The sequence below is a fragment of the Anastrepha obliqua genome, chromosome 2 (genome assembly GCF_027943255.1).
Source record: "Anastrepha obliqua isolate idAnaObli1 chromosome 2, idAnaObli1_1.0, whole genome shotgun sequence".
Lineage (NCBI taxonomy): Eukaryota > Metazoa > Arthropoda > Insecta > Diptera > Tephritidae > Anastrepha > Anastrepha obliqua.
The window spans coordinates 102,961,318-103,072,808 of NC_072893.1; the positions used below are offsets into that span (position 1 = coordinate 102,961,318).

Sequence of the window (111,491 nt, forward strand, 5' to 3'; positions counted from 1 at the left end):
ACGGAAAATGTTTAATTTTTTTTATTTTTTTTTTTTTGCTTTATTTTAAAGTCATATCCTCAGAAATATGTAATAAATAAAAATTCTCGGTAAAAATATTTAAATAATTAGAAAAGCTATTATTTGAAGAAGTTATGATTTATAGAAGAGCGCCGAGGTCCTGGCTTTAAGCAGTTTACCACGGATTGACCCCAAATTGATATATATGTCAATTACATTTCATATATACTGAGTGACGGGATTTTTTCCGATTGCTTTATATACGAAATGTTTATAAATTTTTTTAACTAACTTAAAAAAAGGTATTCTAAAATTTTATAAATTATTAATAATATTTTTTAACTAAATAAAACAAAAAAAAATTCTAAGATTTTATAAATTATTATACATTTTTTAACTAACTTCGTTAAGAAAAAAAAAAAATTAAGTACACCTATTTGCGTAATGATTTTTTTAATGCATACAATTTATCAAGCAGCAAAAAAAATTTGCATTTACTTGTTTCAGATAAAAATTGAGGTGCCTATTGCGTCCATAGTGAACGAGCGTCCAGGAGGAACTGTCGATTAATTTTTAATAATATTTGTGATATTCATCAAATCTACTAAACATAAATAGATACGAAAAGTTCTACGGCGAATAGTTTTGTCAAAAAATAATATTTACAACCGCCTATTGTCGTGCCGTAAGAGTGGTTTGTCTCACCCTTTTAATATTTTCGATAATAATAAATCAACTATCGTCGTTCATTTTTCAATAGTTCTCTTCTGCTACTTAGTATTTTAAGTACCCTCAAAGTATGGGACCCAGTGCAATATTTTATAAAAAAATTTCGTGTCCTAAAACTGTCATATCGGCCATTTTTTATTCCGTTTTATAGTGCCTTTTTGGCATGTTTTTTTTAAGAAGTTGACATATCAATAGGACACTTCGTGCGTTTTCTGTTTTTATAAAAAATTGGGTGATTTTCAGCGAGGATATATCAAATGGCAAATATATGCTTATTTTTGTGGAAGACGTTACTTTGATCGTCTATAGTTTCTACTTTTTTCACATTTAAAACTTTTTTTACTTTGAAACTCGAGTTACATACTTTTAGATTTTTAATTGATTTTAAAAATAAATTTAATGTTTTATAGAAAAAAATCTTGAAGAAATATTTTTTTGCAATACAGCTGAGGGTGCAATAATAGCCAACTGCAAATTGTAAACCCGCGTTCCTCCGATTTGTGAGTTATGACGTTCCTCCATCAAACGACCTTCAAACGAAAATCTTCTAAGACTTTATTTTCCGATGTGTAACGATTCGCTGGTGATCACACTATTTTGTACTTCACTTCATTACTGGCACGGAATTTTCTTTCAACCACTAAAACTCGTATGATACAAAGTGTACATTACAAGATTGCGCCTTCTAAATTCGCCGTGACGCCATCTCTGCAGATAAACAAACAAAAGGAAGAAAAATTACTTGTTTTTGAAGCGGAAGAGTAAGCGAAAACAATGGAAACTGCCAAGAAATCATACACACGCACACTTTCTTGCCACGGCGGGATCGGCAAAAACACACAAAAAACCTGCCTTTGAAGATATTGTTATAATTCGTGCTTCACAATTTATCACGCGCCTCGCCTCTGCGTTTTTATTAGTTCGTTTAATTTAGAAAACACAAATCTTAAAATCAGTATATTCCCAAGCCATTCACAGAATATTTACAAGTAACTAACTTCTCTTTCTTTTGTTTGTTTATCAGCAGAGATGATGTCATCGGTTGTCAAAATCGCGACATATAAGTAGCGGTGTACGGAAGGCGCAACCTTCTGTATTCTGTACAACGTGCTTTGCACAAACTATTTATCACACGCCTTTTACTTTTCATACCCTACTCCTTACGTTTCGTTTTTGATAGCATCCCCCTATGTTTTTACTTTCCATAATTACACAAGTGTTTTTCTAACAAGTGATTTTCCCATAACAAAGTGTACCACTACTGTTTCGCTCCAACAATACCTTACGGCTTGACTTAGTTATAAGATTTTCGACATATCAGATTTTATTATTTGTTATCTTTGTATATTTCGTTGATTTGCTGCAAAGTCCAAAAAATTCAAAATATCGAGAAAAGGGGTTTCAAAATTTTCAATTTACTATGTATTTACTATAAAGACATATTTTCATCTAGAGAGTTACTGTTAATAGACATCGCCATGATTTTTACACATCTCAAAAAAAAAAAGCTGGTGGTAATTTCTGCATATTTATCAAAAAAAAAAAATATTTTCTTGGATTATAACAGTCTTGCAACTGATGAGAGATATATGTACAAATGTATATTTTACCACATTTAATTTTCCTCGATTCTATGGATACAAAAAATTTGCAAAATGGCCATAATCGAGAATGAAAGCCGTACACGCTGAGCATTTACTCCAGCATCAGTAAAAAGTATTTCATAATGCTACAACAACAAAAATAAATAAATCGGACAGCGAATATTTCGACGTGGGCGCGACGAATCACCGATTCCAAATGAATGAAATGTCACTCAAAAGTAATGGCCACTGAGAATTTCACCCTTCGCTCCAACAAACTGAGTTCAAAAGTGCTCGAAATATGACAGTTAACTAACTTTGAACTGTGATCATAAGACTGACCGGCTATGTAAACTCGCCCTAAGTGTGAAATGTGTGAGTGCGTGTGCGCTTTTCATGTGAGATGCCGAGACTCTGACTACATATGTATGTATGTGTCTGTGTATGTATGTAAATGTATGTTTGTTTATTTAATTACGTAAAGATATGTAAGCAACATATGTTTTTATACATACATACATATTTATGTAAGTATTATTACTTATTTTACGACTTACAAATTGCTAAAATTTACAAATTATATAATATGCAATTTTTGAATGATAATTGCCTTTTTATTTCATACATACACAGAATGTAATGTTCAAACCAGACCAAACGCTAAAAATAAATAAATATTATCGAAATAAACAAAATAAAAAATTATTGTACTGTTAATAGTTTCTTTGAGTTAAATAAATACGCGTATTAATACATATACATACCTACTTACGGGTTATGTGGTCAATAGAGATGTACAAACCCGGCATTACGGGATTGTGTTGTTCTTAAGTACCAAAATACATAAGATGAGGTGATGAAAATCACCGTTATAATTTTTATTGCAAGTAAGTCTATGAAAAAAGTATGAGTATGCGAAAAGTCTACTTGCAAAAAGTTCACCTGAATTGACAATGCCAAACAGTCTTTTTTTATTAGTACAGAAAATCAGAAGTTTAGCCATACAAAATGTCTCTCCCGAAATGCGAGATTATAAAATAATCTTAAATTATCAAGCTACGTTTTTCAGTACAACCCTGTGTTTTCTGTGTTATCCATAACTATTATAACGAATGTAAGGAGAAACGTCAAAGAAAAAACAAAAAAAATATCAAAGAAAAGACGAAAAGAAAATCTCCGTTAGATATTATTAATTATGCAGTCGTATTACAGAAAAAGGCGAGTGTCCATAGTCGCTTTGACTTGTTATATTGCCTATTATAAAATGTAATATCGAGTTTAGACGCCCCATACTCCAATAGGAGATAACGGAAAAAATAAAGAAAAAAATGTATTATTTTATTTTTTTAACATCGAATTTTGCATGTGAATTGCGACCTAAGTAGACGTCATTTACAAATTTCATCCAACTGCCTATTACTAGCAGCAAATTGCGCAATTAAATTAAATATTGATTCTACTTGCCTTTACTTCATATCGTTAATAATAATTAAACAAACAAAACAAAAACTAAAATACTCTACCAAACCAATTTCTATGAAGAAAAAACTTTCAAAACAGTCTTTTGCAGCTAATCTGCCCTTTGTGAATGGATGGATTAATTTTTGTAGATTTATTGTTAATCACTGCATATGTGAACGTACTTTAAGTCACCTTTAAATAATCTCGAAAACTAATTTTTTAGTTGGGGTGAGGTACGGAACACTAGAGAGGGCTAGTATACTGGGCGGTATCTCTTGGTTGGGGAAAACCGGAGTAGGGTAACGTAGAATCGGCTGCCATGGAAATGTAATTTTTTAGTTCTTTCGATTCGACTAAAAAACATAACAAATATCCTTTAGTAGGTATCTGGCCTTCTCTAATTTATGATGTGCGTGTTGTTGTTGTTTCACAAATAAACAAAAATTGCGTTTTATAAAAATTTTAGCAATTAAATTGTGAATGTGACGCCAAATCCTTATTGAATGAGACAAAAGTAAAACCTCTCAAATCGGCTCATTCGTTTCGAAGAAGCATTCACCGGGAGATAAAAACGGAAATTACTGGAAAGTATAAAAATCGTATGATTCTCAGCATCAAATAGGCCGATGCTTACAAATCTTGGTATGGGATTTTTGGGGTCGCTGATTACAAACTGGAGGCAAATTTAAAAAATTCAAAAGGTGAACCCATAATGGCGGAAGACTGTTTTTAACGAACAAATTCGGTTGAAACTCATTACATGGTGATTTTTTGGTAGTATTTTAGATGTTCGCATTTGAAGCAACTTCTTATCAGAAAAAATTGCATTTCTCTGTGCATTAGTCTTATTCTTAAGATTATCGAATAAAATAAAAATTGTTTTTTTTTTCATTTTTCGACATAGGCATCCCTTTAAGTGGAAAACTTTTTGTAACATTAAATAAAATTTAATAAATATAATCTACGAATTAGTTTTTGCAGCGCTTTCAAGTGAAATGTATGCTAGTAAATCAATTTTTTTTTTCAATTTATTGCTAATTTAAGGGGTAGTCAGAATTTTCAAAAAATTGTATTTTTTTTTTTTTGCATTTTCTTACACATTTTAAAAATATTGTGTGAAAATTTGAAGTGAATCCCATAAATACTTTTCGAGTTATTCAACAATTAACAAAGGGCGTTAGGGTGCTCTGGAGCGTTCGACAGCAAGTAGCAAAACTTTAAATGCGTTTTTCTCAACACTATGTTTTTTTCACTGGTGATCGCTGTAACTTAAAAACCGCTTGGTTAATTTCAATAAAATTTATACTGCTTTTGAAAAGCACAAAAACTCGGGCCTGATCGAAGGATTTTTTTTTAATTTCGATTTTTTTAAAGAATTAATTGTCTTTTTTTTTCTCGAAAATCTGAAAAATATTTCCTGAGGCCGACATATTGTTAACTTAAAAAAAAACTTCGATCAGGCACAAGATTATCTATTAAGGGGTTAGGGGTAGTCAGAATTTTCAAAAAATCGATTTTTTTTTTTGCATTTTCTTAAAGTATAATGTTTTAAAAATATTGTGTAAAAATTTGAAGTGAATCCGACAAATACTTTTCAAGTTATTCAACAATTAACAAAGGGCGCTCGGCCGCTCCGGAGCCGATAGCAAAACTTTAAATGCGTTTTTCTCAAAACTATGTTTTTCAAACTGGTGAACACTGTAACTTAAAAACCGCTACGTAGATTTCAATACAATTTATACAGCTTTTGAAAAACATAAAAAACTTGTGGCTGATCGAAGGATTTTTTTTTTTCAACAATTTCGATTTTTTTTTTAACAATTAACTGTTGGTTTTTTTTTTCTAAAATCTGGAAAAAATTTTCTGAGAGCGCCATTTTGTTCATTTTGAAAAAAAAAAAAGCTTCGATCAGGCACAAGATGATCTATTAATAAAACTAATTTTTCTTGTCCGATTGGTTTTAGATGAATCTGCAAGGACTTGTGATGTTCACCGCAAGGGACTTCTGGAGAAACGGGCTTCGCACAAACAGCGATAACTTTTGCAATTATTAATTTTTTTTTTTGAAATTTTGGTGAAGTCAAGTTAAAACATGATGTTTTTATGCTATGTTTTTATTTTTGTTAAATAAATTAATTAAGTAGCAAAAAAAAATTCGTGAAAATCATCATTTTTTCGGGCCTCTGACTACCCCTAACCCCTTAATAAAACTAATTTCCCTTATTCGTTTGATTTTAGATGAATCTCCAAAGACTTGTGATGATCACCGCAAGGGACTTCTGGAGAAACGGGCTCCACACAAACAACGATAACTTTTACAATTAATAATTTTTTTTTTGAAATGTTGCTATAGTCAAGTCGAAACATGATGTATTAATGCTATGATTTTGTTTTTGTAAAATAAAGTAATTTACTAGCAAAAAATATCATCAATTCTTCGGTCCTCTGACTACCCCTAACCTCTTAAATAAAATTTAATATAATTTATGAATTAGTTTTTGCAGCAAAAATTCCTTTAGCTTTAAATTTCAAGTAAAATCTATGCTATTAATGAAACTTTTTTTGTTTAATTTATTGTTAATTTAAAATGCAGATATATTTCGTTTCAATAAGAGAACGGCCGCCGTAGCCGAATGGGTTGGTGCGTGACTACCATTCGGAATTCACAGAGAGAACGTAGGTTCGAATTTCGGTGAAACACCAAAATTAAGAAACACATTTTTCTAATAGTGGTCGCCCCTCGCCAGGCAATGGCAAACCTCCGAGTGTATTTCTGCCATGAAAAAGCTCCTCATAAAATTATCTGCCGTTCGGAATCGGCTTAAAACTTTAGGTCTCTCCATTTGTGGAACAACATCAAGACGCACACCACAATTATATACATATATATGTATATATATATAAGAAAACTTAATCGAATTTTCGCTGAGTCTAAAATAACTTAATCTGATCTCGAAATCCCGCAAAGACAATAATTTATAATCTTGACATATACCTACCTATGGATGTTGTGTGTTGCTGGCTTTTAGCTACGAGTGCACACTAAAATTTCTTGCACAGAATATTACATATTTTATAATGAACCAGATATTATCGCCACATTGATTGTATCATTTTGAAAATGTTTGTACACTGCTCAAAGCACAATAATGTGTAAATATTTAAAATTCGCAACATTTTAACTTAATGACTATCATCTCTAAAGCAAAATACATACATTTGCCAAAAAAATTCAACGTGCAGATAATTGCACAATTTCGCGAGTTTGGCAACAGCTGAAAATATTGTTGTTATATATGTACGTATGTAGGTGTAGTAGGCCTGTGGTGAAACTCAAATTTATTTTTTTAGTTTTAGATAGCATTTATTTTTATTCAAAAGGTTTTACGCATGAATTTAAGGCGCGATTTTCTCACCGGAATTAAAAAATTTGTTATACTTTCAGATTTCCGCCAAAATATTTCGGAAAAATGTTAAGATTTGTGCACGAGAGATCAATCAATTTGAAAATACTTAAAAAAAATTCGTTTCCAAAAAATTTATTTAAAAAAATATTTTTTTTTTCAAAAACTTCATTTTAAAAAATATTTTTAAAATCATTTCTTCCAAAAAATTCTTAAAGAAAAATATTTCTTCCAAAACATTATATTAGATGATAGAAGAGTTTATGCTGAAAACGATCTGCATAAAAATATTTAAAACTTTTATCAACGGAACCAAAATAATGAAATTTTTGGAGGCACTTTCAAATTGGCACAGTTCACTTAAATCTTAAGATATTTCATAATTGCGATGGCAAAACAGTACCGATTTTTTTTATTTTTTATGGATGCACTCTAATATGCATATGTATGTATGTATGTACATGACGGATAGTCCAGCTAGAATTTAATTTAATACGGCTATAAATAATATAGTCAAATGGCAACTTTTCGACAACTAGCCAATTCACATTTTCGTTACGGCTGATTACACGATTTGCAATAATTGATTTTAATATTGCCCAACTTTGCTCAAACGAAAAGATACTCATTTTCTAAATATCTAGCCATGAACTAAATTTCTGATACATCACGGATGGTATTTTAGTTGTCAAAGTAAAAAAAAATCGATAGTTTAATTTTCATGCGTTAGATGGACTACCCTGCATAACTCCCTAATAATAGGTTCACACTTTACTTGTACTTTTTCGTGCTTAACTCCCAACCCGTGTTTTTCGGTTTTTTGCGATTTATTGATGTCAAATTGATCTGTTTTTTACTCTTGTTTCGTTTGTCCACATCCTGATTGAAATTTTTACGTTCAAGCCACTAAATTGCAAAAACAAAACGCATATAAATTTTGTTTTTGTCCTATCACAATCACCTTGTATAGATGCTCGTATTCTTCGAAATTCGAATTCTGCCTAGTCTTCATTATTTAGCTCTATATTAAATGTAAATATTTGCGTCACCGCCAACACATCAACTAAATAATACAAAACATTTATAGGAATTTCTGTTGTTTGGCTTCTAATTGGCGCTTGACACAAATCTGCAGCAAATCCCTAGTAAATCAACATATTTCATGATATTTTTTTCAATGCTGACACTACTTGGAATTTCAACCTGAAAATATGTATGTATGTGTATGTGCTAGGTATTTACCATGTCTATGCATACATTTATATATATGTACATACATGCATATGTATGTTTGTATCAATCAATTCACATGCAATGATATTTCATCGCTTCCACATCAACATCAAATTGAAATGCGTTAATTTTTGTTCTTTGCGTCGGTAAAAACTGTACAGTTGTTGGTGGTAAACCATGTCAAGTAAAAAAGTATTTCTCAATAGAGGCGACCTGATTTTCCAAATGTCCCTTCAAAGTGCAAAGCGAAGACAATCAGGCGTCTTCGGTAGATATCTACCTATACTTATGTATAAATATGTATGCATGTATGTATACATATGCATGTGTATAATAAATGGATTTTTGGAGTAGAAGCCCTGTTTTTTTTTATTGTTTGTTTATACAATCTATAAAGCCTGGGAGTTAAATGTTTGGGTGTGGTTGTGTGCGTGAGTGCATGCAGTCAGAGTGTAAATTATACAAACAATATCTGCTGTAGAACTGAGGTTTACATACATTCGTGCATGTAGTATATTTTAAAGGTAAAAGATGTTATTCAAAACAAAAACTATGTTATTTATTGGATTGACGTGAAAGTCATTTGGGCTTTCACAAATAGATAGCAGTGTTGAGTTTATGTTGAAGGACCTCTGTCAGTCAATGAGACTGTACACGCATCGAATAATTGCCATGATTTCGTACGAATTTATGAAAAAGGAGTTTTTTCCTTCGATTTTTTTGTGAAAGAAAAAGGGAAACGAGATTCTACAAGCATTTGTCAAAATGTATTCGAAAATTTTTTTGAATAAGGACAACATTACAAGGCGAGCATATGTCTGCCATTTCGTTCTGCACATAATTTCTATGTCTATAGTCTTTATTATAAAAAAACACCTGAGCATTTCAAATAAACATTTTCAATTATTTTTTTCTTGAACATTTTCTTTTTTTGTTGATTTTCAAAGTACTAAAGTGATGGTCTTAATGGGACGCCTTATTATTTTACGTTCCTTCATAAAAGCAGGAAAGTCGCTGAAGCCCACAGAGAGATATAGGAAATTTATGTTGTTAACCTACGATGTGAAGATTACTAAGGTGACGCCATTCACAAACCGCTATTTTCTGATTGGAAAATGTACGAGGGTCGTTTGAAAAATCTGTGCAAAGTCAGAGAGATGGCACTACAGACGCGTGGGCGAAGTTAGTTTTAGATAGTGGCATCTCTTGGGAAAACACACACCAAGTTTCAGCCAGCTCGGTATATTTCTTTTCGTTTGGCATTCGTTTGAATCGAAGAAGACGAGTGATTTTCCTCAGCAGTTGTGGTCGCGATATTACTCTATTAGTCTATTTTTCAGACTTGGCTCCCTCGGATAGCTCGGACTACTACATATTTGTTCCCCAATTCGAAGAAATGGCTTGTGGGAAAAGATTTTATTCAAACGAGGAGGTGATTGCAGAAACAAATGGCTATTTGTCAGACTTAGGCAAATCCTATTATTTGGAAGGCATCAACAAACTATAATAGCGTTGGACGTAGTGTGTAAGCCTAAAAGGAGACTATGTCGAAAAGTAGAAAAAGTTTACCCCACACAATTAAGTGGAATTTATTTTTGCACGTACTTTTCTAACGTCCCTCGTATGCACGCGCAAATGTAGATGTATGCACGATGCATTTTATCATTATTGGTTTTCCACACACATTCGCTTATTCTTCCTCTTCTTTTCGTTTCTTCTTCTGTACTGAAGTCACGGCCCTGGGATGGTAAAATCTTGTAATCAATCTTTGTGTTGAGTAGAGCGCTCATGCCAGTATTGGTTTAACAAATACCGCACTAGAGATCTACCTGCCAATGTTCTACTTGATCAGTAAAAGTTTAAAATTGACGCCCCGTTCCGAATATTCATATTCAACCAAGGATTTTCACTCTAGCAGCAGCCCCCTAAAGTTCATGGAAACGGTTCATCCTGTGGCAACAATAATTCAAATGTTTTCTCACAAAAACTGAAACTTGAGGAAGCAATCTAGAAAAGCGGCTTGAGTCCGCGTATTACAAAGGAATCTTATTCTTCTAAAACTAGAAAATTTATCTGTAAGTTGTGGAAAGTTATTGTAGCTTATTTGATTCAATGTCGCCGCTATTATATACCCCGGACCTTACACCATCAGATCACAACTTATTCCGGATGGCAATATTTCTGAATTACCAAATTTTCACACCTGAAGATCCGAAATCCCAAGTTTCCAAGATAGTCGATCTAGTCTAGTAGTCACTGCGCCCGCTAAAGATGCTTTCTGTGGTTACAACAACCACAACAACAGCCTCAAATTGCAATTGGCACAGTTTCTTGCTGATAAGGAGCACAAACTCTATGAGTGCAGAAACAGAGTTTCCTTAAAGCAGGCAAACAATCATCGAACAAACTGGAGAATTTACATGCACACGTGCATGTGTATGTACAAATAATTGATAAGTTCATTCTTAGTATAAAAAATAAGTTTTTTTTTCACGCTACAAACCCAAAATCCCTTTCTTGCCAACCCACTAACGTATGTATGGGTTGAAATTAGCAAAAGATGAATGTGTTTTTAGTTAAAAATATTCTTTAAAAAAGGCCGTTGATTTATGTAAATATTATGTACGCACTATATTGGGGTGGCTCACCAAAAAAAATGGAGTTTTTCCACCGAAATTATAAAATTTATTATATTATATTTTAAGACTTTAGCCAAAATATTAAGATTTAAGTGAGCTGGACCAATTGGAAAATACTACCATTGCTGGAGATTCTTATTAACAAACTAATTAAAAAAAAAAAATTAAATAAAAACAAAATTTAAATAAAAAAAAATTTAATTTCTTAATTAAAGCTGGACCAATTGGAAAATACCACTAATGTTGGAGATTTTTATTAACAAAATAATTTAAAAAAAATTTTAATTTCAAAATTTAAAAAAATTAAAAAAAAAATATTTTTAAATTAATTTAAAAAAATATACATATATATTTAAAAAAAATTAATTAAAAAATTAAATTGTATATTAAAAAATTTTTTTTTTATTTAAAAATAAAATAAAAAATAAATAAAAAAATTATTCTTCCCAAAAAATTAACTCAGATGACTGCGAGTTTACGCTTAAAAGGACTGCATAAAAATATTTACAAATTTTATCAACGAAGCTGAAATGTGTTGATATTTGCGAACAAAATTGGGGGCGAGTTAAGTAAAATGATCTTTTCAAGTCTAAATTGATAAAAAATTTCGATAAAATTATTCAAGTTTACCTTAAACTTATCTTCCAAAAAATAGCCTCAAATAGCATCAATGAGTAAGGAAGGCTAAATTCAGTCCGAACTTTATATGCCGCCAAACATTTTTGTAAAATTTAATTTGACTGGTTGTTAATTTCAGAAGTTAATGTTAGAAGTTTCAAATTAAATTTAGCCTAATCTCATGCCCCTGAAAACGATGAGCTGTATGAGCTTTACGACGATATAGACATAGCGCAGCGAATCAAGATCCAGCGGCTACGCTGGCTGGGTCATGTCGTCCGAATGGATACAAATGCTCCGGCTCTGAAAGTATTTGATGCGGTACCGGCTGGTGGTAGCAAAGGAAGAGGAAGGCCTTCTCTGCGTTGGAAAGATCAAGTGGAGAAGGACTTGGCTTCACTTGGTGTGTCCAACTGGTGCCGGTTATCACGAGAAAGAAACGACGCGCTTTGTTAAACTCGGCCAAAATCGCGTAAGCGGTTATTACGCCAATTAGGAAGAAGAAGAATCCAATGTCGGTGGTCGTTCGTGTCCGACTCGTTTTTTATGAAACTACTCCACGGTGCATGAAACATGTTTATGATAAAATATTATTAAAATAAAAAAATTGGAAAACATCTCTTCGGATATGTTTAGTTAAAGCTTAGAAGATACCTTATGAATTTTTTCTAATTTTCTGTTGGCGTTAAATTATGAAATAGAAATAAGCGCCGACCCATCGACATGGATCCTGACGAGCACAGCAGAAATTGTATGCCTTCTATTTAATATATTATTTGAGGTTATTAAAAAAAATTGTTTTCTAGAAACTAATTTTATGTATAGAAAACTCGATTTGTAGAGATTTTTTCAAAATAGAATAAAGGTTTAAATTCAGTTGGAAAAACTGCAAATTATGGCGAGGCACCCTAATATTACATATACGTTACATATGTATGCACAAGTGTGCTGAATATCTTGTTGGTTAGTGGGTTCATTTCTGTGTTTACTTCCGCCACCCTGGTAGGCATATCTATGTACTTGCATATGAAGAATTTCCCATAGGTATATATGTATGTACATATGTGTGTACCATATACCCGTATAACTTATATATTAGTTATATGCTTTGAAGATCACACGTGTCATACAAATGGTATAATCAGACCTCAGTATTGTCATTGCTTTTTTTAGATTCTACGCATTTCTGCTAATGTTTGTTTTAGATTTGCTTATACTAAAGTCGAAGGCGCTGAGTTAATACGAGGCTTAAATAAACATAATTTTCTCTGAATACTACTCGAATATTTTCTATATATACAAAATCGTTCACTGTTTTGTTTATACAATTTCTAGTTCGAGCCAAGCCATCATAAACAACAATAGGAAGGTGCTAACTACCACGGTTGCGTTAATAAAAAAAATATGTTCTTTAAGAGCAAAAACAAAAAAAAATTTATATACGGATATGTTTGTACCTATATACATATATATACGCATGTAGGTATCTATATATATGTATGTAGGTATGTATATGCATGCATGTAGGTATGTATATGTATATATGTATGTACATAGGTGTAAGTATTTCGTACGCGCGTAGTCGAACAACAGTCGTCTTAGCAGCAAGCAAAGATGCAACTCTCCATCATCCCTGCATAACTCTACCTATCCAACAAAGTTTTCGTCTACTCATCAAACGCCTTATCCATCTAAGAAGTACATACTCGTATGCATGTGTGTACATGTCCATCCATCCATAAGTTTTTCTAATAAGAAATCATATAGCATTTTACTTAGTTTTGCACAAACCTTGACGCAAAACCCAATATCTGTATATGTATGTATGTATGTATGGTTGGAAAGTAATAATTCTTGCTTTGCAATTTCTACACATCTATCTCCTGCCCTCATTTACCTCTGCGTTTCCTGCTGCTGCTGGTAATTCGACTGCTGCCACTGTACGCTAACGTTCGCCGCGACTTTTTGTTCATTCAGGCAGCTTCATTTTAGCTTTGTCAATTACTTACATACTTGTACGTACATAGTATAATTTCTTTTTCTCTTATTCGTTGTAGTTGTTTTCTCTTCACGTTTTTGTTTTATATACGTACATATATATATATTTTTTTTTTATTTATTACTTTTTATCCCATTTGGCTTCGTGCTTTCCTCTCTCTTTTTGCAGCATGGTCTGCTTCTTCGAGTATCGTGCGATGCGCGCCCGTCTGCGTTGCTTGCTATTGCTTACGTTAATACTATATTGTTGTTATTGCAGTAATTACTTTTACCATTGTTATTGTTGTTGTTGTGGAATCACTGCTTTGCAGTGATCTGATCTTCGGCATTCGACGCGTACTCCGCCGTCCAGTTCAACTGCTGCTATGGTATGTTGTGTATATATCGGTGTGAATAAACTGCCGACGTCTGCGAAATGAAATTGTGCTTTCGTTGAAGAAATACTGCAAAGAAACGAAAACAGATATGTACATCAGATATCAAATGTAATGTAACATTCAGCCTGTTTAAAAAAAAAAGTTTTGTTCTTTTTTTCTTAAGTGCTTTTATTTTCTGCATATGGCATTTTTCTTTTCATTCTTCATTGCTTGTATTTTAACGACAAAATGCGTGCAATTTTAATAAGCAACAACTGGCTCAGACTAATAAAATTGCGACGATATGTACTATACTTGTATAGTTGTATGCATACATACAAATATACATACATTTGTATGCACATATTTAAATTGACATTCATTACGCAAGTCTACTCACGATTTACTACACAAATATTCCACTAAGAGAAAGGGCTGCACAACAATGCATAGCACATGACATAGCGAGTGAACCATCTATGATACATAGGCAACAACAGCCAGATGGAAAAACCACCTCTCGTCTGCGACTAAAGCTTAACGTTTTACAAGCCAAGAAAAAATAAAATAAGAAAAGTAAAAATGGGTTGTACAAAGTTTGGGAAAATTTTGACCAAGTGGTTTTAGAGATTCACTTAAAAGTGAGCGGTGCCTCGCCCAGTTGAGGTCTTTTGACACTGAAATATCGCACTTTAAGCATTTCTTTTAAACTTCGTTACTTAGAAGGTGAATGTGGTGATGCCTAATTATGTTCATTTTCAATACCAACAGTAGGAGAAGTAGTTAAAGTTTCGGTGGACAGCGAAGCCGGTTTGTGAGTGACCACCATTTGGTAAGTCAAGGTTTGAAGGCCATTCTACATACATATAGATGATCAAGTTGTAGAAAAAGGATTTTGTAACGGCAGTCACCCCTTCGGTAGGCAATGGCAAAGCTCCGGGTGTATTTATGCCATAAAAAGCTACTCAAAGCTTCGCATAAAAATTATCTGCACAATTAACACCTCACACCGCAAATTGCAGGAGGAGCTCGATCAACAAAATAATATGTACGTACAGTCAGCGACAAAATAAAGTGTACACCACATATTGACAAATGTGACTATTTATTGATGTATTTTCTAATTTTAATTATTTTTATAAACAACAGTTTATTTACAATAGCCTCCATAAAAGCCATATAACGTCAAGTTTCGAATTTTGTACAAAATTTATGAAAATTCGGCAAATTGGCCATTTTGCCAACTTGCAAGGCTTGGTTCAAATTTCATTGAGGATTTTTATTGATTGACATACCAAGGCGCATCTATTAAAGATGGTATCCAAGGCGAATTGAGTAACTCAGGTGACGCCATTAAAAAACAGTTACTTTATTTTTCGCGATTTTGACAAGTCTGACGTCAGCTGCGTTCGCAATACAAAAGAAACGAACAAAACAAACAAAAGTAGGAGAAATTACATGCTTGTGAAAATTCAGTGAGTGGCTTGAGAGTATTGTGACTTGCGGGATTAAAATTATACAAACTAATGCAGACGAAGTGCCACATGTCAAATTGTTAGAGCACAAATGTATATAAAGCCTCTAAATGCATTTTTTTGAGTTTTTATGCGGAAGACGCCATGGTTAGAATGTGTCTGTGCGCATAATTTTTTTTGTTTGGTTGCTTTCATTACTTTCGCCTACTCTTTTTCTTCACAAACACGTAATTCCCCTTCCTTTTGCTTGTTTATTCATGGGCTTTCAAGACAAGGCGAATTCGGAAGGTGCAATCTTTTTCTCTATCATTCTTGAATGGTATCGGTAAATCAGCTGATTTATTTTTTCTTTCGCCGTGTCTATGTGGCTCTCAACCCAGGGTGAAACAAGGCGAATTCACTCTTTGTTTTCTACTTTGCCAATACCTTTCTTTGAAAATGAAGCGTACAAAATATTGTTGCTGGTTAGTGCCACCCCCTTTAACGAATGCGCCTTGTTGACATACCTTTTAGCTAAAAACAGAAAAATAATTGGTCCCTTGAACTAACTTTTAACATAAAGTGGGCGTATATGCAAAACAAACAAAAACATATTTTTTTGAAATAATCTTTAAAATTGAATATTCGAAAACAGTTAGGCTTTGGACTTCATGTCATCCAAATTAATCAGAAATTACTTAAATAATATCCTTAAGTATCTAGACGACTTTCACGGTAATCCTGTGTATTTGTATAGCCGCCCGAAATGCAAATGGCCGTAACTATTCAAAAATCCAAAATTTATTAGTTCCATCGAATTACAATATTAGAAAAAAAAATTAAAATTGAGTATAATTCGACTTTGGTACATATTTTATGAAAAAAGAGGTTGTCTGTAAAGTCGGTTTACTGACGATAGCTTAACGTGATAACGTCATAAGAAAATACTGATTGAATGGTTGCATTTTCAAAAGAAAATTTTAATTTTATTTGTTTGATAGATATTTTGTATGGATATAGAGAATGAGTTAACATTAACATAACATAATATACTTTAACATATATTAACATAACATAACATAACATAACACAACATAACATAACATAACATAACATAACATAACATAACATAACATAACATAACATAACATAACATAACATAACATAACATACCATAACATAACATTACATTACATTACATAACATAACAAATTACCCCGTATTAAAGCACTTATCAACAGCTTTCATTTGATACCCATATTGTACATACACAACCAAAGGTTACCCGGGTCCACGTTTTGACCTATATCTCGAGACCTCAGTCACGGAGCGGCATGAAAAATACTCTGTACTAAAGCATTCACCAACAGCTTTCATTTGATACCCATATTGTACATACACGTCCGAAGGTTACCCGGGTCCACGTTTTCACCTATATCTTGAGACCCTATCTACCAATAGGTATTCAAACTATACGGAAATCATCTTCAATACCTACTTAACAATGTGTGTAAGTTTGGTTTAATTCGGTTCAAAGACACGGCGGGTCCACGTTTTGGCATATATTTCGAGACCCTAGTCATCAATAGGTATGAAAACTACCCCGTATTAAAGCACTTATCAACAGCTTTCATTTGATACCCATATTGTACATACACAACCAAAGGTTACCCGGGTCCACGTTTTGACCTATATCTCGAGACCCCAGTCACGGAGCGGCATGAAAAATACTCTGTACTAAAGCATTCACCAACAGCTTCAATTTGATATCCATATTGTACAAACACATTCTAGGGTCCACGTTTTGGTCTCTATCTCGAGACCCTAGTCACGGAGCAGCATGAAACATACTCTGGACTAAAGCATTCACCAACAGCTTCCATTTGATACCCATATTGTACATACACATCCGAAGGTTACCCGGGTCCACGTTTTGACCTATATCTCGAGCCCTATTTCCAAAATAAAATATAATCCATGTTACTCGTGGATGATGTAGCTTTCGAATGGTGAAAGAATTTTTAAAATCGGTCCAGTAGTTTTGAGCCTATTCATTACAAACAAACAAAGTTTTCCTCTTTATAATATTAGTATAGATATGGTAAATATTACCATACATTTTTTCCTTCATATATAATAAAAAAATTAATAATTATAACATTAAAACAACAGGTATTATTAACAAACTTGGTTTTATTTTAAATTCTTCAAGTGAATCAAATTAATAATAATCAATAAGAAGGCATATGCAAATACAAATACGTGAATTTATATATGTACATTTGCGCATATACATACATACATATATACGCTCACTTAAGTAGGAGAGAGCAAGATATCGAACGTTGCCGTTCGTTTGCTTTGTTTGCTTTGTCGTTCGTTCCGCCCTTTCGCTTGCAGTTCATTCAATGCAATGAGCAAGGTAACACTAATATGAGCAAGGTAACGGCAATGAGCAAGGTAACACTAATATGAGCAAGGTAACTACATATGAACAGTAATGAGCAAGGTAACACTAATATGAGCAAGGTAACGGCAATGAGCAAGGTAACTACATATGAACAGTAATGAGCAAGGTAACTACATATGAACAGTAATGAGCAAGGTAACTACATATGAACAGTAATGAGCAAGGTAACGACACATTTTTTCGTGCGTGCAGCCTGTTAAATCGAATTATAAGACGTTATCACGTCAAAATGGGTTTCTTTTCGAAAATAAATTTTTTAACATTTTTATCTTCCCCTAAAAAATTGTTATTAGTCACAGCTTCAGATGACGTTATAAAGTATACATACATATGCATGCTTATATCGAAATATTAGACTGGATTTGGATTGATGTCTTTGGCTGGATGTCTTTAGTAAGAAATATCTCACAATTTATGGGTGAAATTACGTTGCGATAAAAGTTATTTAACATTTGATTTGTATTTAGTGAAGACAGTTGTGTGTTACAGCTTTCTGAAATGGAGGTTAAAAAACGAAAATTATAGCGTATATGGACCCAATACAGTAACGAACGCACCAGCGAAAGAATGGCTTCCATGATTCCGATCTGGAAATATGGACGTCGGAGATGAATCACACTCTGGTAAATTGAATCGTCGAAAATCTTGATACAAATCATGGAAATCGTGGAGTCGGACCGCATGTGAGCCTTTATTCCAAGCCCGATGTATGGGTGCCACACGAATTGAGGCAAAAGAGTCCGTAACAAACCCGACTTATACAAACGAGAGCAGTTGAAAAAAAAAATTGTGGTCAAATCGATCGCCAAGCCCAAGTTGGCGGCCACGAAGTTTCTGCTGTGTGACTGAAAGGAAATCATTCACTTCGAGCAGCTACCATCGGACTCAACACTCAATTCGAACCTCTGCTGTCAACAACTGACCAGATTGAGGCAAGCGAAAGAGTAGAAACGGGCAGAATTAGTGAATGAGAAGGGTGAATAGAAATCATATTACAACAACAACAAGACTTCTTCATTCGCCTTCGCAATGTACAAAGTTATCGATCAAAATCGACAATCCGATAATTCTTAATCTTAATAATTTTTCATCGAAGTAGAGCGAAGAAATGCTCAGAACTTTTTACTTGCTTACAAAGTTGTGTTTTAATTATTCCAACAAACTTTCTTGTCTTTCATGTCCACAATTCAACCACAATAATCCAGCACAAATAGTTGAAATGGTTTAAAATCACCCTCTCCTTGTATGCACATAAATATGGAAAGTTGCATTTCGTATGCGTCGTGCTTCAGAAGTTCTACTTACTTACGTATTTTATTGATCTTTGGCATACAATTACTTAATTATCTTGTATAGCAGAATTAGTATTGAATGATATGAGTGATTGCATTCACCCAAATTTGCATTTATGTATGATGAGTTCTACTAATCTCTTGCATTCACATTCTCTGCCATTCCGTAATGCATTAAAGTTTTTCTATTCTTTCGAAAAGTGGTTCTTATATTTACTATCAAACAATGACATTTCAATCACAGCATCGTGGGTGATTCAAATTTCTATTGATTGAACGATTTCACAGCTCTGGCCAAAATAACTTTGGGGACATTTATCATTTGTTCCATTTTTTTATTGAGTGAAATAAATTCGATTGTACTATGTACAAATCATTTTTTTTGCTGGTTTTTGCTTATGTTTGTTTGGGGTTTTTAAAAATATAATACAAGTTATTAAATACTAAATTTTGGAAATATGAATTGAACCATTTATGAAATCTAAGAACTGTACCTTACATAAAGAATTGTTTATTTTTGTGGCTTTGAAATAAATATATAATATTTGGAGAGATCAAAACCCTTTGCGATTAAAGAAAGGCGGATTATCCACCATAAAAAGAACAAACTTCGGATCAGCTTCAATTTATTATTATATTTATTCATTAGTTAGAAGAGAACAGTAGACCAAAGGGGCCACAGTTACAGACAAATTAAAAACAGATTTTAACCAAGATAGATCTATCAGGCTAGCTCTTTAACTATGGTGAAAAAGGAAATAATGAGGGGAACTTTAGCTGACAAGTGAATTGGGGATTCGGCAGCCGAATTCTATATGATCACATGTATTCGCACACTCGTGCAATCAATCGTTTTTGAGATAGCAACGAAGCAACATGAGCGAAGACTATGCTGACTTTTTTTCGTATACCACTAGCACAATCTTATTGCCAGCTAAAATGTGCATAATAATTTAACACAGTCGTTGAATCATACACTCGTCCAATCAGACGTTGTTCCGACGGCAACGAAGTGTCATTGGTTTATTTTTTTCGTACATCACCAAATCAAGTTTTTTTGTAAACAAACCAATTCACTTCTCCTGGTACGTCAGCTGATCCGCTGATTCTGTCAAATTAGCTGAGAGCCGGTTAACGGTCTGATATTAGTCACACCATTAAAAATCTAAAAATCTTTACATCATGGCTGCCACATCACTTGGGGATTCGGCAGCCGAATTCTGTATGAGCATTTTCCATGTATTCGCACACTCGTCCCACTCGGCAACGAAGTGTCATTGGTTATTTTTTTCTTATATCACCAACACAATCTCAGTTTTTTTGTAAGTACACCCCAAGTGACGTCAGCCCATCAGCTGATTCTGTCGAATTCGCTGAGAGCCGAATAACGGTCTGTTAAATAACACACTTCTAAATCTAATTAATCTAATTAATTAATTAATTAACTAATTAATTTTTATATGGAAGAAAATGCCTTCATCGGAAAAAATTTCAAAAATTATTAGAAGCTTTCAGTTAATTCAAGCCACCTAAAAAAGGAAACCAAAAAATGGACCCAAATAAAAACCAAGAAATACTGGAACGACACAAACGGCCTTCACCCAAAAAATTTCCTGAACTTCAATACCAACAAAGCAAAATCTTAGACAAAAAGGGCGTCAGATTATTTGCCTGCAATAAACATTTCGATATAATAGGACAATCTAAAACTGGTTTATGTAGATTCTGCTGTGATGGAGTACAGTCCATGGACTCTTAATCATCAATTGTGAAGCATTAGGTCACAGGAGACACAGAATCATGGGCTCGAACATAGTAGAGGATGAAGACTTACAAATGCTCCCTCCTAAGAGCAGGTTCGATTCCTTGCAATACTAAATAATTAAAATTAAGCACTTTGGATCGCAGTACATAAAGGGGTTCAGCCTAACCCTGCTGCGTAAAAAAAAACAAGCCGATATGTACAATTAGCAGTACCTCATTAGATGAAAATGTGTCTTTACTTCTACTTAAGGAGGCACAGTGATTGAAAATTTTAGTCGTGTTTCTCGAGTTTTTGATTTTTTGGGTTATGAAAATTTTCCAAGAAACGAGCGATATGATTCGTAATTACTGTCAACATAAGTCGTATTTATGTACGTATCTTAAACTGGCGCCAGCTAAAGAATAAAGCAATAAACCCACAACACCGTTATTCTAACCTACATATTTTAGGACTGTCAGTCAAGGCCTGTAATTTGAAAAACACTTAAAATGTCGACTTCTTTAAATTCAATTCAATTGTTTTTGTTTTACGAGTACCATTTGCCTCCTCTAAGTAACATATTTGCCGCATATTGTTCAACTTTTGCTTGACACAATTGACCTCAGGCCAGTGTCTAAGAGCGCGATTGCAAAACGTGAAAGAAACTCAGAAGCAGCAACAGCAGACTCATAAACACCATGGCCTGGTCTGACCACTGCCAGGTATATACTTGTAAATACACACATACATAACAACAACTAAAATGGTACAATTGAAAACATGTGTAAATGAAATTTTACAATTACTACGTCTACAAAAGCAAAAGAGCTCAAAGAAAATTCAACCATGAAAAAAAAATATTTTTTTATGATTTTTTGAATGCGTGCAACATACTTACGTGCATATACATACATATAAATATGTTTATAGAGTAAAGAGCAGACACTTGCCTACATATGTATATACAAGTATGTTTATGCTTCTATACCCCGTAGAGAAAACTTAATCTAGTTCAGCATCGCTATCGGCTTTGCCAAAAGCTAGCCAGTACGAAAAATAAATTTTTTGTTTAATAAATTACATGCCGGCATACTATGCATTACCATATTTTTTCATTTATTTATTTATTTTCAGTCTACAGACTAATACAATTAGTTTCATGTTACCGAAAGACTTAGTTAAAATGTTTGAATATTAACATTAAAATCTATAATTTCCTATAATTATAACACAACACACATGACAGGCTCATTCATTGAATTATTGGTTTTGGTAGATAGATAGATACATTACTACGAGTATGAGGTTTGCACTTCGACCACATGGTCTTTTATGCCCTCTGATCATCACAGTACCTCTTCCAAAGCCAGTTCTCCAATTAAGGGGGGCAGCTCCTCCAGCACTTTAAAATTTTCCTTTTTTTTTTTGCTTTAAAAATTCATTTACAATCTAAAGAATATCTTTTCAATGTCTTAAGCTTAATAGAAAGTCTAAAAAGTCACTATAAAGTCAGTGAAGTGATGAGCGTGTAACGAAAGATGAGTAACAACGAAAACTTGAATGAGTAAGAGCGAATGAACCGCGATGTCGAATATAACTCAAAAAGTAATCAAAATATCAACTTAAAATTTTACAGGAATATTCCTTTGCGTGTACCTCAAATTTTATATTAATTATCACTAAAAATATTACTTTGATCAATTTGTTTATAAAAAAAAGTGTAATTTTTTTTCAAATTTCAAATTTTAATTTTTTTCGTTAAAAGTAAGTGCAACCTCATCAAGTTGGTCTCCTTGCCGCGGGGATGAGGCTTAAGGGGGGGGGGGGGGGGGTAGGGTCACAAAATCGAATTTTTTTTTCTTCACTCATCTTATAGTAAATCATTTCAAGAATGTTGTGTCAAAATTTTAAGTGGATCGGAGCAGAACTCTCAAAGTTATAGCCTTTGTAGGCACTCTACCTCGAATGCGGAGCATCGATAATTTCTCAGAGTCATTTTTTCAAACGCGTTTTTCCCGAAACGACTTCTTAAAAGTCGGTGCCAATCACAACTCCGAAACTATTCAACCGATTCTTTTCAAATTTGGCACACGTTTTCTAAATCAAAAATACCTCCCCCCTACACTGTTTTTTTTTTATTTTTTTTTTTAGGTTGTTTTTCACTTACAAATATGGCGAAATTTTTCGCCAAAAATGCTCGTTTTACGTTTTTTTTGCCACCAAAACTACAAAAATGAAAAAAAAAAATTTTTTATTAATGTAGGGGGGAGCATTACGTCATACTTTAACTGAAAAATTCGATTTTTTTAGTTTCAGATGATTCTACGACGAATGCCGATTGGCACCGCAGAGCACCTCTCGAAAAACATATCTCCAAAAAAACTCTGTCATGGGCTTATTTGTCAATATTTTATTATTAATATTTTTTAAAAACTTATTGAAAAGATGTACAATAACATGCAACTGATTTTATTAAAGTATCTTAAGCCATATTTCTGTAAAAAATTCAAGAAAAAAGTGTTTTTTTAGCGCTAAACCCTACCCCCCCCCCCCCCCCCCCCCCCCCCTTAAGTGCTGGTTTAGCCCCCATATCATGAGGGTTAACCCACCACGAACTAAGAGGGAAGCTCCACATGGGTATTGGCTGGCCAACCATCCAGAGAACGGCGGAAGTCAGTCAATCACCATGCGGAGATTACCGTACCGACGACCATCCACTGTTAGTCCCTAACCTGGTATCCCATCATCTCCTCTCCTGTACCCCCCTAATCCAGGGTGTTACGCGTCACCGTGTCTAATGGATGGTTTGCAGCAGGGGTATCTGGCAGTATTTTAACGGCGCCCTTCTGAAACTGGGTCACCTCAGGAGGTAGAATGACCTTGCTATGGTAGAGGGGACTGCCATGGTCGACGTTTCCCCTTTCCCCCCTAAAAAATCCTAGTCCGCCACGCTTGCCACGTCGAGCAGTGCGGACGATTATGAAAATGAATAAAAAAAACCTAGCCTCGGACAACCAAGGCAACCCAAAATCAAAACCAAATCCCTCAGGAGGGTCAGGTCTTTCAATAAAAAGGACCATTAACGTAAGTGGAGTAAAGCCCGTGGCCAAGCCAGGGCCTAACTCCCGCTCCGTCCCTTCAGGGGGGGTAAGGGATAAAAATCGATTTTTTTTTTGCATGTTATTGTAGTAAAACATTTCAAAAATACCGTGTTAAAATTTTAAGTCAATCCGAGCAAAACTTTTTAAGTTATAGAGCATAAAGCCGAGCCGCCTCAAACATCTGCCGAGATAACTTAAAACTTTAAACGCGGTTTTCTCGAACCTTTTTTTTTAAAGTGCGTAGTCATTGGCATTTGAAAACTACTCAACCGATCCTTTTGAAATTTTGCACACATATTTTACATATAAAAAACCTCCCGCTAACGCTCTTTTTCGCCATTTTTTTTTATATTAAGGTGGTTTTACACCTACAAAATGGCGGCATTTTTTCGTCAAAAATCACTTTTTACTTCAAACGACTACCAAATGGCTGAAAATGAAAATAAATCGTCAAAATAAACGTTGGGGGGAAGTTTAACTCATACTTTAACTAAATTATTCGATTTTTTTTATTTCAGATGATTCTACGCTGAGATATGCTGACTACTGCAAAATGTATTTTTGAAAAGACGTCTACGTAAATGTGCTCTCATTCGCTCATTTTGCAATATTTTTACATGAAAATTTTATCAAATATTCTTGAAATGTTACTTTATATATTAATATGCAACAACTTTTAATAAACTGACTTGAACCGGTTCGCTACAATAAATTCATGAAAAAAGTGTTTTTTTTAGCGTTTATCCCTTACCCCCCCCCTTCAGGGACTGCCTCTACGGCAGCGAGACCTCTTACTGGCAACAATCCCAACCCTGTCATAAGACAAGTTGAGGATGACATACCATCTACGTCTGGTGCCAGCAGTAGACTCCCCCTCGCAGCAAAATCCTCGGGAGGCAAGAGCTGCCCTGCCAGAAGACAAACAGACTTTGCTGTCCCCGTCACTCCAGGTGGCACGGGAACTCCGAAAGGAGAAACACCCCCGCCAATATCGACAGCATCGCACCACATGGCTAAGCCAATGGCTTCTGATGTCTGCCCTTCTGGCACTATCACTGCCCCGGTTAGTACCCACCCCCGGAAGCATATAAGTGCGTCAGAAAGGTACTCCCGTACCAGGCGATCGGCCTTCAGAATCCTGGAGAGACTGAAGGACACTAGAGAAGAGGATTGACGGAGGAACAGTCAGACCCAAAAGCGTGGGCTGAAGCCTTCATTACCGAACACCGGGAGAAGGCCAAAATAGACTCCGCACAAGGCAAGCGCAAGCGATCGAGTGCAAGGACATCGGTTGAAGCCAAACGAACTAAGGTGTCCGCCACTCAAATGACTAATGTCACGACGAAGAGGTCTTTCGCGGAAGTAGCAAAAGGAAGCCATGTGCGGGCGGTGATTGATCGCAGTTCCCATGATGGTGCGATCTCTCAAGAAAACTGGGACTTAATAAATAGGAATCTTTGGAAGGTGTACAGGGACATCTTGAAAGGAAATCCAGGACCTCCATCCAGTTGCTCGGAAGGAAATGGAAGATCAACTACGGCTTCCAAGCGCTGACTCTCCATGTCTACAGACAGGATGTAGCTAGCAAGAGCACCTCCGCAGAAAATATGACTTCATCTGCGGAAGTGAACGAGGTTGTGACAAACAACGATGAGGTGGTTTCCAACTCCGGCATGGTAGGCGAACTCTTCGAAAGGGTTGCCTTAGAGGACATGGAGGGGGAATACTCCGATCTCTCTGCTATGGTGGATGAGGAGTCTCTCCCCCCTACATCCGATGAAGAGAACGCAGTCCAAACCGTGGTTGGCTGCCCTTCAATAACGAACAAAAGCGATGGTGAGGATTGTACAAATCAATCTTTACCACAGTAAGGCGACCTCAGCCGCACTCATCCTCCGTCTCGCAGAAAGAGAAGAGGATATCGTACTCGGCCAAGAACCATGGGTCGTAAAAGATCGGGTTTGCGGTTTGAGCAGTAGAGAATACAAATTGGTTTATGTCACTGACAAAGGTAAACCAGGTCGTGCATACTAGCAAAGAATGCTACCTGGGCGAACGATAAGCGCAAATTTGGGTGACACATCCATTAAAAAATTTCCGATCAGGGGTACACCCCAAGGTGGGGTAATATCCAGACTTCTGTGGAACCTAACTGTCAATAATCTTCTACAAGAACTTTAAAAAATTGGAGGTCAAATAATATCATATAGCAATCTCGGGGAAACACCACATTATGTGATCTCCAAAAAAGATCTCTCATCAAATTATCACTTTGGTGTAAAAGTCAAGAACCAGAAGTAAATCCGGAAAAAACGGATCTGATACTTTTCAGTAGGAAACACAAAACATCTGCTCTTCAACAAATATTCCTAGGAGGGAAACCACTTAGAGTAATAGAAAGGGCAAAATATCTAGGACTTGTACTAGATAGGAAGCTAAATTGGGGGCTCACAGTCGCAGACAGAGCACGTAAAGCTATGACCGCAATGTACTCCTGCGGAAGGCTTATTGGGAAGAAATGGGGATTGGAACCCAGAATGATACATTGGCTCTACACAGCAGTGGTTAGGCCAATTCTCTACTATGGTATTGTAATATAGTGGGATGCCCTTCAGAAGGGTGTGAACATCAAGAAACTTGACAAGGATCAAAGACTAGCATCTGTTCTGATAACCGGCGTCATGTCAACCACACCATCGAACGCATTATATGCGACATTAAACCTCCTTCCGGTAGATCTGCACGCAATATAATATATAACGCACGTAATAAGGCTGAACACTCTAAATAAGTGGTCAAACACGGATTATGGTCACGGTAAAATCCTGGCTGGCACTTTGGGGCTTCCCGGACTGGTGGACTATGCACTCCCGTCTATACCTGCCATTACATCGTTTACGACCCTCCTACCCTCAGGGGAAGAGTGGGAACGGGACGATGAGAGACAGGGCGAGTCCATCCATGTATACACAGATGGCTCAAAGCTCGAGGGCAGAGAGGGCGGAGGTGTATATTCCGAACATCTGGAGATCTCCTTCAGTTTTCGGCTCCCCCATCAGGCTGAACTGATGGCAATAATAAAAGCCGCGACACTGATACAGTGTGATGCGATATCCGGAAATGATATCTACATTTTCACTGATCGCCAAGCGGCGATAAAATCCCTCACAAAACAGTCGACAACCTCCAAGGTAGCCATGAAATGCCGCACATCTCTTAACGAGATGCCTGAGTCATTTCCCCTAAAGGTAACATGGGTTCCTGGCCATCGCGACATTGAGGGTAACTGTAGAGCCGATGAATTGGCGAGACTTGGCACTAAATTGTCTGATGAGTACATAGATAATGACATAGGGATACCCTTACAAGCATGTAAGCTACTCATCCTTGAAGAAATTGTAAAGAAAGCAAACGAAAGATGGCGTAATGAAGCCACCTGTAAAATTGCCCGTCAACTGTAGCCGACTCTAAATGCTAAACGCACAGAATCTCTGTTAAGCCAAAATAAACAGTCTTAGCACATTGATCTCAGTCATAACGGGGCACTACCTAATAGGTACACACGCCCAAAGGATGGGTGTGGAAACACATGACTTCTGTAGAAGTTGTCTAGATGAGGACGAGCACCTACTATGCCACTGTCCTGCTCTATCATGACGCAGGTTTACTATTCTGGGTAGACAATTTTTTAATGAGTTGGAAGATCTCAATTCTACAGAAATCAAAGATATTTTAAAATTTTTAGAAAGCACACACTGGTTTTAGGAGAGATAGGGACAAGCTCCCCACGCGGCATCACAATGGGCTATGAGCCACAGGACAACCGCTTCAACCTAACCTAAGTAAAAGCAAAGAGGAATAACTCATTTTAACAAAAAAATTTTGTTTGGTTGATTTCAGTTAATTACAAGAGAGTGTACATTCCACGGCGCAAATTAAAGGAGCCATGTTTGAGCAGCTGCAGCGCCGTCATTTTGCTTTTTTTTTATTTCAAACAAAATTTTGTATATTCACTTCAGCATGAATATTAATATGTTATTTATTTGAAAATAATAAATATTCTCAGTTTTTCGCAAAAATGATTGAAAAACTCGTTGTCTGGAAGAGCTGTCCGCATTAAACTCAGGATTGAGCTGGGTTGGACTTTCTTCTGGCCGTTGCCAGTTGACGGATATGTCTCGACCCTCTCTGCGCTATAGCGCTGCATTCCAGGAGAATGTACATTGGAGTCTACTGAGATTGAGCGCAGAAACAATAAGAGGCCGCAGCCTCTCTCTCTCAGGTATACCCCTGTATCTGATTATACAGTCTTAGTAGATTTAGTTTCTTGATGCACTCAAGAACCAGTGAGGACTTAATCTCACAGAAAGATAGAGCCTTGAGTGTCGCCTGAGCGTCGCTTAGAATGGCTCATTCTGGAAATTTCTGTATAAGTTTATCTCTGGCCATAAACAAATGGTATACATCTCCGCTAGGAAAATGCTTGGAAAACTACCACAGAATACTTGGTTTTGGTTCATATATTGTAATGCCATTGCCTTCTGGAGTCTTCGAGCCAGGGTACACTCCAGGAGTTTCCTTTTAAATGCGTGTCTACTCTAGTTTATCTTCTCGTCCAGTTCATTTCTGAATTTATTTTCAAATTTGATGACTTTAGTGGTAGCATCTCTGGGTAACTGGGTAAGTGGGAGCTGCAGCTGTTTTTTTAGTTGCGTCTATGGTGTGAGATATGAGCTTGAAAGAGATTGGTGAACTCATTGCAGTTAATGTTGCCATAGAAAAAATTAAAAAAAAAAAATTAATTAAAAGTAAATTATTCTATCTGGTAATGAGGGAGTACCATTTGACCAAACAATCTTATTCAAAGCGAATTTGGTAAATATTTTTTTTTTGCTCTCTGATTTGTAGATAGGTTCAATCGAGCAGAGCTTCCACGAATCAATAAAAATGCCATTGTCTAAAAATCAATCGATACGAAACGAAATAACAGCAAAATTTGAGTATTTGTAAAGAAAAGCCCTCACTGTTTGCTTTAGGATTAGGTTTAAGCTTCAATACGGCAAGTTGCACACCGTCCATGGAAATTTCAAAACTTTTGATAGTTTCTATTGACAGTAAGGTTAGGTTAAGTAGTGCTAACTGATCTGTAAAACGATCTAACTTAGACCTCTAGGGTCCATTGTGTTACCAGTGCTATCTATTTGAAGTCATTATTATTTTACGTAATTCTTTGTGCACGCCTTCGCGAGTTTTAACAAGCCGTTCATCAGCCTTTTGTCAGCAACATCTCTCAATAATGAAAAATATGTTGATCCTAGGTACATTTGTCGAGTTCTACAAAGAGCAGGGAAGTAGCAAAGTAAGTGTTTCAAAGTACCCCTAGCATTCGCTTCATTGCATGTGGTACTCGCATCGCTCTGGACTAATCCCATTTTGGCTGCGAGATGTGGGGTGAGACAGTGTCCTGTCAGTACTCCAACCAATTATTTTGCAGGCTTTTCTAGACGGTGATAAAATAAAGTTTGCTGTTTTCGTATTCCACGTTCTTAGCGTAATTTTGGCAGTTTTTACGAGGATGAGAGTTCCCATATCGACTGCGTTTCAAGAACTTCAGAGTTTCTCATTTAGTTCAATTTTTAGAAAGGAGCGTGATGGGTATATGTCTGACGTGCTCAATCGTGACGGGTATATGTCTTTTCAATATCAAAATACTTTAGACCTTTTTTAAATCATGAATCGTTTCGATTCGTAAGCCAATACATTAACTCGCAATCCAGCATCTTTTATAAATCGAACGCGCTTTTTACCGTAAGAAGTAAGAATACTCTGCCTCATTCGCTTCAAGACAATCTATTCCACGTTATCCGAATGACCCGGATTCATATCCAGCCAAGGACTGCCACTCCACCAGCATTCCGCTAACATTTATGAGGAGTGTTTATGTTGCTGCAACAACAACAATGCGAAGAGGCCAATTTTTGGGAACTTACAGGGATTAAACACGATCGAAAATTGTTGAGCCTATACCCAACGAAAATATAATATGGCGACGTAGTGTGCCAATAAGAACAATAACTGTATTGAAAAGTTTGACAAAATATTAAAAATTTGTTTTCAATGAAAAAAGGAACAAATGAAACTCAGCTTTTCTCAACCTGAACCTAATAATATCGGTTGTGTTTGAGTCATCGGTACAAAAATGAGTTTCGAACAAAGAGCTAATTTCAAATTTTGTTTTAAAATCGGTAAAACGTTTACCGAAACATTTGAATTGATGAAAAAAATTTATGGCAATGATTGACTATCTCGTGCCAAAGTTTATGAATGGTTTACACGTTTCAGAGATGGTTGGCTCTAAATCAGTAATCACCGAAAACTCCATCGAAATTGTTCGTATATTTATCAAAAATTAACCGAAGTCATCGTTTTATCCAAAACATCGATTTATCGCATTTTAACTGATCATTTTGAACATTTGGGCTTTGCTTGTGCGGAATTAACTGAGAACCAAAAATTGATCAGAATTCAACATTCGAAAGACCTCATTAAAGAGGCGAAAAAAGATGAGAATTTCCTTTACAACATTGTCACTGGTGATGAAACGTGGTGTTTCCAAGATGAATGGAAGGCCTCAGACGAGCCACCACCCAAAAAATCGCATTTGGAAAAGTCAAAAATCAAGTCGATATTCATTTGCTTTTTCAATTCCATGGGAATTGTCAACGAGAAGTTCGTGCCAACGAGCCAAACCGTCACCGCAATTTTCTATCTTGGCGTTCTAAAGCGCTAAGGAGGAAGCTGGCGATGTGACTAATGTTTTGACTAGAAAACGCGTTTTAACCATCAATCACTCACCGTATTCGCCTGATATGGCTTCCTGTGACTTCTACCTATTCGGAAAATTGCATTTTGCCATGAAAGGAAAACGTTTTGTGTCCGTAGAGGCCATCTAAAAAGCTTGTACCGACATCCTAAAGGACATTCCAGCCAATGACCTGAAACACTCTTTCGAAAAGCTTTCAGATCGCGCAAAACAGTGTATCAAGGCCAGAGGGGACTATTTTGAATAAATAAACTCGAAGTTATCAGAACAAAGCTCCTGTCGTTTCTATTTTAGCTCAGTCTTGTTTATTTTAGACTTCACCTTGTGTCTCAGTAACCAGTGGCACGGCGTAGAGAAAATATTTTAAAGGTGAGCTCTTTAACAAACCGTTATTCGGCTCTGAGAGAATTTCACAGAATCAGTCGATTGGCTGCCGCCACTTCGGTGATATACGAAAAAATTAACAAATGACACTTCTTTGCCGTCTGAACAATGACTGCACGAGTGTATGAATATGTGTGAAATGATCGTGTACATTTCGGGTGCCGAATTCCCAAATTACGTGGCAGTCCAAGTTTCGCTCACAATTGTAGTAGAATTCATAGAGCCGAATTTGCATTGCGTTGGAACAAAAAGTTAATGCTATGTTTTTCTTGGTGTTATGAAGCGTTTGCTGGGGCAAATTCGTTGTGATCAACCAGAATATCGTGAAATATCGCTCATAGTTCAACTTTAATGACGAAATTTTTAACCAATAACGGCAGTCTGTCTATCAACTACTCAACGTATTCGTCTGTGGTCATAAAAGGAGAACGTTATACAGGCATTGAAGATATTAAATTGTCGACGACTCCCATCGTGAGCAAGATTTCCAGAAACGAGTTAAATAAGTATTTGAATATGATTCTTGACCGTGAATAGCAGTTTTCAGTGAGCGAGGGAAACTATTTTAAATGAAATAAAACAAGTTCGCCAAAATACTTTTAAATATTCTTAATTTTAGATTAATCCGGGAACTTTTACGACACACCTTGAGCAGCTTTAGAGACATCAAATCCAGCTCCATGATAAACTTGTAATAACGCTGCATAGGGAATAGATATTGTTTGGCTGGTTGGTTAGAGTGGTGATTCATCCAGAATCCAACTAGCGTTTCCGCACCAGCGCTTCAGCTTGTACTCCGATAGACCAAAAGCCAGTTATGACTGCCCCTAGTCTACAGACGTCCCGTCGTTCCATGTTTATCAATGTCGACGATTACTTGAGGTTGTAGGTGGGCCATAACGTCCTGCTAATTTTGCATTTCGTTTGGTCTCTCCATCTACAATTTGCCATTCGAAGGTATTTTAGGCAAATTGCATTCTTGACTGCACCTAATGGTGTGAATACCGGTTCTGCAAGAGTGTTATTCATGGCAGATCCCCCTCTTGCCAGTTCATCTGCTTTTTCGTTACCTTCAATGTTCCGTTGTCCCGGGACCCGGATCAAAGTAACTTTATGGTTTTCACTCAAGGTGGCAAGGCTATTCTGACTTTGTTACACCACTTTAGAGGTTGTTGTAGCCGAATCCAGTGCTTGGATTGCAGCTTGGCTATCAGAAAGAATAGCGATACTGCCCTTAAAAAATAGGGAATAGATATAACTTTCACAGACCTATTGGCAAAGCCATTCAGAATATGCCAAACCACAGTAAGTACCATTTCCGAATTATAGAAAATGCGATGCAACTGAGTTCAATTAATAATTACTAGAATAGTGTAAAATTCATCATTTACTTATTTGAAACCGTCAGTTTTGAATTCACAAAATTCTAAAGAAGTCAATCAGTTAGGTTCTAGTGGATTTTTCTAGAGGGCATATGTAAATATGTCGATTTTTATTGTATGCTTAATATTCAAGAGCTCACCAGTCATCAATTTAATGTACATATTTAGTTAAGTTTTTTGCCTTGTTCAACTTCGTAAATTGCGATTTTCCAGAAGCACTGCTGATTTTCCGCAATAAGGAAATTGTTTCAAAAGAACAGAAGTAGAAGCACTAAGAACATCCCACAGGCAAAGACTTTGCAAATGTTTATATGAATCATTTTATTTATTTATTTTATTTTCTAGAAATTAATTAAGACATTCACTAATTGTCTGTATTGCTTTTAAAGCTTTCAATTTCAAAGCGTTGGAGCACCGAGGCGGTGCATTGCAGAAATTTTAAGTGTGCTAATTTATGAAAAGCAAGTATTTGTAGGAATATAGCACGCACGCACACGCACACACTCACAGGGGCATAACAATTAAATTTATACATGTAAATGTATACATATCCTAAAAAATCAGTATAAACTGGGCTGGATGTGACGTGGGTGTGCGGTAAAAAGAATCAATGCAATCATAAAATACTTGAAAACGCATGAGTATGGGTAATATTCCGTAGAATAGTATTCCACTGGCAATTTTAAGGCACAAAAAACAATTTCGGTCAAGTAGATACAAATAAGATAATAATTTATGTGCGTAAATATGCTGAGTTTAGAAGAAGTACAGTGCTGACGAATAACGCAAAAAATTTCTACAAAAATGTATGTACAGTCTGTCTAATAGAAGCGTGAATGCAGTTTTGATAAATTACCGACAGCTGCGAAGATATTTGGAATTTGGATTTTACAAGGTTTCAAGGTGACGGCCAATTCGGCTGATTTGGCGCCAATTACCTCCACAACTTGCGTAGAAATTAACACAAATTATGACTCGAAGACGTGATGTGAAGCCATTATAGCTCATGATGGTGACTGTTCATTTTATTGAATATAACTTCTGCTCAAATATCAAGGAGACGGTATCAATAAAACGGTCCGCGGATGACATATGGCAAAAATAAATTTTTTGTTTTTTGGTAGAACTGTTATAAGCTTACATGGCAAATTTCAGCGTGATATGTCACATAGTTTGTTTTCTGTGCTACTGTAAACAAGTCAAGCTCGAGTGTGTTCTTCGAATTCTCTTTTATGACTTCAATTGTCTCAAACTGTTTTCCACGGAGCGGCAACTTGAGCTTGGGAAACAGGAAAAAGTCACATGGAGCCATATCAGGCGAATACGGTGCTTGCGGAACGATATTAACATTATTTTTGTTCAAATAATCGCGAACAAGACGTGATGTGTGAGATGGTGCATTATCGTGATGCAAGAACCATGACTTGTTGTCCCACAATTCCTTCCTTTTAAGACGAATGTTCTCGCGCAAACGCTTTAAAACGTCTAAATAATATTCAGCGTTAACCGATTTTGCGATTTGTGCGATTTTCAAGCACAACACAATTTCCTTTACTTTTCCGATGTTTTCGTCGTTTACTGATGTTGCTGGACGACGTTCATGAGGCAAGTTTTCAACCGATGTACGGCCCTCTTTGAACGATTTGTACCACTGGAAAACACGTGCACGCGATAGAGCAGAGTCCCCATAGGTTGTCTGCAACATTTTTAAGGCGTCTGAAGCCGAAATTTTGTTGGAATAACAAAATTTCAAACAAATTCTTTGTTCAACTTGAATTTCCATCGTTAAATTCGAAGAACACACTCGAGCTTGACTTGTTTACAGTAGCACAGAAAACAAACTATGTGACATATCACGCTGAAATTTGCCATGTAAGCTTATAACAGTCCTACCAAAAAACAAAAAAATTATTTTTGCCATATGTCATCCGCGGACCGTTTTATTGATACCGTCTCCTTCATATTTAAGCAGAAGGTATTGCGTATAATAAATATTATAAGCCCATACAATCAGTTTGTTAGAAGTAAATTGTTCAAATAGTTTCTAAGTTATGGTGGTCACGCTTCCATTAGACAGACTGTATATTCAAAACTGCGTTAAAAGATCAATTTCAGAGCTAAACTCAAAGGTACTGTAATAAGCCTGCTTAAGGGGACAGATACCTGTAAAATTTCGAAACAAACTTTTTTTTTATAAAATATTAATACAATCCTTTAAGATATGTCAAAAAATTGTTAGAACGTTAATTTAAGTATTTCTCATATTATAGATCGTCAACCGTGACGACTCTATTCTTTGCGTTCGAGCGCAGGGAGAGGTATAGTTATGTATTCAAACTTTAGACGCGTTTTTCTCAAAACTATATTTTTCGAATTGGCGTACACGATTAGAAATGAAGACACCATTTTTCCCATTTTTTTCCATAGTACATAGGGCGGGTGCGGCAGCAATTTATGCAGTTTGGCGCGATAACTCCGGATAAATGTGCTGCTGCGTTATCGTGGTGAAACAGCACTTTCCTTTTCGCCAAGTGCGGCCGTGTCTCCTTCAGTTTTTTGTAAAAGCGGTCCTATAACTCACTGTAGTATTGTTCAGTGATCGTTCTTCCTTTTTCTAAAAAACCCATGGAGAAATCTTTGGAGCAGATTTACCGGGAAAAATCCATTGTTTATATTGTTGCTTAGTTTCTGGAGTGTAATGATGAATCCAGGTTTCATTAACGGCGACAACTCGGTGCAAAAATTCCTTCGGAACTCACTTAAATTACTCCAAACACTGATTCGATATTAACAGCCACATCCGCTTGTTGTCGACCGTGAGCAATCGCAACAACCATGGTGCCGACAATTTTTTCAAAATATTAATTACGGTTCCGGTCGACAAACCTATGATCCCTGTTACTTCGCGCACTTTCGTTCGTCGATAACCGAGAATCATGTCGTGGACATTTTGAATGATTTCCTCGGTAACCACGTCTGCCGGGCGTTCTGGTCGCCCCTAATCAAAAACCGATGTTCACCCACGTTTAGACTCCGTGAACCAATATCACTGTGGTCATAGATGGCGAAGCCTCCCCATAGACAGGATCCAACTTTGCTGTTATCTCCTCGCATTTTTCCCATCCAAAAAGAAGCGAATTACCGAACGATACTGCTCTTTTACCATCTAAGCGAAAACCACGAAACACGTCCTTTTCGAATAGCTGCCAAATCCAAATTAACTTATCAATCAGTCTGAAATTTATTTTGTCGTCGTTTGATGCTAACACCAATTTCCCTCAGGAACGCCCTCTGTCATCAAACACGGGTACTTATTGAACCGCCCTCATATTGTATGACCTCTATTCTAACTAGCGAATTTTTGTGCGTATCTACTCTTCACAATACCTCATCCAGATCCAGTTCTTTCTGAGCTAAGCGTATGTGCTTCTCTTCTGGCCGATCATGCCAAGATCCTTACTTCCCACTGTTTGGTACTGGCTTGAGTTCGGTAGCCTTAGTTCTGCATCTCTTAACTCTTCCGTGATGTTATGCTGTCCCATCTTCAGGAAAGGCCCAGTTCCTATTGGTTTCGAGATAATAAGAACTGCATCAATTACCTCATTCTTCCGATACCTACAACCATACCCAACTTCATAATTTTTCTTCTAAACTACCTGCATAATATTGTTTTTAGTTGCCTTATAATGTATTTAAATGTGTACACGAACTAGTGATGGTCTTAAATTAATTTTTCTTTTGCTTCAAGTCTCCTTACGCTTAAGCGTTTCTTGAAATTCGAATTTCTTGAGAGAAATACTTATAAAGGGCAAAAGCTTTGGTTAAGATTTTATTTCTGCTTGTGGCAATTGCGTGATATTTTTATGCAAATTTCACAATTTATAACATTCCCTAAGGTAAGTTGAGTAGTTTCCGTTAGCAAATAAATAATTTTCATGCGGAGAAAATACCTTTTTAGGACACAGAGGAACACTGGAACGCAGCAATCTACCAAACAGTATGTTGGTATTCTAGCTTATAGTGAATCCGGGAGTCTCAGTTCGCGAAATAGCACTAAAAGTAAATCGAAATAAATACACCAACCACAACTTTTTGAAAAATCTTAAAAAATTAAAAGAACTGGTTCAAAGACTATGATTGATGACAGGTGTAAGAGAGCGGTAAGACAGTTGGCTGACCATAAAAACATCAGCCCTAATCAAATTAGATGTGAACTTTCTCTCCACATTACAAAGAGAAGAATACAGCAAATTTTGAGTGAAGATTCGAATTTAAAATATCAAAATAAACTGGCTAAACTGAAGCTTGGCCCACGCCACGAAGCAGCTATACTCGAATTCGTTGATAAATATAAGTTCTGGGATCATGAATGGCGATGATTTTTAGCGATGCTAAAAAATCTCGACAGGCCTGATGGTTGTCAGAATTATTGGAAAGAGCCACAACAAACGCGTCACTCCAAAAATTTTCACGGTGTTTCTATTACGACCTGTGGTGATTTTAGCGACCATGGCAAGACTCCATTTTTTTTTTGTTTCCTATGAGATAAACGCAAAAAATTACTTAAAGGTCTTGGATAATGTTTTATTGAATTTTGCCGAAAAATTTCACGATGACTCTTGGACATATCAATAGGATTGTACTAGCGCTAAGCGTAAAAGCAGTTTTTCGCGTCTCCATTTAATAAGTCTATTAAAAAAGCTATTCAAGAGGAATGGGCAAAAATCAATCTCACTGTTTGTTAGTCTTCAGACTAAATTACAATAAATAACGGAGGGCATTCAAGCCATTAAGTGTTATTTAAAAGGGTGAGGCACTCGAAGTGTAACCAATTAAAAAGGCCATAGATTTAGTTTGGAAAATTACAATACATTTACTCAATTCAAAGTAAAAAATGTGCGAAAATAACACAAAATTAAAAATCAATTTACTTTTGCTCGATATGACCATCTTTTGCCTTGACTATGACCTTGAGATGGGTCACTTGCGGGCAATGGTTTTTTTCAGCGCCTCGAGACTGGTGAAGCTTTCAGTTCGGACCTTGCTTTCTAAATTAGCCAAAAGCGAATAATCCATCGGATTTGCGTCTGGTGAATTTGAATACCATTGTGTGGACGTTATGAAATTCGGAAAGTTTTTTTTTAGTCATTCTTGGTTCACTCGAGCTTTGTGATACGGTGCCGAGTCCTGTTGAAACGTCCATGGTCTGCCACCGAAATGTTTGTCTGCCCACGGCTTCAAAGCAACCTCCAGAATATTTTACCGATAATTTTTCGCATTTCCCTTGACGCTATGCTCGATAAAAACGATTGGAGGGCGCCCATCTTCGGTTACAGCGGCCCAAACCATTACCTATGGCGGGTGCTGCCTCCTGGTGGCCAATGGATGACTCAAATTCCTGTATGAACGGTCAGTCACATAAACCCTATCGGTTTGGAAGTTTACGAATTGCTCAATTTGAAAAATGTTTTCATCAGCTTTCGGCCAAGCGAAACAACTCCTTCACTCTCTCAAGTCTGACTTGTTGCTGCTTTGGTGTGAAATTATGCGCCTTTTGGATCTTGTAAGGCTTGACTTTGAGATCATTTTTCAGTATGCGGCGGATGCTACGGTCAGATATTTTCAGTTCTTTCGCCATTTGATTGGCACTTCGTCGGGGATTTTGCTCAAGTCGCTTCTTCATTTTTTTAACCATTTCACGTGATTGATGACCACCTCCACGACGTTTTACAGAGCTACCAGTATCATTGTAACGAGTACTTTAAGGTGCTCGAGCTCACGAACTATAGCCAAATATAAAGCAATCGCCCTATTACGCGTGAAATTCATTACTGATTTCCTTTTTTCTCGTTTACTCACGGCAAAATGCTTCCGCGCGGTTGTAAACAATACTCTGGACTGCCATTTAGCCAACTAGATGGCCGTGTATACGCTGCGCGAGCGGTCTGAAGTTGGTTACATTTCGTGTGCCGGACACTTTATATTGTTTTCTTAAGATTTAATTAATTAAATATTAAATTTGTCCCATATATCTATTTCCTTTTACACCTTTGAAATTATTAAATTTTTATAATAAAAGGCGGACATAAATCCTTTAACATATTTTATTCTTATGTTTGTTTTCGTCCCTTATACCGAGAGGTAAAAAGATTTCACCTCTGATTATTTTATCACAAAAAAAAATTTGTTTGCTATATAGCTATTTCGCGATTGTATTGTAACAAACCAAATATCAATCAAAACTAATATCAATAAAAACCAAAAAATCAATACCAATTGATAATAACGTGCATATGTTTATATTCTTAAATTGTAGAATAAATTTAAAAAATTTTACCTTAACATACTGTTTCCATTGGTATTTTGGTTTTAGTCTGCAACTGGGTACTACTAATGGTCGTCGTATTCACAGAAGTATTTTGCGTGTGTTCGCCACCAGCATATCCCCCCACCGACGGAAGACCCTGGGATGAACTTGAATGCTGAACACCATTTGTTGTATTTGTAATCTCTTGACGGGAACGTGGACAGCAAAAACGCTTGCAGGCAGCCCATACTTGCGGTTGACAACCTACTACAATGAAAATAAATACGCCCTGCAAGGCATTTATCATATCGGTGAAAAACCAAGCAGAATATGGTCCGCCAACCAGCCAAGAAATCACGTCGGCTATCCAGGTGACACCCATTACCACAACCAGCTTCAAGCACACTTTGCCCAGCGCTGTCTTCTCAGTGGTCGATTTGACATCATCACGTTTCCACAAACCGCATGTCAATTGATGCGTTGTTGATATGAAAAGCATAATATTAACGCATAGTAGAAGTCCAATTGGTCCAAAGAAATACGCAAATATCGATAAGTGCTCTCCGCTAAACCAGCAACTGCGTTCGCCAAAGCCGGGTCGTAATAACTGAGTTTCAGGCAAATGATCTACGATGTACGCGATAGCGCTTATCAACAACGGTACACCCCAAGCGTATGCTGAATAAAGGCGTAACCGCAACAACTCTTGATTACGTTCGAGCGAACTCGGCCGAAAATCGCGAAAAGTCCACCAGATGTTGAAGCACATTGTATTGAGCCAAAAGAAAGCCGATAGAAAGAAGAAGTGCATTATGCTGGCCAAATGTAGACAGGTTAACGAGCCATGTTCAAGTGTCCGTGATAGTTGTGTATAGGCGAGTATTAAGTCTCCAACGAACAAGCAAAAAACATAGTAAATCTGACAACGCCAGTGTAGCATATGATGGACAGATGGCATCATATAACCAGCAACCAATGTGGCACCCAAGAAAACGACTGAAATCACAATGCCAATATTGAGCGCAGCTACTTGTATTCTGTCACTGGATGTGCTACCCACTGCAGCAATAGCATTGGCAGGAGCCTCAGTAGAGAAGTGATGAAGGCAAGTGAATATTTTGATTGCGACAATTGCATCGTTTTTGCTCAAATGCTCTAGACAATAATCACCTGTAGCTATTTGTTTATGGGCTAATTTAAGATTTCCATTGTCACTATCCAGTTGGTTTTCATGCCAATCTCCAGCAATAGCATAAGGTATATCTTTTTTGTGGCATGCAGGAAACCCGTATATTGTCTCGTACAAACTCTTATTCAATGGCAACTCAGCAGTAGCGATGGCATTAGCGTCACTATGGCTGCCAGGAAATATGCATTGTTTCTTTGCAGCATCATAAATACCATTCCATCCGCAGCATTTTCTTATCTTTATTCGTTGCTTACCATTACTCTCGCGAGGAAAGCAGACGAGTACGCCATTTCGATCGACACAAAAGCGTTGCGGTTCAATAAACTGCTTGCGTTCCCCCAAAAATAACGAGCCATTTGAGAATATTAACCAATTTCCGCCAGCTGAAAAAAATTCCAATTCATCCGACGTACAATTACGTTTTTGCTCTTTTACGTAGTTTTCCGCCTCCACATCCTGCATTGAAATAATGCTGGTTGCATCCACCATGGGGCGGACATTTTCTTGGAACGTCATGAATTTGGGTTTACCCCCTTGTGGTGTATAATATTGTCTTCGATTAATCAGAAAAATCAGGGGCACCCATAATTCGGAGTTGCCCATAACACAGGTCTCATTTAAATTCATGTGCTCATTGTATCGACAACATTTGTTTAACTTCACCCGTGGGGGAGGAATTCGTGGTATTCCTGTTGTCATATTCGTAGTCACATCTGTGGCCACTCGTGCTGCACTGGATTCCTCCTTGTCCACTACCTGCTCTACATCGCTTGCTGCAAGTGCTCGTACATCATAATGCATCAATGCATTCACAATGAGAAAAAATACAAAAACTCTGCGTACTTCTGTTACTCGCATTCCATGCATTTTTCTATTGTTTATCACAAGAACACTACCTTTTTAACCCACTTAGAAATATTTCCTTCTTTATTCAACAACAAAATAATATGAATACTGCTTTAGAAGGTTTAAATCAAACTTCATTGTTTAGTTTGTGTATACTTTTTCACTTCACTTTCCTTTCCATTCCTTGGATTTTCACTTCGAATTGTATTCACAATTTTTAAAGCTTCTTTACTTCCACCACCTCCACCACAGCTTTCTTAGGTTTACGTAGTAAATTTCATTGTTTTGCAATTAGCACAATTTTACTTCTATACCGCAATAGTCCCGTTTCCGCCCGCACTTAATTTGTCAAGAAAATATGATAAGAGTGAAAAACTCAGAAAAACCGGAGAAAATAATAAGAATTAAACTGCTTTCGAACCACGAAACCAACCGACCAACTTCTTTACCAAACACTTTGCAATTGCATCACTTCATCATCTATGATTTGATGACTGGAGAAGTAAAAAGACAGCAACTAACAGCAACGCCAACGGCAGCAGACAGTTGATTTCGCGTCGCCGTTGCTCTTCGTTTTCTTTATTGTATTTCGACATTTCTTGGTATTTCCTTTTGTGCTCTTCTCATGTTTATTTGGAGTTCAACTTAGTGATGCAAACATAATGAGTACTTATTTGTTGCCGCTAATTGAAAAATTTAACAATATACGGACTGAATCGAATGAAATTTGGAAAAATCTCTGCCTTCCTTAACTTTTATGAGCTTAAACCGAAACAAATGATCGTTGGCAATTCCTTATAACCGATGAAAAAGTTGATTTTATTCGGAACTATTTCATAAGCGCATACAAAACACTGCGCTCATGACTCTTAACATTCGTATTTAACAACATGATTCAATGATAAACGGGCAGGAAAGCAATCGATACACGATAATGAAATAGTCGGAAACTTATCGCAATTCGCTGTAACTTGAAGCTGACCATAAACAGGGTACAATTCTCGGCGATTTGTAACTAGTCCGTAGCACACACACTGTACATAAATCTATAAATTATCATTTCGTTGCGATCGTCGTACGTACATACATTAAGAAAAAAAAAAGATGTTTTGAATAATTCACTTATTTGTCATAACGATGGCTAATTTTTGAAACACTTTTTCTTCTTCTAAAATTTTTTTATTAACACTTGTCATTTTTACACTTATTCTTACCTCGACGACGGGCAGTAGAAAAAATAAGAAAATCCACACTGGGCCACACACTAGCAACAAATCCCAGGTAAATGAAAATTTTCAATTACTTGGGAGTTGTGACCTGTTTAATACACCATCAGCCTATATTTTGATTTTAGGAATCTCTTTTCAAAATATGTACATGTAAATGGTGTTGTTGCTCAAGTATTGGTTCAGACGGTAACCACGATATAGAAAACTCTTCGACGCAAACGAAATAGCGTTGATTTTTTTTTAATATGACAGTTTTTACCGACTTCTCTTGTAAACACACCGCTGTCATCTCACTTATTACGTCAGCAAATCAGCTGATTCCTTCAAAAACTTTGAGAGCCGGTTAGCAATTTAATGTTGGCTGTATCTTTGCATTTTATACATCGTGACCGGAATGGTCTGAATTTGCCATTAATAAAAAATTGTATTTTTTTATAAATCGTATTATAAGTATTTCAAATCTATATGGTTTTTGACTCATATGTTTTCCATCGGTAAAACACAAGCCCAGGTACAACAAGAAATATTTGCGGTTATTTTTAAATTAAGCTTTCGCTTTAAGTCTGCCCAATGACAAATATTAAAAATGTCACGTATACCAGGAGATACGCATTTACAAAGGAAGCTATAAGGTGCGCGACCATTTCGCCACTTAAATACACCTTGTTTATTTCCCCACATGTCCCTGCTTATGACAGTCGTAAACTGAATTTAATCTAAACGTTATGCCAATGGTGAAACTTTTACGAAATATAAAAGTTGAAAGTTAAATTGTAAGCATTGCATGGAATTTGAGAAACTGAGCTAACATATGCATGTATTAATCCCGAATCAGAGTAATATATTTATGTATTAATTTTCCCACAGCTTGAATATAGGGGAGCAGATGAAAAGAAATGTTTAAAAGGCCATACGTATCATATTTAACCGTTTTTGAATATCGACTTTAATGTGGGTCAATATGTGCGTATTCATATTAACATGCGTATGGGAATATATTAATTTGTTTATACTCGTGCACATATTTATATATATACATATATTGCATATTGCATTGTATCCGGTTTGATTGGTGTGTCATAAAAAGCTGCGAATGTAAAAAATTATATTGCCAATTGTGCAATGGTATAAAAGCACGCGCTGCTTAAGTAACGTCAGTAAGTCAGTACACCAATGGTAATCGTTAAAACTCATGTATGCATACTTAGTTATGTATGTATATATTGTACATACATACGTGATGTGCGTATACCTCTAGATAAATATATGTGCATATGAATATACAAACATATATGTTTGTGAGTATGCACTTGAACATTCCGAAGTTAAAATAATTATGGTCAGTATTAAATTTGTTTGCATTTTCTATATCTGCTCCGCACCAATTATCTGTATTGAACTTCTCTGCTGATTTTTGATGAGTTCAAGTTGCGATTTGACTGCCCAGTTTGTCGTTGACCGTTGATTAACTCTTGAACACTTGAATGGAGTACAGTGACCTTGTGTGCCTTCTGTTTACATTTACGTCTTTTCACCTCTTACACAAACAAATGATAAGTAAGTAAACGTTTTCAATAATGACAAAAACCCCAATTTTAAGTTCACTATAAATCTAAGAAGTCATGTACATGGTTGAAAGACAGTTGAAGATTTTGAAAACGTCTAAATAAAATTATAACTGGGAGTGCGAAGCGTGTTAAATAAAAGAATTTGGTATAAGATAAGTTGGCTAGGTAAATTTTTTGTGATATTATTTTTAGACTTATTAACAAACAAAAAATTATTAGTAATTTATTCTATTCTTTTGTATTATAATTCTTTTGTTTTATATTATTTATTATTCTTTTGTATTATAACAATTTCAATATTTTTATATGACGTACGTATAGGTATATGTATGTATACACATATCAAATGGGAATTCTTCATATATTGAAATGCTTTATAAAACATATTTTAAACATAAAATCATGCAAATAAATTTGAAAAACAATTCTGCATTCTAAATATAACTAAATAATAATGGAATGCCAGCCACCGTAGCCGAATGGGTGGGTGTGTGATTCGGGTTTCGGAATCTCCGTGAAACACCAAAGTGAGGAAAAAGTTTTTTCTAAAGCGGTCGTCCCTCGGCAGGCAATGGCAAACCTCCTGCCATGAATAAGCTCCTCATAAAAAAAAGTGCCGTTCAGAGTCGGCTTAAAACTGGAGGTCCCCCATTTGTGGAATAGCATCACAACGCACTCCACAAATAGGAGGAGGATCTCGGCTATTTTTTGCTATTGAAATCGAAAAATTGAATTTGTTTTCTATGTTAAAGCTCATTCTTACCATACTGAAAATGATTGCAATGATAAACCGAAGTTAAAAACGTTGACGACTTTCCCGAACGAGGACCAAATAAAATACCTCTCCAAAGCAAGATCAAGAGAGCATTGATTTGTTTATGACAAAACCGAACTTATCGTTGCGTGAAGTTAAAGCAATTTTAAGGAAAAGTGATGTTAACGTATACAAAAACACGATTCGAGAACGCTTACCCGAAGAAAAACTCAATTTCCGGAACACATTCAAAAAAACCACTGCTCTCAGTAGGTTTGTTCATGAAGCAAATAATTTGTAACAATTCTCACAAATTATCAAGTTTTGGTGTTCATATATCCAAAAAACTTGCAAAGTAGGGGAAAGTGAGAAAGCAAAATGACATTTCATTTTGAGGGGAAGTTTCAAGTTTTTATTGGATAAATTGTTATTTGTAAATATTTGCAAGTGAGTAAAACAGCTGACCGCAAGTAAAAAGAACACAATTTAAAATTTACGAATTGAGCCAAAATTCTAAATTTCAATAAAAATGGTGATTTAAATGGAGAATGTAAGTAAATAGAATATATTTTATATAAAATGTATAATATTATTATATATTAAAATATTATAATTGTAAAGTTATATTATATTATTATATATATTAAATAGGAATCGCCAAAGAAATAGATATAGTTTCCGAAATACAAATCCAAAGCATTGAAGGTATCTTTTGCTAATGCTAATGGAATGTTCTTCGTCTGGCAGTGGTGATGAAATGGAAAAAATTTTGATGAACAAAATAGAATCATGTTATACCTAAGCTCGTTATTTTGCATTTCATTTACTGATGTTTTTTTATTTAAGGGGTTATATACAGTTATAAGGCCGAAAAAAGCGAATTTTATAAAATTTTTTCTGAGAAAACTTTAAAATTTACTGATCTAAAGATTTGTAAACATATTACGTTATCTTTTAACTGTATTTTAAGATTAGTATTAGTAAAAATATTTATTTGGAAAGGAGCTACATCTGATCTCCGGGAGCTCCTCTCAAAAAAGACGTTTTACGGTGGCCACTACATCTCTGAGCTGAATCCTCTGAAATTAAAAAACCAAGCAGATTTCGTTAAAGTAATGTTAAATCTGCCATGTAAAAGCTCCTCATAAAATATCTGCCGTTCGGAGTCGGCTTGAAACTGTAGGTCCCTCCATTTGTGGAACAACGCCAATTATTTATTTTTTTTTTTAATGTTAAATAAGCGGCTGCCGTAGCCGAATGGGTTGGTGCATGACTACCATTCATAATTCACTGAGAAAACGTAGGTTCGAATCTCCGTGGAAAACAAAAATAAAGAAAAAGTTTTTTCTAATAGCGGTCGCCTCTCGGCAGGCAATGGCAAACCTCCGAGTGTATTTCTGCGATGAAAAAGCTCCTCATAAAAATATTTGCCGTTCGGAGTCGGCTTGAAACTGTAGGCCCCTCCATTTGTGGAGCAACATCAAGACGCACACCACAAATAGGAGGAGGAGCTCGGCCAAACACCCAAAAAGGGTGTACGCGCCAATTATATATATACATATATAATGTTAAATCTAGTAATTAATCGAAGGAATAAGAAATACTGTATGGTTGTGAGTTATATACTCCTTGTGATAGTGTGTGTCGTAGTAAGCTTAATGTTTTGTATAACAACATTGCAAAATACGTTTACTGTAAAAACGTTATAACCATATTTCTGTTTTTGCGAAAAAAATTGCTTCCGTATCTTTTTTACGACTTGCTTCGGTTTAAATGTTTAGTTCGTCTTAGGAATACCTTACCTTACAAAATTAAACGCATAAAAGAGAGCTCGTGCTTCAAAAATAAATTGCTTCGCTACCTTGCTGAAAATTGCTGAATGAGTGCATTCCACATGTATGATTCCAATGCATGATTCCACATTATTAAAATCTCTTCCAATAAATCCCTACTCCTACTACTACTATTTTTACCCTACTCTTCTTTTTTAATACCTTCTCCAACTTCAACTTCTTTACCACTAGCTGTAATTTGAATTTTGATTTTATTGTTAATCCTTTTATCCTATTTTTAAGGTCAATCATTGTAAAAATAACCTATGGTTGTATCTTTGACTTTAATAATAAATAACATAAATTTTTTTTAACAAAATATTTCTCAAAAACAAAATCAATTTTTAACCAAAATTTCGGCCTTAAATAATTATTAAAAAATATATTTAAGAAGCTCGTGTGAAAATTTGAGACTAATCGGTTTAGCCGTTTTCGAGTAATGTTGATTACCGACTTTGAAAACACCATTTTATAAAAACCCGTTATAAAGTTTGCCTTGCACTTTCAAGCACTCTGAAACGCCATTTCAAATATGCGTGTAACTTCGAAAATATTACCGGAACGATATTAAAGTTTCTGTGTGTGTTCTTAAATATATGTACATTACGAAAATAAAATATAAAAAAAAAACATTTTTTGAAAATTCTATCTGTATATAATCCCTTAATAAGTTGTAGCTCAACTGAAAAATTTTTTTGATTTTTCCCGCTAACAATTTGATGAGCTGTTCGTAAAACTTGCAATTGTTACTGGTTTTGCGTAGGTGTGCTTACTTTCGTGAATTGTCGGTTATTAGGTTACTGGCAAGTTACTAGATAATTTTTGCATGGGCAGACCTAATCACTCCATAAGTGAACGTTTTATTTTGAATTGTGTCCTTGTTTAACTCCATACAAGGTTGTCCTAGCATTATCGGCATATTTTCATAATCGACTAGAAGTATAGTAATCGTTTCATTACAAGACATCACTAAGAGTGATTCTGTTAAAATTTTTTTTATTATTTTTTGCTTTTTATAGTAGTAAGTATAAACAAAGCATTTACCTAGTAAATACTTCTTGTAGAAGTGCGCTTGATAAGCGTGACGTTATAATCATGTTGAAGAGACCGCGTTGCGAGGATTTCGACGCATTTGTGCCACAAACCAAAAAGCTCATTAGCGAAAAATTCGTGGACCAGAGAGATCAAAATAAAATGGCCAAGATTCATGGTAAGCAACTTATCTGATTAGTACGGAATTGCAGGTGAATTAGAAGTTAAATTTTTACTTCATTTAGAAAAAACCATAAACTTGTTATTCAAGGCGGCGCGCGAATGCAAATCCACGCAGCAGACGCAATCAGCTGCAGCGGAGGCCGTAGAGATCCCATTATGGCAGCAGGTTGTACTGCGTGGAAACGGAGAAATTACGTCAAGGAATATTACAGATTTAATAGTTGATATTTCCTTAGTGAGCATGAAATCAAAATGCTGCCACCGTGATGCTTATGTATGTAGCGACTGCTGCAACTGTGCACAACCTCTGTGTGAATTCTGTGGTCACTCGTGTGCAGAATGTGGCATATTCTTGTGCGACAGTTGCGTTTCACTATTGTAAGTTAATTCTAGTTTTTGAGCAAATGCATGTAAATAAATAAATGTTTACATTTTTGCAGCGGATGCGGTAACGTTGAACGGCCCATTTGTGAAAAGTGCACATTATTTCAAAATTTATAAAATATAAACACATTTCTCATGATATTTAATTAAGATGAATTGATCGATCAATATTGTTCTCTATTGCCAGCTTTAATTTACGTTTTAAAATGTGTAGTGTGATTTAAGGTAATCAATTTATTTATATTATTAAAAACTTCTCAGTTTCACGCATGTATTTGTAATTAAAATGTGGTAAATTAATGCATAACACTCGGTAGATTTGTAAAGTATAACAGAAATTATTTCTGGTATTGTTAAAAATTATAAGAATCTCTTTTTACCCAAGCCAGTTATCTCTTGCTGTGCTCTTCACTCAAACCTTGTCTGTTTTTGAGTAAGTTGACTTTTATCAAAGCGCATTTATTTATTTATTGTTAATAGATTCGCCCTCACTTTTACATTGTAACTTTTGTTGATCTTTGCCTTTTATACTAAAGTTGTCAATAAAAAAATACTTGGCCGTTGTCGTTGTTGTAGCAGCATAAACATTCCCAATACATTTAATGCTGCCGAAGCGACAGTCCTTGGTCGGTGGTTGTTGTTGTTGTAGCAGCATAACATTCCCCGTGCATATATGAGGAATGAGGTTGAAGTGACAGTCCTTGGCCGGATATAAATCCGGGTCGTTTCGGTTACGTAGAACCGACTGGCGTGGAAACGTCGGAGGTTGTTTATAGTGGTTTCGAAAGGATAACAACTCTCTCGGCTTAAAATGTTGGTCTCTAAATGATACTGAATGTCGCCACTCAGATAGTTCAAAGGTGACCGTCTCAGTCTTGATTATTCACGGTATATGGCTGATCTCAGAGAATGCAGTAAGATTCGGTGCACTAGGTGCCCCGAGTCATCCGGTAACGTAGAACCTGTTGACATGGGATATTTAGCAATATAAATATCTCTGTCGTTACTTCGCATTCGGCGAAGCGCAATCATCGAATGTGATACACAGCCCGTCAATAGGTTTCGTCAGATTAGTTCACGAACATTGAAATTAAGCTGATCAAATCGGAGATTCCCGAAATAGACATAGCTAAAACTGTTGTTTCTCCAGAGAAATTGAGGCAAATCCTCACTATTTGCGCGGCGGCTGTGTTCTTGCTAGATATACACTCCCCAATGCAAATTCAATAGGAATAGAAATCCGTCCACATTAGCTTTATTTTTAGTTAAGAGGTGTTAAAATAATTTTGAAAGGATGGTTCGCAACCAGGGTTGACAGAGCTAGCAGGTTATGCAAGATCTAAATAGTTTTGCACCGGCGTTTGAAGGTCGATGAGCTTATAACCATCGCACGTACCATAAGTGGGCTGGGTACCTACTGTGATTCAATTCACTTACATCTGTCTTTATTTTATGGTTATTTCTCATTTCAAACAGCGAATGCCAATTACCAAGCAGATATGCATTTACTTCTCAAAAGAAAACATAACAGACATAATTTAAATTACATGTTCATGCATATGTAACTCAAAACAAGTTTACAACTATTTGAATACACATTTTAAAACTAACATACGAGTATATAATAAAACATGTATTCACACTTTGCCCTTGAATTTGTGGTACTTTTTATGATCCTTAACGTACAATTCGTAAACCTGTCGTGCGGCTTCATTGGAACATCGCAAGATAAAACGTCCAACACGGTGATCACAAATTCCAATCAAATCGTAGCATACGTTATCAATGTGCGTCTTAATCTAATCAACGAAAAAATGGAATATTTAGAATTTGCAAACAAAATGGAAAAAATTCGCTCCAACTAACCTTCGGATATAAAGTTGTGGCTCGTTTATTCGCGACCATTAGACCAATGACAAATGTAAGTACAAATGGCGCAACACGCTTAAAATGTACGCTATGTGCAGCGACCAAGTGCATTAAAGCTTCCAATTTCATAGCCAGATCTGCCAAATCATCCAACTCAGTTGCCGATAACGCCGAATCCTTTTGACGATCACTCTTATACCATACAATGGCTTGCATAAGATCTTTAAAAATGTGCATAAATTGAGGAACTCGATCCAAAAGTAGAATATGTCTTTGTCGGATCAGACTGCCTGCCAGATCCGTCATAGACCAATGTAATTTCTTAAAGGTATCCAAATTGTCTTCAGAGAGCGGAAATCGTTTTATATTGATATCCATAAGAAACGAAAGTATATCGTCCAAAGTGTCCATGGAAATGGGGATCTGCAAGAAATATTATATAATAGCAAATGCTGAAATCTTGTAGGCATATTATCGAAAGATTTAGCAAATCGATCATTTGAAATGTATTAGAACATAATCGTATGTAGGGCATTAGATTACATTAGATTCTTTATGAGGTTTGCACCTCGACCTCATGATCTTTTGTGCCCTGTACTCATTACAAAACCTTATCTACTCCCAGTTCCCTTATTAAACTCAGAATGGAGCTAGGTTGGATTGAGCGTATGCGCCTTTCTTCTGGCTGCTGTTGGATGAAGATGTCCCAACCTTCTCCGCGCTATAGCGCTGCATTCCTGGAGAAGGTGCATTGGAGTCTACTGAGATTGGTCGCAGAAACAACAAGAGCCCGTGGACCAAATCCCCGATTATGTGCAGATGACTTCGCAGTTTATCCTTAGGGGGAGTTATGAGTTTTTTAAACCTCTTTTGGGTGTACCCTCCCAGTAGGAATTTCGCTTGGCGTAGCCCCATATTTTGGTGCCAGCAAACCTCTCTTAGCCCTAGCCCTTCACTCCTAAGTTTTTCCGTGATGGTGTGTTGTCCCATAGCAAGGAATGGCTCGGGTCCTATTAAAAGCGAGGCCGCAGCCTCTCTTGCCAATGTGTCCGCTATTTCGTTCCCAGTTATACCCCTATGTCTTGGGACCCAAATTAGTCGGATGCAATTGTGAGTTCCTAGTAGATTAAGCTTCTCGAGACACTCAAGAACCAGTGAGGATTTGATCTCACAGGACGATTGCGCCATTAGTGCTGTCTGGCTGTCCCTCAGAATGGTAATTCGCTCATTCCGAAAACTTCTGTCTAAATTTGTCTCTGCCCATAGACAAATGGCAAACATCTCCGATAGGAAAATACTTGGAAAGCTACCCATCGGCACAGAGCGCTTGGTGATGGGGTCATAAATTCCACTCCGTGAAACACCAAAATAAAGAAAAAGTTTCTAATACCGGTCGCCCCTCGGCAGGCAATGGCAAACCTCTGAGTGTATTTCTGCCATTAAAAAGCTCCTCATAAAAATATCTGCCGTTCAGAGTCGGCTTAAAACTGTAGGTCCCTCTATTTTTGGAACAACATCAAGACACACACCACAAATAGGAAGAGGAGCTCGGCCAAACACCCAAAAAGGGTGTAAGAGCCAATTATGTATATATATGGGGTTTTCGAGCCATCTGTGTACCAGTGCAGGGTACACTCCTGCAGTTTCTTTTCAAATGCCGTTCTACTCCAGTTTAACTTATTGTTCGGTTCAATTCTGAACTTCTTTTCGATTTTGATTACTTTAGTGATATCATCTCTGGGTAGGTAGGTAAGTAGGAGCTGTAGCCTCAGCAATTCCATATTTTTAGATGACACCACTTTTTCTCTCCCGAAGCCTTGGGAGAAGCAGGGTACGCTTGGCTGATTGCCACTATATGAAGCGGTGTCAGCTCAAGTATCATATCGCAGAGTGTACTCAAACCTGCCTCTCGCTATAATTACAACGTCATCCGTGTATCCCTGACAGCGGATTCCATCGTTTGTCAGCAAGTGAAGCAGGTTTTTTTTTTTTTTTTGTCGGGACAACTAGCAAGTGCAGCACTCAGACATTAATTGAGTCCATTGTACTACACTTGGTTTTCTTCTTCTTTTTCTTGATTTTCTTTAAAACTACCCGATCTCCGAAGAAATCTGAGTAGATCTTGTGGTGCCAAGGAGCCAAGATGGTCGCTTCTTAACACATCAGTGCCAAAGACCTCAAACCTGATTCGGGCGAAGGCGGGGCAGACACACAGGAAGTGGTCCGCCGTCTCATCCTCCTCTTCACAAGCTGGGCAGAGTACACTGTCTGAGATGCCCAAACTTTCCATGTGCTTTGCCCACAGAAAGTGGCCCGTCATTAGTCCAACCAGCCGTCCGCACTCCCCTCTGCTTAATGACAGAAGGGTTTGGGACAGTCGATCGGACATGACAGGTAACACCAGTTTTGTCCATCTGCAGCCTCTCTCAGCCTGCCAAGCTCGCTTGTGGGTAGTAGTTACCCATTTGCTAACCGTGGCCGTGATGGCCGCAGAGGGGCAGGTAGCAGTGAAGCAGGTAGTCGGCATTAAAAGATCTTAATACAATAGATAAAGCCTCTAATATACTTAGGTGTTTATGTCATATACTGATTATAGGCTAGATAAGTTTTTCAGCTGTAATTGTTGTAACAGCATAAAGAAGTTTCAAATTTGTACGAACTCTTACCATTTTGTTTTCAATTAAAGATTGCTGCGCTGCTAATATTGCCAATATTTGTACTTTGTCCACAAATTGCTGCTGCTCATCTTTTACAAGACGCAATATGATGTTAGATGCGATCGATTTAAACTTTGCATTAAAAATCTGTCCATATAATATGAAAAATTATATAAATAATATATGTATGTGCATAGAGACTTATACACTTACGGCGCCTTTTATAGTGCTAAACGAACACTTGGCAATTAATTCTAGGCAGCGCAGAATATTTCGGAAATCCTTCATATCATCCAGATTGTTAGCAAGACTTTGCAGTGTCAGTAGCAAATCTTCATTGGTTTTGTTACCAATAATCATTTTAACTGTTGTCTCGGTCGTCTTTACATTACTGGCTTCAATTAAGCTTGATGTTTTCAGATCTGCATTCAACTGCTGCCAATAATGACTAAGCACAAATTCTATCTCATCCTGATCTAAGTGTAATAACTGTCGATGATTTAGTGCCACTTGCATCAGGCGTATGGCATGTGGATTGCGATAATCCATCTGTAAATAAAATTCAGGTCTCTTTAATAAAATTTTAATTTTAAATATAAATATAATTATTACCGAATGTCCGATATATATTTTACAAATGCGTCGAAAGTTTTCATCGACTATAACTGCTGACGTATCCTCGTCCTTGCCAGTTCCGCCAGCTGCATTAGTAAGCAAAGCATTTGCGAATGGTGCGAAACCAGCCAACGTTTTTTCCACGAATTTCTTATCTTTTTTTGCATGGCTATCAACTGGTGCTTCAATAGCTTTCGCGGGGTGTCTATCAAAGTAAGCCGTTATGAATTTGGAATAAATAGCCAACGCGCGTTCAAAATGTTTACGCATGCGTTTAGCGCTGGGGCCACCAAGTGCAGCAAGTGTTTCGATGGCAATCAGCAAAAGACGGCGCTGGTCCTCGCTAAGTTTACCATCGGAAGTTTGTGCCGATTCCAAATTTTCAGCTAAAGCAGTAAGAAACGGTTCGCTTCCTTTCGCTTCGGATTTAATGGTGGAAAATACAAATTCATAGAACTGCCAGCAACTAGCAACCGGCAATATTTGTAAAATTGTTGTTAAGGAGAAATATTTGAAAATTGGTACATGTTGGCCAAAGTGTAGAAAATCTGGAATTATATGAGTTTCCATTACGTATTTTCATAATTATTAACCATCAAGGCATTTACACTAGTAAATACTTTTAAATTTTGTTGGCTTGGAAATATTTGCTTACCTATAATTATTTCAAATACTTCCGCAGTGTAGTTGCCGGCTTCTGCCGCATTCGTATGCTGTAAGTCGCTGTAAAATGCTAGATATAAAGTGAATATTAAATTTTTGCTTTGAGTGCGAAGATGTCCTAGCGGCAACTGACGACAAAGCAGTATAATCTTTTGAATTTCTTCATCATCCGGTAGCTTTTTCACCTTGTACGCACTCTGCGCATGCGATTCAATAATAGCCACCAATTTCAGTAGTTCTTTATCTGCTGTATTTTGATCGGCGCGTATATACGCGCTTAATGTATCGACGTTACACCGCAATGCGGCCAGCATTGAACCTTTAGCAGCTGCTGCGATATTTTGAGACAAGCGAGCAAACAAGGCGATTGCTAGAAGATCCAAAGAGCCCAAATCTTCTACAATTGCTTCAAGCGCCCTAGGTACATCCAGTAGGTGTTGTAACAAGTTAGATTTTTCCTTCACGTCGATGTGACTAACAAACCATTTTGTGCTGGGTACTTTTTGCAACAATGTACCAACTTGGCTCGACAGCTTATCATCAATTGCTGATTGTAATGTCTTTTGTAAGTCAATTACATGAAGTTCCGATGTTGATTTGAAAAGCGATTGTGCTTGGGCGCGTTGTAACATCAAGCGGTTGAAAAGAAATTTGTTCTGTGCTTTGCCAAAATTTAGTATTCGGTTCTGCAGTAATGCCCATTCCTCGGTTTTCAAAAATGCATGGAAATTTTCTAAACGCGCCAACTGCTCGCTCTCTAACCCATCAGGACGGTAATAGTTAAGTAGCAGTTCGAAATTTGATGCATGAAATACACATTCAAGAAAAGCGCTAACTGCACGATTATTGTGTTCTTGTGAGAGCAAAAAACGTCCGAATTGAGCGAGCACTTCTGCGGTAATTTGCATCTGTTCATTAACTTCCTTCGAAAACTTATCATACTGCTCCACCAAACGGCAACCAGAAAAATATTGACAAAGTAGAGATGAATGGAAATCTAAGAGGAATTGGCTTTTCTCTTGGCCCGCAATATCTGGCTGATTATGTAACTTTTCTAGCAATTCTTTTAAGGAGTAAAGCAATGACTTCCAAATCACCAGGGCAGGTTTCGAGACGAGGCCAGTTATTAGCTTCGAAAAAGCTACGCCAACACTTTCCGTGGGCCATGCTGCTCGCAAATAAGGAAAGGCACTATCCATGGTGCTGTTGGAGTGCGCTGGTACATGGTGGAACTCTTTGAAAATAATATACAGGTAAATAATTTCTTCGTCCACATTTGCACCGAAATTTTTAGTTTTATTTTCAGCATCTTCTTCTGCCTTACGCTTCAAGCTTTTTCTTGGTTTGCTAGTTGAAATCAGATCATATTTGCTTAACCATTCCTTAAGGCCTTTCAACATATTAAAAACCAGTTTTTCAGCACGACTCAATCGTCGAAACATGTCCATTAGGGACACAAGAAACTCGCCAAACAGAGCAATCTCTTCGTTATTTTTCTTTTCGGCTACGATCATCCAGGTGGTTATCTATAATATTAAAAAGTATGGTATGAACTTAAAATACATTTTAGTGCTTTGTAACTCTCTTTTCAACTTGATTTTATTGGGGTCTGCTCTTATGCTTACAGCGTAAAACATTCCCCATACATTTTCAAATTCAGATCATTCCTGTAAGGTAGACCTGATTGCCCGTGAAATGTTTGTTAAGATTTACTAGGCTGTGTTTATGAAAAATATAAATAAATAAATAAATTATATAAATACATAATAAATGTTAGTGGAGAACTTAAAAATATATGAATTCCTTATAATATACTCGTACATATAAGCTTAATAAGAAAAAAAACCGTTCTCCACATAGTTTTGTAGTACCTGGAAAATGTCTTGTTCTAATATGAGCGGATTGAGTCGCAAGGCAGCACATAATAGCATTAAAACCTCCCGCAAATAATATTGTTTGTACCGTTGAATCCACGCCAAAAGCTGCTGGCCCAAATAAGTCATAGTCGGCGGTTGGTTTTCCAACTCCATTTTGAAATTTAGATTTATATCATGTTTTCGAAAAATTTCTAAAGTATGAGCAATGCCAGTTAACATTAGCGGCGTTTTAGGATTATGTTGTTGTTCGTCTTCTGGGGAGAGCTCTTTAAAAACATGCTGTAACAAATGCTGTAGAAAGCTTTCCACACCACGTCTATTAACAATTGCACATTCAAGTGTTAAAAGTCGAACATGCAAAGGCAGTAGCATAATGCGTTCCACCAGCTCTTCATCTGTGTGGTGGTCTGTTAGCAGACGTTCAAAGTGTAGCAATTCATCGAAGAAGCAAAGTGTGTGTGTTCGTAGCAACAATATCACCCGAACAAGTGGTTGTAAGACTAACAATGTATAATAACTGTCAGCTCGTTTTAGGTTGGTGGTTCTTTTAACGTGGTCTTTAAAATGACCTACAACGCTGGCAAAGAATTCAGTTTCCTTGGCATTGTTTAGTAATTTCGTTGATTTAGAAACCATATGAGTTTTGGACACATCAAACTGCTTTAAATATAATTCATAACTGATGAGTAATGATGAGCACACTCGTGCATGTAACTCGTAATCTGTACGATACAGATCTTGCAAAATTTCAAAATCGCACAGCCGATACATTAATCTTGACCATGCGCAAGTTTTCTCTTGTTTATTCTCTTCAGCCCATTTTTCAGTAAAATCCAGTAACATTTCGACGAACTTTCTTTTAATTCCTTGGTCTATAAGCCCCGGCTGTGCACTCATTTGTAATAGTTCAGTAAACTCCTCGTAAGGAATTAGTTCGATTGGAAGTTTTGCTGCTTCTGAAGAAAGCCAGCTTAAAACTAATTCATATTTATCTGAAAGTGTGAATTCTGCTGAGTTCCAAGCTTTTAATGCAAATTTAAAATTCTCAGCGAATGGCTTCTCACTACGATGTAGCCAACGCAAAAATTCTGAAAAATTTATTACAGGGGATTTATAATCAAGCAATTGTTGCAAAATATATAGAAAATATACCTTCTTCAGTCGACATTTTGCTTTAATCGCCAATTTTTAAATTTTTAATATACCAGTAAGCTGTTATTAGCATCCACGGCCGGTAAAAGTAAACAAATATTACACGTGCTTGAACAGAAACAAATGATCAGGGTTGCCGTCACAACAAAATTCATTATATAAATTCTAAAGTAAGCCCATTTCAGTCACCGGCATATGAATTTGACGGAATAAATTAATGTTGCTGCTGTTGTGTTTATAGTAGCGTAACATCTACACTTACTACATGGCAAAGTTACGCTAATTTTTCCACTTCAATCTACGTAATTCCATTATTATTATTATTATTATTCAAATGGGCTCGTTGCGGAAACTAATTAGACTAGCAGCTAATAGACTTTGTGTATATAAGTCGAAGGCGCCACGTACGTGCCGTACTCCATGCTGGAACGCACAAAAAAACCTCAATTTTCTACTTTTGCTGTACGGCACGTACAGCGAGAAGTGACAACTGTTTAAAGATGAACAATTTTGTATCGCGTAAATTTTTATCAACGGTTTTTTTTATTATATCAAATTAAATGCGGAAAATAAATGGAGTTTAAATTATCTAAGTAAATGGGATGGTAGTCGTAGCCGAATGGTTGGGTGCATGACCACCATTCGGAAGATATAGGTTCGAAACTCCGTGAAATACCAAAATTAGGAGTTTTTTCATTGCAGAAATACTCTCGGAGCTTTGTCATTGCTTGCCAAGTGGCGACCGCTATTAGAAAAATGTTTTTCTTCATTTTGGTGTTTCACCGAGATTCGAACCTAGGTTCTCTCCAACTCATTCGGCAACGACGACCATATAATATCTGAAATAAAAGTCATACTTAAGTCGACATTTTTATAAAAAAACTACGCAATGTGATATCACGTAGTTGCTCCATTTTGTTTCCTCTAACTTGTGTTTAATTACTTAAATTTACTGAGAGTGACCAAGAATGCCACTTTTTATAAACATCAATCTCTCGATTTGGGCATGTTATACTCACGTATTTATATAAATATTTAGAAATACGTCTTGTTCATACTAGTTTTCAAGAGCGATAATGAAAATAATAATATAATAATTAAGAATATAATTTATCCGAAGCAGCATGGCTTTATTCCAGGCCGATCCACTTTGTCTGAGATGATTGTGACGCAGGCTTTCAATGGGATACCCAAGTAGGCACCGTGTATGCCGACTTTCCTCAGGCGTTCAATAGAGCCTTTCATGTTATCTTGTTATAAAAATTTCACTTTAACTTTTGAATTATAACAATAAGTGCAATTTTTTGCCGATGCCGTGTAGCGAAAAAGTGTGTGTGATGTAATGTCTTATGTTTGAGAGTTTCCACATGATTTCGCTTCGTCTTCTTCTTCTCTTTATTTGTTTATATGCTACACTGACGTCACGGCAAACGAGAAGGCGTAATCTTGTATTTTATAACTTTTGGTTCATAATTGGGGTATAAGGAATCTTATTCCATTGACTAAAAGCAGTGTTTGCACCTGACATTTTCTGAACGTTGAAACATCATTGACACCTCTTATTACATCCCTAATTTGCTACTATTGCGAGTAAACGAAATTAAGTACTTGGGGTAATCTTTTACTAAAAGTTCATTTTCATATTAATTTAATTTTTACTAAGTCGTATGCCTTGTTAGCTTTTGTTTGGCGTGACAAATCATACTTTACTGACTTATGTACACTCAACCTCTATAATATAGGTAATTCCTTTATTTGAGGCTTGAATGTGCTTTGTTATCTGGGCTCGATACTATGCATGGCATGTTGTCTACGCTTTTCAGATCCCATACCCGCTTATAACTCTATATGCTTATTAATAAGTTTGAAATCTCTGTAGGGTATCAGAATACTCTTTTCTTTGTCCTTTGCCATCGGTGTACCACATTGTGTTGTTGATTGTCCCGTGCTCCTTGAGAGGATTTTCATTAATATTCCCACTAGATCCCTTCGTTGCTTATAGTTTTTCTAGATGAGCCTTCCTTTTACCAGAGCCTTCACGAATTCAATAGATTCTCATTCATTTATTAAATAAATAAATAGAAATTGCATACTGAACTTCGCGAACAGATTTTTTTTTTTTTAATTTTTCACGATTTGGAAGCATTATTTTGGAGTTAAGCGATTCATGAAGATTTACCAAACCTCACTAAATAGAAATGTCAAAACAGTTTGTCATTCTCAACTATCAATAGTTATTGATGCCGATAGTTCTCATGCAGTAAAAAGCACTCACTATTTCATAGTTGTCGAATTGTGTATCGATATATTAGTTTCCATACCAACAACCATGTTGATGTTTTGACGCCATATTTTTTGCCATTAATTACGATCGCTCAATGGTGCGATTTTTTGTGGTAACAAATATTCAAAAATGGCATTGAAATTAAGCCGCGACGATACTATTAATTTAATACGTATTTATGGAGAATACGAATGCCTTTGGAATTGTCGTAAGAAAACCTATAAGGATTTATTTTTAAAAAAGGTAGCTTGGGAAGATATTGCCAATCATTTCGGAACAGATGTGTATGAGATAAAAAAGAAGCTAAAATATCTGCGCACAGTCTATGTTGCTGAGCGACGAAAATTGGAGGAATCTAAAAAAAATTCTGTCAATCCATTGGAAGTTTATCAGCCAACGTTATTTTACTATAACGAATTTAGCTATTTAGATAATACAATTGTGTTAAGGAAAAGACAACTCTCTGATGAGGAAGAAACGTTGCCAAAACAAGAACCATATGATGAAGTAAGTTTATTATCAGAATCTTTTGTTTTGAATTCAAGTTAAATTTTCCTACTTTTTCAGTTAAGTAATGACACTAATGAACAATTATATGAGAATGAATCAACTTGGGAAATGTGTACGCCTGACCATTATATGGAGGAGGAATTTCAGCAGCCCAATATTAAAAGAATAAAGTCAACACCTCACGTAAATACTAATACCCCAATTGCTACGAATTGTTCTGTACATAGTTCAAAATATAGTGAAAAAGATCAAAGCTCGAATGCCTCTTTAAGCACCGATGATATGTATTTAGCTTTTGGTAAAAGCGTTGGATTACAATTAAGAAATTTAAAGACTATCAATGCAGTTAAAGCTATGGCTCAAATACAGGAAACACTAACATCATTCGCGGTTTCGGAAGAGTAATGATTGCAATAAGTGAAGCATGGTGAACTTCTAAAACTTGTCAAAAGCATTATCTATGAATACAAAGCATCATTATTACCGATTCGCTGGCTATAAGTTGTGATCGTTGTTGGTTTCGGTCAATTCAGCAGCATTTCCCCAACAATTTTTGGGGAGTTGTTGTTGTAGCAGCATAAACATTCCCCATATTTACATACAGAGAATGTTGCTGGAGTGACAGTCCTTGCCCGGATATAAAGCCGGGTCGTTTCGGTAACGTAGAACCGACTGTCGTGGGGAGTGGTTTAAGCTGGTTTATGCCCATAATGATGTTTTGGAAGTGAGCCAAGTATTTAAATTACAGTAATAGCAGGTGTGCTAATTAAGTTAGGGTTATATTGTATACATCCTCTAGAAATAATAATAAATTACAGTATTTCAAAGTCAAAATTAGAAAATCTTAGTTTAAATGTTGCTAAATAAAAGTTTGATTTAGCATACTATAATTTAAAAAATATAAAATTAATTAATGTACATACTTTGACGGCAGGGTGTTAAAGTAAAATGAAGTGCTTAGTGTTTTAAGACAGTTTTGCTACAAAAATAACAAAGTGTCTTATTCATTGACAGCTGTAAAAACACACAATTTGTCATTTTAAAATTATAACAGCTGGTCCATAGAGATTACATTATTAAAATAAAACGAAATTGCCAAGTTAGACACTGTTGTAAAATCAAAAACCATTCACGATGCATGTTTGACGAATGCTGCAGAAGTGACAATCCTTCGCAAGATATAAATTCGGGTCGATCGAGTAACGTGGAACTGACTGTAGGGGGAACCTTCCGTGAAGGAAATAAATACCACTTAATGGTTTTTCGACCCAACCTTTTAATGTTCTGTAGCACCGCAGAATATGTAATACATTTCAAAAAGTTGGTATTATTTTCAGCAATGTATTTATATTACATTTTCCATGAAAAAAAGAAAAAAAAAAACGGTAGCAACCACCTTACATAAATATTAAATAATTTCAGCTGACGTTTTCCACTCTCAGTTTTGGATCATTTGAACGCGCCACTTTCGATTGAAACCATTCATTCACGTGCATACGTTTAATATGAACGTACATGTTCGACCTTGAGCGGCATTCCTTGGAACAATGCGGACAAGAATATAATTGTGCACCCGTGTGCGTAGCCATATGTTCCTGCAGAGAAAAATATAATTGGAATTGCATTATTAATCACCTTTCTAAATTCAAAAACTTACTTCTAGGTTTCTAGTCTCTTTGAAAGTTTTGTCGCAAAAGCTGCATTGTAAATCATACTTTTTCTTGTGCATATAATTGATGTGAGCTAGCAACGCAGTGCGCGAGCGGCATTTGCGTCCACAAAATTTACAGTCCGTGTCAATGTTATTGTGTTTGAATTTATGCAGCCTGTGAACATACTTATTCTTAGACCACTCTCCACAAATATCACATTGAACCGGTGGCTCTATTATGCCTTGGTGCTCAAGCACGTGCCTTTCAAATGGGGGTTTCAATTTAAATGCTTTACCACATATGTCACATATATGGCGGTGGAGATTCTCGTGTATGGCCTCAATATGTCTACGCAAGCGTTGCGGGTTTGCAAAGCTGGATTATAATTAATATATAACATTTAGCGGCCGATATTTTAAGAATTACAATGTTACCTTTTGTTACATATTTTACAGGGATATTCTCTATTGCCTTTATGTCTTCGTATGTGATTGTCGAGACATTTCTGCCCCCGAAATACCTTCGAACAAATAGGGCAGCATACTTTTTCCTTTTTGGAATGGATCATTTTCATGTGACTAGCCAGGCACTTGCTAGACCGCAACTGTTTGCCACAGATATCACATCTAGAAAAAATGTCTCATAAGAATAAAGCCGTATAAAAACGTTGAACTATTACTTGAATTTACTGGGATCCGTATGCCATTGAACGTGTTCAGCTAATACGTTTGGTCTACGGAATGTTTTTCCACAACACTTCACATATGTTGTTCTGTTATGTACTTGTGTGAAATGCAATCGAAGATCGTTGTAATTTTCAACACACACATTACACAGATCACAATTCAAAAGCATGCAATTTCCAATTATTTCTTCATTTCGTTTAGCAGAAGACTGCTCCTTCTTACACTTTTGGCCGATCTTTTTTATACGAACATGATTTTTCACAATAATTTTAGTTCGACTTGAAGAATTTTTTTGTAATTTATCCTTTAAGCTTAACAATGGAATATCATCTGAAATTATAATAACAAAGTTGAAATGAAAAATATTTGCCAATGATATATGTCATGAGCAATCATTACCATCAAACGATTCGTCTTCATTTTTCCAATCTGAATCGACTTCTAAATTATTATACGAATCTACATCGATATCCAATTTGATATCTGAGGTAACACTTATGTTTTCGGGCACCGGCACTATGTCAATGTTGCTGCTGTCATAAGTTTCTGGTGCTGGTATATCTTTTAAATCTAGCAGTATTTCTTCTTGGCTATCAGCATTCTCCTCACTGACATCAATTAATACCGATACGTCTTTCTTTATTTCACTGCATTTAACTGCGAGGAATTCACTACCCAACGAACTCTGCTTTAAATCGACATAGGTCCAGAATTTGTGAAATTCTTCCAAATGATCACTGCAATCTTCACACAATGAAGTTGATATCGGGTCATCCTGCGTTATCTACAATCAATCGGTAAGTTATATATAAGTACATATAGTAAATGACAAATGAGTTGGCAGGCATTTGCCTGATTTACCTCCAAATGTAAGTATTTTGCTATTAACTTAACAAGCTTCGTCTCCTTTTCAGGAGATTCAAATAAGCAAATGGCATTTTCCGGTACTAAAGTGCGCAAGCACAATCGACAAGTCATTTGTAAAGGAGCTTTTATTTATTTTTTTGTTTTGTGCTTTGATGAAGTTGGCGGGAATGACTTCCACAAATCGCCAGGGCTTTCAACGTAGGGAGATTACTGGTGTGTATGTAGAAAGATTCACCTTAAAATGTGATATTAGCATCATGAATAAAAGCAATTAATGACGTGATGGGGGTGTATGATTTGTGGTTGAGTGCAAATTTAAATGCGGATTCAAAGTCTTTATGGGTGTTGAATATGTGATATTTGGATCTTAGATGAGTAAGGAGGTTGCAATCAAAAGTTTGGTGTGTGTAGGAGTCGGTGTCGCCGCATCTGCAGAGTGGTGTGTTTACAACTTTAATTTTGTGCAAGTACACATTGTCATAGGTATGACCTACGATGATTCTATTGCACAATTTGATATCTGGAACGTCAAGGTTCAGACCTTTAAACCATGGTTTAGATGGAATTTTGTTAGTCAGTTTGTGATAGAGGTTGGGATTATTTTGTGAGAACTCATTAAACCTGTGAAACCACTCCCTGTAGATGTTTATTTTGATATTTCTGAGTGCTTCATCAACCGTGAAATTTACTTCTAATGGTAGCCCTGTGTCGTCGGCCTCTTTTGCAATTGAGTCAGCTTTTTCATTTATTTGTATACCAGAGTGGCCCGGCGTCCAAATAATGTGAACATTTTGAAGCTTGTACTCTAGGATTCTGCGATTTAGTAGGCCAGCGCAATAGTTGTTTGAGTTATCTTTTGCTAAGATTTTGCAAGCGATTAGACTATCAGTGAAGATTGCAAGGCTTTCTTCATTGTGCCCATGAGCTATGTCAGTAGCCTTCAGGATGGCCCAGAGTTCCCCAAAGGTAGACGAAGTTGTAAGGTCTATTCGGAATTTGTGTTCTATCTCTCTAAGTACATCAAAAACAGCACAGCCAACGGCCTGATGGCCTACAGAAGCATCGGTTGCCAATGTGCTAAAGCCATTCCTCTTATACCAATTTATCTTTTGAGCAAATATAGCTTTCATTTCAGGCGCGGATACCTAATTTTTGACGTTGGGGAGCGTCTTTAGATCAACTTTTAAACCTTTATGTCTGGCGATGGGATCGGGACATTTGGTATTTAAGAACACACCTGAGAATTTATGAAAGACAAGGTTATAACTTGTTTTAAGGCCAGGATTACTCTCAATTGAATTGAATAACTCTTCGTAAGTTTGTTTGAGCTTTAGAATTTCTTTCGCTGTCAACCACCAGGATCTCTCCACAGGTGGGAGTTCATGTGCTACTGCATAGAGCCTGCCCCTTACAGGGGTTGAGGGAGGAACTCCTAGACACCTGCGCAGGAAGGTGTTCTGGAATGTTGTGATTTTTTTAACAGTGGTTTTATTGGCCTGCGCCGTGGTGGTTCTGCAATATTCTAGTTTGGATCTGACAAAGCTTCTGTAGAATTTTAGTGCAGCTTCCGGGTGCAATCCTGCCCTGACCGTGGTCAATACGTTAAAAAGGTTCGAGTTGCCGAGAGATTTACCGACCACCTCAGTGTAGTGGTCCCTCACAGCTAACGAATTATTTATAACCCTCCCCAAGAACTTAAACTTGTTTACTTGTGGTACTGCACAGTTGTCATGTTCAATGTTTACCGTCTTCCTGTTTCCTTGAGCAATATACATTACTTTGCATTTATCAATATTAAAGGATAAGTTCAGGTGATTTGCAATATCTGCAAACCTCCTTATTTTATGGCGCAAATTGGCTTCTGCGATCTCAAAGTCTTTATCGTGAGAGATTAGAGCAAAATCATCAGCAAATTGGAACACTGAGGTTTTATCATCTTGTACTGAGTGTAGCCATTGAGTGTAAACATTGAACAGAACTGGGGACAAGCAGCTTCCCTGCGGTAGCCCATCCTCCACAATAGTCGACTCCTTGCCTAGATTCAGAACCCGTTTCGACAGAAAGTCGCAGATCCAGGATGTGTAGTGTTCATTGACTCTTGGGGAGGGTCCCCGTCCGTTCAAGAAATTTCGTCAACCGTTCTTTGATCACGAGGTTGATTGTTTTGATGAACACCGAAATAAGCGAGATCGGTCTGAAGTTTGTGTAGTTGGACATATCTTTGTTTTTCTTTGGTATCGGTACAATCTTGATCACCCTCCATGACTCTTTTATTTCCTTGGAAAGAAAGGAGTCATTCATGGCAGTGAGCACGGTGCATAAGTTTTTGTCGGTCAAGGCTTTTAACATTTCATATGTGACGCCGTCACAGCCACCCGCTGATCTCTTTTTCCTCCGGTCGAGGACAGCCACCATCTCCTCATACGTGAAGCGAAGGCTTGAAGGTGCGCACGCCCCACTGAGTCCACGCCAGGAGCCAACATCAGAGGGGACTTGACTTTTTAAAAAGGCTAAATAGTCCCTATTTTTATCATCGTTCCAACTATAATCGGAAGATGACTCATTTACCCCCTTTAGACATTTAACAAAACGCCAAACTTCAGTGGTGTTTGAGTTGTGATTGATCTCGTCAATTTTGTTCTCAAAGTTTTCTTTTTTTGCTTTTTTTACATCGGATTTCCATTGTTCCCCTCGTTGCAGGGCAGCATCAAGATTTTCCCGCGTTGGGAATTGTTTACTTTTTTTTGAACGACGCTACCATTAACCGATATGATTTAGCAAGTGCATCATTCCACCAAGGCTTGGGCACCATCTTGTCCTTTAGACGAAAGGTGGCAGCCTTCACCTCCTCTTTGAAAACCTTCTCAATATTTTCAAAGCAGGGGTCGAAGTTTGCATCTTGTAAGGCATGAAGGAGTTTCTTTTTGGCGATAAATTTGACTTGTTTTTTCACAACCGTTTCAATATCCAAAACGATTGGGAAATGGTGGCTGCCTCCGAGAGGAAAGGGGAGGACTTTCCAAGCACAATTTTTGGCTAGGCTAACAAGGGTAAGGTCTAACACCGATCCATTTGAACTCTTTAGGTCTTTTTTAAAAGTGATGTTGCCATCATTTAAGCATACGAATTTTGAACCGAGAATGAGACTAGCTAGCTTTTTCCCCTTTCCTGTGTCTATTGTATCACCCCACAGTTTGCTTCTAGCATTAAAATCACCCGCTATGATAACATTTTGGCAGCCTTCTAAGAAACCTAGAAGTCTTTCAATTTCTATTACAAATTCACCAGTAGAGATACTGGGCGGGAAGTAGACTGATACGAAGGTCAAGTTAGGGGCTAGGTTTTTTGTTTTGATAATTAGGATGTCTTGAACTGTTTGATATGCCACTCTTTTGAATTTGATGTTTTTCGTATAGCTATGGCCACCCCACCATAACCATCCGCTCTGCTTTTCTTGCAGATTTTGAAGTTGAAAAATTTTCTACTGTTTGACACTTGAAATGAGAAGATTTCGCTGAGGCAGCACACGTCGACATCATTGTTATTTGGCCTCGGGAGACGTACCAGCATGCTTGACTGAGCTTTGTGTGTGTTAGTGCAGTCGGGTGTCGTCGTGTCACACATACTTGTTGTCGGCTTTTGAATGATGAAAATCAAAAATTTTTGATATTAGCGTCAATCAGCCGACACGCACACATATAAAGTTCTTGTCAAACAATGTTGACCGTCACCAAAGGCCAATTGATATAATAATCAATGCTGTCGACATTTGCTTTGAGTGATTGACAATTATATTGTAATACTCGAATCGAGGTCATTGTAGGAAGTCAACTTTCTTTGGCTCACTAGAGCAATGTCACTACCGATGAGTATTTTGTCCTTTATTTTGTCTAAAGAAGCCAACTGCTGCAGGGCATCCTCATCCTGCAATTTGACAAAGGCAGCCCTGGCCAGTTTCAGCACCTCAAGGAGAACTTTCTCCAGCTGGGAGCTGACCACGTATCCTTCTCTTTCATAACAGGGTGTGCTGGTGGCCTTGGGTGTGGCCCCCGTATACTTAGCCTTTGGTTGGGATGGTTCCTTTGGAATATGTTGGTTTTTGACTATATTACTAAAGCTACGCTTGGTGAGCTTTTTGTTAACAACAATGTCACTGTCAAAGGCTGTGTCACTTGCAGGAGAGAGCGAAGGGAAATCCACTTCTTCATCCTGAAGGAGGCTAAATTGGTTGGTGGACGAAAAGTATGTTTTCAGTAATGTCGTTTTCTATTCGCCAAACATTGCATTTGGCTTTGTTGTTTGAGTCATGAGAAGCTTCACCACAAAGGGTGCATTTTACTACATTGCAGGGAGGGTTGCAACCATCCGGCTTGCCGCACTGCAGGCATCTCTTGCCTGAGCGGCATCCTTTTAGTGTCTGGCCCAATCTGCCACAATTGTGACACTGACGCACAGGGGGGAAAAAGTGGCTTACACCAAATCTAGAATATTCTAGGGCAACGTTTTTGGGGATTTTACCTCCACTGAAGCCAATTTTTACCGTTGTTGTTGGGGTAAAATTGGTTCCGTCAGCTGATCTGCTCTGAAAACGATACACTGAGAGAACTTTCATTTCAGATTTGATGTTTTTACGTATTTCGTCGTCTGTTAGATAGAGTGCAACTCCTCTGATCACTCCATATGTTTAAATGGCAGATCTCGGGATGAAGGGTTTGATTTTCATGGCTTTAATGCTTTCGTTTTTTGTGAAGTTGTTAGCTGCCTTGACATTTAAGAAAAATACTTTATATAGGGAGATTCCCACAGCCTCAATTTGATGTTTAAGTGGCGAATGTGCTGATAGAGCGCCATTCCACTTCTAATTTTTTCATTTTTAAAAAGTTGACATTCTGTCACATCTACGAGCACAAAGGCTGGACCTGTATGATCGCTTGGATATTCTGTTGAGACTCTATTACCTGGTTTCCTTGCATTTTTTGCGTCTTGATTCTGTTGCTTAGGTGTTGTATTAGCAAGGCTGAAGCACCCAGATTGCCCCTGGATACTGGTTACTGACATTTTCAGAGAAGCTGCTGTAGATTGCTGTGTCTTGGGAGATTGTGTTTCCTGGCTCTTCACTTGAACCAGTCCCGCCCGCTTGGAGCTCCTTGCCCACGCGTTCAGGTATCTTTTTCCTCTTCATAATTTGCGCTAAATTACGCGCCTTACTTTCCGCAAAATCCTCAAAATCACTTTCATTGGCTGACAGCGAGGGCCTCGCTACCGCCATTATACGTTTGTTCACACCTGACGCCACCGACAGTAGTGGCGAATACCGACACTAAAACACCACTTACCAAACTTATGAATTTGTGATACAACTTTTCTATTCCTTAAAGGCCAATTATAGCAACCGCACGTTGCTAAGCTGTTTGTTTTGTTTTTGTGTAAAGATAAATAGATGCACAAATAATTCCTTAAAAAGATTCACCGAATAATTTAGCACACCAGATCACTCGAAGGCTCAAGCCATAGATGACTAGATGTGAAACTCTTTTTCTCGTGAGAGCGTTGAAAAATGTGCATTTTTTATAACATTTTCCAATATTGCCACACCGGTAAAACATGAATTGGGTATTTTTGAACCAAAGGTCTGGAATTTTTAGTTTCCACACCACCAATGAGGTTAGTATTTAGTGTGCGGTTGCCCAATAGCCTTATATCACTCGTAAACATCTATATACTAAAAATAAGCACAATCCGTATGAAATATGTACATTAATAAGCCAAAAATTTAAAAATTTATATGTTAATAAAATTATTTAAAACTGATATACATAAGTAATTTTATAATAATAAAGTAATGAACCCGAAAAACATAAGTTATAATTAAATACATGATTTATTGCGAGTTTTTAATATAACACAGAAAGTGGGTAACAAAAAAAAAAAATTCTCTAACAACGAACAGAATAAGTTAAAGCAGATTACCTTTAATTTTTGTAAAATATCTCAAACACAAATTCAGTTCCCTTACCTAGAATATTTACGTATATGCACATTTACATAAACCAACACACAGTTTTCAGTAAAATTACATTATGTACATAAGACTAATTAAAAGTAGAAGTCGAAAAGGACATAAATTCAAATTATTACATTTCAATTGAATTAATTTTAAGACAAATAATTATAAACATTTCAACACGTCATTTCTCCATTAAGCAAAAACGAACTGTTTTCGTCTGTTATTTTCGGCGCGTTTCTTGTGGCAGTCTGCCATTTCGCCTATCAGCTGTTCAAAATCCCATAATGTGTGAGTGCTGCCAAGTTGTGAAACAAGTTCATGGGCGCGCTCTCTCTCAAAATTAAAGAGTTTCACATCTAGTTATCTATGGGCTCAAGCGAGAATGCGTTTTTAAATTTTTAATATACCCAAGAATGATAGAAAGAAGATTGCACCCATCAGAGCGTACGTGACGTCACGTTTGCTGAGTTGTGCAGTATTGCCAACCATTTGCTCTTCGCAATAAATTTAGTGCATTTTTATACCGAAAATGCGAAAATTTTGAAGTTTCGTCTTTGTTTCTTTTTTTTTTTAATTTAAAGCTACCGAAACTTTAGGTTAAAAAACAAACTGTATTATTAAACAAAAAAGGTTAAAAAAGGTCACTCTGACAGGATTTTAGTGCTAATGAAAATTAGTTGGTTGTTATAAAATTTGATATTTTGAAAGTGTGAATTTAATTTTTGGCTCCATTTAAGGTTATGCAAAAATATTAAATGCCCCTCTCTCAACTCTTCTTAAGATTGAAAACCTTTTTACACATTTTAAAAAGCCTTTGAATTTATTGAATGCGAATTAAAACCATAGAGGTGTAATCGTTTCTTCCGCTCATCAATCCTTAGTGAGACATAGGACATTAAGAGTTATACTATACTATACAGAAAATACTAAAGAAGCCATACTGACATTTTTACAAAAAGAGTACCTTATCTAGTTACATAACTTCAAATATAGCAAAAAAGTCGTTCCCTTAACAAAAGAGTCTCGCTTAAAAAAAAGACTCATAAATTAAATTATACATAAGCATAACACATTTATTTAAGAAAACGCACATTTTAAAGACAATTTGTCACGCATACAAAGTTCTTTAAGTGATTCAATAAAAATTGGTTGGGTTATTTTCTTTGAATGGGCATTTTAGTGCGTTTTTATATCCAAAGCTAGGCAACACTGCAGTAGCGAGAGAGAGATTTGACTGCCGAAAGCAGAAGAACACCAACAACACCTGCAATCGCGGGCAATTCCACCAGATGTTAAAAAAAAGTAAAGCTAAATAAAACTGAGTGAATTATTTAAATAATTATTAAAAAATGTATATTTTACAAAATTATAAACATGACATTTTAATTAGAACAACTAGAAAAATGTCATGAAGAAAGAACTAAAACTCCGAGACACAAAATAATAAAAATAACAAAAAAAAAAAATGATAAATCAAGTTACGAAAATGGTAATCTGGCCATATTGGAGCTAAAATCACGTAACTAGTTGTCAAATTCGCTGAGCGCAAAGTAACGGGACCACGATAGGCGCCACCTCATTATTCTTTCCATCATGTAATATACCAGTAAGCTGTTATTAGCATCCACGGCCGGTAAAAGTAAACAAATATTATACGTGCTTGAACAGAAACAAATGATCAGGGTTGCCATCACAACAAAATTCATTATATAAATTCTAAAGTAAGCCCATTTCAGTCACATAATTTCAGCTTTGTGATAGTAACACCTCACATCGGCATATGAATTGACGGGAGTACGATGCTAGAACGCACAAAAAAACCTCAATTTTCTACTTTTGCCGTACGGCACGTACAGCGAGAAGTGACAACTGTTTAAAGATGAACAATTTTGTATCACGTAAATTTTTATCGATGGTTTTTTTTTTTATTATATCAAATTAAACGCAGAAAATAAATGGAGTTTAAATTATCTAAGTAAATGGGATGGTAGCCATAGCCGAATGGCTTGGTGCATGACCACCATTCGGAAGATATAGGTTCGAAACTCCGCGAAACACCAAACTGAGGAGCTTTTTCATTGCAGAAATACTCTCGGAGCTTTGCCATTGCCTGCCAAGGGGCGACCGCTATTAGAAAAATTTTTTTCTTCATTTTGGTGTTTCACCGAGATTCGAACCTCGGTTCTCTCCAACTCATTCGGCAACGACGACCATATAATATCTGAAATAAAAGTCATATTTAAGTCGACATTTTTATAAAAAAACTACGCAATGTGATATCACGTAGTTGCTCCATTTTGTTTCCTTTAATTTGTGCTTAATTACTTAAATTTACTGACAGTGACCAAGAACGCCACTTTTTATATACATCAATATCTCGATTTGGGTATGTTATATTCGCGTATTTTTATAAATATTTAGAAATCCGTCTTGTTCATACTAGTTTTCAAGAGTGATAATGAAAAGAATAATATAATAATTAAGAATATAATTTATCCGAAGCAGCATGGCTTTATTCCAGGCCGATCCACTTTGTCTGAGATGATTGTGACGCAGGCTTTCAATGGGATACCCAAGTAGGCACCGTGTATGCCGACTTTCCTCAGGCGTTCAATAGAGTCTTTCATGTTATCTTGTCACAAAAATTTCACTTTAACTTTTGAATTATAACAATAAGTGCAATTTTTTGCCGATGCCGTGTAGCGAAAAAGTGTGTGTGATGTAATGTCTTATGTTTGAGAGTTTCCACATGATTTCGCTTCGTCTTCTTCTTCTCTTTATTTGTTTATATGCTACACTGACGTCACGGCAAACGAGAAGGCGTAATCTTGTATTTTATAACTTTTGGTTCATAATTGGGGTATAAGGAATCTTATTCCATTGACTAAAAGCAGTGTTTGCACCTGACATTTTCTGAACGTTGAAACATCATTGACACCTCTTATTACATCCCTAATTTGCTACTATTGCGAGTAAACGAAATTAAGTACTTGGGGTAATCTTTTACTAAAAGTTCATTTTCATATTAATTTAATTTTTACTAAGTCGTATGCCTTGTTAGCTTTTGTTTGGCGTGACAAATCATACTTTACTGACTTATGTACACTCAACCTCTATAATATAGGTAACTCCTTTATTTGAGGCTTGAATGTGCTTTGTTATCTGGGCTCGATACTATGCATGGCATGTTGTCTACGCTTTTCAGATCCCATACCCGCTTATAACTCTATATGCTTATTAATAAGTTTGAAATCTCTGTAGGGTATCAGAATACTCTTTTCTTTGTCCTTTGCCATCGGTGTACCACATTGTGTTGTTGATTGTCCCGTGCTCCTTGAGAGGATTTTCATTAATATTCCCACTAGATCCCTTCGTTGCTTATAGTTTTTCTAGATGAGCCTTCCTTTTACCAGAGCCTTCACGAATTCAATAGATTCTCATTCATTTATTAAATAAATAAATAGAAATTGCATACTGAACTTCGCGAACAGATTTTTTTTTTTTAATTTTTCACGATTTGGAAGCATTATTTTGGAGTTAAGCGATTCATGAAGATTTACCAAACCTCACTAAATAGAAATGTCAACACAGTTTGTCATTCTCAACTATCAATAGTTATTGATGCCGATAGTTCTCATGCAGTAAAAAGCACTCACTATTTCATAGTTGTCGAATTGTGTATCGATATATTAGTTTCCATACCAACAACCATGTTGATGTTTTGACGCCATATTTTTTGCCATTAATTACGATCGCTCAATGGTGCGATTTTTTGTGGTAACAAATATTCAAAAATGGCATTGAAATTAAGCCGCGACGATACTATTAATTTAATACGTATTTATGGAGAATACGAATGCCTTTGGAATTGTCGTAAGAAAACCTATAAGGATTTATTTTTAAAAAAGGTAGCTTGGGAAGATATTGCCAATCATTTCGGAACAGATGTGTATGAGATAAAAAAGAAGCTAAAATATCTGCGCACAGTCTACGTTGCTGAGCGACGAAAATTGGAGGAATCTAAAAGAATAAAGTCAACACCTCATGTAAATACTAATACCCTAATTGCTACGAATTGTTCTGTACATAGTTCAAAATATAGTGAAAAACGGGATTCTGCTGTTTCCGTGGCGCCGCAATCTGATGATGGGTTCTTATAGAACTCGACAAAAGAAAACAAAATGAAAGAGTAAAATTTTTTATATCTCCTTAGTTTTCGAGATATTGAATAAAAAAGGTCTCAAAATGCCCTTTGGAACTTCACTATAATTTGCCACATTACACTATATATTTTTTAACACTTCACTAAAATTCACGAAATATACACTCACACGCGTGTTTTTATTTATTTTTATCCTTATATTCGAATTATTTTTATTAAAATAAAATGCAAGTGCATTTGTCCATACAGTCACTTTCCAATTTTAAACGCGAATAAGAAGAAGATTGGAGTGACAACAGTATGGTGTTGCCGGATGCCGGCAAATGAAACAAAAATATGAACAAAAATTAAGTATTTAAGTTTAGTGTTAATGTTGGGGATGGGGGTTTTTGTGCCTCCTTACTACATACACGCATATGATGTTTTAATTTTGGGTTCAGTGGTTTTAACACGGAAAGAAGTTCTACGCAAAAATACTGTGGATTGCGTAGCCGGAGTTGGACTGATGAGGGCTATTTTTTTGAAGCGCGGCCGATGCCGCCCACGCGAAAAGAAGTTCTACGCAAAAATACTGTGTTAATTAATTTAATTTAAATTACTTTATTATTTTTTGAGATACGCTTAATATCATTGTTTTTAAGTTTGAATGAGTTGTATGTTTTTATATTCAAAATTATTTCTCAACTTACAATTAGAGCAAAAAATACTGCAGTTTTACGATGAACCTTCTACTAAACATCTCTGCATACGAACTTCGTTTTTATTTCAGGAGTATGGCAACACCAACTTTTCGCTAAATTAGAGATCTTTAACATTAAATTACTTGAAAACTAAGCGAGATATCAAAAAATTTTACTTCTTCATTTCGTTTTCTTTTGTCAAGTTCTATAAGAATCCGGCATTAAATTGCGGCGCCACGGAAACAGCAGTATTGCCGTGAAAAAGATCAAAGCTCGAATGCCTCTTTAAGTACCGATGATATGTACATATTTAGCTTTTGGTAAAAGCGTTGGATTACAATTAAGAAATTTAAAGACTATCAATGCAGTTAAAGCTATGGCTCAAATACAGGAAAAACTAACGTACGAAACACTAACTAACGTAGAACCGACTGTCGTGGGGAGTGGTTTATGCTGGTTTATGCCCATACTGATGTTTTGGAAGTGAGCCAAGTATTTAAATTACAGTAATAGCAAGTGTGCTAATTAAGTTAGGGTTATATTGTATACATCCTCTAGAAATAATAATAAATTACAGTATTTCAAAGCCAAAATTAGAAAATCTTAGTGTAAATGTTGCTAAATAAAAGTTTGATTTAACATACTATAATTTAAAAAAGATAAAATTAATTAATGTACATACTTTGACGGCAGGGTGTTAAAGTAAAATGAAGTGCTTAGTGTTTTAAGACAGTTTTGCTACAAAAATAACAAAGTGTCTTATTCATTGACAGCTGTAAAAACACACAATTTGTCATTTTAAAATTATAACAGCTGGTCCATAAAGATTACATTATTAAAATAAAACGAAATTGCCAAGTTAGACGCTGTTGTAAAATCAAAAACCATTCACGATGCATGTTTGACGGATGCTGCAGAAGTGACAATCCTTCGCAAGATATAAATTCGGGTCGATCCAGTAACGTGGAACTGACTGTAGGGGGAACCTTCCGTGAAGGAAATACCACTTAATGGTTTTTCGACCCAACCTTTTAATGTTCTGTAGCACCGCAGAATATGTAATACATTTCAAAAAGTTGGTATTATTTTCAGCAATGTATTTATATTACATTTTCCATGAAAAAAGGAAAAAAAAAAAACGGTAGCAACCACCTTACATAAATATTAAATAATTTCAGCTGACGTTTTCCACTCTCAGTGTTGGATCATTTGAACGCGCCACTTTCGATTGAAACCATTCATTCACGTGCATACGTTTAATATGAACGTACATGTTCGACCTTGAGCGGCATTCCTTGGAACAATGCGGACAAGAATATAATTGTGCACCCGTGTGCGTAGCCATATGTTCCTGCAGAGAAAAATATAATTGGAATTGCATTATTAATCACCTTTCTAAATTCAAAAACTTACTTCTAGGTTTCTAGTCTCTTTGAAAGTTTTGTCGCAAAAGCTGCATTGTAAATCATACTTTTTCTTGTGCATATAATTGATGTGACCTCGCAACGCAGTGCGCGAGCGGCATTTGCGTCCACAAAACTTACAGTCCGTGTCAATGTTATTGTGTTTAAATTGATGCAGCCTGTGAACATGCTTATTCTTAGACCACTCTCCACATATATCACATTGAACCGGTGGCTCTATTATGCCTTGGTGCTCAAGCACGTGCCTTTCAAATGAGGGTTTGAATTTAAATGCTTTACCACATATGTCACATATATGGCGGTGGAGGTTCTCGTGTATGGCCTCAATATGTTTACGTAAGCGTTGCGGGTTTGCAAAGCTGGATTATAATTAATATATATTACATTTAGTGGCCGATATTTTAAGAATTAAAATGTTACCTTTTGTTACATATTTCACAGGGATATTCTCTATCGTCTTTATGTCTTCGTATGTGATTGTCGAGACATTTCTGCCCCCGAAATACCTTCGAACAAATAGGGCAGCATACTTTTTCACTATGTTCTTCCTTTTTGGAATGGATCATTTTCATGTGACTTGCCAGGCACTTGCTAGACCGCAACTGTTTGCCACAGATATCACATCTAGAAAAAATGTCTCATAAGAATAAAGCCGTATAAAAACGTTGAACTATTACTTGAATTTACTGGGATCCGTATGCCATTGAACGTGTTCAGCTAATATGTTTGGTTTACGGAATGTTTTTCCACAACACTTCACATATGTTGTTCTGTTATGTACTTGTGTGAAATGCAATCGAAGATCGTTGTAATTTTCAACACACACATTACACAGATCACAATTCAAAAGCATGCAATTTCCAATTATTTCTTCATTTCGTTTCGCAGCTTCCGTTCTCAATCCTTGCTTCTCAGTAGAAGACTGCTCCTTCTTACACTTTTGGCCGATCTTTTTTATACGAACATGATTTTTCACAATAATTTTAGTTCGACTTGAAGAATTTTTTTGTAATTTATCCTTTAAGCTTAACAATGGAATATCATCTGAAATTATAATAGCAAAGTTGAAATGAAAAATATTTGCCAATGATATATGTCATGAGCAATCATTACCATCAAACGATTCGTCTTCATTTTTCCAATCTGAATCGACTTCTAAATTATTATACGAATCTACATCGACATCCAATTTGATATCTGGGGTAACACTTATGTTTTCGGGCACCGGCACTATGTCAATGTTGCTGCTGTCATAAGTTTCTGGTGCTGGTATATCTTTTAAATCTAGCAGTATTTCTTCTTGGCTATCAGCATTCTCCTCACTGACATCAATTAATACCGATACGTCTTTCTTTATTTCACTGCATTTAACTGCGAGGAATTCACTACCCAACGAACTCTGCTTTAAATCGACATAGGTCCAGAATTTGTGAAATTCTTCCAAATGATCACTGCAATCTTCACACAATGAAGTTGATATCGGGTCATCCTGCGTTATCTACAATCAATCGGTAAGTTATATATAAGTACATATAGTAAATGACAAATGAGTTGGCAGGCATTTGCCTGATTTACCTCCAAATGTAAGTATTTTGCTATTAACTTAACAAGCTTCGTCTCCTTTTCAGGAGATTCAAATAAACAAATGGCATTTTCCGGTATTAAAGTGCGCAAGCACAATCGACAAGTCATTTGTAAAGGAGAATATAAACTTTATTAATAAATATTGAATATACATATGCAGCAAAATTCGTTTCAATGCTTCTTTTTTCTCAGTTAACGAGCATTCAGTCACAATAGTTGTTTCGTATTGGTATTCTCGTATGCAAGAAATATTTGAATAGAGCACTACATAATTACGGGTTAGCAATATCAATTAAAATTTGCTGTGTATTGTACGATAAAAAAATGTCGTGCATACGTTAGTTATATGAATAAAATGCGCAATATCGCCTGACGGGAAAATGATCAAAAATCAATGAGAATTTCTAGACTCTTCAAACAGACACTTTGAAATTTCTGATTAAAATCTAAAATTTTGCGAATGTACACAAATCTTGAACAAAGTTTGAAACATGGATTATTATTGTCTTTTTCTAATTAGTCAAAATTTGTCAATATCTGGTGCTTTTATAATTTTACAACAGGGAATATAAGTTAATTGGTGTGTGCACCGTTTACTAGATGGGTGTCTCAACTTTTCCTCCAATTCCCACATCATGGTATTGTCTTTTAAATGCAGAGACCCACAGTTCTATTAACCCTAACGGCCGAGAGCTTTTTTTGTAATACTCGCCCATAAACGACGGAAAATTGGGTAAAACGTTTATAAGGATGAAAACTTAAACTAAACATTTAAACTGATTTATTTAGATATAATTTCAAAATGTTTACTTGATTTATAATTTTATATGATCAACAAACCAGGGATGTACAAAGTTACAATATTTGTTAAATAAAACTACAGCGATGATAAATAAATGAAATGAAAACTGAATTATTTTCATGTTCCCGTATTGGGGCCTATCGTTTTCTGTCGCTTAAGTACTATGTCACCGTAGCGGGGCCTTGCGGCCGTTAAGGGTTAACTAATTGCAGGCAACTAATCCCAAGCTATTTTAAAGACCAGCTTTTAGTTTGCTTTACGTTTTTTTATTTCAAAATGTTCAATTAATTTCTTATTGAATAACAGCAATTTCTTAATTGCTTAATCTGCGCCTCTCTAGAAGTCAATGTGAAATAAACTTATGAGTTCGTGGTTAAATATACATGTGCCCTTTGGAATCAAATAATGCGAGAAGTTAACTACCTCCGCCGTGTGTATTGTATGCTAAAATTTTTTTCAATTGGATTTTTTAAAAAGCATTCACTACATTTTTAACCAGTTACGTACATAGAGGATATTCATAAGACGAGCCTAGTGGTTGTTTTAAAATAAAATACATATACAAATTTAGATTCTTTCAAGTTTCAGTATTTTTATTCATAATACGGCTCTTAGCAGTTAATTATATGTGAAAACAGACATAATTTAAATGTCCACCATTTGTGGATTCTTACCAAACAGTGGATTCATGAATTCCTGATTGTTGAGAACGTCTGGATACCGATGTTGAAGGTTGTTCAGCAACACTTTGCGCTACAGCAGCGATATTTTCAAAAGAAAGTCCAGTCGTTTTTCTGTAATCGACAGCATCAGTTTCTTGAAATTTGTTTCCCGACCTATTAATTGTCGACTCATTCGGACGGTTAAAAAAAAAAAAACTCATGAACTTTGCGATATATTTTTTTTTAAATCGACCTTTTTATTAATAAGTTTCAATAATTTTAACGCGTGGAAAAATGTACATCCGTCTACTCGACAAACGTCAAAGATTTTGAAATACAAAGACTTAATTTAAAATGCATGCATTTCGCTTTTAAACTTGTTTTAGTAAGCCTTCAGTCTCAAGATTTTGAATAAGCTTCGTTAATGTTATAGCATGGAAGTTATCTTCTTTATAAATCGTAACCATATTACAATTAATTGTGCTGCCATTCGGTATAAGTTCTTCCAACTTCTGAACCAGCTCTTCATCACATTGTTCCGGCAAACCTAGAATAGTATAACAAATTATTGTTAACAAATATACATCTACATTTATTCAAGTTGTTGTGAATACAAAAAAAAAGTATTTATTGGCTTGTGACTAATCACCAGCTTACATTAAAAACAAAAGGAACGGAGTAGCAAAGACCATCGACTCGAATAATTATAATTATTTGACATTCAAATGTGACACTAAGGCTTTAATGAATATATAAAATGGTAATTGTCACTATTCTAAATACCTTTAATTTCGCAATCACATGTATATATCGGAAAAGTGAATTGCGCTGGATAGCGCCTTATATCATTCACAGAGACCATTCCGATATTGCCATAGTCGATGAATATGATGCTGGGGTAGCCATCACCAACAATTTCCAGACAACGTCCGCGATACCATTTTCCATCAACTTTATATTTGGCAATGCAAAGTTCGCTGATACTAAGAGTTCATCATTGTAAAAAAAAAGAAAAAATGCTATGGTAATTTTCGAAAACTTTCAGAGGTTAAAACTTTTTTCGCAAATACATATATAGAATATTAAAACCTAGGAGAAATGCATAAACTACTAAACTGTTTTAAATAAATTCTTCAAATCAAATTAGGGACTGTATAAAGATCGAAGTGGTCATATTGTACTTGAACAGTTTTGAAGCTCTCGAGTTTAATTTACATACCGTGGTGTATAACTCTGCTCTTCTAACGACTCAGCATAGAACTGAAGATCTTTTTGAAATTTCTCTATCTCAATAGCCCATTCTTTTGTAGTACACGATAAACAGCCCGTACAAAGCAAGGAATTATCCATAACTACCAATTCAATCTTTTCGCCTTCTGGTAACTGTTTCTGTGGCAAATACTGCAAATTTCAGTGAGAAAAAAACGTAACATAACTCTAAGTAAATAGACAGATTTTCCAAAACTTCAGCTTACATTGGCAAAATAGGCTTCATCTTGTCCAACCGGCTCTTTGGGTTTGCATAGTTTAGAAACCATTTTATTGAAATTTTGATTCGTAGTAGCGTCAATTAACTCAACCTTATGCACTCCTTCTACTGCCAAATAGTCGTTTTCGCTGTCATACTTTATCACCAGATCGATACCATCCAAATAAGAATACATAAATTTTCTAATTTCCTCGGTCATATACATCTCTGGTACATCTTTCAAGATTACCGGCACAGCAAGACGTTGTTGACTAACGAACTGTTCTGGCGCCTCATACAAATCTTCGTATTTTCGTGCGTCCAAGTTTCCATAATCGATGTAAACCAATTTGATGCGTTGCTCATTGTCACTATTTAGTACCATCGCACGATTGAATTGACCCTCAAAATCGGCTATAACAATTTGTCCACACCTTGGTAAACTAGTTAATTTCTTTATACTGTTACCAGCGATTTGCACATCATTTACCAGTTTGAAGAAATTGCAATTATCTTCATGAGTCTTTGATCTTATAAATACGACATTAGTTTTGGTTATGGATGTGAGAGCAACCAAACCACCGCTGCGTGGAGTTTCCTTCGACTTCGATTCCATTAATTTTTCCAAATTTTTAGGCGACGTATTGATGCTTGAAGACGAAGAAGTGTTTTGCGAACATTCGGCTTGATTAGTTGCTTTGGTAATATTAGAATTGGATGAACGATTCGCTTCCTGTAAGCTTTGTTTTAAATTATTAAACCTACAATAATAAGTTCCATATAATAAATGTTAATTCAATTATCATACGATTTTATATACCTCTCTTTACTACAAATTTGACGATGGTTCGGCCAAGCTTGTCGTTGACACTCCAAACCACAAAAGTACGTTTGACAGCGTGCGCACACAATATCACAGGTACGTTGACAATTAGCACACTGCCCTATGTCTAAAGGTCTACCAATTTGCCTGGCTTCATGGTTATTTTCATATGTACGACTCGTGGGGTCATAGCTACCCAAGGATTTATGAGATTTTTCTTCAATGAAATTTTTAGTTTTCTGTGGCATCCTATAAGAAAAATGGTTTATTGATAGAATTAAAGGTATTACTTTAAAAAATGCGTACTCAATGAATGCTCTGCCTGTACGAAATTTGTATTTTGAATCCTCCATATTTTTTGGTGTACCGTCTTGTAGTCCCAAGCGTTCAAGATTATGGGCATCGTCGGCAATTAGGAAATTTCGCTTTGGGTCATTACGTTGCAAAAGTGAATTTTCTTCTTCATAACTTTTTTGACTAACATTTGGTTCGCGCTTGAAGTGCGGCCTAGGCAAATTTTTCTCGGATGCTCGATAGTTTCTAATCGCATATTTTCAATTATTACACATTTCTATGTATTAACAAGTTTTTACCTGTTTTCTAAATCGATTGCATCCTTATCAACTTTTATTGGTGCCAGATTTTCGTCAGTATCGGAGAAAGTGGGCTCAGTTTGTTGTTTGCTCTTTTGCTTACCAACCAATACAGTAAAACCGTAGCTGTTATTGACCAATCCCCGATACACTCCCTCCATTTCGCTTCATAACAAATTTAATTTATATTTTTAATACATATTTATGTTTATGATACGTGTAAATTTGACTTACGCCACATTGGGGAAATCGATGAAGATATAATCATTTTTTTTGCTATCACGCACATCAGTTACACGTCCAAACCGAGAACAAATATTTTTAATGACGTTCTTTGTAATCCCATTTGGCAAATTTTTCAGCACCAAGTATGGCACAAATTTGTTGCCGGGATTCTGACCCTCCTTTTTGAAATTCGATTGTTGTCTCCTCGCGTCTTTGACTTGTTGCGCAGGCTGTAAAGCAGCATCTAAATATGCTCCAGGTCCACTACTGTACTTATTGAAATGAGAATTGGTGTAATCATCTCGCATTGGATTCCATGCATTAAGCTGTTTTTCAATCTCGTGTATTGTTTCATCATGGGACATGTTTTAATCTGAAATGATACACTCTGTGAACCGCGAAATTTGCATGCACTATGAAATTCACTGAAATTAGAATATTTGTGAAAGGTTGCATTTATCGATTACTGTATGAAAAACCGTTTCTTCAACAAATGTTACCACCAGTTCATACTAGCATATACTGGTAGACAAAATAACTACCTACACAATAACATGCAGAGAACATTTGAAGAAATAATTTGTTAGCTGTGGTCTTTGGTATAGTGTGTCTAAATAATAGTGTGTCTTTTTTATAAAATGGGGAATAAAAAGAAAAAAAATTATAACTATATTAAGAAATAATTCAAAAGCACAGTAGGTGTTTGAATACAAGAAGAAGAATATCTAAAAGAAAAAAATTGTAATTGGCGCGTACACGTCTGTTAGGTGTTTGACCGAGCGCCTCCTAATATTTTTGGTGTGAGTCTTAATGGTGTTCCACAAATGGAGAGACCTACGGAAAATGGCTTTTTATGAGGAGCTTTTTTCATTTTTTATCATTTTGCTATCATTTTCAAGGCATGGAGATTACAATCTACGCTCTCTGAATAGTATTAACGCATCAACCCATTCCGCTACAGCGGCCCCCTAGAAGAAGAAACAAACATCGTTCCCACGACAGTCGGTTCTACGTTACCGGAACGACCCGGATTTATATCCAGCCAGGGATTGTCACTTCAGCAGCATTCCCCATATATGTATGCTGCTACAACAACAACAAGAAGAAACATATCTATAGGAATAAATACAGTCCAACCACGGCTACATTTGCGGAAAGTCCTTTATCATCTTGGGCAAATTATTAGGTATCTGTGATAAGTAGATTATATATACATATATATATAATTGGCACGTACACCCTCTTCGGGTGTTTGGCTGAGCTCCTCCTCCTATTTGTGGTGTGCGTCTTGATGTTGTTCCACAATTGGAGGGACCTAGAGCTTCAAGCCGATTCCGAACGGCAGATTTTTTTTATGAAGAGCTTTTTCATGGCAGAAATACACTCGGAGGTTTGCCATTGCCTGCCGAGGGGTGACCGCTATTAGAAAAAACTTTTTCTTAATTTTTGATCTTTCACCGAGATTCGAACCGACGTTCTCTCTCTGGATTCCGAATGGTAGTCGCGCATCAATCCATTCGGCCACGGCGGCCGCCTAAGTGGATTACGTCTTTCAAATTCGCTGTGACGTCAGCACTGCCGATATACATACAAACAAAAGTATGAAAAATTATTTGTTTCTGAAGAGAAAAAATAAGCAAAAGCAATAGAAAGTGCCAAACAGAAGAAACTATACACACAAACACACTTTCTTGTCATGGCATTATCGGCAGGAAAAGCTAAAAATCGGCATTTGGAGGATTTTTTATAATAAGTGCTTTCACAATTTAACACGCTACAGTTCGTTTTCATTGGTTTGTTAATTTGAAAGTCCCAAGCCTTAAAATCTCTACATCAGCAAGCTATTCACTGAATGTTTACAAATCAGTAGTTTATCTTCCTTTTGTTTGTTTCCTTTATTTCAAGTGATGACGTCAGCCGGATGTCAAAATCGGCTTTAGGTTCTGTTCACCGTGAAATAATGGGGAAAGAATTTTAATTCATTGCATTTATAGTTTAAGAATGATGTACCGAGTGTTTACTGTACCGATACTGTACTTTGTGTTTACAGCTAACTTCACTTGGGCGCCGTTTTAAATCGCTATTAAACGTCTTTTGTCAATTCCCTCAGTATAGAGAAATAAAAATTTGTTTATTCGTAGAAATTTGTATTATTATAAAAGTGGGAAAGGCAAATCTTTATTGTTAACGTATCATAATGGATTTTGATGATGCGAAAGAGAACATACAACCGCTAGCTGCTGGACGGAATGCCAGCATATTGCATGCTTCTTTGCGTGTGGAATCACCTCAGGAGCTACTAGCTCAGCGTCGTGAATTAGAACGAGTTATACACGAATATAAAGGAGATGATCCACTCGAACCATGGTATGCTTACATTAGCTGGATTGAGCAAAGTTTCCCATCGGGGGGCAAAGAATCTGGATTAGAAGAGGTTCTTACAAAGTGTTTGTCACGTTTCGAGAATGAGGAACGTTATTTTCAGGATAGGCGTATGATTAAATTGTACATGAAATTTGTGAGTGTGTTGATGTCCTTGTGGAGAATACATTGTTTATATATATACGTAATTCCATTTCCCGCAGATTGATAGTCATCAACACCCCATGGAGTGCTATCAACAGTTGTTTGATGCGGGTATTGGAACAATGGTGGCGGATTTCTATATTTGTTGGGCGTATCATTATGATACGTGTGGTAATACTCGCAAAGCGGATGAAATATTTCGTCGAGGCATAGCATGTCGTGCGCAGCCTTTAGAGGAATTACAAGAGGCTCATCAGCACTTTGGATTCTCTGTATCTCAGCGTTTACTGTATCAAGATGACGAAGATGTGAAAGAAAATACAAAACGTCAGTTTGAAGAAAGACGTTTAGCATTAACATCACTTCGAGGACACCGGCGAAAAGCAATTGTTGGGAGTATACGCACCGGGGCTGCAGTTAAGAGCTATACCCCGGGGACGGTACAGGTATATGTTGTTCTAAGTGGATAATTGTTTTCATTTATTTATATGCATACTTTCATTAAGTTAGACTTTTGTACTTAACTTTTGGATTTTTATTTCGCTTCTCAGACGACGGTTGGTGCTAGTTCTTCGAGGCAAAGCAACACCCGTGTACAAGTACTTCATGATGAAAATGCCAGCTCCAACTTACCACTTCCACTAGCAATAGCAACTGCCGAAACTGAGAGGGAAGATCCTAAATCAGTAGTGCGCTCAATTATTGATGCAGCACGTAATCAAGAAAATCACAAAGAACCAGGTCCATGGAACAAAGCACATGATAAGAAAAAATCGGGAAAGCTGTTTGCTAAATCGACAAGCAATACCGATTTAGGATTTAATATACATGAAGACGTTGAAATGGAAGATGTTGAATACGAAATCTTTAACAAGCCCATGCAGCCACCAATTACTGAAGGAGAACGTAATTATGATAAGCCATTTAAGTATTCAGCAAATTTTAAAAATAAAAATTTACCTCAAAATGAGTGGCTCACACCGGTTACTATTGAAAATGCATCGGATCCCCGAACGCTCCCCCAGTATAACAAGTGCTGTCTATATCCCCGGCCAAATGTGGAATTTCAGCCAGAAGAGTACCGAGCATATTGTTGGTTTCGAAAACGGAACATATCAAATGAGTTTACCGCAAAACGTGAGCGATATTGGAGTAACGGTATAAATTGGAATGTTCGTCAATACCCTAATTTTGCAAAACAATCTAGACCCCAACGTTTAGGTGAATTAGATGCGTATTTGGAACCGGAAAAGAGAAAAGAACTCGTAGTGTGCTTTAGCGAGTTGTATGATACTTCAGCTCAAGTTGAATATCAGTGGGAAGAGTTAATGGCCAAACGTTTACGTCGGAATGATACTATTTTGATGACTGCCGATATGGATGAAACAATGTGCGAAATTAGCGAACGCGTTCAACGACGCAAAAGTTTCTTTCCTTTACGCAAATCAATAGCGCCCCGACAAACTATAACAAAGCCGCAAACTAATGATGAGGATATTACGGATATTACCGCCTATAGAGAATTGAAGGAACAAAGAAAAATTATAAATGACAGGGATTCAGTTGATATTCCTAATAAAAAGGAAATACCTAAGGAATCGAATGACCTTAGTGTGCCTCCAATTAAACCAGTACAAACATTCGACATTTTTGAAGATAGCAACGTGATTACAAAAACCTCTACTGCTGCTGTGGGCAAAGAAGTTGTAATCTACCAAGAAGAATTCCCTACGGCAGCTGGTTTAGATTTTAAGTTTAAAACTCCGGCATTGCCTAATACAAGTGCCTTGGCTTTAGGGCCACAAACAACTACAACAACAAATAAATTGGGATTTGAAATTTATACCGAGGCATCTTCGACTGGTTCGCCGCCAGTGGCGGTTGCCGCTGAGGGAGCTGTGGGTGGAGTAATTTTTGATCCTGAAGAAACATGTTCGACTCAAATATTCAACGTGTTTATTAAATCACAGTCGGTTAGTACACCAAAGATGGCTCAAAAAGTGGCTCCACGAGAATTCGGTTCTATTTTGAAATGTACTCCGAATCCCCCAGAAATTGTAAATAGTCCAGATTGCCCTCCCGTAGTTGAACAAAGTGGTGATGAACAGGAAAATGGACTTAAAGACGTAGCTGAATATTCACCACTTTTGGTAAAGCAGCTATCAACCATTTTGGAGACTTCCGAACACGGCACCACACAAGGTACTCATACAACGGGTGGTACGACAACAAAATCTAGCAATAGCACATCCGACGGTGAGGGCGAACGAGAGGTTGCAACGCGATTGCTAATGCCGCACACTGATTTAGAGCCGCTTGAAGAACAATCACAGGAATCCTCTACTGTGCCTCCAGAGATAATTGCACCCATGGATAATAACAATCTACACGGTAACGCAACAACACATGGGACAGATATGTCGCAACCTAGCACTGTAGAGGTAAATAGTCTGGAAAAAATGCGTTTACAGATAGGTCAAGAGACGCAAGCTCCTCCAGCAGCATCAACTGGTGGTTTAAATTTTTCAATATTCGAAGATGAACATACTGAAGCACTTAAAGTTAAACAAGCTGGCAATTTTACACGTATTGATGAACGGGAGGACACTGCGGCTGGCTTTGCGATACGTAGTATTCGCTTTCAAGAGGACAAGACTGAAACTATGCCTAAGATGCTACTGCACTCGCGTTCTATAGTTAAATTTCAAGAAGATAAAACAGAAACGTTGCCCAAAATTGTAATAACACAAGCATCGATGGGATTCGAAATAGAAAAAACGGATACGATGCCGAAGATACCGCTGGAAGCACCAATTCTAACACTGGTCAAAGATGTCAGCTCAAATTTAGACGATTCATTTGAGTTTTTTGGACAAACTCCGCCTGGGAAAAGTATACTACATCCCAGGTATGAAGTTTCGGTTTTTAAGGAATGTATGGAGGCACGTACGCCAGCAACCAAACGTCACTGTAGTGTGGACACACCAGATTTGAAGCATTTCAAGCCACCGCAGTCAACGCAAATGCCGGTAAGTTTACTAGCATATGAGTAAGGATGAAACCATCTTAGAAAAAAAAACTTGTTAGAAGTGTGCACTAACCCTTCCAAACTACTGCGATTAAACCAACTTCTCTTATAGATCCTAGGGCATTTGGTAGAATAGTAAGTTTGTGGTTGTTATTTTAATAACTCCGCTTGAGCCACTTTCTTTGACCAGACAAACCAGATAAGCTTGTGCTTTTATTTTGTTCTCCCCGACTTAAAGCTACTCATCTAACACTCTCTCCCATTGGTTCCACCCTGTCGAAACAGTCCGTTTCCTGGGCCTACCTTCCGTTCACCTATAAATCTCGGTATATTCGAGAAGTCATGAGCAGATAAAGAGCTTGCGATTGGAAATGTTTAACTCTCATTAGTATATATAAATCCTATAGCGCCAGGAAGGAACAAAGTAGTTTTCTTCAAATTTGTGATGTTGCCGATGCCATCTCTAGAAAGCTGGTCAAGCTGCAACTGTGACTTTTTTACATACACCACGATGTTTTTATATTCTCTTTGACCAATATTATACATATATTATTTACTTACTTTTTTACTATAAGTGAACTCACCCCTGTGGATCGCATCGGTGTTATGTGCATTATTAATCCAAGTTTTTTTTCTAATTATAAGTCAGTTATGACAATAGTAATCTTCGTTTTCCTTCACAGAGTATTGCCTCTTCTGGAAAGAGCGTCATGGCGGGTGTTAAGGGACCCGCCATTTTTGAAGATGAGGTAGAAAAACTGAATTCGAAAAAAAATTTCGAGTCTATTCCCAAACCTTTAAATACACAAAAAACGATGGGTCCGCCAGTGCCAGCTGTACACAGAACAATTGGGCGCGATTCATTTTTGCCTGATTTTTCATTTATTGAGGAGTCACAACCAAAGGCAAACACTCTAATCAATGACGATACTAACCTGAAAGAAATTCCGTCCAATGTTCGATCTACTACTGTTGATACAAATTCAGAAAAACTTAAGGCGATGATGGAATCACAAGCATTACATGAATCAGCCGCAAAGAAGGCAGCTGAACGAAATGAAGTACAGGAGCGGCAAGCCAAATCGGACTTAGGTGATTCGTATTTGAAAAATTTCTCTGAAATTATGGACTCACAACCAGTACAATCCGATAATAAGTGGCATAGATCTGCAACTAAAAGTCAGCGAACTGAAATGCAAAAAACTGTTAATGAAAGCATAAGTAATTCATTTCTGAAAGACTTTTCGGCAGTGATGGAATCGCAACCAACAAAAAAAGAAAGGGCATGCCAGCAAAATATATCCATAACAAATAAAGATCTTACAACTGATGGAAAACTTGAAGTAGAACTAAGTAAACTGAAGCTCAGCAAAAGAAAGTCTGAGGAATTAGTTAAATTTGATTTTGAAAATGCTTATCCTAAAGATTTTTCTATCGTAATGGAGTCACAACCAGCGGCTATCGAGCGTGAGCCACATCCAACTAAGTCTTTTGCTGATAAACAGGTGGTCAAACAGAAAAGTGAAGAAGTCGAGAAAATTGAAATCGGCGATTGCCTTTTGAAGGATTTATCGTTGATTATGGATTCCCAGTCTGTTGCTAATGAAAAACAACTGCGTCAAGGTAAATATCTTTCTATCATGACAACTACAACGCCGGCAACAGCATCACTATTTACTAAGCCTGAAGTAAATCCTCAAATAATGCAAGAAAATAACAAACCAGATTTAGGGAGTTCATATTTAAAAGATTTTTCATTCGTACCCGAAACGCAGCCGAATGAAAATGCAAACTATTGTCATCAAAATAAGACGGTATCGAATAAATCGAGCAGTGAAGCTCGTCAAAATCCAAATCCATCAATAAATATTACCGATTCTTATATCAAAAATTTTTCAATGGCTTTGGAAACACCAGCAATTGATAGTACAACGAAACGCCCACAAAAACAGTTGGAAAAACTTACGCTTGAGCCAGCGCTACCAGCACAACCACTTCTTTTTCTAGATTCTTACATGAAAGATTTCTCCGGCTTTCAAGGTCGACTTGACGATTCAACCAGTAGCAGGAAAAATAATAACCGTCTATTATTTTTGAATGAATCAAAAAAACTAAGTACACCCCTACCCCCCATGCCACTGATCGTCGATGCCAACAAAGAATTGAAAGCACAACGCGACGCTCCAAACAAACTATATTTTCTCGACAAATCTAGATCCAGTATTGCTCAACCTGCGCAAAGTAATCGCTTGTCAGCTGAAAAATTCTTCGAGTTAAGTGCGGAAACAGCTATGTTTTCTACAAATATCAGCATGATTAAGAACTCCACTTTGTTGCCGCACAATGAGCAAAATATTCTTTCAGCCCCAACACCAATAAAGGAAACTTCAGTACATATCAAACAGGAAGTTAATGAACCAGTTGAAGATACTAATAATCAACAGCAAGATAATGCTTTCAAAACACCGCCATTGGCAGTAAACAAGTTGCCCCTACCTGCTCCAAATGCGCCGAACGTTTTGTCGCAATCGAGTTTGCATCAAGAAAAAACTAAAGCCAATTCAACAGGAACAATACCGAAAACGCAATCAGTTAAAAAAACATTGCTCCGTGAAAGCAAAATACCACAACCTTCAAGCAATTTTAAAGCGCCAACAAAAGATGTCCCGCACGTGGAGGTAGATGTGCTCGAAGTTGGTGGCGATGACGACGACGCTGATGCGGAAATGAGTATCTATTTCAAGCACACACCCAAAACACCGAAAATTGAACAGCATATTTGGCACGAAAAATCACCCTCACCAAGAACACCCTCAAAGAATGTGTACGTACATCGCGATGTGGATTTAAATGTAACAAACCAAATCGTCGACAGTTTAAACGAGGATCCACAGGTGAACCCTTTTAATGCGTACCTGCAAGGTGCTTTCTTGGAACAAATCGATTTTAGCAATTACATTGATGAATTGCCAAATTGTATGTTGGTGGGGCATGTGTCACGCCTGAGTAATACGTCTAAGGTGAAAGTGAATGATGTTGAATTTGATGTTCTCAAGTTAGTGGGAGAGGGTGCGTACGGTGTCGTATACAGGTAAGCGAAAACATGATACAGTTGTCTGCTATATTATTTATTTATTTTATTTATTATTATTAAAGTCAAACATACAACCATAGGTTATTTTTACAATGATTGACCTTAAGAATAGTTTACATAACAGGATTAACAGTAAAATCAAAATTAAAATTAAAATTACAGATAGTAGTAAAGAAGTATAAGTTAGAGAAAGTATTAAAAGGAAAGTAAGGTAAAAATAGTAGTAGTAGGAGTAGGGATTGATTGGAAGAGATTTAAATAATGTTGAACCATTTGAATACATTCAGCAATTATCGGCAAGGTAGCGAAGCAATTTATTTTTGAAACACGAGCTTTCTTTTATACGTTTAATTTTGTAAGGTAAGGTATTCCAAAGACGGACAGAGAACACAAAGTATTGACGTTCAGTCACCAAACAACTGTATTTCATCGGGACTAAGTTTAACGAACGGCAGGACTTTAAAAGCATAAGTCGATCTTTGAGGTATCTGGGTTTCTGAGTGTTTATGATCTTGTGGAGTAAAACTAAACATTTAAACCTAAGCAAGTCGTAGAAGGATACGGAAGCAATTTTTTTCGCAAAAACAGAAATATGGTCATAACGTTTTTTACAGTACACGTATCTTGCAATGTTGTTATACAAAATATTAAGCTTACTACGACACACACTATCACAAGGACTATATATAACTTACAACCATACAGTAACGTTGGTAACAAATACGTTTTGGCTAGTAGCAGTCGAATGTTTACTAGTGTAAAATTTTGAGTTGTCCATAAATTTCGGGGTATGCTAAACTTTGCCTATGACAGTAAAGATGTGGTTGCTCCATGTCAAAATTCTATTAAATGTAACCCCTAAATTTTTAACATTGTCCACATATTTAACACAGCATCATTTAGGTTGACTTGTGTATAGCCATCGAGTTTGATATATTTTTTGTAAACAACGATACATTGGGACTTATCAGGATTAAGATTTAATCCGTTGTCAGAAGCCCACTTGCTTGTGAGGCTCAAGTCAGAATTCATATTACTTATGCAAATATCAATACAGCTAATGGGACAACTAACATATAATTGAATGTCATCAGCATATACATGGACATGACTATATTTAATCACACCGAACAAATCGTTAATGTACAAGACAAATAAAAGAGGGCAGAGGATAGAGCCTTGAGGTACACCTCTGGTTACAGGGAGAAAGTTTGACTTGGTATTATCACCATATACGGCTTGTAATCGGTCACTAAGATACGTTTCTATAAGAGTCAAAGCCGACGTTGAAAAACTAAATAAGTTTTTAAGCTTCAAGATTAAGAGTTTACGGTCTACGGAGTCAAATGCCTTGGAATGGTCAAGTAAAGTTAGAAAAGTCATATGCTTTTGTCAATGTTGCGCCTTATGTCATCAGACACTTTTAGGAGTGCTGTGATGCAGCTCCTACTACATCTAAACCCCGACTGCAATGTGTTCACCAAGGCGTTGTTATTCAGAAAAGTGTTTATTTGGCGATGCATTATACGCTCAAGAACTTTGGATAAGAACGGCAATATTGCAATCGGGCGGTAGTCTCCATTCGTTTTCTTAATTGGTATGATTTTGGCTCTCTTCCAAGAGTCTGGTTAAGACGGTATTCAGAGCATAGGTAAGATATTTTAAGATCTTTGGTAACAGGCATTTTATAAATTTTGGATGAATTCCATCCAGACTGGCCGCATTCGACTTGACACTAAGTATGGACTGTACTACTTCACAATCATCGACACATTCAAAACAAAAACTGGACATCATAACGTTAAGATTAGAGTTGTAATTGTACAATATATTATTAACAGAGCTGGGCTAGCACACAAAATTCTCATTTAGTACATTTACATTAACATCATTATCATATTATCCTATAAAAACATTCTCCTATAAATATATTTTTGCGTTTCTTCATTGCAGTGGTGTGAATAGTAAGACTGGAAAGAAATATGCGCTAAAGCAGGAGCGCCCGCCTAACTTTTGGGAATACTATATATGCCTAGAAGTGCATAGCCGGTTAAATTCGGATGATTTGGTAATTATTGAAAAACTATATATGAGCCACTCCAGCCATTCCATTTGCAATATGTTTTATACTTTTTTTTTGTGGCTTTCTAGCTCTTTTAGTATTTACATAACATTGAGCAAGTTGGCTTAGAAGTTATCAACATTCGCTGAACAAAAATTACGTGAATTCGTTCCCACGACAATCGGTTCTAAATAACCGGAACGACCCGGATTTATATCCGGCCAAGGACTGCCACTTCAGCAGCATTCCTCGTATATGCATGGGGTATGTTTATGCTGCTACAACAACAACAACAACAACGTGAATGCGTTCTAAGAAAATGCTCAGTGCAAAATCTCATATCTACTAAATAGTTAAGAATAACCACAACTGATTACATTTTTAAGACTTTTTTTAATTTACGATTTCTGTAATGTTTACGGGAAGTGGACTTAAATGTCGGCCCCTTTTAGTGTTACTTCTTTTGATCAGGCGGTATGTTGTTGTTGTAATAACAGTCACAGTCACTGGGCCGGATATAAATCCCAGTCGTTCCGGTAATGTAGAACTGACTGTCGAGGGAACGTTACCAACCTGGCGATGTTGTTGTTGTTCTTGTTATTGCAGTATACTTAACCCAGTCAGTGTAGTGTAGATTACCGGTCGTCTTCGTCTAGTTCATCTAACGGTAGGCCCAGGAAACATGTTGTTTCGGCAGGTTAAGTCCAGAGGGAGGGGGGTGTTAGATGAGTGGATTTAGAGGGGCATGTGAAAAGGTGGTTAATGTCGTGCGGTGTGCCTTCACATGCTGGACGTATGTTTAGTATGTTGGGATAAATTCTGGATAGGTAGTGGTTTAACCTGCTACAGTATCCAGAACGTCTCTCGGGGTAGCTGGAGGTTTTCATCTGCTATCGGTGGTGGTTGGACTCCGATTACGGCATTCGGGGGTTCGGAGCTTAAGAAGGTGGTAAGTGTCTCCTGATGAATGTCGTTAATTGTCTGTGTAAAAACTCTCCGGTCCAGTTGTTGTCGATTTGTTTTGTTCTGCATGTCGGCGGAGTAATTCAAGAGGCCTGGGATTTTATGCGTTGATATAAAACAACAAAAACAATATAGTGTTTTTTTTTATTTGATTTCATTTATTTATTTTTACTTTTTTACTTTATTTTTATTTTTACTTTTTTTATTTTTATTTTTACTTTTTTTCATTTTTATTTTTACTTTTGATTTATTTTTCCTTTTTTTTATTTTTACTTTTTTTAATTTTTTTTTTTACCTTTTTAAATTTTTGTTTTTACTTTTTTTAGTCCTTTTTTTAATTATAATTTATATTTATATATTAATTTAATATATTATAATACATATTTATATTTTTTGTTTAATTCTTTATTGTACAAATACAATACGACTTTTTTATACCTTTATTTATATTTTTTTTACTTATATTTTTTTTATTTATATTTTTTTAATTATTTTTTATTTATAATTTTTTTATTATTTTTTATTTATAATTTTTTTATTATTTTTTATTTACATTTTTTGTTTAATTCTTTATTGTACAAATATAATACGACTCGCAGCGCTGGCGACGGAGGCCTTTGGCTGTCCTTTGCAAGTTATGCGAAGAAACTTATTACATTCATAGTTGGTTTTTGTTCATACAATTTATAGCAACGCACTGCTTGGTTGCTGGAAGAACGTCATAACAAAAAAAAACTGTCTTTTAATGACACAACTGTCTACAGAAATGACGCAGGAAAGTAGATTGAAATCTTTCGGCTTACGGCTTAATTTTTCATCCAAAAATAAATTTCTTATTTTAATATGTTCTCTTTATAGCGTTTAGTTCTATTTTATATTTTATATAAATTCTACTAAATTTTTTCTATACGAAAATAATCACCACTCCAATAACTTTCCATTTTTTCATCAATGCATTAGGTTTGCGCCTTTATGAGCATCGACTATGCCCTCATTGGTAATAATGCTAGCGTCCTAATTTCACCATTTTCTACGTATGGCTCGTTAATAACTGTTTGTAATAAGGTGAAAAAACATACATTGAGAAATGTAGATGAGTATGTCGTAATGTTGTTAACTTGTGAGCTACTTAGCATTATTGATCATCTGCATGCAATCAATATTATACATGCCGACATCAAAGCCGATAATTTCATCCTGATGAAGAAGTAAGTGCTCCCTTCATTTCTATAGTTATTCTCTTGTATGTAAGAGTATATTCTATTTTTGTTGCCTTTCAGATTGGATTATAACAGTACTCAGTACGCTCTCCAACTGATAGATTTTGGTGTATCAATAGATATGAAATTATTTAAACCTGGCCAGACTTTTAATTACGTCCACAATGAAATTGCTTTCAAGTGTGTAGAAATGCGTGAAGGACGACCATGGACGTACCAATTGGACTTGTACGGTTTGGCCGGTGTTATTCATGTGTTGCTCTTCGGTAAATTTATGGATATTACACAACGTACCAATGGCACCTGGATGCATAAGACGCACGTGCCGCGCTACATAAATCGTACACTATGGGACACGATATTTCAGTCATTGCTAAATGTGCGTGATTGTGATTCAATGCCGAATTTGCAAAATCTGCGTGCACTTATTAAGGAAGAAATAGCAGAGAAAGAGAAGTTCGTAGTTAGAAAGGTTACCGAGTTTAATTCGACCTTAAGCTCTTAAAACTATGTAGCATAAATTGCTGGTTTTCCAATTTATTAGATTTGATTAAATAAATATTAAGATTTAGTATGCACAATTTTTCACTCTGAAATTTTCACATTTCTTTAGTATTGCAGCTAGTGAGTTTGATCGATTCAACTTGGTTTGGTGAGCTTGATTCCGTGAGCTTAGTATTTTCTTTTCTGCAGCGCACATCAATCGGTCTTTGATATAGCGATCCATTTCAAAGTCGGTTTCTTCTGGCACAATATCATTCGGATTTTTAGTGGATGCTGAGTCGAGCGCTTTTATGATAAGACTCAGCAAGGCGTGTGCCAACTTGTGGCACATTTCGTACTCCTTTGCCTCAGGTGAGTTATAATAAATAGCATTCTGGCTGGTAGGTTGTACACCGATTGCCAGTAAAATGTTGCAGAAAATGCCGCGTTGCATCCGCGAATACGGCTCAACCAGCTGTGGCGGTATTTGCATTGTGGTTGCCAGTTTCGCTATGAAGTTCGAAAACTTCTTAACTAACACGTCGAGATATTGTGTGCGACACTGACGCTCCAGTTTGGTGAGCATTTCATAGTAAAGTTCCTGTTTACGTTTGTAAAGGTCTTCGCGTTTGCGTTCTTTGCATTTTTGACTCTTTATAATCTGTTCTAATTGTCTAAAACGAAAAGGATGAAAAGGTTTAACTAAGAAGTTTCATTTGCACGAATGCATACATTTTTTAATTATAAAAATTAAATATATTTAAATTATATCTCTAGTACTGGTAAAGATAAAAGTAACAATAGTGCTGTTAATACTACAGCTCATACAAATAAAGGTATTCGATCAAATGTTACAGGTATATTACAAAAGAAGAAATATATTCTCTTCATATTATAAATATTATTTCAATATAATCTTTAAAATTTTTAGAATTTAAATGAAGAACTTTGGTAGGATAGCTAATACCGACTGTTTGCATGTGTATGTACATATATATATGTACATGTTTAGTTGTTGTTGTAGCATTTCACTAGGCCCTGCCACTACGGTGTCGCATGTGAAGGCACCCCGCACGACCTTTAACCAACTCTTCACATGCCCCCTCAAACCGACTCTTCTAACCCCCCTCTCCCTCTGGACCCAACCTGTCGGAACAGCATGTTTCCTGGGCCTACCCCTAGATGAGCTAGACGAAGACGAACGATGATGTGCCTACACTGACAGGGCTACCTATGCTGTTAAAAGAACAACAACAACTACGGTGTGATCATCGTCTAACTCATCCAATGGTAGGCCCAGACAACGTGCTGTTTCGGCAGGTTGGGGTCCAAAAAAGGGAGAAGGGTGTTAGGTGAGTGGGCTTAAGAGAGCTTGTGAATAGGTGGTTAATATCGTGCGGTGTGCCTTCACAATGCCGGGCATATATTGAGTATGTCGGGGTCGATGCTAGATAAGTTGGGGTTTAACCTACTATAATACCAAGATCGCAATTGAGCTAAAGTCGCGAGGCAGTTGAGGGTCTTCGTAGCGGTACTAGGTGACCTGACGACCCACGACAGTCGGTTCTACGTTTCCGTTTCTGTCATTCCAGCAGCATTCCTCAAACATATATGTGGATTGTTTATGCTGTTATAACATCAACAACTAAGTCATATATCTAGCGAAAAACATCCAGACCTTTGTACTTCAAGTACTTTCCGAACGATAAATTCCCAACTCTTCTGACAAAGCGGTCGGGTATCGTTGCTTCACCTTTAACCACAAAATAAGCAAAGTAAAAATATAATGGAGGGGCGTTAGGCGATGTTTGTCTCAAGTCTATGGATCGCCTAAAACTGTCGCCAAGCCTTTTCTTGAAGATCCAATCATATATTTTCTTGTAGACTTATCAAAGACACTTATGATAAATCGTATGTAAACTTATTGTTACACTCGTTGGAAGTTAGACAAGTTATTAAAAAATGACTTCGATTTTTACGGGGCCGCAATAGTCGTGTGGGACTGCTAGTGAGTAATATGCGGTAAGCAAACATGAGAATGTATTTCTGTAACAAAAATGTTGTCGCAAAAACAATCTACACCCTATTTGTAGGAAAACATAGACATGGGTCAAAAATAGGAGAAATTCTATAAAAGACCTATGAAAAGATATATACGCCAATAATATACGTACAAGGTGGCACAAAATTAATCCCCCTCTAGGAAGATTTATAATTTTTGAAAATGGGGTCACACGTCGATCGTATTTGACACTTGTGAACTAGAATGGTATCCTGACAACGGATGGGCACGGCGAAGGAACAAAAAAAAAAACAAATCAGTTGATTTACCGATGCCAGCAGGGATATTGAAGGTGGCGTCTTCCCAAAAGAGTTACTTGTTTTTTGCGATTTTGACAAGTCTGACCTCAGGTCCGTTCCAATACAAAACAAGCGAGCAAAACAATATACAGTGATTTGTGATACTTAAACTAAACAAGCAAATGAACACGAAGAGCCGTGTGTTAAATTGTGAAAACACAAATGAATATACATAAATATATTTTGCGCTATTATTTGGATGACGACTTGGCAAGAATGTGTGTGTGTGTCAGTGTAATGTAAATCACCGTTCGTCGTCTAGCTGGCATTTTTTACTTACTCAGTGGATATAACATTATATTTGCCAGCCAGTCGTTTGACACGTTGACGACGTTCCTTGGGGCTTAATATTTGTCTATGCTCAACATAACTGCCAACTACTATGCGCTTTTGCGCAGCAGCAATTTGATCGATACGCGGGCGAACACAAGGCGGTGGCGATGGCTTATACGCCATGCGCGCAACATATAGTTTCAACTTTTTCATATTTTCTAGCTCTTTTTTCTTGTCCTCCATTAACTCTTCTTCCTCTCCTTCAGGTTCGATTGTGGATGAAGAAGGTAGCGGCTCATCCCAATCCTGAACTCCTTCACTAGCCATCTAGATATTTTTTTTACTTTTAATTTATCCTGGTTTTAAGACGTCGAAATATTAGAACATAAAATTTTAATGAAACTGAAAAATGACACAAAGATTTATTACAAAATTTGTATTTACACAAACTTTCCCTACAGTAAAAATACGTTTAAAAAGATGTGAGCAATTTATTTCATTTTGTTAAATTTTATGCATAGCCAACTTTCAGGCACCTCAAATATTTCGGCAGGATTTGATGAGTAGCTTTGCTTGTATGGCACATGCCATGTGTCCTGCACTTGATGCGTGCAAAGCAAATGGCGCGTTGGTTCCTGCAATTAAACAAGTTAGCGTACGTATAATAAAATGTAATCCAGCTAAATTTATATAATTTCTTTATTATTCTTTATAATTTCTATTATTTAATTTTCATGCCCGTGGTTTCGAACCGGGTACTGTCGAGCCATAGTACCTACCAACCTGTTGGCACTAATGGACTTAACATGCTGATGCTGAAAAAGCTGGGTTTATTAGGAGTAGAATATCTCGCGAAGGTCTTCTACTTGTCGTTGGCCACTCTCATAATTCCTGACAAGTAGAAAGCAGGAAGAGTGGTCCCACTACTGAAACCTGAGAAACCTGCCAACCAAAGGGAGTCATATCCTCCGACTAATCTGCTTTCCTCAGTAGTGAAAACACTTGAGGCCTTGCTGCTCCCATTCTATACGAAACAGCTGATACCAGCTACACATCAGCATGGCTTCCACAGAGTGCACAGCACCACCACAGGCCAACTGCGTGCTTAATCAAAACCGCTCCTGCGAGAGGACTGTTATAGTAGCGTGGGATGAAACAGGTCAATCTACAGATAAAAGTCGATGACACACCCTTTTTGTGTGTTTGGCCGAGCTCCTCCTCCTATTTGTGGTGTGCGTCTTGATGTTGTTCCACAAATGGAGGGACCTACAGTTTTAAGCCGACTCCGAACGGCAGACATTTTTTATGAGGAGCTTTTTCATGGCAGAAATACACTCAGAGGTTTGCCATTGTCTGCCGAGGGGCGACCGCTATTAGAAAAATGTTTTTCTTAATTTTGGTGTTTCACCGAGATTCGAACCTACGCCAATACCGGACAGTATATGTATATGCAGACGTTAAACGACATTCAATGGGAGAATCTCACCACTTTCTAAAACTTCCGACCCCCGAATGCCGTTATCGGAGACCTATTACCACCCATTGCAGATGAAGAGTTTCAGCTGTCTCGTGAGACCTGCGTAAATTTGGCTCAATTACGGTCTGAATATTGTAGTAGGTTAAACTCCTACTTATCTAGCATCTACCCCGACATACTCAATATATCGCACCCTAAATACAAAAGGGTCACAACTCAAAATTTTCCACACTCGAGCTTGACTTGTTTACAGTAGCACAGAAAACAAACTATGTGACATATCACGCTGAAATTTGCCATGTAAGCTTATAACAGTCCTACCAAAAAACAAAAAATTTATTTTTGCCATATGTTATCCGCGGACCGTTTTATTGATAACGTCTCGTTCATATTTGAGCAGAAGGAACATTTTGAGTTGTGACCCTTTTGTATTTAGAGTGCGATATGTCCGGCATGTGAAGGCACCCGCACGATATTAACTACCTTTTCACATGCCCTCTCAAACTCCTTTCCCTCAACCAAACACACTCCCTCTGGAACCAACTTGTTGAAACCGCACGTTTCATGGGCCTACTGTTAGATGAGTCGGCTATGCCGCCCGTTATTTCATTTTAATTACCTTTATAATTACTTTTCCATTGTCGGTTTGTGTAATTAACGCATACTGATGTTCTTGTTGCCAGCGTCGGAAAATTTTACTCAACTCGCTTCCGAGCAAAAATGCATGCGAGCGCATTAGATCGCGCGAGAAAAAGTCAGTTGATTGACCACTTTTTAAGGTAGCATACAAAAGAAAAGGATCATCCTGGGAACTAAATTTGTTTTTAATTATTTTAAATTAAATATGTAAGTCAAATCAATATTACTCACAGATTGTTTGTCAGAAACATACTAGCATTTTTCCGTATATAAAATATTGCATCTTTTGGCCAGCTATTCATATGCTTTCGACCCAGTACAAGCACATGTTTGCCTTGGTTCCTAAAGTGTTTGACCACATTAGCTAGCTAAAGAAACTATAATAAATACCAAACATTACACGATAACGAAAAACTTACCAATGCAGCTAAAAATTTTGGTGATTTTTTTGCGCCCATGGAATAAGCTACATTGAGGCCATCGATGACACAATCATATGGCGCCGTTTGCGTGACGTAGCGCTTGAAACGTTCCACTTCTTCAGGCGTTGATTTCTGGAAGATATCGCTGCGTATAAGAACTTTATTTAAGAAGGAATTGCTGAGTTTGGCATACTCTGCATCGCTAGTAGCGATCTCCCTCATACTCAGGTTACAATGGCTACATTTGCCTTGTTTGTTTAATTGAGAGGGTTTGACCGTATGTAGCGTGGCATTTAAATTTTGTGCTATATATTGTGCCACTTTTGCTGTTATAATCAGCTCATATTTCTCCAAAAACGATAAGAACTTTTCATATTCGTATTGAACATTTTTTGCATCATTAGCTATATACTGCAAGTATGCTAAATAAGATTCACATTTGGGTTCTTTGCGTTGCGTCACAGTTTCTTCAAGCAAATCCCAGCCAGTTTCTAAATCACCTTTACTAAAAGCCTTTATCGTTAGTTCAGTATATGCGCTGATACTCGGCGTACACGTTAGTCTTATCATACTCAGTAATTCTATTCCTGTGCGCCACTCTTTTGTGCTTACTAATCCATAGATTAAATTTTCACATGTTGTGGCATCTAAGATTTCATAACGCTCTCGTAATTTGGAATATATATCTAAAATACATTGCTGTTCTTCCACAGTCAGTGCTGTGTCACTTCCACCTCTTGCATGATACGCAGCATTGTAAATCTTCAGTAGACGCCCTATTGTCGCTCTATTTGGTTCTAATCCACATCCGCGTAAATAATGTACGTAGTTTTTAGCGAGCGCCAGTTTTTCCGCCCCGTCACATAACCCCATTATTATAGCATCTACATTGCTGGTGCTTATGTGTTTATATTTGGAAATTAAATCGTTTCGCAATTCTTCCCATTCACTGGGGTTCAGCTCGCTTCGTTGTTGAAACAATTGCGTTTTTAGCGTTTGCAGATGATCAGTGTGTGGAATACTCAACTGCGGCCGCTTGTAAACGCTGGATTTCCTAGCTACATCGTTTACTTTTTGTAGAGCCGTTGGAGATCGCAGCAAATTTGCACTTTGACGATATATTTTAAAGCAAAACATTTTAGGATTAAGTAAATAAAAACAAGAACATTGTACTAATCCATTCCATACAGATTTCTATGCAATGAGCGCGAATACTTCAACAGCTGATAGGCACTGACAAGTCATAAACCCAGCATACTGTAATATGTACACTAATTTCTAATCATCATTATAATTGCCCTACTACTGTGCGCGATAATTTGTGCCAATTACTTCTAACTAAAAGGGGAGTTTAAGTGAACAAATATTGTTTTCATATTTTGCTCAAAATTTTTTAATCTATGTTATGTTTTATCTAGGATAAATAAAAGAAATGAAAAATAAAAATAAACGAATAAAAAAACATGCCATGAAAGCTTGTTAGTTTCACGTTTTTGTGCTTCTTTATAAGGAATGTGGGAAATCGAATCAACAATTATTTTTGGAAATATTGAGAAAAGTAAGAATGAAAACCAAAATGTTTGAATCGAAATTTTAATATAGATAAATAACGTTTTTTTTTAATTCGAATTCGGAAGGCGCAACCATGTACTCTATTATCCTTGTCATGCCCTCAACAGGTTATAATTCAATTGAAATAATCTTTTTTACGGAAACACATGTGGGAATGATGTTATTGTGACTTCGAATCGAGAACTTGATCCATAATAAAGCTAAATACACACCAGGCAACCGTTGAAGCAACGGTTGCAGCAACGTGTTGCCTTTGTTTAAGAAACACGTTGCGACCGTTGCTTCAATCTCAGTATTGTGTATAACTGTGGTGCAGGAAAGGTACAAGCGGAAGATACGAAAATTAAATTTTTTAAATGATCGACGAAATGCGTAAAATTACTTCTCTTATTATAATTGACGAACTTTTGTACGAAAATGAAGAAGAAAAAAAATCTGGTCCAAAAATTGGCTCTTAAAAAAATCGACTTTTCGAACGAGAGGCTGCTGAAAGAACTGAAGGCAAATGAGCCAGCGGACTATAAAAATTACATGAGGATGGACGAAGCCCTGTTTAGAAAATTGTTGGACTTCGTAAAGGCCAAAATAACGAAACAAGATACCATAATGAGAGAGGCAATATCAGCAGAAATTAGACTGGCAATAATTTTGCGGTATCTTGCAACAGGAAACGCTTTTGCGGACTTGAAATTTTTATCAATTTTATTGTATTCATTTTTTAATTGTTCGTATACTTTTTTTCTAAAATTTTTATTTTTATATTTTTCACTACTTATATCCCACAGCTCTCTCAAATTTTTATATTCGTTTATAAAATTAACATAATTTTCAGCAGTAAACAATGATACACACGAAGCAACGGTTGCAGCAACCTATCCCAAAAATCAAATTTATTTGATATTTCAGGCAACGGTTGCAGCAACACGAAAATCATTTGGCAACACAGCTACACACGATGCAACGGTTGCTTCAACATGGCCGAGTTGCTGCAATGGTTGCCTGGTGTGTATTTAGCTTAATGGTTATAGAAATTGGCGGTACAATTTTGTAATAGATTTTTATATAATTCGTAAACCGAATTTTAGGATACAAATTATCGAAACACTGAGTATATTGCATTCCTAAGCTAAATCACTGAATTATACATATGAAAAATTGGCAAAGTGAATACTGTGGAAATGAAAGATATATAGGATAGAACCACCATGTGAAGAATACAAAAGAAAGTTCCACTTTATTTTTGGTGATTTTGGTAGTTGTGTGAGGTCAGTACTGAAAATAAACAAATCTTTAGGCGCCGCCTTCTATTCGCTATCTCTATGCCCGAGTAATATGAGGAAAAATTTGCATGTGAATTGTTGGGCTGATGGTTAGGAATAGATTGAGCTATCGACTTTTATTATTCGAACTTACGGCTCATCATTAGTAAAACGGTCAGCTGAGATTAAACTAGCGTCAACAAAATTTACAACAATAAACATCAAAAAGTTTTTGCGAAAATAATCAAGAAAGATATTTGCGGACATTGTGCATGAATCTAAAGTTTTTTTGTTGGTAAATTTTCCCTCGTCTAAAAAGGATTAAAGATCATTTCGTTTGATGAGTTTATGTTCAGAAGAAATTGTTTCTAACATGTTTGAAAGGGACTTAATAAAAGCCGTTCAGCAATATCCTTGCCTTTATGATAGAAACAATAAGACTTCTGAAAAGACAAAGCTAATACTTAAGAAATGTTGGAATAATGTAGCTACCGAAACGGGGGAGACTGGTAAATATTTGCTGTCTAAATGCACAAAATAAATAACATACGCACGTAAATAAATAATTTGTTTTTGACTGTTCAGTGGAAAAATGCCAGACCCGTTGGAGATCACTTCGTGACCGATATGTAAAAGAATGCAGAAACTATATTGATCGAAATCAACTAACAGTTTGGCAGTATATGAACGATTTAGAGTTTCTTCGTGATTTTATTGAATCGCGGTGTGTTTGTATAAACATAAAAGTTTTTAAGCTGAGATTTATTTTATGATATTTCAGGGGGCCTTGCAAAAAAAAATATGCTTCTTGTCCCGCAAGATCGAGCGACATGATAAAAATACAGAAGGGAGAACCTGAGCCAGGAACTTTTTCCAATACTGACCGTACCGACTCGGAAGAAGAAGCTTGCAATTCGTCGCTAAAAAGATCTTGTTATGATAGCATAGATTATGAATCGGAAGACGACGAAACTACTGAAGATGTAACTGAACCGAAAAGGCCTTTTATTGAAGCGCTCGAGGAATCGCCAATAAACGAGCCCCGAATTAGTCAATCATATCAAAATCCATTACCACCAAGAACACGGTCAAGAGACGCCCAGGGAAAGTTTGATTTATTGGTTGGAACGTTGAATGAGTATATTAAAAGTCGTATTACGGAAAGACAGAAAAACAATAACCAACATTTCTTTGGTCTACTAGATACATACCTTTCAAAATTGCCAGAAAATGAGCAAGATAAATTAAAAGCTGACATTTTAATTATGGTTATGAATAAAACTAGAGAAGATTAAATAATAATAAAATTTAATTATAATAAATATTCGATAAGTTTAGTATTAATATAATAACCAAGCTCATTTCATATTTAGTTTTGTAAACACTGGGAGTAGCTGGTTTTAGTTTTACTGCGAAAAATATGTGAGCGAAAATAAATCTAACTGACAATTCGTTTACATTATTGTGCATAAATAACCAGACAAATAACGGTTTTTATTGAAATAAAGTGCGTTATTATTAATTGTGTATATGCGAAACCCGAATAAAGGCTGTAGTGCTTATAGGTTTTCAAATGATTAAAGAATTTTAAAGCAGTGATGATATCTCTGCCGGCGAAGCGTAAGTTTCAAGTGCTTGGCAAAAATTGGGTTAGTATCTAAAAATAAACATTTCAAATCGTTTAGGAAACAAAAACGATTGTTCTGGCAGAAGCTTCGTTAGAGGAGCATATCGAAGGCGGGGAGAGTATAAAAGGAAAAGAGAGTGGGATAATTTGTAGAAAAATATGCAAATGCATCGACACAAAAAAAAAATGCGTTTCCACGACAGTTACCGAAACGACCCGGATTTATATCCGGCCAAAGACTGTCACTCCAGCAGCACTCACCGTATGTAAGTATAGGGAATGTTTATGCTGTTACAACAACAACAACAACCAGGATTTATATCGGCCAAGGACTGTCACTTCAGCAGCATTCCCAGTATATGTATAGGGATTGGTTATATTTCTACAATAACACAAAAGAAATGGAAGCGTATGTGGGCACACTAAACAAGTTTTAAGTTTAAAAGCCGGATTTGGAAACAAAGTTTCATAAGCAGAAATCTTGCATTCTATAAAATATTGGGCAAATATGTGCCGCAGGAAAATTTCTGAAGACAAATAAGCCACGATAAACGCAAAAAAATTAACGATGGTATTTAGAACTTACCACACGTTGCTTAACCTTAAATAATCCATTTTCTTAATGTATTATCAATTTTAAAGAAATGCTCAACTTCTTTAAATTATTTAAAAAAAAAAAAATCCATTTTATATTTCTGCTACACCATTATTGCGACTGAATAACAATAAACATATTATTAACAACGTTGGTGGGCAAGGCGTTCTTAAAGCTTCTACAGCTACTTTAAATCACACACATTAAACAACTCCAAGTCATAAAACAAAGTTAATAACAATAGTTTGCGCCTGAAATATCCCTATAACCAAACCAAAGTCGCATTTTTGCTATGAAACTTAAAAGTGGCGAAGATCACAAACTGTTTTATATCTTTTTAAATATTTTATGCGAAATGAAGTATCACGAAATTAGCATGAATGCTTGTTTCCGAACTAGGCCCCTGAATGTGCCTGCCTCACTAGCTATCAGCTCATCGTAACGCCCCTCCTCTACAACACTGCCATTTTCTAAAACGGCGATTTTATCTGCATTGCGTATCGTGCTTAGTCTGTGCGCTATTGTAAGTACTGTGCGCCCTTTAGATACCTGCTCAATGGCATTCTGGACTAGTTCTTCGGACACAGAATCCAAGGCACTCGTTGCTTCGTCAAGTATTAATATCGCGGGATTCTATATGAAACAAATTATTGTATAAATTTTTGCTTTTTTAGTGATTATTTACGATTTTGCTACCTTTATAAGAGCTCTGGCTATGGCTACACGTTGCCTTTGACCACCACTCAGCATCATACCGCGTTGACCAACTAGCGTATTGAGACCATTTGGTAATTGTGAAGAAAATTCGTCCACATGTGCTTTCCGTATGGCATCGTTAAATGTTGCTTCGCTAATTGTAGTGCCAGGATTCAGACCATAAAGTATGTTTTCACGTATGGTGCCAGAGAAGAGTGTGGGCTCCTATAGAAAATTAAATAATTTTTATTTTTAAATTATATGCCTTTTTTTGTGGTTTACCTGATGTACCGCACCGATGTAACTTCGCAACCAAACCGGATTTAATTCTCTCAGATCAGCGTTATCTAATAGCACTCTCCCTTGTACCGGATCATATAGGCGCAACAACAATGTCGCAATTGTGGTTTTCCCTGATCCACTTCGCCCCACAATCGCAGTTGTTTCTCCAGGCAGAAGTGTGAGGTTAAAATTGTTCAAAATTATGCTTTCTGCACGAGCCGGAAAACTGAATTGTACTTTTTCAAATTTAATTTCACCATGTGGAGGTAGCTGTGGCTTTAAGCCCGTGTGTAGTGGGATTGCATATTGGCGGTCGAGTATTTCCCAGACGCGTTGTGCTGCTCCCACACCCTTATTTAATTCCGTATAAAAATTAGAGAGGCCATTTATGGATATGGCTGAATATGCAGCATACAGTATGAACGAAGTTAGTGATCCTATAGTGAGTGCATCGCTTATAACCAATGTGCCTCCATAATAGAGTACAGAAATTATTATCACGTTGCCAGAAAAGCCAGTCTACATAGTAAATATCGTTGAATTATGCCAAATATTTAAATGTGTAGAAATTTCGCTACTAACCAAACCAAAGAATATGGAACGTGCTTGTACTTCTTTGTAACCAAGATTTAATGCATCGGTAAGGAGTTGATCGTAAGATTTGCTCTCTTCGATCTCTTTACAAAATGCTTTAACAGTTCTTACATTACCCAAACGTTCTTCAGCTGATTTCGATATATCGGCAAATTTGTCCAAAAGTCTTCGAGTAATGTTGCGAACATAGCGACCATACACAATAGCCATACCAGCCACACATGGTACAACACATGTGCTAACTAGTGCCAAGCTTGGCGACGTATATATCTATGGATATTTTCATATATTACACAATACGTAAAATACTTTTTTACAGTAGTATGCAACTCTAATAATATGGAAAGCAATCAATGAATTTTGAAAACAACTCTACATTATAGAGGGGCCTTAGTAGACAGATCAAAGAGGAGTTATGACAACGATCTAACTTAATTTTTCTTACCATCATTGAAGTGCCGGCTATAATCATTACTGCTGAACGCAGTCCATCTGATAAATTTTGGCTTAGCGAGTTGCCTATCATATAGGTATCATTCACTAAGCGGTTTAACAGCTCACCAGTACCTTTCGTGTCGAACCAACCACTTTCCTGCAAGAGCATTCGTCGATATACCCTGGATCGTAAGTCTTTCACAATACGCAAAGCTGTGAATACAAAAGTAGGTCTTTTATTGATATGAAAACTAAATACAATTTTATTTGCTTACATGCGCTATTAAATAGGTAAACTCTGAGATAATTTGCTAAGCCACCGAGTACAAATATGCCAAAGAGAATTACTGAAAAATTCTTCAACTTATTCATGGTGTCCACATTCGTTTCTTTCTTGTCGAATATTATGTCTAATATCTTGCCCAACGCAAAAGGTACACTCATTGTGATGGCTGAAGAGATTACCAAACAACCCATTGCGCCTGTAAAATATCGCTATTGAATCCCTTTTAATCATAACTCTTTCTGAAGCATGTTTACACACCAGCCAGCACCAATTTTTCTGATCTTGCCAAGCTAATAAGTCGTACCACATCCTTTCTATGCAACTTCACTTTGACCGGATTTTCAGTTTTCTGGACTGTGTTGCTTATATTACTACGATATCTTGCAAATCGTAGACTTACATTACCACGAACTGTTGGAAAATTAAAGATAAGCTGTCCAAATAATTGTTTTTGCGACGAACGCAAAGCTTGTACTGTGTTAAAGCCTCTGTTGAGTGGAGCGGGCCGCAGAAAACCGACCAACGGTTGCCGCAAACTATTGTGACTTTTCAGACGCGTGAAAGTGCCTCTTAAGCAGGCACAATGTATAATCATTTTGTTAAACTTAACATTTAATTTATGAAATTAAAAATTTGTATGCGACACGCATAACATTCGATGGTAAATCTAAAAGAAACACATCACAATAGGAACAGCTGTTTATGAAATGTACAAGATTGTCACGAGTAGGATATTTCATATGTATGAACTACTATCGATAATAGAGGAGTTCGATATATTGCCTAATAATCTATCGCGAAGCGAACATTCGTTTCGTTTGCCATACAAATCGCGCAAATCGTTCACGTGTTGATACTGTGTAATTTAATATCTTTTAGATTGGGATTTTGTAACACGACTGCAAGACGAAAGAGAAACGATTATCGTTAGAAAAAGAAGCAAGCTTGTTGGTGATCGTCAAGATTGAGAATGCAGCTAAAAAGTGTAAGTGAACTGAAAATATTACATATTTTGTGCATATTTAATTTTTTTCTGCTTTGCGTGCGTAAAAAACTACAAGCGCGTAATTTTTCTTATTTACAGGTCGAAAATTTTATTAAAATTAGAGTGAAACGCATTTGTTCTGATAATTTTTCGTTATTTTAAATGAAAAATCTCCTAAACACTGCCAAATAAACTAACGAAGTTTTAAAACAGTTTTTGTAGTTCCCCATTTACAAAAATACAAGGTAAATCTACTAAAAGTGGTATCGGTAAATCAGCTCATTTGTTTTTTTTTTGAAGTGAAAACTTCTTTAGAATCGTTGGGAGTGATTTGAGACTCGATGAAACGAAAAAGCGACACTACGAAGCGTTATATGTTGATATACGTATATGTGTGTGGCTGCGTACTGCTTAACACGCTAGTATAGTGAGTATTGTAGTTTGTATGTATACTACACTGCCTATTACTTGCTTTGGTGTTTAGTTCAAGCGTCATACGTATGTATGTTTGTATGTATGCTAGTACGTATGTGTGCGCGCCTGTGTATTACGGAGCCACGGTGAGCGAGAAGGCATTATGTATACCTATACTACACTACCTAATACTTACTTAGACCAAGCGTCCTACGAATGTTTGTGTGTATGTTAGTACGTCTGTGTAATATACGCGTTACGACGCTCATAATAGCAACCGCGTGTGCTGTATTGCGTCCGTATTTTTATATTCGTAAATATTTTCATTTTTAAATATTTACCGCAATTGCAGGCGATGTTGCAATATACCACAATCAAAATGACGGTGCTCGTATTGTAACTCCACAGATAGATCTGAATGCACAGCAACTAGAATCACTGTCTGTTCAGCTCTCTAAAGTGGGAGAAATATGTGCATGCGAAACCAGATTGAGCAATGAAAAAACTGTTTTAATTGTGGCAATTTATATTTCACCGAATCAATCAATAAATAGCATCACGGAATTCATTCACGAAAATTTAATAAAGTATACACCAGAAGTATCGCGGATACTTAGAAAAGATTACGATAAAGTTCCAATGATTTTAAGTGGCGATTTTAAGGTAAATTTTGCATTGGACACAGCGGTTCCTTTAATTGACTTTCTCAATACAACATTCAATTTAAAAATATGTAACAATCGCACTGAATCGACAACACGATCAAAAACAACAATTGACGCGGTATTTCAAAGATATGTTGACAACATCGAAACCAAAGCATTTGTATCATATTTTAGCTATAATAAGCCACTCGTACCATTTGTTGAAATTGAAAACATTGAGGACGAATAATAATAAAATGAAGAAAATAAAATATGAACTTTATAGCAATATTATAATGAACCTATAATTATCCCGCCCCTAACGCTGCTTTCGTCTCATTCTCTCTCAGTTTGTTTTACGGAAGGTTTCACTTCTATCGCGTCTAACCGTTAGACTGGTATTTTTTTCTTTTGCCGTGTCCATGTGGCTGTCAGCACAGAATGAAACAAGGCGAATTCATTTTTTAATTTTTACTTTGCCAATACTTTGCTTTGACAATCAAACGTACATAAAATTGTTGTTGGTCTATTGCTACCACCTTTAATGAATGCGCCCTGCAAAAATATTAAAAATAAACAGAAATCGTTGAAAATGTTTAAAAAATTTGTTCGCCAACATCCTTCTAATCGCTTTCAAAATGATCGGGACGATTGTAGTTATCATACGTAAATATAAAATTATGCTTGCGTTTACCTTTGCTTCGGACACACTGCAATGGTTCGGTAGCTTGAATTTGAGTTTGATTAGGGGCTCCACGCAGAGCATTCCTTCACCAACCCTTCCGTTGAATTTCGAGCCGCCCCTGTCTCTAAATGCGCCTTCCCGCTCACTATTACCTTGAGAATATGAAGAAAATTCGATGGTACAAACTCAAAATTTGTTGTTTTATTTCTTTTTTGAATTAAATTTGTTTTATTTTCGGCATTTATTTTGTGCTAGCACTGAAATATCAAATTCCTTTCGTTATTTATAAATTTCGAAAGGTAATGGAAAAAGATTTTAGTGTTCTACTGTAGGTATGTCTGCAAATTTTTTTATGCCCTATATTTCCAGTGAAACCAACCACAAACACATTTTTGTTTTGTTATACGTTTTCATTTTATTCGAATGATTTCATTTTATGCATCATTACTAAGTACTTATTATTATGTGCATATGCGAATATTGTGATTTGGTTAATACATATGTATGCATGTAATTGGTAAAGTTTTTCTTACATGGATTTATATAATCGTACGCTAAATTAATAATTTAAGAAAAAAGTCTAAATAAATTTATTCAGGTTATAGATAATATATAATTAGAGTTTACTGTGTACATACTTATTGAAGATAACTTGGGTTATACCGAGTAAACGAAATTACTTATTCTAATATACAATACGGTACTTTAACTTTGCGTTTATATTTGAATTTAAATATACAAAAGTATATATTTTTTGTTTTTCGAGAATAATATTTCTTATTTTCCACTTATGTATGTATATACTTATGGTACATCTGAGCAAGCATTTTATATGTACTTTATAAATGAACGCTGCCTTTAACGAAATGACTTGGATACAAATTATGCCCATATATGTATGTAAGTATACGAATGTCATCAAATAGAAAGGTGACTCTCCATTTTCAACTTTATTGGTGTATTGAATCTGAGAACTAGTTTGCTTTCAGGTTAGTGAGGATGTGTTTTATGAGCTTGAGAACTTGAAATGATAATACAAAAGAGAAATATTGTTGGAGCGAATATTTGTTTTTATTATAATATAATCTGGTAGATAATTTCATGGCAGTTATTTTTTGAATATAATATCCGGCATATGTATGTTCGCCGCGGCTATAAATTACATGTTCCATTCGATCCAATTTTTGACAACTTTTTCTAATAAATCTGGCGGTACGGCGTTAATGGTGGCTTGAATATTGCAATAAATTGCACTGTTGGGCAAGTTGCGTCTTGTGGAATCAAATGTTGTCGATGTTTAGCTAATTAATTTTTGGAAACAGTGGAACAGGCGATAGTGCTCGCCATTCACTGTAACGGCAGTTCCGATAATACCGCCAATGCTCTATGAACTTCGCAAACAATTTTTTTTTTTTTGTTTTTCAAAGTGAATTCCCACAATTTGGAAGCGTTGTTCTGGCGGCAAGCAATTCATGATTACTTTGCTGAGCGGCAATGCCAACACAGTTGGCCATTCACAGCTGTTGGTTATTATTGAAAAAGTGCAAAATCGTTCCATAGCCACGCCCCCCTTCCATATAATTGTGTAACAATGAAGAAAATTTGCTAACAT

General features: G+C 36.3%; 12 protein-coding genes across 18 annotated transcripts; 4 read left to right on the forward strand and 8 right to left on the reverse strand.

The window, feature by feature from the left end:
* Nucleotides 1–411: 411 nt before the first annotated feature.
* On the reverse strand, nucleotides 412–41,532 carry LOC129237632 (probable G-protein coupled receptor Mth-like 1). 3 transcript variants are annotated; one of them, XR_008581765.1, is made up of 3 exons: nucleotides 39,009–41,532; nucleotides 13,791–14,108; nucleotides 412–2,972 (listed from the first exon to the last, which is right to left on the reverse strand). XR_008581765.1 is itself a non-coding variant. In XM_054872505.1 (2 exons), the coding sequence occupies exon 1, from the start codon at nucleotides 41,032–41,034 to the stop codon at nucleotides 39,010–39,012; it is 2,025 nt and encodes a 674-aa protein (XP_054728480.1). In that variant the 5' UTR covers nucleotides 41,035–41,532; the 3' UTR covers nucleotides 12,457–14,108; nucleotide 39,009. The 3 variants fall into 3 exon arrangements, 1 of the variants encoding a protein (XP_054728480.1); XR_008581766.1 differs by having other exon boundaries at nucleotides 412–1,437; nucleotides 13,565–14,108; XM_054872505.1 differs by lacking the exon at nucleotides 412–2,972 and having other exon boundaries at nucleotides 12,457–14,108.
* Nucleotides 41,533–47,342: 5,810 nt separating this feature from the next.
* On the forward strand, nucleotides 47,343–48,580 carry LOC129237752 (uncharacterized). Its single transcript, XM_054872677.1, has 3 exons — nucleotides 47,343–47,606; nucleotides 47,674–47,989; nucleotides 48,052–48,580. The coding sequence occupies exons 1-3, from the start codon at nucleotides 47,492–47,494 to the stop codon at nucleotides 48,110–48,112; spliced, it is 492 nt and encodes a 163-aa protein (XP_054728652.1). The 5' UTR covers nucleotides 47,343–47,491; the 3' UTR covers nucleotides 48,113–48,580.
* Nucleotides 48,581–49,475: 895 nt separating this feature from the next.
* LOC129238458 (uncharacterized) lies at nucleotides 49,476–56,926 on the reverse strand. The gene is made up of 8 exons (XM_054873484.1): nucleotides 56,829–56,926; nucleotides 55,671–56,764; nucleotides 53,792–55,325; nucleotides 53,134–53,684; nucleotides 52,735–53,070; nucleotides 52,531–52,668; nucleotides 49,862–50,287; nucleotides 49,476–49,794 (listed from the first exon to the last, which is right to left on the reverse strand). Exons 1-8 carry the CDS (start codon nucleotides 56,842–56,844, stop codon nucleotides 49,633–49,635), a joined length of 4,257 nt encoding a protein of 1,418 aa, XP_054729459.1. The 5' UTR covers nucleotides 56,845–56,926; the 3' UTR covers nucleotides 49,476–49,632.
* Nucleotides 56,927–59,155: 2,229 nt separating this feature from the next.
* LOC129237565 (uncharacterized) lies at nucleotides 59,156–60,725 on the forward strand. The gene is made up of 2 exons (XM_054872388.1): nucleotides 59,156–59,619; nucleotides 59,680–60,725. The coding sequence occupies exons 1-2, from the start codon at nucleotides 59,242–59,244 to the stop codon at nucleotides 60,025–60,027; spliced, it is 726 nt and encodes a 241-aa protein (XP_054728363.1). The 5' UTR covers nucleotides 59,156–59,241; the 3' UTR covers nucleotides 60,028–60,725.
* LOC129237563 (transcription factor grauzone-like) lies at nucleotides 60,652–68,330 on the reverse strand. Of its 5 annotated transcripts, none has more exons than XM_054872383.1 (7): nucleotides 68,298–68,330; nucleotides 62,822–63,062; nucleotides 62,360–62,744; nucleotides 61,954–62,290; nucleotides 61,709–61,900; nucleotides 61,280–61,649; nucleotides 60,652–61,217 (listed from the first exon to the last, which is right to left on the reverse strand). In XM_054872383.1, the coding sequence occupies exons 2-7, from the start codon at nucleotides 62,936–62,938 to the stop codon at nucleotides 61,041–61,043; spliced, it is 1,578 nt and encodes a 525-aa protein (XP_054728358.1). In that variant the 5' UTR covers nucleotides 62,939–63,062; nucleotides 68,298–68,330; the 3' UTR covers nucleotides 60,652–61,040. The 5 variants fall into 5 exon arrangements, with proteins under 5 accessions (XP_054728358.1, XP_054728360.1, XP_054728357.1 ...); XM_054872385.1 differs by having other exon boundaries at nucleotides 62,822–63,037; nucleotides 68,164–68,322; XM_054872382.1 differs by having other exon boundaries at nucleotides 68,164–68,322.
* A 6,441-nt stretch (nucleotides 68,331–74,771) lies between these two features.
* Nucleotides 74,772–76,867, reverse strand: LOC129238658 (transcription factor grauzone). The gene is made up of 6 exons (XM_054873761.1): nucleotides 76,676–76,867; nucleotides 76,214–76,598; nucleotides 75,778–76,144; nucleotides 75,521–75,724; nucleotides 75,090–75,459; nucleotides 74,772–75,027 (listed from the first exon to the last, which is right to left on the reverse strand). The coding sequence occupies exons 1-6, from the start codon at nucleotides 76,790–76,792 to the stop codon at nucleotides 74,851–74,853; spliced, it is 1,620 nt and encodes a 539-aa protein (XP_054729736.1). The 5' UTR covers nucleotides 76,793–76,867; the 3' UTR covers nucleotides 74,772–74,850.
* A 1,515-nt stretch (nucleotides 76,868–78,382) lies between these two features.
* LOC129238659 (protein vreteno) lies at nucleotides 78,383–81,707 on the reverse strand. Its single transcript, XM_054873762.1, has 8 exons — nucleotides 81,267–81,707; nucleotides 81,033–81,197; nucleotides 80,746–80,979; nucleotides 80,437–80,688; nucleotides 79,624–80,377; nucleotides 79,368–79,549; nucleotides 78,932–79,131; nucleotides 78,383–78,695 (listed from the first exon to the last, which is right to left on the reverse strand). Exons 1-8 carry the CDS (start codon nucleotides 81,620–81,622, stop codon nucleotides 78,520–78,522), a joined length of 2,319 nt encoding a protein of 772 aa, XP_054729737.1. The 5' UTR covers nucleotides 81,623–81,707; the 3' UTR covers nucleotides 78,383–78,519.
* Nucleotides 81,708–83,332: 1,625 nt separating this feature from the next.
* On the forward strand, nucleotides 83,333–94,731 carry LOC129238660 (uncharacterized). Its single transcript, XM_054873763.1, has 7 exons — nucleotides 83,333–83,775; nucleotides 83,843–84,229; nucleotides 84,335–86,812; nucleotides 87,495–89,902; nucleotides 91,859–91,973; nucleotides 93,891–94,138; nucleotides 94,211–94,731. The coding sequence occupies exons 1-7, from the start codon at nucleotides 83,455–83,457 to the stop codon at nucleotides 94,653–94,655; spliced, it is 6,402 nt and encodes a 2,133-aa protein (XP_054729738.1). The 5' UTR covers nucleotides 83,333–83,454; the 3' UTR covers nucleotides 94,656–94,731.
* On the reverse strand, nucleotides 94,668–97,723 carry LOC129238663 (uncharacterized). Its single transcript, XM_054873765.1, has 2 exons — nucleotides 97,275–97,723; nucleotides 94,668–95,307 (listed from the first exon to the last, which is right to left on the reverse strand). Exons 1-2 carry the CDS (start codon nucleotides 97,592–97,594, stop codon nucleotides 94,719–94,721), a joined length of 909 nt encoding a protein of 302 aa, XP_054729740.1. The 5' UTR covers nucleotides 97,595–97,723; the 3' UTR covers nucleotides 94,668–94,718.
* A 15-nt stretch (nucleotides 97,724–97,738) lies between these two features.
* Nucleotides 97,739–101,045, reverse strand: LOC129238661 (mitochondrial ribonuclease P catalytic subunit). The gene is made up of 4 exons (XM_054873764.1): nucleotides 99,803–101,045; nucleotides 99,615–99,751; nucleotides 99,364–99,556; nucleotides 97,739–97,902 (listed from the first exon to the last, which is right to left on the reverse strand). Exons 1-4 carry the CDS (start codon nucleotides 100,940–100,942, stop codon nucleotides 97,759–97,761), a joined length of 1,614 nt encoding a protein of 537 aa, XP_054729739.1. The 5' UTR covers nucleotides 100,943–101,045; the 3' UTR covers nucleotides 97,739–97,758.
* A 1,748-nt stretch (nucleotides 101,046–102,793) lies between these two features.
* Nucleotides 102,794–103,960, forward strand: LOC129238664 (uncharacterized). The gene is made up of 3 exons (XM_054873766.1): nucleotides 102,794–103,145; nucleotides 103,222–103,360; nucleotides 103,418–103,960. Exons 1-3 carry the CDS (start codon nucleotides 102,977–102,979, stop codon nucleotides 103,929–103,931), a joined length of 822 nt encoding a protein of 273 aa, XP_054729741.1. The 5' UTR covers nucleotides 102,794–102,976; the 3' UTR covers nucleotides 103,932–103,960.
* Nucleotides 103,961–105,181: 1,221 nt separating this feature from the next.
* Nucleotides 105,182–107,819, reverse strand: LOC129238864 (ATP-binding cassette sub-family B member 10, mitochondrial). The gene is made up of 7 exons (XM_054874086.1): nucleotides 107,410–107,819; nucleotides 107,141–107,347; nucleotides 106,876–107,078; nucleotides 106,419–106,700; nucleotides 105,837–106,355; nucleotides 105,555–105,779; nucleotides 105,182–105,491 (listed from the first exon to the last, which is right to left on the reverse strand). Exons 1-7 carry the CDS (start codon nucleotides 107,744–107,746, stop codon nucleotides 105,222–105,224), a joined length of 2,043 nt encoding a protein of 680 aa, XP_054730061.1. The 5' UTR covers nucleotides 107,747–107,819; the 3' UTR covers nucleotides 105,182–105,221.
* Nucleotides 107,820–111,491: the final 3,672 nt, after the last annotated feature.

What these genes read in the sequence shown, in the direction of transcription:
- LOC129237632 (XM_054872505.1), bottom strand. Translation starts at nt 41,034, where the DNA reads ATGCATGGAATGCGAGTAACAGAAGTACGCAGAGTTTTTGTATTTTTT.
- LOC129237752 (XM_054872677.1), top strand. Translation starts at nt 47,492, where the DNA reads ATGTTGAAGAGACCGCGTTGCGAGGATTTCGACGCATTTGTGCCACAA. An exon ending in TAAAATGGCCAAGATTCATG is followed by an intron (nt 47,607 to 47,673) that starts GTAAGCAACTTA and finishes TACTTCATTTAG; the next exon opens with AAAAAACCATAAACTTGTTA. An exon ending in GACAGTTGCGTTTCACTATT is followed by an intron (nt 47,990 to 48,051) that starts GTAAGTTAATTC and finishes ACATTTTTGCAG; the next exon opens with CGGATGCGGTAACGTTGAAC.
- LOC129238458 (XM_054873484.1), bottom strand. An exon ending in TTAGCACTATAAAAGGCGCC is followed by an intron (nt 52,669 to 52,734) that starts GTAAGTGTATAA and finishes TTATATGGACAG; the next exon opens with ATTTTTAATGCAAAGTTTAA. An exon ending in CTTTAATTGAAAACAAAATG is followed by an intron (nt 50,288 to 52,530) that starts GTAAGAGTTCGT and finishes TATTTCTTGCAG; the next exon opens with ATCCCCATTTCCATGGACAC.
- LOC129237565 (XM_054872388.1), top strand. Translation starts at nt 59,242, where the DNA reads ATGGCATTGAAATTAAGCCGCGACGATACTATTAATTTAATACGTATT. An exon ending in AACAAGAACCATATGATGAA is followed by an intron (nt 59,620 to 59,679) that starts GTAAGTTTATTA and finishes CTACTTTTTCAG; the next exon opens with TTAAGTAATGACACTAATGA.
- LOC129237563 (XM_054872383.1), bottom strand. Translation starts at nt 62,938, where the DNA reads ATGACTTGTCGATTGTGCTTGCGCACTTTAGTACCGGAAAATGCCATT. An exon ending in TGAAGACGAATCGTTTGATG is followed by an intron (nt 62,291 to 62,359) that starts GTAATGATTGCT and finishes TTATAATTTCAG; the next exon opens with ATGATATTCCATTGTTAAGC. An exon ending in TGTAAAATATGTAACAAAAG is followed by an intron (nt 61,650 to 61,708) that starts GTAACATTGTAA and finishes ATTATAATCCAG; the next exon opens with CTTTGCAAACCCGCAACGCT.
- LOC129238658 (XM_054873761.1), bottom strand. Translation starts at nt 76,792, where the DNA reads ATGACTTGTCGATTGTGCTTGCGCACTTTAATACCGGAAAATGCCATT. An exon ending in ACGGATCCCAGTAAATTCAA is followed by an intron (nt 75,725 to 75,777) that starts GTAATAGTTCAA and finishes CATTTTTTCTAG; the next exon opens with ATGTGATATCTGTGGCAAAC. An exon ending in AAGAGACTAGAAACCTAGAA is followed by an intron (nt 75,028 to 75,089) that starts GTAAGTTTTTGA and finishes TTTTCTCTGCAG; the next exon opens with GAACATATGGCTACGCACAC.
- LOC129238659 (XM_054873762.1), bottom strand. Translation starts at nt 81,622, where the DNA reads ATGTCCCATGATGAAACAATACACGAGATTGAAAAACAGCTTAATGCA. An exon ending in ATCGATTTCCCCAATGTGGC is followed by an intron (nt 81,198 to 81,266) that starts GTAAGTCAAATT and finishes TTTGTTATGAAG; the next exon opens with CGAAATGGAGGGAGTGTATC. An exon ending in ACAGGCAGAGCATTCATTGA is followed by an intron (nt 80,689 to 80,745) that starts GTACGCATTTTT and finishes TTTTTCTTATAG; the next exon opens with GATGCCACAGAAAACTAAAA.
- LOC129238660 (XM_054873763.1), top strand. Translation starts at nt 83,455, where the DNA reads ATGGATTTTGATGATGCGAAAGAGAACATACAACCGCTAGCTGCTGGA. An exon ending in CGCAGTCAACGCAAATGCCG is followed by an intron (nt 86,813 to 87,494) that starts GTAAGTTTACTA and finishes TTTCCTTCACAG; the next exon opens with AGTATTGCCTCTTCTGGAAA. An exon ending in GCGTACGGTGTCGTATACAG is followed by an intron (nt 89,903 to 91,858) that starts GTAAGCGAAAAC and finishes TCTTCATTGCAG; the next exon opens with TGGTGTGAATAGTAAGACTG.
- LOC129238663 (XM_054873765.1), bottom strand. Translation starts at nt 97,594, where the DNA reads ATGGCTAGTGAAGGAGTTCAGGATTGGGATGAGCCGCTACCTTCTTCA. An exon ending in TATAATGTTATATCCACTGA is followed by an intron (nt 95,308 to 97,274) that starts GTAAGTAAAAAA and finishes TTTTCGTTTTAG; the next exon opens with ACAATTAGAACAGATTATAA.
- LOC129238661 (XM_054873764.1), bottom strand. Translation starts at nt 100,942, where the DNA reads ATGTTTTGCTTTAAAATATATCGTCAAAGTGCAAATTTGCTGCGATCT. An exon ending in CAAAATTTTTAGCTGCATTG is followed by an intron (nt 99,752 to 99,802) that starts GTAAGTTTTTCG and finishes TAGTTTCTTTAG; the next exon opens with CTAGCTAATGTGGTCAAACA. An exon ending in ATGGAAAAGTAATTATAAAG is followed by an intron (nt 97,903 to 99,363) that starts GTAATTAAAATG and finishes GTTTAATTGCAG; the next exon opens with GAACCAACGCGCCATTTGCT.
- LOC129238664 (XM_054873766.1), top strand. Translation starts at nt 102,977, where the DNA reads ATGAGTTTATGTTCAGAAGAAATTGTTTCTAACATGTTTGAAAGGGAC. An exon ending in TACCGAAACGGGGGAGACTG is followed by an intron (nt 103,146 to 103,221) that starts GTAAATATTTGC and finishes TTGACTGTTCAG; the next exon opens with TGGAAAAATGCCAGACCCGT. An exon ending in CGTGATTTTATTGAATCGCG is followed by an intron (nt 103,361 to 103,417) that starts GTGTGTTTGTAT and finishes ATGATATTTCAG; the next exon opens with GGGGCCTTGCAAAAAAAAAT.
- LOC129238864 (XM_054874086.1), bottom strand. Translation starts at nt 107,746, where the DNA reads ATGATTATACATTGTGCCTGCTTAAGAGGCACTTTCACGCGTCTGAAA. An exon ending in TTACCTATTTAATAGCGCAT is followed by an intron (nt 107,079 to 107,140) that starts GTAAGCAAATAA and finishes TTGTATTCACAG; the next exon opens with CTTTGCGTATTGTGAAAGAC. An exon ending in ACATCGGTGCGGTACATCAG is followed by an intron (nt 105,780 to 105,836) that starts GTAAACCACAAA and finishes AATTTTCTATAG; the next exon opens with GAGCCCACACTCTTCTCTGG.